Here is a 124,368-nt window from a genome sequence, read left to right as displayed (position 1 = left end):
CCGGCCCGAATTCCAGGCACGCTTCGTCAACCGAAAATGCCTGCAGGTCCCCTACCCTCTTGATGGAGGCCAATGCAACCAGGAGCGCTGTCTTCATTGACAGGAACTTAAGCTCCACTGATTGCAAAGGCTCAAATGGAGCGCTCTGCAGGGCAGTTAGAACCACTGAGAGGTCCCAAGAGGGAACGAGGGGCGGACGAGGAGGATTTAGTCTCCTGGCTCCCCTCAGGAACCTGACGATCAGGTCGTGCTTTCCCAGAGACTTACCATCGACTGCTTCGTGATGGGCGGCAATGGCGGCCACATACACTTTCAGGGTGGAGGGAGACAGCCTTCGCTCCAACCCTTCTTGCAGGAAGGAAAGCACGACACTGATGGGGCATCTCGTGGGTTCTTGATGTTTAGAAGAACACCAGTTGACGAAGAGGTTCCACTTCAACGCATAGGCATGTCTCGTGGACGATGCTCTAGCGGAAGTGATGGTAGCCACCACCACAGGTGGTAGGGTACTCAAACCTGCCTCGTCCCGTCCAGGAGCCACACGTGGAGGTTCCAAAGATCGGGACGAGGGTGCCATAAGGTGCCCCGTCCCTGAGAAAGGAGGTCCTTCCTCAGAGGAATTGGCCAGGGATGTGCTGTCGCGAGGAGTACTAGTTCGGAGAACCAGGTCCGGTTGGGCCAATACGGGGCAACCAAAGTGACCTGCTCCTCGTCCTCCCTGATCTTGCGCAAGGTCTGCGCAAGGAGGCTCACTGGGGGAAACGCATATTTGCGTAGGCCCCGCGGCCAGCTGTGCGCCAGTGCATCCGTGCCGAGCGTGCCCTCGGTCAGGGAATAAAACAGGTCGCAGTGGGACGAGTCGTGGGAGGCAAACAGGTCTACCTGTGCGTCGCCGAACTGATCCCAAATCAGCTGAACCGTCCGGGGATGGAGTTGCCATTCTCCAGCGAGAGGCCGAACTCGAGACAGCTCGTCGGCCGCCTGGTTCAGGTGTCCCGGGATATAAATGGCTCGAAGCGACCTCAGATGCTTCTGACTCCATATGAGGAGGTGGCGAGCGAGTTGCGACATACGGCGGGAGCGTAGACCACCTTGATGGTTGATGTACGCTACTGTTGCGGTATTGTCTGATCGGACTAGTACGTGCTGACCCCTGAGCAACGCCCGGAAGCGGTGCAGGGCGAGACGTACAGCCAGCAACTCGAGGCAATAGACATGCCAAAGGCGCTGGGGTCCTGTCCAGGAGCCCGCGGCAGCATGACCATTGCACATGGCGCCCCAGCCCGTGTTGGAGGCATCTGTTGATACAACAACATGCCGGGAAACTCGTTCTAAGGGCACTCCGGCCCGTAGAAAATTGAGGTTCGCCCACGGGGTGAAGGTCTGACGGCAGGCTGGAGTCACTGGGACTTGGAGCGTGCCGTGTTGCCATGCCCACCTCGGGACTCGATCGCGAAGCCAAAGCTGAAGCGGTCTCATATGAAGCAATCCCAGCGTCGTTACTGCGGCTGCGGATGCCATATGCCCCAGGAGCCTCTGAAAAAGTTTCAGTGGAACCGCACTCTTGCCCTCAAACTGACGAAGACAAGTCAGCAGTGACTGCGCGCGCTCGCTCGTAAGCTGCGCGCACATGGCGACCGAGTCGATCTCCATACCGAGAAAAGAGATCCTCTGCACGGGGCAGAGTTTGCTCTTCTCCCAGTTGACCCGAAGGCCCAGACGAGCTAGGTGCCGGAGCACTAAGTCCCTGTGTTCGCAAACCTGGTCTCGAGAGTGAGCTAGGATTAGCCAGTCGTCGAGATAGTTCAGGATGCGAACCCCGTGTTCCCGGAGGGGAACAAGGGCTGCCTCGACGACCTTCGTAAAGACGCGAGGAGACAGGGCTAGCCCGAAAGGGAGAACCGCGTACTGGTATGCCTGCCCCTCGAAAGCAAACCGTAGAAACGGTCTGTGTCGCGGTAAAATGGAGACATGGAAGTAGGCGTCCTTCAGGTCGATCGCTGCAAACCAATCCTGCGGCCGTACACACTGGAGGATGTGTTTGGCCGTTAACATCTTGAACGGCAGCCTGTGAAGGGAGCGGTTCAAGACGCGCAGGTCGAGGATTGGCCGTAACCCACCGGACTTCTTGGGTACAATGAAGTAGGGGCTGTAGAAGCCGGACTTCATCTCGGCTGGAGGGACAATCTCGATCGCACCCTTCGCCAGTAGGGTGGCGACCTCCGCTCTCATGACAGGGGCATCGCCCCCGACCATAGTGAAGCGGACTCCCCTGAAGCGGGGAGGAGATATCGCGAACTGAATCGCGTAGCCGAATCTAATGGTTCTCGCGACCCAGCGGGACAGTCTGGGAAGCTCTAGCCAGGCCTCCAGAAAGTGCACCAGCGGGGTCATACGAACCACAGACGTACCGTCGGTGGGGCAGCGAGGCGGAATGACCGGCACCGGCGAGGGTGGCATAGCGGCCCTGTGCGGGGGCACGGTCATAAACCGCATCCTGCCAGAGGAGGCCAGGGGAGGGCGCGCGTCCCACGGGGGCGTGCTCTGGCAGGGGTCTGGCGACAGAGGGGGGATGAGAGGAGCGTGGCCCGTGGGCGGCGCATGCTGTCATCCACTGCCTCTTAAAGCTCAGAGAAAGAGCATCAGTTCTTTAGAACAAGATTCTCCCCCAGCCCTCCACTGGGGGAAGGAGTGGTCCTGCTCCCAACTCCCCGAAGAACTGAGCCCTAACTCCAAGCTGCCCATCTCAGGAGTGCTGCTTAGCCAGGTGTTAGCCGGCTAAGGGGCAGAGACAGGCGGTGCCAGCCTCCAGCGACCTCCTCGTGCTCGGACCGGTGAAGGCTCGAGGGAAGGAGCCGCATGGAGGTGGCGTCGGCGGGAAGCGGACTAAGCAGACCACACCAACGGATGACCGTCAGTGCATAGCCTCAGTCCGCTTCTGGAGCGATCGAAGACTGTTGGGCGCAGTCCTCAACCCCACCGCCGACCAGGCTGCCCGCTTCAAGGGTGCTGCTTAGACTGACGTGGCAGTCTAAGGGGCGGAGACGGGCAGCGCCACCCTCCTGCGACTTCCTCCTACTCAGAGCTGGTGAAGGCCCGAGGGGAGCAGCCGCATGGAGGGGGCCTTGGCGGGAAGAAGACTAAGGAGACCGCACGGATGGATGACCATCGGTACAGAACCTGAGTCTGCTTCAGGTGGCCGAAGACACACCGCCAAAGAGCTCAGCCTGGGACATGGGGGAGCTGAGAAAATTAATTCTCAGACCCTACCACATCAACCTGGCTAAGCCCATGTCTGGACCACATATTGGACATCACCTGACCCAGGAACACGCAGGTACCGATGTCGCCCGAGAGCGGGGTCAGTAGTGTGCGCGGCGGAACAACCAGGCCGGGCATGGGAGGCATAGCGTCCCAGCATAGGGGCGTGGTTAAAATTTTCCGCGTTCTGCCAGGGTTGGCCAGGGAAGGACTAGCGTTCCACTGCGGCCGGTTCGACAGAACTCCCGGGACAGCACTGCATCGAAGGCGCAGGCGACACACAGTACTGCATGACCGTGCCACGATAGTGACGAGGAACATACAGACCATGATCACCGTGCGATCGAAAGCAGCGAAGGCGGAGGACACCCGCGAGCCGCGAAAGTCACGTGGAGTCTCGCGCAGCGCAGGCGTCCCGATGCACGTCCGGGAGAAGCTTACAGCGCTCGGGGGGAGGGCGGGGCCACTCCAGCCGATGCTTTCAGCTGCCCGGGAAAGCATGGCTGACAGCTCTGGATCGGTCCCGGCAACGATGGCACTCCCGTGGGAGGCAACGCAGTCGAAACTTCATTTCCAGAGGAATCAAGCCCACCTTGTGATGCTGTGAGAGCATGGTCTGCGATGTGGAGGGGGGTGTGGCCCGAGGAATTGACTCGTCGGTTGTTGTGCCACACCAAACCCTCAGATCACCCTGGCCACCAGCCAAAGTATCCCTTCTCGAGGAAGAGATAAATTGGGGTGTGGCAGAGGGGACTCTACTCACATGGAGATCATTGAGTCTTGATCTATAAACATCGCGATGGTCATGTTCCCTTCTTTTTCTTTTTTTTTTTTTTTAGTTTCTTTTTTTTGCAATGAAAACATGACTCATCAACGAGCGCTGCCAAGCGTGATTAAGCCCAACACGCAAAACAGCGCTCGCGACCGTTAGGCAGATGACCGCACAGTGCGCACACACATCCAGAAAATACACGGGCGAACCGTCTTGAAAAAGACGTGCCGCGTGCAGCTCTTTTAGAGAGTGGAAAAGCTCAGCAGAGTGCTGAAGCGCCCAGGGAGAAACACACTCACTGTCGGCAGATTACTGCACAAATCAGCAGCAGGAAATGCGATCTCGCTGGAAAGCTCCGTCACACAAACACACTGAAGAGCCGCTCGTCTCGAAGAGATTTGAGATGACACTCAAAAGGCTTGTGGAGTGAAGTACTGAACTTGGCTCCAAAGCGAAAACATATCTGCATATTGCAGCGTACTTCCTTATATACCCCCTGCGGTGGGCGGAGATACGCTATGCAAATTCCGCAGACCCATGGCATTTCATTGCCATTGGCTCGTTTTATATACTCGAAGGTGATAGGCTTCTAAGCGAAACCCCAATCGTCGTCATCCGACGTAACTCGGGGTGACCACGAAAGGGAACTATACATATCTAGTTTCAACATTATTTGTTCTTCAGAAAATGTGTGGCCATTGAAAATGTGTAGGCTAATTTACTCATGGAGCCACATTAACATCCCTATGTATTGGGACTATATTTAACCATATTCTGCCTTCAAAATTAAGAAACCAAAAGAGAAGTTTGTTAAGAATTAGAATCTAAAAGGATATTAAGATATTTTTAATATGAGTTGCAGGCATGCAAAAAAAAAAAAAAAAAAGTAGTGCTTTTTCCCCATTTTTAAAATGTCACCGTTAGCATAGCTATAATGAAACAAAGATGGCTCAAGTCAACCGATTTAGCTAATAGACCTAACAATCTCTGTGTAAAAGTAAAGTATGATGCAGTTCTGAAGCCATTTTAACCGCCCTGTAATCTGACTCCAAATATCGGGTGAAAATTGTCATTTTACTGAATTATCTTGTAGTTTTTCAATTCATGGTTGAGCATTATTATTATTTATTAGACTTTAAAAACAAAAAAGTCTGGTCTTCTTTCTTACCTTGACTTGAGCTGGTCTTGTCTTTCTCTTTTTTGTGTAAATTCTCCACACTGTCACATACATCTACACATTTAACACAAGAAAATATTGAACCCATTCAAAATGCTAAATAACGACGCTGCGAGAAATGCCAGTAGAAAACTTTCAGCAAAGTAATGAAGAAAATGGGCGAATTAAGTGTGCTTTAATTGACCTGCGCGCGATTGTAACGTCACGTTCTATGGCGTCACAATGACATTCTATATAGATCAGTGGTGTGAGTATATTTATATTATCTCTAATGAGGGCGAATGTTGTTACTACATCTAATATTACACGCTTGCACATTAATAGTCGGGGGATTGTTTTTACCGTTTAACGTTAATTCTAAACAATCCATTTCCGGTAAACAAAATGATTGCAGAATTTTCAATAATTCAATGTGAATAATTTATGCTAGTTATAGTAGTTATATATCTGTCTGCTTTATTTATTCTGCTCTCTGCTTTTGTCTTTTTGGCTCATGCATTTTTGTGTCTTTGTTTGAATGGTAAACGTATCTATCCCAGACAGCAAACAGTCATTGAAACTATGTTAAATCAACATTCCTTTTTCAACAATAAGTCATTGAATCAACATCGAACTCTGATGTTGATTCTACATCATTTTGCACCCTGTTTTAATATTGAAACAACGTTGAAATCCTGTCCATAGATCAACGGAATTTCAATGGTATTTCAATTATCAGGAATATTGAAACAATGTTGAAATTTCAACTAAACTAAGGATCAACGTGATTTCAATGGAATTTCAATCGTTTTTAAATGTTAATTTTAAATGTAATGCCATAATTTAAATAGCCTGCTTTATCTACAGCCAGTAGTAATAGAACATTTGAAATCTCGTATAAAACACTGAACACACCACAGCCTTTTTATTTAATTATTTGTACTCTTTATTTACACTTCAATGTCCACTGATGCCAAATATTTTGTCGTACAGTCCCTCCTGCCCGGTCTGGCGCCTAGCGCAGCCACTTTTGCACAGCCTGTGGGTGACGGCAGCTGTCCCCATCTGCTGAGTAGAGCATCTAAAACAGAAAATAAAATCACAATGCAAAAAATTAGCATTCAAGTTAAACAGAACACATATTTTAAACACTTGGAACAAATTCAAATTCAATATACCGGTAGGGCAGGCTAAATAACTGGATACTTATAACTAAGTAAATAGTAAATGTATTGATTAGAGTTACCAGACAAAAGATTTTTCCGGTCGACTAATTGCACATTTATATTAATTTCTGCTTAAATAGCCCACTGGGTGCATGCAGGAATATATAGCATACGCCCGAGCACATGTGTAAATCTCACCGCAAATCTCAGGCAAGAACAGGCTAATAATAATAAATAGGCTATGTCTATAAAATTAACGAGGCATTTTAATTGTTTCTATAGCCCCCCCCCCCTGATTTTTAAGCAACCAGCGCAGTTGGCAAAGTTTCGTGCCAAAGCCCAGCAGTGCTAAAACAACAGTTGCGTCCCGGAATCAATCCAAAGTCCTTGACAATTTAGCCTTGATGGTAAGCAAAGTTCAACATTATAATTTCATTACCTCACACTTTGTTCTAAACTAAAACATTTATATAGGAGGCTATACAATATAAAGATGTTTAACATACAAGTACATAAACATAATACATTACATGATCATGAATAAATTGTAATTCCTGTAAACTGACAGTTAAAAAAAAAGTAATTCATATTATTTCCATTGATGTGTCACTAATGGGCAGAACTCATGTAAATTAAAGAGCTAATAGGCAGTTGGTAAAGTCACACATCACTGCAGCTGCCATTAGAAGCTCTGGTTCCCAGAAAAAGGAGAACTACTGCACATGCACAATGACTAAATCTAAACAAAATTTACAGTTTTAACACTATTTGATCTTATGACACAGTTCGTGTCAGATTTTATTGCTAATTTTACAATATGTTTTAAGATTTCAGGAGTTCCCCATTCAAGTAAATAGCAGTTAGCCTTGCATAACCTAAAGAAAATTGTCTGGAGGCTTTGCAAATATGGCTACCAAGTGAACTGATGTTCACTGAAAGCAGAAAGCTTGTCATACTCAACTTTAGCAGAAGCCTTGATTTGTTTTTTCTGAAATTAAACTGAACTGAACTGAATAGCCTTTTTGTATGGTATATTATAAATAAGCCTGGATGTTGGCTTGGAGACACATGATGCTAAGCATATTTAAGGGTAAATTGTATTTGCAAGCACTGATACCTAAATACTGTAGCTATACAAGTTTCTATTTTTATTTAAAAAACAATTATATATGACTTTAATGGTACTTTTTTTAAAAGGTTTGAGTCCAAAAGAAGAACAAGAGGTCACAGAAGGTAATGAAGCAGAAAGGCAGGACTTGAAAGAAACTGTAGAAGATGAAGAGGACATTATACTGGAAAACAATGTAGAAATGGAAAGACTGGAGGATGAAGAGCAGATCGAAGAACAACGGACAGAAAGTGGAGGGGGAGAACTAGAGAGACCTGTTGAGGAAGGAGACATGAAAGTGAAAGAAAAGACTAAACAGGCAGAGGAGATGAAGAAACAGGTAAAGAAAAGAATGATCAGTGCACTTAAGATGAATGAAATGGAAGAGAGAAGAGAGATAGAGGGAGTCGTATTAAAACCAGAATGGTGAGTAGAAGAAGATGGGCTGAAGCAAAGACTCTAGATATATGAAAACGTTACACTCCTGTTACTCATTAATAATGGCCAACATGGCAAATTAATCCAACCTTCTAAATAAAAGAGCAAAGTGTTGATTAGAAAAGTTGGAAGAAAAAAAAAACACGTCATCCCAACTGCCGTTAGAAGCTCCGGCTGCTCTAGAAATAGACAGTATTCTGAGATTCGTGTATATCAGCTCATGACTATTGGCTGCTCCAGCCTGAAAAGTTTTTGGTTTTTCTTCATACTTTAGGGGAAAAAAATTATGAGACTGTTGTTGTTAGATTTAATTGGTGATTTCAAATCTGAAATTTAATCTTAAATGTAATAATATAACAGGCAGCGCCACCCTCCTGCGACTTCCTCCTACTCAGAGCTGGTGAAGGCCCGAGGGGAGCAGCCGCATGGAGGGGGCCTTGGCGGGAAGAAGACTAAGGAGACCGCACGGATGGATGACCATCGGTACAGAACCTGAGTCTGCTTCAGGTGGCCGAAGACACACCGCCAAAGAGCTCAGCCTGGGACATGGGGGAGCTGAGAAAATTAATTCTCAGACCCTACCACATCAACCTGGCTAAGCCCATGTCTGGACCACATATTGGACATCACCTGACCCAGGAACACGCAGGTACCGATGTCGCCCGAGAGCGGGGTCAGTAGTGTGCGCGGCGGAACAACCAGGCCGGGCATGGGAGGCATAGCGTCCCAGCATAGGGGCGTGGTTAAAATTTTCCGCGTTCTGCCAGGGTTGGCCAGGGAAGGACTAGCGTTCCACTGCGGCCGGTTCGACAGAACTCCCGGGACAGCACTGCATCGAAGGCGCAGGCGACACACAGTACTGCATGACCGTGCCACGATAGTGACGAGGAACATACAGACCATGATCACCGTGCGATCGAAAGCAGCGAAGGCGGAGGACACCCGCGAGCCGCGAAAGTCACGTGGAGTCTCGCGCAGCGCAGGCGTCCCGATGCACGTCCGGGAGAAGCTTACAGCGCTCGGGGGGAGGGCGGGGCCACTCCAGCCGATGCTTTCAGCTGCCCGGGAAAGCATGGCTGACAGCTCTGGATCGGTCCCGGCAACGATGGCACTCCCGTGGGAGGCAACGCAGTCGAAACTTCATTTCCAGAGGAATCAAGCCCACCTTGTGATGCTGTGAGAGCATGGTCTGCGATGTGGAGGGGGGTGTGGCCCGAGGAATTGACTCGTCGGTTGTTGTGCCACACCAAACCCTCAGATCACCCTGGCCACCAGCCAAAGTATCCCTTCTCGAGGAAGAGATAAATTGGGGTGTGGCAGAGGGGACTCTACTCACATGGAGATCATTGAGTCTTGATCTATAAACATCGCGATGGTCATGTTCCCTTCTTTTTCTTTTTTTTTTTTTTTAGTTTCTTTTTTTTGCAATGAAAACATGACTCATCAACGAGCGCTGCCAAGCGTGATTAAGCCCAACACGCAAAACAGCGCTCGCGACCGTTAGGCAGATGACCGCACAGTGCGCACACACATCCAGAAAATACACGGGCGAACCGTCTTGAAAAAGACGTGCCGCGTGCAGCTCTTTTAGAGAGTGGAAAAGCTCAGCAGAGTGCTGAAGCGCCCAGGGAGAAACACACTCACTGTCGGCAGATTACTGCACAAATCAGCAGCAGGAAATGCGATCTCGCTGGAAAGCTCCGTCACACAAACACACTGAAGAGCCGCTCGTCTCGAAGAGATTTGAGATGACACTCAAAAGGCTTGTGGAGTGAAGTACTGAACTTGGCTCCAAAGCGAAAACATATCTGCATATTGCAGCGTACTTCCTTATATACCCCCTGCGGTGGGCGGAGATACGCTATGCAAATTCCGCAGACCCATGGCATTTCATTGCCATTGGCTCGTTTTATATACTCGAAGGTGATAGGCTTCTAAGCGAAACCCCAATCGTCGTCATCCGACGTAACTCGGGGTGACCACGAAAGGGAACTATACATATCTAGTTTCAACATTATTTGTTCTTCAGAAAATGTGTGGCCATTGAAAATGTGTAGGCTAATTTACTCATGGAGCCACATTAACATCCCTATGTATTGGGACTATATTTAACCATATTCTGCCTTCAAAATTAAGAAACCAAAAGAGAAGTTTGTTAAGAATTAGAATCTAAAAGGATATTAAGATATTTTTAATATGAGTTGCAGGCATGCAAAAAAAAAAAAAAAAAAGTAGTGCTTTTTCCCCATTTTTAAAATGTCACCGTTAGCATAGCTATAATGAAACAAAGATGGCTCAAGTCAACCGATTTAGCTAATAGACCTAACAATCTCTGTGTAAAAGTAAAGTATGATGCAGTTCTGAAGCCATTTTAACCGCCCTGTAATCTGACTCCAAATATCGGGTGAAAATTGTCATTTTACTGAATTATCTTGTAGTTTTTCAATTCATGGTTGAGCATTATTATTATTTATTAGACTTTAAAAACAAAAAAGTCTGGTCTTCTTTCTTACCTTGACTTGAGCTGGTCTTGTCTTTCTCTTTTTTGTGTAAATTCTCCACACTGTCACATACATCTACACATTTAACACAAGAAAATATTGAACCCATTCAAAATGCTAAATAACGACGCTGCGAGAAATGCCAGTAGAAAACTTTCAGCAAAGTAATGAAGAAAATGGGCGAATTAAGTGTGCTTTAATTGACCTGCGCGCGATTGTAACGTCACGTTCTATGGCGTCACAATGACATTCTATATAGATCAGTGGTGTGAGTATATTTATATTATCTCTAATGAGGGCGAATGTTGTTACTACATCTAATATTACACGCTTGCACATTAATAGTCGGGGGATTGTTTTTACCGTTTAACGTTAATTCTAAACAATCCATTTCCGGTAAACAAAATGATTGCAGAATTTTCAATAATTCAATGTGAATAATTTATGCTAGTTATAGTAGTTATATATCTGTCTGCTTTATTTATTCTGCTCTCTGCTTTTGTCTTTTTGGCTCATGCATTTTTGTGTCTTTGTTTGAATGGTAAACGTATCTATCCCAGACAGCAAACAGTCATTGAAACTATGTTAAATCAACATTCCTTTTTCAACAATAAGTCATTGAATCAACATCGAACTCTGATGTTGATTCTACATCATTTTGCACCCTGTTTTAATATTGAAACAACGTTGAAATCCTGTCCATAGATCAACGGAATTTCAATGGTATTTCAATTATCAGGAATATTGAAACAATGTTGAAATTTCAACTAAACTAAGGATCAACGTGATTTCAATGGAATTTCAATCGTTTTTAAATGTTAATTTTAAATGTAATGCCATAATTTAAATAGCCTGCTTTATCTACAGCCAGTAGTAATAGAACATTTGAAATCTCGTATAAAACACTGAACACACCACAGCCTTTTTATTTAATTATTTGTACTCTTTATTTACACTTCAATGTCCACTGATGCCAAATATTTTGTCGTACAGTCCCTCCTGCCCGGTCTGGCGCCTAGCGCAGCCACTTTTGCACAGCCTGTGGGTGACGGCAGCTGTCCCCATCTGCTGAGTAGAGCATCTAAAACAGAAAATAAAATCACAATGCAAAAAATTAGCATTCAAGTTAAACAGAACACATATTTTAAACACTTGGAACAAATTCAAATTCAATATACCGGTAGGGCAGGCTAAATAACTGGATACTTATAACTAAGTAAATAGTAAATGTATTGATTAGAGTTACCAGACAAAAGATTTTTCCGGTCGACTAATTGCACATTTATATTAATTTCTGCTTAAATAGCCCACTGGGTGCATGCAGGAATATATAGCATACGCCCGAGCACATGTGTAAATCTCACCGCAAATCTCAGGCAAGAACAGGCTAATAATAATAAATAGGCTATGTCTATAAAATTAACGAGGCATTTTAATTGTTTCTATAGCCCCCCCCCCCTGATTTTTAAGCAACCAGCGCAGTTGGCAAAGTTTCGTGCCAAAGCCCAGCAGTGCTAAAACAACAGTTGCGTCCCGGAATCAATCCAAAGTCCTTGACAATTTAGCCTTGATGGTAAGCAAAGTTCAACATTATAATTTCATTACCTCACACTTTGTTCTAAACTAAAACATTTATATAGGAGGCTATACAATATAAAGATGTTTAACATACAAGTACATAAACATAATACATTACATGATCATGAATAAATTGTAATTCCTGTAAACTGACAGTTAAAAAAAAAGTAATTCATATTATTTCCATTGATGTGTCACTAATGGGCAGAACTCATGTAAATTAAAGAGCTAATAGGCAGTTGGTAAAGTCACACATCACTGCAGCTGCCATTAGAAGCTCTGGTTCCCAGAAAAAGGAGAACTACTGCACATGCACAATGACTAAATCTAAACAAAATTTACAGTTTTAACACTATTTGATCTTATGACACAGTTCGTGTCAGATTTTATTGCTAATTTTACAATATGTTTTAAGATTTCAGGAGTTCCCCATTCAAGTAAATAGCAGTTAGCCTTGCATAACCTAAAGAAAATTGTCTGGAGGCTTTGCAAATATGGCTACCAAGTGAACTGATGTTCACTGAAAGCAGAAAGCTTGTCATACTCAACTTTAGCAGAAGCCTTGATTTGTTTTTTCTGAAATTAAACTGAACTGAACTGAATAGCCTTTTTGTATGGTATATTATAAATAAGCCTGGATGTTGGCTTGGAGACACATGATGCTAAGCATATTTAAGGGTAAATTGTATTTGCAAGCACTGATACCTAAATACTGTAGCTATACAAGTTTCTATTTTTATTTAAAAAACAATTATATATGACTTTAATGGTACTTTTTTTAAAAGGTTTGAGTCCAAAAGAAGAACAAGAGGTCACAGAAGGTAATGAAGCAGAAAGGCAGGACTTGAAAGAAACTGTAGAAGATGAAGAGGACATTATACTGGAAAACAATGTAGAAATGGAAAGACTGGAGGATGAAGAGCAGATCGAAGAACAACGGACAGAAAGTGGAGGGGGAGAACTAGAGAGACCTGTTGAGGAAGGAGACATGAAAGTGAAAGAAAAGACTAAACAGGCAGAGGAGATGAAGAAACAGGTAAAGAAAAGAATGATCAGTGCACTTAAGATGAATGAAATGGAAGAGAGAAGAGAGATAGAGGGAGTCGTATTAAAACCAGAATGGTGAGTAGAAGAAGATGGGCTGAAGCAAAGACTCTAGATATATGAAAACGTTACACTCCTGTTACTCATTAATAATGGCCAACATGGCAAATTAATCCAACCTTCTAAATAAAAGAGCAAAGTGTTGATTAGAAAAGTTGGAAGAAAAAAAAAACACGTCATCCCAACTGCCGTTAGAAGCTCCGGCTGCTCTAGAAATAGACAGTATTCTGAGATTCGTGTATATCAGCTCATGACTATTGGCTGCTCCAGCCTGAAAAGTTTTTGGTTTTTCTTCATACTTTAGGGGAAAAAAATTATGAGACTGTTGTTGTTAGATTTAATTGGTGATTTCAAATCTGAAATTTAATCTTAAATGTAATAATATAACAGTTTTGGAGAATTTGATGTTTCCCCATTCAGAGAGATAGGAGCTGCACTTGGATGCCCAAGAGGCATTTCAAAGATGGCCGCTGAGTGAAATGACTTTGGCTAAAGCCAGTACAATGAGCAAGGAACAATGCGAACTTGAACTAAGGCTAAAAAAATGTTTTGTTTTACTTCACAGCAAGTCAGCTGTCAACATGGCAGCAAAGAGAAAGACACAGGTATAAAATGTTATGCAATACAGCTAGTCTATTACACATTGTCATCCATTTGGAAAGTTCTCTGTCAGGATCTGGGTTGCTTCTCTGTTCTCTCTCACTCTCACTCTACCACACACACTCATTGACACACTCGTCTCACTCACACATCAGCGCACACACACACTTTCATGTTTGCACTCTGTCATCACCTGTTGATCATCACAATCAGCGCTTGCGCTGCTTTGTGCTGACACCTGTTTCTTGTCTTGTCTGATTACTTGGTCTACTTCTGGTGTTTGTTCTCTCTGTTCTGTGTCGGATTATTGTGTGAGTTTACGCTCTCTCATCTTGTCAGCAAACTCTTACCTTGTCTTGTCTTGTGTAGAAGCATTCGCCTTAGTGTGCCCTGTTTCCAGTCACCTGCTGTGGTGAGCCTCAACTAAGTTTACTCTGCTCGAGCTGCTTTCTACAAGGACAAGTTCCTACTGAGAGAGAGAATTTTTCTGTTCAACGTTATCTCTCCTGACAAAGTATCCACTGTGTAGCTGTCTTCCTGGGGCCTGTAGCCTACCATAGTAGCTGAACAAACTCGGGGTTACAGGATTGGTTTTGAGTCGACAAAACCAAACCGATGCAATCAGGCTTTATTGGTACCATGACGCAGCTCATCAACTTTCTCTGTCAACTCAGGCTTTGATCCTTAAGATATGATTACTCCACGCGCGCTTGCACATAAAAGAGTGACGTCGACACTGAACAACCAATCGCGATCGATATGGATAGAGCGAGAGCTATATATTTTTCCGCACAGGAGCAAGAGATTATTCTTCAGAAATATGAAGAATATAGAAGTGTTTTTCAAGCACGCAGTAACACTGTATCTGCTGCCAAAGCAAGAGAACAATCTTGGAGGAAAATTGCTGATTGCGTTAATGCGTAGGCTAAGTTAAACTATTAATGTAAATTTATGTAGGCTAATCATATTAAAAATGTATTAAATGCAAAAATGAAAATGTGTGTATTCGTGTTGATGTATACATACGTGTGTGTGTGTGTGTGTGTGTGTAGATGTATGTAAAATGTGAATGTATAGGCTATTACATCCTAAGAAAGATTGATATTAATTGATTTTTAGATGCAACCCCAACTCCAAATGGTCTTGGCAGCAGATCAAGACAAAATATAAAAATATAATTCAAAGTGGTGAGTATTTACCACAACCTTTTATTATTTTTGTGAACATTTAATCACAAACACTTGTTTGCAGCAAACAGAAAAAAGTGTGAAATGAGGAAAACTGGGGGAGGGCCACCTCCTCAAGATAACACTGTGGCGGAGGAGTTGGCGCTGAGTAACAATAAGGGGCGGCCGATTATGGATGGGATTGCAAGTGCTGTACAATCTGACCCTGGTGCTGGCTCCTCTAAGCAAGTGACACTGGGTATGTGTGTGCAATGCATTACTAATGTTTTTAAAAAAGTTAAATATGGCTGACTGTATGTTCTGCAGTAGAGGGAAATACAGAGTCCCTGTTGAAGCCAGCACACATACACGCAGTCTCCCACACAGAGGTCAGTATGCAGCAGACAGAACACCAAACATAACCTGCTTGATAACAGTTATGCTTTACATTGGCCTTTTATTTATTAGGGTGAACCAAATGATGAAGACACTCTGTCTGTGTGTTCTGAGACAGTTGCTGAGGTGAATGCACTGGGCTTTTTATTATGGCACACATTTGAATGTCATAATTAAGTGACTGGCCCTTACTCATCTCTTTTATTGTAGGATTTTTCACAACCTGCCCCAGAAACTGAGGCCTCTACCTCAATGGGCTTCAGAAGAAATGTGAACAAGGTAATGCTTTAAACCCTTGACATAAATTACAGTCAGTCCTGTGTTTGTAGAAAGTCATGCCACTTTTGTGATTTGATCAACCTCCAGAAAAGGTGTAATGATTGTTTGTGGTGGAATTGTTTCAGGTGGAAAAAGACTCAGTCAGGGCCCTTTACAAAAGGAGTCTAGAACTAGACTGCACACTGAAGGAGCTGGACTGTGAGCTGAGGAGGCTCCAAATTAAAAAAAATTAAATTGGAGATCAAACAGCTGGAAAAAACTGATCTCAGTATGTGAACTTTTTTTTTTTTTTTTTTTTTTTTTTTTTTTTTTTTTTAAACCAAGTAACCCTTTACTATGAACACTGAATTTTTATTAATGTAATTTTTCTTTCTCCCTTTCTTCTTCCCTAGCCACATGACCAATAAAACAGTTTGAGACCTATCTGCAGTGTCAGTGTGCTTTTATTAAGTAAAATATTGTGTTGTGATTGCATCTCTGACAGCTGCGCCAGCTGGGTGGTCAAGTGTGATGGGGTCAATTTCATCAGGGAGAAGCTGGTTTTGTGGTGGTACTCGCTCCTTTCTGATAGTGGCTATATTATGCAGAATGGCACATGCAGCCACTATCTGTGATGCCCGCTCTGGTGACACTCTTAAACGCCTAAGGCAGTTGAAACGTGCCTTTAGGATGCCAAAGGTCATCTCGATCTTGACCCTAGTTTTACTGAGGGCCACATCGAAGTGGTTTTGTGGCCCTGTCTGAGGGTCAGGATAGGGGTCAGCAAAAACCTCTGGCATGCATAACCTCTATCTCCTACCAACAGGCCATCAAAAAGCCCTGTCATAGAACAGAAAAGGGGAAAATTGTGTAAGTTTTGCTATTAAAATTAAAACTTTAAAGCAGGGCTCAGTAGTTTCGGGATTTCTTCGCTGTATTCTCGCTTTTTGCTCGCAGGTTTCTCTCTAGAGCTCCCCCCACAGCTTCGGAATAGATATTTGACAACACTGTTGTCAAAACTCGTTGGCGATTCTCAGACACCATGGCTAGTAGATCAACGACATTAAAGCAGATGGGACATCTTCTTCATTCGGTTTCGAACAGCGTGAGGGAGCGCAATAATGACAGCATTTTAGCAGATTTCTTTTGGCCGTAAAGCAATTGTTTACATCGCGAGACATGATATCATGCGATACTTCCTGACGTGGCGGCCGGCGGCCCGCCGGCTCAAAGTTGCAAGTGCGGATTTTCCGCTCACGGGCACCAGGGGGGTGCGAAACGACCACCATTCAACCCAAAATAAGTAATATAACAATTCCAATGACTCTGAAGCTGTTCAGTTAAAGGCAGGGTAGGTAGGATTTTTCTTAAAAAAAAAACATTCCAAATTTGTTTAAACTGTCTTTATATACCAATACATAATTAAAATGTAAGTACACTGAAAAAGAAAGTATAAAAATCGAGTGTCTGTAGACCTCTCACGACTGTAGTAAACACAGCTAATTATTTCCATTCACTCCACCCCCTCCCTTCTGGGCTCCTTCCAAAGCCACGCCCCCAAAACACATGAACGCGCATGAAGACGCATTTATTATTTACCTGAGACGAGTGGAGAGGAAGGAGCGCAGTGCATGCAATGACATGATGTCAGAATCACATGTAATAAAATACCTAACTTTATCACTATGAATATAAACAAATATGATGGCTTTTAGTACTCACTATCAAGCTAGCATATCGATACTGGTAAAGTTTAAAATATATTTTGTTTGATTCGGTATCGAGCTATATTTAGGCTATAGGTAACGAGCTATATTTATAAGGCAAAGCTAGGTTGCATTGATACACGTTTTTCCATTACCATCAGTTAAACTGTGATGAAGGTGAATTTCGTGTAAGAGTCATAACATATACGGTGTTTTGCATGTAAGAGTTTCCATGATGAAAACATTGTTGACTCTGATGAGGACTAACGTTACACTCCGGTGACAAGTACCACATCGTCGGTTCGAGGACAGGTCCACTCCGGGGTCAAGGGCGAAGCAGAGGAGGTCGTTCAAGAGTGCGGGCAGGGTCCGAGGAAGTAGTTTAGCAAAGCTGGCATTGGTACTTTTTGCTGCATTTTCTCAGCCATTGTGCCGCAAACTCCTGCTTACTCGGTGTAGTGAGCTGAATATTTCCGGGAACGGTGACGTGATGAGTGCATGCAGGGCAGCACACGCAGTGGGGCGCGGGCACGAGACATGAAGGCATCTGATTGGTTCTTTACACTCGGACCGAGTGGCAGTGATTGGTCAGAGTTTTTACTGTCCTGCAGCTGCTACAGAGGTCTGATTGTTTTCATTCCTTTTTCTGAACACATAATGTATTGACTACTCTCAGGATGGAAGGACCATTTCACCCAGTATAAAAAAAAGTGTTTCTGAACAGGATTACCTACCCTAGCTTTAAGGTAAAAAAAGTTACTTAGATCACCTTTAAAGTGTACTGTACCAAATTTAACTTCCTTCCTTCCTCAAAGCGCTGACACAAAATAGACTCACGGAAAATTCGTGAGCCAGGCCATTTGGCATCCAAACTTGTGATCATGAATGCATGGCTCATTTTTAATTCCAAGAACCTTAAGCCCGATGCTCTCTCGCGGCAGTTCGGTTCCACAGAGGAGGCTTCGACCAAGGAGGTTATTGTACCCCAGCACTGCGTGGTCGGAGCTGCCGTCTGGGGAGTTGAACAGACCGTCAGACCTCCTCGTGCCCCGAAAGGAACGTTGATTTGTTCCCGAGACCGCTCGCTCATCCGTTCTCCAGTGGGGTCACGCCTCTAAGTTAGTCGCTCATCCTGGTAGGGGTTAGGGGTATCTTGGCCGCTATTCGCCAGAGATTTTGGTGGCCCACTAGAGAACGTGACATACATCGGTTCGTAGCATCTTGTCCTGTCTGCGCCCAAACTAAGTCAAGCAATACCCCGCCTGTGGGTCTTCTCAGACCACTTCCTATTCCGTCACGCCCGTGGTCGCACATTGCTTTAGATTTCGTTACCGGTCTTCTCTCATCCGCCGGGAACACGGTTATTCTTACTGTGGTCAACCGTTTTTCTAAAGCAGCTCATTTTATTCCGCTTCCTAAACTACCGTCCGCCTGAGAGACCGCCCAGATAATGGTAGATCACATATTTAAAATTCATGGTCTTCCTTCGGACATTGTGTCAGACAGAGGGCCCCAAATCGCTTCTCAGTTCTGGAGGGAATTCTGCCGACTGATTGGGGCATCCCCCAGTCTGTTGTCAGGATTCCATCCTCAGACCAATAGGCAAGCCGAACGGACCAATCAGATTCTCGGATGCATGTTGCGCAGCTTGACTTCACAGAGCCCAGCATCTTGGGGCGACCAGTTATCCTGGGCCGAATACGCCCATAATTCACTACCCTCGTCCGCCACTGGGTCATCCCCATTTGAAAGCTGCCTCGGTTGCCAACCTCCACTTTTTACATCCCAGGAGTCTGAGACTTCCGTGCCATCCGTACAGGCTTTTATTCAAAGATGTAAGCATACTTGGAGGAGAGTGAGATCTCTTACTCTCAGTCTCACGGGCTAATCTGAAATGCAGAAAGGCCACGATCTTCTCGTTGCATTTCCTTATATAGACAGAAAGTTCTTTCACAAGGAAACATCTGCTAACAATGGGAATTTACATTCAGAGTTGACACCTTTTGGGGGTATGAGACTTTTGTCTAGAGACCATCTTCCTTTGTGTGCAAGCTATCCCTAAACTCTTAAAAACCTTATTACCTTTTGTTTTACCTATTTGGAAATGAGACCTTTGTACCAGTCGCACAGAGACATTTCAAATGATACCAAACGTTTATAAAACTGGATGATAATTGTTAACATTTAAACCATATAGTTTGTGTGTAAATCTCAGGTGATTTTAGCATAAGAGAGAGAGGGTGGGGGGAAGAGGGAAAGAGATGTATTCTGAAGTGAGTTCAAATGGTAATTTCCAGCAAGGTCCTGTCTTCAACCAGACTATCCGGCATTTTCTAATTTCTCAATTCTTACAGTATCCCAAAATATTTAGCTCTGTTGTAATGTTAAGAACTCCACATTCAGTGTATGCTAATGTGTGGTACTTTATTGCAAAAAATAAACATCTGGAATGGAATTCATATTTGCTTACTGATTACAGTAGGAGTACAGGCAGTGCAAAAGAGCATACGCTTAGAGGATCACACACCAATACACAAACAATGATTAATAAGGTGAAGAATTGTAAATTCATATTTTATTATCAAGTATTCTGTACAGTACTACAGTGTTGGCTTCTACAGTGTAGTATGAATATAACATATAATCTAACTATATAACATGTAGAGTTCAGGTGTGTGTTTCCATTGCTTCTGAATATGTTAACAGCAGTTGTTGAAGTTGCTCTTCAGTCTGAATGGCATTTATGGGTCAGTTTTGGTTAAGATGATAAGAATTCTAAATGATTAATTGGAATTCATATTTCAGATTTCATGCTTTGATGACAAAACCTGCTATAGTGTGGGTATGTATGTTGGAGCTTTGCTTGTTACGTACATCCCTCGACCTGCAGCTTCCCCTGTCTCTGTCTCTGTGCTGGTGGTGTTGCCGTACCACAGTAATGACACATGAGGATTGTGGCTTTCCGTGGTGCTTTGTTCCAAAGATCCAAAAAAGTTTTTAATGAGTTGCATTAAATGCTTTAAAAATGTAGTAAGTGATGTAATGATATGTAAAGATTGAAATGTAATGATTTGTTTTGTAATTGGCTCTTTATTTTTACCTAATTCACAGGGACGTAAAGAGGTGTTGGTGCATTGGGTGCCTTGTCCATCCTGGTAAGAATAAGTAAACCTACATGGCAACTTAATTCACCTCTGTACATTTCCCATTTATTGATTGTTGTTTTTACTTTTTCCCAGTAAGAAGACATGGCCACACACCTGGCAGCCTGAAGATCATGTTCAAATTACTCTCACTCAATGTTGACATGAAGACAGTTTTTTGTTTGTTTGTTTTTGAACCACAGTTTCTGTTATAGTGGACAAATAAAGGTTTGTGTTTTCACTATGTCCATTTACATCTTTTGACCTTTAAAAAAACACCACATTTTTATGGCTGAAATATCCAGGAGCTGGAGCTAATCTCAGCTACCACAGGCCAAAGGAAGAAAATCACCCTGAACAGGTGACCAGTCTGTCACAGAGATGACACACACAATATAGCCTCTAGTTCCTGATTAACTATACCTGCATGTGCGGAGGACACTGGTGACACACACAGCAACACTGGGGAAACTATCAATCAGGAAATATGAAGTCATTTGTAGTCTTACATAGTCATTTTTGAATGTAAGCCCATTGTGTGTGTACAGTATAATATATACTTGTCTATTTAGTAAATATATGGATATGAACAACCATATTCTCTCTAGACTAGAGGCTAGATGTACACGGTATATTATATTAGCACATAGACACAGATTGCTCCAAATGGGCCCAGTGAGTTGAGTCTAGAGAAAGTGAAGTACCACTACTGCATTAAATATTTACCCTTGATATATTGTCAAACAATGCTTTTAATAATACAAAACAGAAGTGTTTCAAATAATAGTGCTTACACATCCCTTCTGATCAAATTCAGTTGGGTGACAAAAAGTTATAATGTATAGTTAAGCTGAGAGAAATTTGTGGGAGGAAATAACAGTTTTGTAAAAATATTATTTGCAGTCTTATAACACTGTATGTTATTATAGTTTTTATATATGTTCATTATATATACAGCATATATATTTATATATATATATATGCTCATAGTTCAACTGGTGAGATAATAGTGGAAAGGTTGAAGGGTCCATTTCCAGGAATACACTATAGATACACTAAATATTACAGAAGCACTTTGGTCAAGAAATACTGCAATGCTTTAATAATTATTACTATTTAATAAAAATAACTATTTTTTTGTAAGCAAAGAAAAAGTTTCACTGTAATCAACAAATCTTTTGCTGCATCAGGTTAAACCCACAATGCAATCTGTCGTTTTAGTTTGATATTTAATGGGGGCAAATTTAGGAAGTTTATAGTTAACTGGGTAGCAATTGTGAACAATTTTAATAGAGAATTCAACAATAATTTGGATTTCTTCACCACTACTACTAACCGGTTGGATGACGCAGTGATACTGAAAGCTGATTGGCCTTGATGGTTATGTTATGCGGAAAAGGGCCAATGTAATTCATTTATATGATGTCCGATTTATTCTCCCTTGTGCCTTTTTGCGCGCATTTTCCACGGGTTTTAATAATAAAACTGGTCTGAAACAATGAATATCATATTAAAGAAAACGTCAACATTAAATTTGTACCAATTTAATAAATTAGAGTCGATGTGCGCGTGCATGCATGATTCGAATTTTTGCTATGAAGGTTATGAATTCTGACTGCATTAGTGCTGGGCGGTTTGACCAAAAATCAACATCACGGTTTTTTTCTAAATTATACCGGTTTCACGGTTTTTACCGGGTTTTTTTTGTGTGGTTTTTTTTTCTCAAGCATGATGGGTGTTTACCACATTTTCTACTGAGTGAGAGAGGAAATAGTGCAGTAGATTTACTTATAATGCCCTATTTTATTGTCATGAGTGAATATTATAGAAAAAATCCACACTAATATTAATAATACAGGTTTGCAAGGCTGTTTACAAAGAGGTGCCAGCAGGACGCGCTTTAGGAGCGGCAGAAACAGTGGTTTCCCCGGTAACGGCTGTACACAAAGCAGCAACGCTCATAAACACTGCTTTATCAGGAAAGATAAAGAAAGATTCAATCGTAATAACAAAGAAACTTTTCTTAAGACCGTCAGTTCACTTCAGATACGTTAATACAGTATAAAAACACGCGCGCCGCAAGAAAAAAAGACTCTCACCCCCACACGTCTCGTGCCCATTCTAGTCAATGCTTGTGTTTCAGATCGAAGCTTCCCAGAAGCGGCTCTCCGCGCCGCTTCGCTAAATATAGGCGCCTGGTCTATTTTGACGCACCACGTGGAGGACGGAATAAAACCTTGTCGCAGCTGTAATGCGCCGCAGACGTGTGTTGTAAATGAGGGGTGAGACTGTGTCCTTTAACTTTTTTTTTTTTTACCATAATATGCAAAATAATAAAAATATCTTGAGATCTGGTTTTGGTTCAGACAGTTTTAAACAATTCCTGAAAAATTATGAAAATATATATTGATTTTGTTTTCTCTATAAACCTATACGTGTTATCAAAAACAAATATTTAGTATTAATATAAATGCAAAATAAATAAACTGCCATAACTTCTAAACAAAAACATTACTGCATTACATTTAATAATAACATTATGTTTAATAACAACTTAATAACTTTAATAACATGACTATATATAAAAGCATTTTTTAATATGAATATATACCGGCACATTTCTGCCAAAAAAAGTTTGTTTTACTACAGTAAAGTTGTGGAGTGAAATGTTTTCTAACTGGTTTGTTCTTGGAACAATGTTTCGCCTGTTTTTTGCGCTGTTTCATCTGTCTTTTAACTAACTTAAATCACATAGTCATCTGTGGGTTTATAATAGAGATAGAGAATTCTGCGCTGAATTGAAATGCTTCTCAGTGGATCGCGCAGCTCTGTGTAATAATGTTCGCGTTATCGAGATCAGCCCTGCTTGCTTTGGCCGCGCACAGATCAAACAAGTTTCGTTCCGCTTTTTGAGTGTTTCCCATTTGATGTTTAGCAGATGCAAATGACAGCGTATAATCAAAGAGAGTTGGGTAATTCAGTGGCAACAGTGCAAATGTTTAGTTGCACCGTCCGGCACAGTGGATGGCTATTGGCAAGTTGGGGCTATTACTTATAGAATGTGTTTCAACTCACAGGCACCACGCGGGATACCAGGTGCCACGTTGAAGACCACTGCTATATAGCCTACTATAACTTATAACTATTCAAATATAATGTAAGCAAATTTAAAAGTGCAATAGCTAGGTAAGCCTTATAAAACTATTAAGTCAGTGGCTAGTAGGCCGACTCTTTTTTTTTTTTTTTTTTTTTTTTACACGTAGCATATAAGTGATCGTATTAGTGCCCCTGCTGTTCATATTGCTTTATTAGACTTTTTTTTTTGTTGGACGGCCGTTCTGGACTTTTCCAGAACGCACAGATTGTCAGTCCGTCCCTGCTCAAATAAATGTACTTTGTTACTGTCCACCTCTGCCGCTGCCAGACCCGACCCCGACGCAGAGCCAGGATCTTCCTGGATATTTAACTTCTCTGTCTTCTGAGTTTTCTGTTTCTGTGTCCACAGGTCAGGCTCACGGGACGAGGGCGAAGCAGAACCCAGATGATGGACGTCCGTCCACTTCATCTAAACACTCTCGCAGAGGTCAGAATAGGCTTTTAATAAAGAAGTAATGGCTTAGTTTCTATTTCTATTTCTATGGCTGATTTGTCAACTAAAGTAACGGTAACACTTTATTTTGATGGTCCCTTTTGAACATTCTGTCGACTATAAGTAACTTTGCAACTACAGATGGGTCTAATAGTTGTTTTCATTTGTTTTTTCTTCATTTCATAAATAGCTCCAGAACGCAGGAAGAGACCTGGTTGTCTCCTCAGGATCTGGAAGGCTTTGAAGGCTGTTTTCAGCTGCTGTTCCAGTAGTGCTGTGAATGTTGTGGAGCCTTTTATTCCTCCAGCAGATCCTGTTCCTGAACCATCATCATCACCCGCTCCAGATCACTCCGGCGTCAAGCCAAGTAATGGTAAATCATTATTTCTCCAACATTATTTTAAACAGTATTATCTTGTTTTCCACTCAAAATAAGGCTTGTTTTTACAGAATATTACAATGATTTCCCCCATTGTAATATTATTTTCTCGACCAGCGCTGACATTTTTTAAATAAAACAATGGATCTAGCAACAGACACTCTACTGACTATAAGTAACTTTTCAACTACATGTCAACTTATTCTAACCCTAACAGTCTACTGTTATACTCTGCTAATGAGAGTTAGTAGACATGTAGGTGCAATGCTACTTATAGACTTATAGAATGTCTTAAAGGGACCAAAATAAAGTGAAACCAAAGTAACAGTTTGATGTGACCACTGACATTGATAATTAATATTATAAAAAAATAAATAAAACAAAAACAGTTTTTGATGTCTGAAATGTTCCATCCTCAGGCCGCTCCGGATCCTGGAGAACTGCTTCCACAGATTCTTCTCCGGGCATCACGTCATCCTCAGCTTGGTCCCTCCCTGAGGCCCATGTCGAGAGCAGATGTAGAGAGTCGTTGAGTCTGAGCAGCCGAGGCTCGTACAGCGTCGAGTGGAGGTGGAGTGGCGATGGATCGGAGAGCCCATACCAACAGGGTTTGTCCAGGTCCGACAGCCTCGAAGGGTTTCTGTGTCCTCCGCTGCCGGGGCAAATTCCTATCGAGCCAACAGAGACATCAACTGGCCGAACTGCTCAGGGTGCCGTGGAGGCTTCTTCAGTGAACAAGAGCTCAACAGGTGAGACTGAAATAAGGCTGGGCAGTGTAAAGTCTACAGAGAGAGATGTTGCTATTTCATGCATAACTAAGTCAAGTTTTTAACATGTCCGATTCAATGTTACTCGACAAGCACTGATATTTTTTAAATAAAACAATGGATCTAGCAAGCTAATAATTGTCTCATATTTTTCTGTTTGTTTTTCAGAGTCCTTTGAGTCTCTCTATAACGTGGAAAAGATGATTGGATCCGGAGGATTTGGCAGGGTGTTCCGGGGAACACGCAAATTTGATGGCAAAAAGGTAAATCTTACTGAATTGTACAAACATTTTGCTCTTGCATGCATCAAAACACATTTAAAACAATTTACAGATGGTTTAATACTTAGTACAAGGTCAGGAGCTTGAATACTGTTACTGTCATTGAAACTGGGTTTTTTTGTGTGCAGGTTGCCATCAAGCGGATGCGCAAGAATGACAACGATCGCTATCTTAATATTGTAAGTTGGCCAAAACCTGAATGTGTATGGAGTTGTTTAAGTGCAGATTACTGTAGTTAATAAACCCGTAGGAAGCGTTAGGTGTAAATTTGAGCAACAAATAAGCCTAAAGGCTCTTTTGAACGCATCTAAAAAGATCCAAGAATAGTACATTTCAAAATGATGTTTTCTTCAGATTTTTACCCAGCAAACCTTCTGTCTGCTTCTTCTCTCTAGCCTGGGAATCCCGAACCTCTCGTTACAGAAGTTGCGCTGCTGCTGCTGATGAGGCGAGAATCCATAAGCCCCCTCGTCATACAACTGTACGAGTGGTTTGAAGATCCTAGAGGATTCACTCTGGTTATGGAGTATCCCGAACCCTGCGAGAGCTTGCTGGACTCAATCACTCGTCAACCTTGGAGTGACTGGTTCTCACGGGTCGTCATGATACAGGCTGTGCGGGCAGTGCAACACTGCATCCATCGTGGTGTTTTCCATAATGACATTCATGCGCAGAATTTCCTGTTGAAGAAAGACACGCTAGACCTCAAGCTGATAGACTTTGGCTGCGGTCAGCTGTTTAGTAGTGATGGCTACGAGAGCAACTTATACAGGGGTGAGGAAACCTGAAGGTAGTGACTTACTAATTATTTGACGATGCTTTAAAAAAAAAAGCTCAACGATGTGCAAACGTCTTTCTTACAGGAGTTCTGCATTACTGCCCACCTGAAGTCTTTACAGAACCTCGATTCCACGCCGTCCCAGCAAATGTCTGGGCTCTAGGAGTGTTGCTGTACGAGTTGTCGAACGCATGTCTTCCTTTTCTTAATAGAACGGAAATCACACAAGCCAAAGTTACATTTCAGAACCGCAACTTATCCAGATGTGAGTGAATAATGATGATAACATTGATAAACACACACATAAAGCAAACCATTTGTACAGAAAGTTAAAGGTTGAAGTGTGTCAGAATTTTTATATATAGCTCAACGTATAGCGAAAATGCCAGGTCACATGGTCATGACTAACCAGCTCTTTCCTTATTAAAATGTGTTCAGACTGCAGGGATCTGATTAGCCAGTGTCTAGCCCGGGATCCAACTAAACGCCCCAGCTTAGAGCAGATGTTACAACATCAATGGTTTGATCGTGATCTACACTAGATTGGAGAAGTTGAGGAGATTCACTCGATCAGTTTCAGGTGTGAGGAAGTTTAACAGGCAGAGTAGGATTATAATCTTTTGTCTTCAATTCTGGATTATTTGTAGTGAGATTTTCAAATTTGTGTTCATTAGTATTCATCGTTATCTTACTGTGATTAATTTCAGTGTGCATGTTCTTGTCAAGAGGATACAGTTCCTTCGCCAAAGATTAAGCTCTCACATAGGGGTGAGTAAAATGGCTGGGCTGGTCCAGTGGTATAATTCAGTCATCAAACTTCAGGGAATGGTTGGCAATATGAGTTTTTCTGTCATTTAAGTTGCTGATGCCTCTGGTTTTGGTATTTCTTCTAACAACCACAGGACAAAATGCAGTGCTGCTCCAGTTACCTGCACCCCCAGAACTGGCTAACACCGCCATTAGACAACCAGAGAGTCCTGCAACTTCAAACAGTAATTTCATGTTTTTATTTATTCTACTTTACTTGCTCACAATGCAAATGGAATATAAAGTATTTTTAAGTCTGAGCTCAAAACAAAGTCTTTCAACCTTCCTGTTCCTTTTTCAGTTTCTGGATGTTCTCGTCCAACGCTTCACCGTTCACCCACAAGGTCTGAATCATCAGAAGCATTTAGTCCAGAGTCAGCCAGTAAGTCAGTAAACATTTTTTTACAACCCTCTACTTACACCTTGGCAATAGAATCGCCATTGGCTAGTAAATGTTTTCATGTCCACGATCAGTTGCATTCTTCATCATTCACTCAATTATTGACATTATTGCAGGAGCAGCGGTCTTTAAAAACGATTTCAATGAGCTTCAACGCTTTTTTTGTGTGTTATTTTTCTTCAGGATCTAGGTGTTCTCTCACACCTCAGCGTGGAGTTCGAAGGCCATCACAGTCCGAGAGAGGCTTATTCCCCATGTCTCAAGCCAGTACGTCCATGGTCAATATTTATTATTGTATCATTCTTTAATAATCATAAAGTAAGATTTATAAAATACTTGACAAAAATAAATGAATGTATTTTCTTCCACAGAATACCAGAAGTCAGTGCTTGGAAAGCTAGTTGAAATTCTAGATGAGATAAAGAGTCGGGAGGCACTATGAGCCCCTGAATTCTGCTGTCCATGTTGCTAGGCTAAAAACCTTAGAAGAGTTTGCTCAAGAAGAGGCACATCTCAAGGACCGCAACCTCTGGGAACAAAGGGTAAGATTTATACAGAAATTGGACTAAACTATGTCAATTAGACTAGACCCCCCAACTCTCCAAAAAGTCTAAATGATCTATATTGGACAAAAATATTCTTTTCTAGTGCATCTGTTAACATGCACAGCTTTATAGAATGTGTAATTGAGGGACACACAGGGGCTGTTTACACCTGGCCACTTCATGCGTTTTCTCAGATCGGATAGCTATCCGATCGTGAAAAGACCAGGTGTAAATGCCCTCAGAAACGCATTCGAGACGGATTTGAATCCGATCGCTCAAACCACTTCAGGAGGTGGTCTGGGCCACATTCCAGACGAAACTAGACAAGTGTAAATGCATCTGGTTTTTGAAACCACATATGTATATTGTACTCCTCCCCAAAATGCTAAAAAAATAAACGTGTGAGAGCGTGTTATAGGCTTTATGTCATGTTATAGCCAGGTATGACGACGCTACTGGAACTCGCATCACCGCAGATGAGCAGCTGAGCATCTATTCATTAAGCCAACGTGCAAACTATCGCAAATCAAAGTGAAAGTAAGTCGCAGACGCTTAACACACAATCATCATCATTAAAAGTAAAGAAACAAAATGATCTTACCAGGGCTGTTGCCGCTCTCTCTTATTGCGGTCTTTGATTTTCAAATTTTAGCTGATGATCAATAAAATGCAGCTCATATCTGTTGCTTTTGGTGACGTGCAGTCCGTTAAATCTGCATATAGCGCGGGAATTGAAGATCGGATTTAAATCCGTTTCGCAAAAACACATTTATATGACCAGGTGTAAATGGAATCGTTTTGATAAATCAGATAGCTATCCGATCTGAGAAAACGCATGAAGTGGCCAGGTGTAAACAGCCCCACAGTGCTCGAATTTTTTGAAGGCGTATTTTCATGCCTTAGTATTAGAGGTGTACTACTGTCCCATAATATTTTGCATGGACTCAACATGTATGGATGAGTCAACATGACCAGTTCCCATTTAAGCTCGATCTGGCAACAATCAGTATATTACCAACACCATGGGTTTATTCATAATGTATTGAGTGTCTTTTCATGTGTCATGTACAGGTGTCCCAGCTCTCAATGGTGGGCGGGAGGAACGATAAAAACTGCGTCCGTAAAGTGATGGACAGGTATTAAACAGCTGTCACATGCTCAGAATACAGAATGTAATTATGCAGTTACATTTTTACTCATTGCCTGCTCTGTTTGCCCTCCTCTTAGCACATAGAAAATCAAAAATGCGGAAAGAGATGATTCATTAGGAATAATGCAAGCATAAAGGAGGAATATTTGTAGAATGTAGGCGTGGACCTCACCCTGTGATTTTGTGCTTGTATTCTCAGGCTTTTCACCAACAGCCTAATGGCTTCTTTCAACATGAAGGGGCGACAAAAGCCTTCCAGGATACCATTTTTTACCCTGTGGTAAAAGGTAACTGCTTTTTTCATGTTTATATATATATATATATATATATATAATTTAGCTTACCAATTGTATTTCTTTTGGGAAGGTATGCAAATCCATGCAACTGTTAATTGATTTAATGTAAATACAATGTGTAGTGGGAGCGTTAATGATATAAGACGTTGTTTATTCATGCACCATCTGATATATTTTCTTTTGCAGCTGCAGTAATGAAGTGGAGTAAAACTGCCACAGAAGTTGAAATCAGGGCTGCTATGGCTGAGACACTTAAACATGCTCCCGGGAGAGCTGCAAAGTGTGAACATTTGTAGTGTACATTTTCTGAGTTGTGTTTTGTGTTGACTCTTGGAATGTGAAATCTGTGTTTTATTGCTCTATATTTTATTTAAAATGTGCTGTTTTAAGTATAATAAAGCTGTTCTCTCTTTAAAGCTTTGTTTCATTCATATGTTAATCTAAAATGTTATTTGGCATGTTAATGTGTTGGGACTTGAGAATTGACAATTGTCAATAGGCATCAAGTAAACGTTGAAGATTGACCTGTTTTCAGTGTTGAAAAGTCGGACAAATTTGATGTCCTTTCAATTTTCATTTTCAACCTTCAGTGGACCGTAATTAGACGTTGAAGATTTACGTCTATTCAACGTCTAAAAGACGACTTTTTGCTAGGTGGGAATGTTCTTGTTATAGTCAAATCACCTTAATTTATATAGCGCTTGATACTATACAGATTGTTTTAAAGCAGCATCCCTGTAGTAAACAGGAAAATAACAGTTGTATCTCTTGAATTGAAATGTTGCATGTATATTTGTAATAAACGTTAAAGAAAATCATAAATGGGCTTTTTCGTTTGGACTTTTTTTGGGATCCTTTATTAATTTGGATGTATTTTTTTATTATTAATATGGATTTATTATTATGCAACAATAACAAATACAAAACAGTGACAAACAATAATAGAAAAAATAGATACAAATTAAATGAAAACAATATCACAGGCAGAAAAATGGCACATCTTTCACACTGTTGACATTTTGTTTACATTTGTTAAACGCTATTTATGCATGTATTTATGATGGTTTATTTGTCCATCCTCGGTTGTCAGTGATATATTGACTCACTCACTCACTCATCGCCATCTACTGGTGTAATGATGGAACAGAGTGGAGAAGAAATCAGGAAAGGACTCTGAAATATGAGTGTTTTTGGTGCTAAACAGACACTAAAGAGGACATAACTGGACAACACTATTATATCACATTAACTATTATCTTTCTAGTCATTAGTGCAGTTATTCAAGACATGGTACCGCAAGAATAAGAATAATTTTAATAAAAATAAGAGTTACACAACTGGCTACTCGTGCCCACACACAGATTTGCATTCGGAGGAGTTTCACTTTTATATTTTATACACCTTTTTATATTTAGTTTCAACAAAATGTCCCTACAAAGATGACAGTATCGGAAATCCTTTTCCCTCTAGAACCATTTTTTGGTCCCCATGAGGAAAACAGCTTAAAGGTGTGGTATAATGGCTTTTTCACAAGATGTAAAATAAATCTCTGATGTCCCCAGAGTGTGTAAGTGACGTTTTAGCTCAAAATTCCTCACAGATATTTTTATATAGCATGTTAAAATTGTCACTTTTGAGGGTGGGCAAAAACCATAGACTGTAAAAAAATATGGACGTAGTGTCCGTGACGTCACCCGTAGGTTTCTGAAGAGCATTTTTGAAGCCTAAAGTGGGCGGAGCCGGCCGTCGCCATCTTGGCCTTGCGTCACTCCCGGATAACAGAAAATAGGCAAACAGGCGGGGCGTGAGTGGAGCTGAGGAGCCTGGCTATCTGAAATCACCTAGCTCGACGTGATCGAGTTAGCTGATGATGTAAAACCAATTAAACATTCCTATTTTTGCCCTTCGAAATATTATAATAGTTAAAAGACGTGGCTACAAGTTAGACTGTGTATTACTTCGAGAGTGTTTGTGTGTGACAGTGATTTATGTGCATACATGTCCGTCACTCTTTCATGGTCCGTCAGCGCGGCATCGCTCAAGTTCGTAGAGAGCTTATTCAGTCCATTTTAAATTCTGATTTTGGCCGTCTCTCAAATGGGTTAAACCATAGATATATTACCTTTGAAGTGCAAGTAAATGCGCTAGAAAATCCGCGCTCATTCATGTGCATTTATTGCACGGACGGAGAAAGCGCCGACGCCTGCATGATTTCATCTGACGGTAATTTACATAAGCATATTATAATCCATCTGTTCCGTGAGAGCAGAACGAACGAGCATTTATTGACGTTTTAAATTTGAAAACCCCAAAAAGCAACGAAATTGTCAAGACATCCATTAGTGCATGTTCACAGAGGAAAACAACTGAAATACAGCGCTGGTTGTTCTCTCGAACGATAACGACGGAATCCAAAGACGTGGGCTTTGTACCCAAGTATTAAATTGTATGAAATAATCCCGAAAAAAAGCACAAACACTGCAGAGATGGCAAGTTCAGCAGCTAACATTGCTGAGGTGAAGTGACGGCTAGTAACAGCAGACAAACGGCTAGCACTGACAGCGGCAATCCATCTGTCACTCAAGTGGCCACTGGCCACACCCTTAAATTTAAATATTAATCAACTAAACGGACGAGTTATAAAATAATTCACCCCCCTCACAGTTGTTATGAAGGGCAAAATTAGCTGTATAGACCAAAGCCACATAGAGATCCAGGCTGTAAACATGTTTTTTTCTGCTGTAAAGTTGGTAATTTTAACATGAGGGAGATACAGATTTGACTCACTCCTGCAGCCAGGCCAAGCGGCCAGTCAATGAATTGCAGTTTAACTCACTTCCGTGTTGGTTTCAAGAGAGAGACGGTGTGGTATAGTATTCGGTAACCCTATAGTATTCGGTAACCCTGAGGACCCAATTAGTATGCCAGTAGTATGTTAAATGCTTAGTTAGGGTTGGGATCTCTGCAAAGGAATACCTTCTAGCAACACTTTATAATTAACTTAATGAATTACTAGCGTAATGATAGCAGCTGACATAGTTGCACATCATCCTCTTCAGTGGACCCATCCTGGTACATCATCCTATATATTTCAACCAAGTGGCAAGCCGTTGTGTTTTGATTTTTTTCCCTCTCCAAACCAAGATGGCAAATGGTCAGTCAGAAATTGCAAGTTGCTCCGGAATATCCACCCATTCCTTCTATCCTAGGAGACTCTTGTAGGTAAAAAAAATATTGCAGCATCAAGCAATATCTAATGAGTCCTATCACAGTTGGGTCATTATACGTAAACGTGCCATTTTGTGTCCCTTAGTGAAAAAAAGCTCTGTAAATCTTAATAAACCATAAAACAAATAAAATATTTTATAATTTAGTTTCCGTAATATGTCTAATAATATAAGAATAAATTATTTTCTGTTTCTTTTGTTTTTATAGGATTTTAATCACATTTTTTGTGCAAAGCATCTTGCAAAAATGTTGCAAATGGCATGTCCCTCGGTATGATTTTTCTACTTATGCTTGCATCATCTGCCTTTCATGATGTTGATGGTAGAAGACAAGTTTTCTCTTCTTTTCTTTGAGTTTATGTAATATCTGAAAGACAAAGACACGCTCATTGTGTCAGCCCTGTTACCAGAAAAGCATATGTTAAAAAGTTATTTGTACATATTGGGGATGCGAAAGTGGACTGACTTTTGGTGGCAGCGATATCTCTGGAACATTTCTCATTTGCAAATGCCTTTGCATTTATTTAAAATGGAAAAATGTATTTATTTATTTAAAACCTTTTCAAAAAGTAATTAATATGTCAGTAACAGGGTTGACCAAACACAAACATTTACATTGGTTATATGAAATTATTTGCATATCAAAGCAAAAACAGTGAGTGGTGTTCCACAGCACTAAAGACTGCAAGTGTTCAGTTGCACGTGACGTGTTGTTTGTGTGTTTTTGCAGAGTTCCTTCAAACTACAGCTGGTCCAAAACGCAGCAGCTCGAGTTCTTACCAGAACCAGGAAGTATGACCATATTAGCCCGGTTCTGTCAACACTGCACTGCACAAATTTTAAAATATTGCTGATTACTTACAAAGCACTGAATGGTTTAGCTCCGCAGTACTTCAGCGAGCTCTTAACGCATTATAGTCCTTCACGTCTATTGCGATCTCAAAATTTCCGGCCAGTTGATAATAACTAGAATATCTAAATTGACTGCTGGCGGTAGATCCTTCTCATATTTAGCACCAAAAACTCTGGAACAGTCTTCCTACCATTGTCCGGGAAGCAGACACACTCTGTCAGTTCAAAGCTAGACTAAAAACACATCTCTTTGACCTAGCATTCACATAACACATTATAGACTTATATAATTCCATATTAGGCTGCATAGATTAGGTCAGCCGGAACCGGGAACACTTCCCATGAATCCTGATGTTCTCGTTCCATCATAAGAAGAATGGCGTCTACGTTAATATTAGTCTCTCTGCTTATACCGAGGTTTACCGCAGTCCGTCGGATCCAGGCGTATCCAGATCAGATGAAGGACCTGCGCCTGGACGCGACGACAACGCAGTCCTGAATTGTCAACCAGTCTCTCCGTTTCTGAAGTGAGGTGGACTCCGGCCGTATCCAGACTAGATGGTGGACCTGCACGTGGACCCAACCATGACGCATCCCTGAAGTGCCGGCCTCGTCGACACGACCAATCTGACTTCTGATCTGTAATGCTGCCTGGATCATCATCATACACTGTTCGCTCCTTGGCCTAAGGAGAACTGGCCCCCGACTGAGTCTGGGTTCTCCCAAGGTGTTTTTCTCCATTCTGTCACTGATGGAGTTTTGGTTCCTTGCCACTGTTGCCTTGGCTTTGGCTTGCTTAGTTGGGGACATTTAATATTCAACAATATTATTGATCTGCTTAATTAGGGTGGACAATGATGCAATTTTCTTCTAGAAACAAACTTTGTTGTATTATTTTCAATATAACAATGTGAAGCTGCTTTGATACAATCTGTATTGTAAAAAGCGCTATATAAATAAAGGTGACTTGCCTTGACAACATGAATTTACTTCAAACTAAAGATTTGACTTTTCATACAGCAAAATACACTGCATCTATTTGTCTCATTAGCTCTCAAAAAACTTTAACCTTACAGTTCATTAAATATTTTAACACAGCTAACTCAACATTAATTGTTTTTAAATCTTCACAATGTATAGCCAGAGGACTATCACAAAAGTGTTTAGGAAAGTAAAGACATACTAGAGTATGTTTGTTTAAAGCTGCTTTGTATTGTTGTGTATTTTAAAAAGCTCTATAAATGTCCAAAAACGATGTGCATTTTGCTTGTAGTTTTGTGTTAATAAAAATGTAATATATTACATCTCATAATTCAGTTTCAGAATTCATTATGTATTGTATTGTGTAATTTAATACAATTTTTATATAAGTTTTGATTCTCTAATTTTATTACATTAAATGTTATTGTGTTGTATGATGTTCTGTATTAAGAATTATTATGACATAAATCATATGCATTAGTACACAAATGACATGCTTGTAATAAAAAAAGCATATTATGCCCTATTTCTTTAAAACAAATAACTTCGTCACAAAACATACTTTAACATGTTATTTCTTTAAAATAATGATTATTATATGAATTAAGGGGTTTGATTAATTACATTAAGATTGTGATTCCATAATTATATTATAGTGTTCTTTACTCAAGGCTAGACAACCAATTAATATTTATGCCCACAAAACATAGCTAGCATTCTGTAATTTATTTAAATGTAATAGTAAAAATAGTAATATACACAAATAAATATTATTTTATGTCTCTTTTAATAAACAAAAGTGTACTTGTAACATATTGCGCTGATTATTGAGGATAAAAAATAATCACATAATTATAATTGCATTACGAATGGCTGTGAATACGGTAAGGCAGTATCAGTGCAGTTTAAGCTCATAGCACGATCATCGGATAACGTTAGCTGTATGCTATGCTATTATCTCTAAGCTAACTAAAAAACACACGAACAACGAGAAATGTTTAATTTCACAATCTATAGCTTCGGTTAAATACTAGTATATGAAACGTATCATTTAAAATACATTAAATACATTAATGACTCGTTAAAACGTAGTACAAACGTCTTCTATAATAAAATTATTTTGTATGATTTATAACCAGGCACTAAAGCGATTACCCATAAAACGTGCTTTGAACCAATCGGATTGCTTGGGTCCTCAGGGTTACCGAATACTATAGGGTTACCGAATACTATACCACAACGGCAGAGAATGGCTGCGTCCGAAATCGCATACTTTGTGAGTAGGTACTACATTTAAATTAGAACGTACTTCGCGACCGTTAAAAAAGTACGTTCTATATAGTATGAATACGGGTAGTATGAATGGAGTCCGGACGTACTACATGCGCCATGTTGGTATTGTCACGTAACATGCGCGGTCACATCAGCGCGAAAATTTAAAGAGCCCGTTCCACTGACTGCACCAACATAACATTTTTAGTTCTTCTTTCCGCTTTCGTCTGCGTTTTTACGTCGTTCGTGCTCACAATTCAGAGTCGTCGCGGTCAGTTGCTCGCACACACACAAACCTGTGAACAATGGCAGAGGTTGATTTTTGGTAAGGAAAAAGTAATTTATTTGCTTGTGATAGTGCCATCAATGAATAAACATGAATGAATCAATAATATGCGTGTGTTTATCTCTGTCGATTCATTCATGGATGGCAATATCACAGTGTGTGTGTGTGTGTGTATATATATATATATACACACACACACACACACACACACACACACACACACACACACACACACACACACACACACAGAGTGAACAATAGGGTAACACACTGAGGTCAGATACAATACACACACACATTCATTCATGTATGAAGACTTAAGACGTAAAAGAAAAGGATTCTTCTAAAATGAGCATTTTTATCAAACTTGTATTATAGGTTCAGTAATTTCACTTTAATGACAATTAATAGGTCCTTTTCATTGCCATTAAAGTGAAATAACTGAACATAAACATACAAGCTTGATAAAAATAATCAAACTAAAAGAAAATTCCAGATGGCACTTAGAGGCTTTTACATCTTAAGTATTCATATATATATATATGTGTGTGTGTGTATATATATATATATATATATAATATATATATATATATATATATATATATATATATATATATATATATATATATATATATATATACACACACATATAAGAAATGGATCATATACATATAATACATATACATATAAATAATCCAACACAGAAAACAAGTGTCTTGTCGATTCAAATCGTATTTTAAAATAAACTATGAACACGTTACAGATTGTGAGCCCTACAACGCCAATTCTTCATCTATATTTTAAAGATGGAGCTGACCTCCACCCCTCACGGTAGTCCATCCAGTCACTGATTGCGACCATGGGTGGAAAAAAAGGACATCAAGGTGCTGGTGTTCTAGCTACATATCACATATTTGAGCTTAATTTTTTACAAATTATTTACTTTAAATTTAGGTAGGAAAAATTCAAGTGGAAATCCAAAAATTACCCAAGGTGTAAAGTTCTCATCTTGTACACATGCTTTTAAAGAAACAGATTTTTAATTATTTTAAAGTGATGCCCAACAAATGAGACTGTTAGTAAGAAAGTCCCTTTAAATCTTTAGAAACCTGTGAAGGTTACCTTACTGAAGCTGCTGACGTTCATTTTCTTCCCTCAAGATGACACTTTAATAAAAAAAAGTTTTGCCAAAGTTTTGTGATTTTGTTTTAAACTTTTGTATTCTGTATCCATTTAAAAGTTAAATAATATACAAAAATAAAGCAAATACATTTTAAAGGTGTCTGGGGTATGTGGATATTTCTCTTCAGTGTGGCACTCATATTTTTCAGATATACCTGCAATTTGCTTGTTTCAAAAAACATCTGGAATCTGTCACAAAATAAGTGCACACACAACACCCTTTAAAAATATTAATTACTCCAGGGACGTGCACAGGAATTTTGAGGGGCAGTTGCTCTGACCTGAAAAAAGGGCACCCCTGAAAAAACTCACGGGCTATGAAGGACTGAGAATAACAGGGTCTTTATTAAAATATATATATATACAAAGAAGTAAAACACTGAAATACAGCACTCAATCACCTTAACTACTACTAATAATAACACAGATTTTATCAATAAAAATGCCACTGACGATTCTGATTATCGATCCGATTCTTTAACGATTCTTCTTGATAGCACTGTGTGGAAAAATGTAGACAGTCATATGCTTTTCAAAAAAAAAAAAGTGGTTTTATTTATTTTAAAGCTTAAGCTTGAGTAAGCAAACTGTACTTTTTATGTAATTTATGTAATAAATAGAACCTTATTGTAAAGTGTTACTGATTAGTTATACACCGATTCATACATCTACTGAGTTCACTGTTGGAAAGATCAGTTATTTTAACCATTCATTAAAATGAATCGGTTCAAAGGAGTCATTAGTTCGCGAATTGGACGTGTCATGCGCGTTGTGATTATCCCAGCAGTTAGGACATGGACACGTCCAAGATTTGTGTCAACACAGAAAACATTTCATCACTGCTGGATAGTTTTTTTTTTCCCGTTTAATTAAAGTTTTGTTTTATGTCATGTTTTATGTTTGTTTTATTTCAGAGAAGATAAGGCAACTTATTTAGCACAATTCACACCCAGCGGTAATTCAGGAAAAAAAAAAAAATCTCAGAATGCTTCACATGAAACTTACGACCGTGTCGATTTATTTTGATTAATATGTGCGAGGGAGAGAGAGCAAGACAGCGCTGAGTTTGGAGACGGTGAAGTCTTGTTTACACTTTCGCCTGGCTCCGAAGAGAGAGAGTGCGCGCGCGCGACCGAGTCTCTCTCTCTCTCTCTCTCTGCTCGTTCTTTCAGTTAAACATGCGCCCAAGCTGTCACAAGCGCAGCAGTTCTACATAACGTTACTCACCGATCAAATAAGACTTTGGCGGGACAAAAAATCACTTTGGCGGGTGCTAAATCAAGTTCAATGCAGGAAAATTGCGCGAATTTAACTGAATAGTACAGGACCATGCACTCGCACAAATGCGACCACATAAATTTTTAACTCGCACATTCTCAAAATGGTCGCAGTCTGGAACCCTGATGATGATCGTTCGTTTGTTATACATCACAAACTCACCTTTCCCGACAACGTTGAGTCGTCTCACCCGACAACCGCGACAATCTCCTTCTAGGGCCGCTGATGCAGGCTCAGCTCAGGTGCCGGTCGCGTGCAGCGCTGCAGCCACGTAAACAGAGTTTGCCCTTCCCCTACTGACTTTCACTTTTGGTGCCCGAATGGAAGTGAATTTTTTTTTATCTAGGCCTACGTGAAACTCTGCATTTTTTTTTCCTGCAACACTTTTTATTTATTTATTTTTTCCCCCTCGGAAGGGCAAAGTGAGTCGAGAAGGGCATATGGGCAGTTGCCCGGGCAACCTGAGCAACCCCCCTGTGCACGTCCCTGAATTACTCAATGCCACATATTAAACACTTTACAATTGACAATCTAACTACTGTAAATCCCTGGGAATTAAGTGTTTTGTAATAAAACTTGCTAAAACAGCATTACAAAATGAACTTATAACAAATAAATGGAAAGAGAGTGTGTAACATTTGTTTTCTTTATTATAATTTTTTTTTAGCAATTTCTAAAAGCAGAAGGAATTTTTCCTCTCTCTCTCGTCGCTCTTCTTTTCTTTCCTCTCTTCCATTAGCCATAAGAACACAGGTGTGGTCATCAGCCCCTGCAAAATCAATACAGAATTTAACATTAGTGATGAACCATGGTCAATCTATATTATTAAATTAATATTAATGTTGGACAAGTTGAGGTACACTTGATTACAGTAGCTTGCTTTGTAGCCAACACATATTACATATCAACACTGGTAAAGAAGAAATAAAATCGTTGTAAAATTAAAAAAGAAAAGTTTTGTAACCCTCTCATTTAACTGAGAAACAACGTCGTTGTTTAAATAAAACAGTGTTAACTGACAGACATTAGCTCGTTCTGTTCGGCAATAATAATAATGATAAAATTGTCATTTTGCAGCCAATGCACAAACTTGTACCCTCGATTTACATTATTTAAACTTTTAACAAGTCAATCGTTTACTTATATGATGTTAAACGAATACAATTTAACCACAAATAAACAAAAAGTGTGTTGTAAAGTACTTACACTTGAAAACAGCCGCGTCTCCGTTTTCCGCAAGCGGCAACCTCCCCGTCTCTCCCTTGAAACCAACACGGAAGTGAGTTAAACTGTAATTCGTTGACTGGCCGCTTGAGGCTGTTGTCAGAAGTGAGTCAAATCTGTATCTCCCCCATTAAAATGACCAACTTTACAGCAGAAAAAAACGTGTTTAAAGCCTGGTGTCTGTATGTGGATTTGGTCTATACAGCTAATTTTGCCCTTCATAACAACTGTGAGGGGGGTGAATTATTTTATAACTCGTCCGTTTAGTTGATTAATATTTAAATTTAAGGGTGTGGCCAAGCCACTTGAGTGACAGATGGATTGCCGCTGTCAGTGCTAGCCGTTTGTCTGCTGTTACTAGCCGTCACTTCACCTCAGCAATGTTAGCTGCTGAACTTGCCATCTCTGCAGTGTTTGTGCTTTTTTTCGGGATTATTTCATACAATTTAATACTTGGGTACAAAGCTCACGTCTTAGGATTCCGTCGTTATCGTTCGAGAGAAAAACCAGCGCTGTATTTCAGTTGTTTTCCTCTGTGAACATGCACTAATGGATGTCTGACAATTTCGTTGCTTTTTGGGGTTTTCAAATTTAAAACGTCAATAAATGCTCGTTCGTTCTGCTCCCATGGAACAGATGGATTATAATATGCTTATGTAGGTTACCGTCAGTCGTCAGATGAAATCATGCAGGCGTCGGCGCTTTCTCCGTCCGTGAATGAGCGTGGATTTTCTAGCGCATTTACTTGCACTTCAAAGGCAATATATCTATGGTTTAACCCATTTGAGAGACGGCCAACATCAGAATTTAAAATGGACTGAATAAGCTCTCTACGAACTTGAGCGATGCCGCGCTGACGGACCATGAAAGAGTGACGGACATGTATGCACATAAATCACTGTCGTACACAAACACTCTCGAAGTAATACACAGTCTCACTTGTAGCCATGTCTTTTAACTATTATAATATTTCGAAGGGCAAAAATAGGAACGTTTAATTGGCTTTACATCATCAGCTAACTCGATCACGTCGAGCTAGGTGATTTCAGATAGCCAGGCCAGGCTCCGCTCCTCAGCTCCACTCACGCCCCGCCTGTTTGTCCATTTTCTGTTATCCGGGAGTGACGCAAGGCCAAGATGGCGACGGCCGGCTCCGCCCACTTTAGGCTTCAAAAATGCTCTTCAGAAACCTACGGGTGACGTCACGGACACTACGTCCATATTTTTTTACAGTCTATGGTTTTCCGCCATTTTCAAATATAACGACGACAACTCCTCTCCCGTGGCATCATGGGATAGTAAAGTGTCCATCGTATGCGCACTTCAGAATCTCGCCGGATGTAGTAGGTCATCCGGGTACTTCTCGCCTACTGTTTTTCGAATTCTATGATTTCGGACATACTACTCTGCTCGCGTACTGTTTTTCGCATACTATATAGTAGGGAAGTATTCGATTTCGGACGCAGCCTCGGGCTGCGTTCGAAACCGCATACTTCCCTACTATTTAGTATGGGAAAAAGAGTAGGCGAGCGAAAAAGTATGTACGAATCCAAAAGAGTAGGCGAGAATTACCTGGGTGACGTACTAATTATCGCGAGATTCGGACTTAAGTGCGTTCGAATATGCCTACTTTCCTACTATATAGTAGGCGAAAACAGTACGTGAAGGAAGCAGTACGTTCGAAACATCAGTATTCATAAAAGAGTAGGCGAGAAGTTCCCGGATGGCTTACTGCTTCCAGCCAGATTTTTGAGTGCTCGACCGATGGATACTCTTCTATCCCAGGAGGCCACGCGAGAGGATACGTCACAAAAAAAAAGAAGAAGGATAGGTCATACTCGAACGTGACGGAAAGGATGACGGACGAGACTCAAATGTGAGTATTACAAATCAAATGATCGCATGTGTTGAACTACTGTACAGTAAACTGTTGAATTGTTTAAGGTGTAAAGACGCTGTATAGGCTATTTGTGATTTTGCTGTAAATCACATTTTATTATGTATAGCTAACAGAGAAGCTCCAGTAAGGACACATACGTCTCCAAAGTGGATTTGCATACATTTTAAACCGTATACATCTTAAATACAATTACTAAATGTCTATTTAATATCTGGCAAGAAACTCTTCTATAAGAATTGCAGATTACTATATGAAATAGGCATCTGAGTGATGTATGTGTGCTATTATGTAGAACAAATCTATAAAGTAACTAAACATAAGTTATCTATTTTATTTGTCCATTAGTTGATAAATTGAGGAACATTTATATTGGATAAAAACTAAAAGTTAAAACAACCTCAACATGTAAATGTAGTGTTGAGCTCATAAATCACAGAGGTAACGTGAGTCTGGTCTGGATGTTAGAGTGGCTCATGAAGCTGAATGCTGCCATCAAAGACTTTGTGACATTACAGAAATGGATAACAACAACTATTTAAATATTAAGTTGTAGTTTATTTTAATTATTGTAATTTCAAACAGAGCTATTACAGCACTTTTCTGATTCTTGAGTTCTGTGCATTTGCTGCACAGCTTTTGTGGTGGAGCAGGACCTGCAAAGAAAGATGATGGCGGCATTTGTGGAAAAAAGCATTTTTGTCTTCTAAATAATACTGAAATCAAATGACATTGTGCTGTTAAAATTACTGCTTTTGTGTTATGTTTGTGCATTTTGTAGGATCTGAAATGTCAGCAGACTGGTGTGAGCACTGAGGACGAAGAGCACAGAGCTGAATCCTGGAGATGGTGCCATGGATGAGACCCTCCATCACTCCACCTGCCCTTATGAGAACCTCCACCTGCCCTCATGAGACCCACCATCACTCCACCTGCCTTTATTGCCTCAGATTGTGAAGCACAACACATCACGCAACAACCTCAGGCACAAGGGAACGGCTCACCTCTGGCGGTCAGCTGATTCATCAGAATAAATCTGCAGAATGGGCACCGCTGTGTTGAGATGGCAGAAGGATGTGGGGTTCAGTGCCTGTAGCCTACATACATGATTGTAATAAAGCTTTGTTTCATGTGTTGACTTGTATATGCATTTGTTTATTGTGTGATGGTGACTTTGATTCATTCTTTTACTAATTTATTAATATTTCTCATTGTTGTCAGTAAATAAAATACAATTAATTAATGCTTTATTTATTGTTTGAAGGAAAATGTAGATGTTCACTATATACACATCTAGAGTGTATTCATGCATAGCTATGTCATATGATATACATTACATTTTGTTTGTTTTATTGAATTATATAATTTACAGTAAAAAGTAATATAATTAATTGATCAGCATTTATCGTTGTTATTATTGTATGTTTTGGGCTGGGAGCAATGCAATTCATTCTGGGGTAATATTAATTTTTAATAATGATACTTATATTTTTCGAGTATAAAATCAACAGTTTTCTCCAAAGGTGAATCTCCCTTTGTGCAGACATTACAAACGCTGAGGAAAACCGTTCTAGGTAGGGCTGTCGAGTAAATGTGAGGTAAATGTATGTATGTATATGTATGTATGTATTTATACATATATATATATATATATATATATATATATATATATATATATATATATATATATATATATATATATATATATCATGGGTTTGCAAACATATTATGAGATTTTATACACAGGAAAAAACCTATAAGGTTGAATATCAATATATATTTTCTTAAATAATTATATAATACATTAAAAAAAAATGCATTTTCTGTTATTTATAGGCCTGAGGGATGAAACGATAGTTAAATTTAACAAGAAAAAGAGGAAAACAAAGCAGTAAGCCACTTTTGCTTATGGATGAAAATGTTTGGATATAAAATAAAGAAATTAACAACATATTCAAGAGATGACAATTTTGGGATTTCGTAATAAAAATAAATATCGTTAAGGATAAAACGGTGGGTCACATTAGTAGGGTTAAATATAAGAACTTAAATCAACCCTAAATGTACTCACAAAATAAATGGGCAGCAGTTTCTTCAAAAAGACCACAAAATGAGAAAGTTTAATCAATATCATGATATTTACAGATAGATGAATTAAACGTGTCGTTCAAATCTTTTAAGTTGTTGCGCGTGTGATAACGCGTCGTAGGTCACATGATATCGTCAACATGGCAGATGTCCGGTTCTCATTCATACTCAACGAGATCTGGCTATAAAGTACCTACTCTTTTAGCGCTCGTTAAGTAAGTACTCATTGAAATTAAGTACCTACTCATTGAGTATGCGGTTTCGAACGCAGCCAATGTTTAATAGGAAGAGAATTGGCACTCTCTGCTTACTTCCGGGTTCTGGATTGGTTGCAGTAACACGTCTCTGTCCATGCGGGGGCGCTCGCGAGCGAGTGCAGAATGAATGGAGGTCTATGGCGAAAAACCCTCAAAACCCACTTTTCTCAGGATATAATTTTTTGTCTAGTAATTTGAATGTTGTATTCGAAAGGAGATGCAAAGACATTACACATTGCTGGGTGTTAGATTTTTTTAGAGTCACTTATTTGGTTTAAAAAGTCTTTTAAAATGTCAATGACGTCAGAATGCTGACGTCATTAGCAGAATGCTAGCGTGTTCTGGGCAACAACAACTCAACCTGTAAGAAATAGAAAAGAAATAAGTACTCGTTCATTAAACTTTCGACCTATAACCAAGGCCGTAACCAGGGTTTGAAAATTAGTGAGGTCCGAGGTGAGGTGCAGAGCCGGATTAAGAATTCAGAGGCCCCTGGGCACAATCAATGTCTTGTAGGCCCCCCCTTAGGCAGGCCTAATGTATAGTTTGTCCAAGGACATTTTAATTTTGCATTAAGAGTTTTAGTTTACTGACTTAAAAGGAACTTTGTTGTACTATGCTGGAGTAAAGTTCATAAATGATAGATCTTTCCCATATAGGATTTTGTAAAACTATGTTGGGTAAACCTCTGTCCCTCTAGGGGGGTTCGGGGGCATGCTCCCCCGCAAGAAAATTTTGTACATTTTAAGGTTAAATGCATCAATCTGGTGCTCTTTGAGAGCTCAAAATTAAGAGCTTCAACGGGCTTCAACCCATGAACTGTGCACAAATAAAAAACATTGACTTGTACCTGGACATTAAAGGGGGCTCAAACATATTTTTTAGTTATGATATGGAGTTTCAGTCTACATTACATTATAACTGGTGTTTTAGTATGCCAAACAATTAGTATAATAATATAATAATGATTTCTATAATTATTCCTATGACATAAAATCCATATAGCCTAATAAATGAAAATGAATATTTCAAAAGTATATTTTACATTACACTATAGGAAAATTACAATACTTTTGTCCTAATGTCTTCACTTGCAAGAAATAAACCCTTTGATCGCGTGAGCAAAGTGCGCACTTTTCTTTAAATCACGCAGCACAAACATAATGCCTATATAGGATACTTAAAGTCTTGTGCTGTTTTATAAAGCACAAAACCATATCACGGTTTCGATATTAGTTCGTTGGCAAAATATAACGCTAGAGACCTTTATGTTAGGCTATACATTTTACATCTCATGTGTATTGGGAAAAGGGAGAAGAGGGAGAAGAGCGAGTTCGGCAAAAGGCGGATTCGAACTCGAGTCGAACGCGTCAAAAGCTACTTAGTTTCAAGCACCTCACGCACGCCCAACGACCCGTGCAACTGTAGCTATTTAGTTGTGGGTGCCTTTTTTGCTAAAAAGACAGGCACTTAGTGCAAATTATACGCGCCATTATCGGAAATGTAAAAGAAAAAAAAGTTTATTGGCACTTTTTGGTCATTTCATGACTTTCAAATTGACATCAACTACGATGCTGTTGCATCATGCTTGTAGTTTCTTTTGCGCTTTATTTATAAATTATAATAAAGTGACATAAAGCGCTCTGCCGCATTTTTTACAGTCTATGCTCACAACACGCTCTCAAGCCCCGTTCACTGATCTACCTTCTCGCAGCGACATAAATTGCAAACACACATATGACGCGGTTTAAACGGCTAATTAATCATTCAGAGAGCTTGAAATTTTATTTTTGAATATAAAAAAATGACCGAGGTCCGGACCTCGGTGACCTCATAGCTGGCTACGGCCATGCCTATAACCCATGTTGAACTTGCAAAACCTACAATAAAATCTGAAATTTCTCAACGGCATTTGGGTGAAAGAGACACATTTAGCCGTTTAGCCCCATTGACTCCCATTCAGTCTGCACTCGCTCGCGATCACCCCCAGTGGAATTCTAATGGAACTGCAACCAAAATCAATACAATGGGGCTGAATCATAGACTGTAAAAAAATATGGACGACGCCCCTTCGCTCTCTTCCATTGGTGAGAACTGAAGCCGCCAGAGTCCCGATATGGCGCTGACATATTGGAACTTGAGTCTGCGCAGTAGCGATTTCGGGACCAGACCTGCGCAGTAGTGAGCAGGAAGTAAAGCCGCGAGATCAACGCTCCGCCCTCACTCTCGCAGAATGCACTCAGGGAGAGTGGATTCTGCACACTTTTTTAAAAATTGATTGCAGTACGACAAGAGGCTTGTTAAAATAAAGCAAATACAATCTCCTCAGTCCTCCGAAGATCCCGAAAAAAATGTCCGTTGGTGCTTCAGTGACTACTTCGCTCGGAGAACCTGTCAATCACAGCTGTCAATCATGACGTTACACCACCGCATCACGTAACTAACTAAAAACCAACTTATTTTGGAAACAGATACTAGAACTTACATCAGCGTGATAAAAACGACAGCAAATGAAAGAAACCACCTTTGGAAAAAAGATATTTGAAGTGTAATTTAATTGTTTAGTTGGTCTCGCGTCCCGTTGAATAACATGGGGAGGCGGGGCTTATGACCTATACTAGGACCAGTCACCGGGGGGCGATCGAGACGTTTTGGCTTCACTTTTCAGGGCTTGTGCGGCACGCTTGGGCTGAATAGGGAGTGCCAAGGCTCTCCGTAGACGGGCTCTGGAGACGGGGAGGTTGCCGCTTGGCAAAAACGCGCCGTTTTTATTTGTCCCTTTAAATGCAAATGAGCTGCTGTGTGTGTGTGTGTGTGTGTGTGTGTGTGTGTGTGTGTGTGTGTGTGTGTGTGTGGTTTACGAGGACTTTTGACCTGAATACGCACCGCATTATGGGGACATTTGGGTTTATGAGGACAGAGGCCATGTCCTCATAAATCCGACAGTGTACATGATCTTCTTGAGGGTCACGTGTGACAATTTTTTCACCTCCTATGCTCTTGGCACAGAGCTCTTCGAAGAAAAATAAGGATGCTGGCTACTGTGCGAAAAAACAAGGCAGAGCTCCCAAGTGCATTGGTGACAAGTGGAAACAGGGCTCCTTTTTCATCTCTGTTCGCGTTCACTGAGACACACACCATCGTGTCCTACTGCCCAAAAAAGAAGAAGAACGTGATTCTTATGAGCACCACACTCAAGGATGCAGCAGTCAGTGAACGTGAGGACAGAAATCCGGAGATGATTTTGGACTAGGCCTACAACGCCACCAAAAGTGGAGTGGACAATCTAGACAAGGTATGTGGTACTTTGTATTTGTTCACTGCTAAAAATAATTGTACAATAATAACTTATATTCTAAGCTAAATGGTAAATTGAACTTGAAATGTATTGGGGAAAAAAGTAAATTGCATTATCAAATAGATGAACAAACATTTACTAAAATGTTGTGCCTGTTCGTGTAATATTACAGATTATTGCAACATAGACTGGCCCACCCATGGCTATCTTCTTCAACATTATTGATGTCTCGGGCGGCCTTGGTCGGTGCGTCCACAGCTGGTCCCTCATCGGCCCGTGCGTCCACAGCTGGTCCCTCAACAACACATCCCTCTGCCAATCGCACAAAAATAAAAGGTGCCTCATCGACGATAGACCAGCAAGGCCGCATGTGCTGGCCAGAGGATGTGAAAACCGTCAGTTTCTGCAAAAATTGCAAACGTCCAGTGTGCAAGAGACACTCTGTCACTATCTGTTGCATCTGCAGCAATGTGTAAAATAATTAGGCTAGAGTTTGAATGTTAATAGTTAAAATTATATTTATTTATGGGTATTTCGTATCTCAATTTATTGATGAATTTACTGTTTGATAATTATTGTTTGCTCTTATTTTAGTATATTATGAGTTCCTGATATCTGAACGCAGCACATGCGTTCTGGCGCAATATGGCTGCCGTCGCATCATCCAAGTGGATGCTGCACATTGGTGGTGGTTGAGGAGATTCCCCCATCTATGTAAAGCGCTTTGAGGTCTCAGAAAAAGCGCTATATAAATGTAACGAATTAATTAATTAATCTGTTGCATATGCAACAATAAATAAAATAATTACAGTTTGATAATGATTGTTTGCTGTTATGTTATTTTATTATGTTTTTGCTGTTAGATCATAATTGCTGTTCCCTTCTGAAGTTTTTTATTACCATTTATAGAATTAGAATGAATAAAATACCAATTAATTGCAAAATGTCTGTATAAAGTGTTTTGAATTATCACTATCCATCCCTTATTTTGTTAGATTTTTTTAATTATCAAATACTGAGTAGCAAAAATGTTTGCAATGTGTTCCTTTTCTAACCAAATGTTATTGTTTGATTGTAATCATAATGCAAAACTTGATACTTATCTTAAAAAGTACTTCAGTACTTATCTTAAAAAGATACTTATCAAAAATCAAAAAGTAGTCTTTTAGAATATCGTCTCGGTTACCAATGTAACCCTCATTCCCTGAAGGAGGGAACGGAGACTTAGTCGATCGTACCGACTGATGGGATCACGCCAGGCAGCCATCAGTCGGTACGATCGACTAAGTCGAACGTTACCCGACTGAAAGGGAACTAAATATATATCTAAATAAAAAAACTAATGAGATAGAGAAATCATGTCTAAAAAAACAATGGGAATCAAAAAGCCTCTCTATGTATTGATATAGGGAGCTGTAGTATAGCCTACAGGCAGTTACAGGACATTCCACACATTCATATTTTTTAAAGCCACTGGATGGCGCTTTTCTCACTTGAAAATTATTTTTTTAAAGGCCTGCCAGCCTAAGGCACACCTGTGCAATAACATACTGTCTAATCAGCATCTTGATATGCCACACCTGTGAGGTGGATGGATTATCTCGGCAGAGGATATGTTTTTCAGATTTGTTCAGTGTATGACCTGAAAAAAATTGAAAAGAATTGTGAAAATACACAATTCTGAATGAAAAAAGACTGACATGTCAGTAAATATGCATCTTATGGCAGTTTTATTTACACAATACACACAAAGGTACAAGATTTGCTGACAACCCACCAATAGGCTTTCGAAATGTGCTCACATGTGTTCTCAATTCACCATTTAGTTTTTTTTTACTTCATGCTTAAGTTCATATAAATATCTTTTATCTTTACATCCAGCCCCAAACTTCCATAAATCAACATTAAAAAATAAAAATCCCATTTAGAAATGAAATTCAAAATGCTTTGTGATGATTGATGTACACTACCGTTCAAAGGGTTGGGGTTAATGTGTCTGAAAGAAGTCTCTTCTGCTCACCAATACTGCATTTATTGGACTAAAAATACAGTAAAAACAGTAATATACTTTTGCATTTAAGAGAACGGTTTTCGATTTGAATATGTTTTAAAATGTACTTTATTCCTGTGATCAAAGCTGAATTTTCAGCATCATTGGTCCAGTCTTCAGTGTCACATGATCCTTCAGAAATCATTCTGATATGCTGATTTGATGCTCAAGAAACATTTCTGATTATTATTGTTCAGCTTCACATTTCTGAGAAAACCATGATGGATTTTCTTCAGGATTCTTTGATGAATGGAAAGTTCAAAACAGATTTTTCTTTACTGTATTTACTGTCACTTTGATCAATTTAATGCATCCTTCCTGAATAAACACATTCATTTCTTTAAAAAAAAAGATTCTTAACTCAATTTTTTTTAATCAACATGCCCAGAATCTCATTCAAAGCATAAAAAAAGTCTCAAAAAAGTTGCCACAGAACATACGCTTTGGAAGAAACTTCATTTTCAATCGATTCCAAACTGTAAAACGCCATGTGTCAAACACAATCTGAAAATAAGAGGCGACATCTGATCTGTGGCAGAATATAACAAAGGTCATAAACCGAGGTCCAAACGTCCTGCAGCCGAACACCGAAACGAAGCCACGCTTTCACACAACCAGCCAGAGAATGGAAAGCCCTTGAGCCGAGACATGTTTGACTGGATATACGCTGATATACGCTCATATACAGCTATAGCTTATTTACTGGCAGAGGTAAAGCAGCACTGAAGCATCAGGACCGGCGCGGCTCGATCCGGTGGGACAGCTGGGATAGCGTGCGCTGGTTGTCAATCACACCAATGTGTCGCACATAGCCACGCACATCCTGATGGCTTTTACCTGTCACCTGTGGCGCTTCTTGATCTATAGATACCAAAGAGAGAGAGAGAGAGAGAGAGAGAGAGAGAGAGAGAGAGAGAGAGAGAGAGAGAGAGAGAGAGAGAGAAATGCATCAGAATCAGCTGAACTGAAACATGATTCTGATATGAAGTTCACACTGTTGTCTTACTGAATGGCTGACTTCGGCAGTATCTCATGATTCGGACTGTGTTAGCAATCATTCTCTGGAAAACACACACAGAAACATTCAGGACGTCTCATTTAAAACTGTCTCTGAGATGGAGAGATAGATTCCTTTGCGAGACTCACCATTTTCTCAAAGTTGACCAATCTGTCGGTAAATGTCTTGTTGCCCTCGTGTGTGAAAGTCATATCTGAAAGAGAAATAACGCAGATGTTCGACATTTTAAGCACTGATAAAATTTGCATCTTTTCTGGGTCATAATGAAACTATACAGTGCTTGGAAACATTCTGTTGTTTGCTTTGTGGATTTCGTTGAAATATTGCAGTTACTGTAGGCTCTCATTGCTTTGTACTGCATGAATAATGAATGAATATATATATCCCAATGTACAGCATGGAAGAAGTGCAGGAGTGCGAAGTTAATGTCTGAACACATTTATAGCCTTTTCATTGATTAAGAATGATTTTTAATAATAACAAATAACACATTTTTTAAATCAAAATAATAATTATTGTTATAATAATTATTATAGTCATAATAGTTATATAAATTAAATGATATATGTGAGATAAATGTAAGATTTATTATATATAATGTTTAATTATATATCTGAATAATAATTCAAATAAACATAACAAATAGATGAGTGAAATTTTTTCATTAAATGATCTAAAAATATTTAACCATAAATATTAACACCAGTTTTAGATCAATTATAAAAGGGTATATATATATATATATATATATATATATATATATATATATATATATATATATCTACAGGTGTGTGCTGTATTCATTTATTAATGGATTAATTAGAAATGTGGAAAATGCCACTAAATCATGTAAATCATAAGAAAATGTGTTACATGCTTTAATAATTAATTTTAAAAGAAATGTAAACACATATATTATGCCTCTGGATGAATTTCTTCATGAAACATTTAAAATATAGAGTTTCATAGTCTATTTAATTTTTCATAGCTGTGCTGACTTTACTATTATTCAAACGTGTTGAAAATGCCACTAATAAAGAACATGTACATTTTGTTGGTGTTTGTGATTCCAGTGTAAAGTTCACCTTTGATTAATAAAGGCATGAAAGGGATGATCGGCGGCTCTAACTTGGCCATTGTAAGTCGATACGCTCTGTGATTTCTGGAGGGATCCTGCAATGAGAAAAACAACGTTCTCTTTAAGTATCTTTAACATTGGGTTAAATGCTTAGCTTACCAGAGGCTGCCATGTTGAACTCACCATCAGGTTTTCAAACTCTCCATAAAACTTCTTGAACTTGCTGGGCAGTTTCTGTGAGAGAGCAGACTCTTATTCTGTGAGAGCTGAATCAGTGTTAAACATGCCGTGTCTGTTATGTGTGTGTATGCTGAAGTTGTGTGCATGTGTGTAGTGAATGCTCACCTCCCATGTCTGACTGAGTCGACAGACTGCAGGGTTTCCCAGTCCCATGATAATGGCAAAGAAGGAGTTCAGATTCTTAAACTCTTTACAGCTTAAAAAGAGCAAACACACAGAATTTAGAAAAGTGCAGTCTGAACACCATAATATCTGTGCTGATTAATCCTTACACACACGAATGCTTCGCCAATCATTACATATTCAGGTCTTTAGCGACACGGATCTATATTAACATGGACGGATCTCTAACTGTCACAATAGTATTACAACTTTCCTGATATTTTAATAACAATTACAATAGAATTAAAAAAAAAGAATTATATAGATATGTTACATTTTTGGAACTTGGAATGGTTCACTTTGAGCGGATGCTTTTTACAATCATCACTGTCCTCGTCAGAGCTCATTTCCCAGTAGGCTACATTCAGCATCTGGTTCATATTCGCCATCTCAACAATAATAATGTGTCCAGTATCTGTAAAACTGCATTTTTCCATCTTAAAAATCTAAATTACGCCATATGCTCTCATTGACAAATGCGGAACAGTTAGTTCATGCGTTCATGACCTCAAGGCTAGATTATTGTAATGCTCTACTGGGTGGTTGCCCTGCACGCTTAATAAACAAACTACAGCTGGTTCAAAACGCAGCAGCTCGAGTTCTTACCAGAACCAGGAAGTATGACCATATTAGCCCGGTTCTGTCAAAACTGCACTGGCTCCCTATTAAACATCGTATAAATTTTAAAATATTGCTGATCACTTACAAAGCACTGAATGGTTTAGCTCCGCAGTACTTGAGCGAGCTCTTAAAGCATTTTAGTCCTTCACGTCTATTGCAATCTCAAAATTCTGACCAGTTGATAATACCTAGAATATCAAAATTGACTGCTGGCAGTAGATCCTTCTCCTATTTAGCACCAAAACTCTGGAACAGACTTCCTACCATTGTCCGGGAAGCAGACACACTCTGTCAGTTCAAAGCTAGACTAAAAACACATCTCTTTGACCTAGCTTTCACATAATACATTATAGACTTCTATAATTCAATGTTAGGCTGCATAGATTAGGCCAGCTGGAACCGGGAACACTTCCCATAAATCCTGATGTACTCGTTACATCATGAGAAGAATGGCATCTACGCTAATTTTAGTGTCTTTGTTTATCCCGAGGTTTTCCCGCAGCCTGCCGGATCCAGGCCGTATCCAGATCTGACGAAGGACCTTCGCCTGGACCGATGACAACACAGTGCTGAAGTGCCAACTAGTCTCTCCCTATGGAGGATACCTTTACCACTCTACAGATAAAGCGTTGTCGGGAAACTCAATTCGCGTATCTACCCCGAATTGATAAAATAAAATAAAATTCTGTATAAAAAATTATAAGGAAACGCCAGTACTTTGTTTAGGCTTGGTTTGTAGGGAATTCCAAACCTGCGTACATATATTCAAACGCACATAACTATAGAACCAATTCTTAATGCGCATGTGACCGCCATCAGCATTTCTCACAGGTTCGCGTTTAAAGTCTGTGTAGAGAGAATGGTGTCGTCTTAGCGGCCCCTAATTTAATAACAAATGATCGTTGCAACGGAAGCGAATCAATCATAACTAACCTTAGCTGGAAAATAACTTTATTAAAGAACCGCTATAAAGCCAAAACAATCTCTGTTACCATAAATTATACGCTTATCTCTGTAAAGCTGCTTTGAAACAATCTACATTGTTAAAAGCGCTATATAAATGAAGATGACTTGACTTGACTTGACTTGACTTGACTATTCTCAAAACATCGTTTTCAACATTAGATGAACGATCGTTTTTACTGAGTCATCAGAGATTGGATTTTTGTAGCGCAGAAAAAAATAATACTTACACTTCTACATTCAGCGGGTTGTGGAAGCTTGTTTCCACCACAGAATAAAAAATAAAAAGGTAATTGCGACTTTTTATCTCAGAATTACGTTATATAAAGTCGCTATTGTGTGTTATAGAAGTGAACTCGCAATCCTGAATTTATAACACACAATTGCAACTATTCTGAGAAAAGATGTCAGAATTGCGAAATATAAACTTGGAATTGCGAGAAAAAAGTCAGAATTGTGAGTTTATATCTCACAATTCTGACTTTATAACACACAATTGCGACTTTATAGCTCACAATTCTGAGATCAGCATGAGATCTGAAGTCAGCATTGCGAGATGTAAACTGTAAAAAGTCGCAATTATCATTTACATTTTTTTATTCTGTGGAGGAAACAAGCTTCCACAGCGGGTCGCTAGCAACCCTACAAACTGTCATTCTTTTGTAATTTATTTTTTTCTTGTTATATTGTTTATAATGAATAGTTCCAGAAATACTAAGAAGGTTGATGTTTAACTTTAAAAAATGAGGGGGAGAGTAGTGAATGACCGGGGCAAAAATGACCCGAGGTCTGCGTTTTCAGGGTTAATACACATCACACACTCTCTACTGTGACACACAACTTAAAACTATATTTAAAAAAAAAAGATAATATAATATTATTGAAGTAAAAGTCCACTTAAGTGTACTTGAAGTACACTTTCATGACTGTTTCTTAACACACTTAAAACTTTTACTTTTAAAAGGTGCCGTTTGTAATAATGTCAAATTACAAATTTTACTTTAAAGTAAATTTTTAATGATTATGTTTTAATAAAATTTAAGTACACTTATTTTCAGTTGTGAGTTCATCACTACAAATGCCTGATTACAAATATATTTAAATATATGACAAGTTTTACTAGAAATTTAGTTAGTTTATTCTAGTTAACCATAAACACTTATCAGTTTTTTTTTTGCAATACACTTTAACCATAATTTAAGTAATTATGAAATTACAAGATGCACATCCTATACTTAAGTCAAGTGGGTCAAAAAAGTTCAACTAACGTCATTATATGTCAATTTTAACTTTTAACATTGCAATTCATTGTCCAAAATTATTACATTAACTCTGCAGAATAAAATGATTCATCACACACATTAACGTCACATGTTAGTAAAAACCTCAGAGACTCACTGTGCTGCGATCTTGATGAACTTCTTGAGCAGTTGTACACGTTTGCTGAGCGTGGGACACAAGCAAACCTCTGTGACCACCCAGAGCTGCACCTCATTGAACCTCCGCAGGAACAGATCCAGGTTAGCCGTCGTCTTCTTGAAATGCGGACGGCCAAACGTGTGGTAGATCAGCTCATGCTAAAACACACATGCATACACATTTACTAAAACTGACAAGCAGTTTAGACCTGGTGGTTAATAAATGTAGGTAACACTTTATTTACAGTGTGTTTGTTACACGTTGCATGTAGTTACTATAGTAATAACTATAAATTATGCATAATTTGTCACATGCCTGTCCTGTCTTGTTATGCACATGGGTGTTTTGTTATGTTGGGCCATGTGCTCGTGTCTATTGTCTAGCCCCTCCCATCTTGTTATCTGATTATTGGTTTATTTATCCCACCTGTTTGTCTCGTTACCCTCCTTTGTTTGTTCCCCTATTTAGCCTCCTTGTGTTTGTAGTCTTGTGCTGGTTCGTTGTCTGAAGTTACCTGTTCCTGATGTTACCTTCCCGCTGGTTATCTGTATCTGGAGTTTTGTTCTTTGTTTGTCAGTTGTCATTAAATCACCCCTGCATTTGAATCCTCGTCTCACGTACTGTTTCATGACAGAACGAACCAGCCAAAGTATGTGGATTCAGCGGGGTGAGTTTTTTCCTGATGAGGATAAGGGATCTTCAATTTCCTTGTTGGAGTATTTCGCAAGATGTGCTCAAAGGACTATGGAGGAGGAGAGGATCCTGGCAGAGGACGGTCCGCAGAGGGGCAAGCTTTCACCGCTGGTCCCGAAACGGAGGAAAGGAGGGAAGAACCCCTCCGTCCCAGTTCCGGTGGTCCCAGTTCCGGTGGTCCCAGTTCCGGTGGTCCCAGTTCCGGTTGTCCCGAAACGGAGGAGGAGGGGAAGGAAGACTTCCTCCATGCCAGTTCCGGTGGTCCCAGTTCCGGTGGTCCCAGTTCCGGTGATCCCGAGTCCGGTGGTCCCGAGTCCGGTGGTCCCGAGTCCGGTGGTCCCAGTTCCGGTGGTCCCAGTTCCGGTGGTCCCGAGTCCGGTGGTCCCAGTTCCGGTGGTCCCGAGTCCGGTGGTCCCAGTTTCGGTGGTCCCAGTCTCGGAGGTCCCTGTGCAGTCTGAGATAGACAGAGCAGCTGAGACTCTGTTGGATTACTTCGAGAGACTTTACAAGATCCTAGAGTGTCCCAGAACTGTTCACGTCACATCTGTCGATCCAGAGACTGTCCACGTCACGTCTGCCCAGTCAGAGATTATTCACGTCACGCCTGCCCAGCCAGAGACTGTTCACGTCGCGTCTGCCCAGACAGAGACTGTTCACGTCACGCCTGCCGAGTCTGGGTCTTCGGACAAGATGGCTGCCGCCGAGAGCGTTCACGTTATGTTCGCCGAGCCTGTGTCCCCTGACGAGAGGGCCGCAGTCGAGCCGGTGGTGTCTGTTCCTGAGCCTGAGCCGGTGGTGTCTGTTCCTGAGCCTGAGCCGGTGGTGTCTGTTCCTGAGCCGGAGCCGGTGGTGTCTGTTCCTGAGCCGGAGCCGGTGGTGTCTGTTCCTGAGCCGGAGCCGGTGGTGTCTGTTCCTGAGCCGGTGGTGTCTGTTCCTGAGCCGGAGCCGGTGGTGTCTGTTCCTGAGCCGGAGCCGGTGGTGTCTGTTCCTGAGCCGGAGCCGGTGGTGTCTGTTCCTGAGCCGGAGCCGGTGGTGTCTGTTCCTGAGCCGGAGCCGGTGGTGTCTGTTCCTGAGCCGGAGCCGGTGGTGTCTGTTCCTGAGCCGGAGCCGGTGGTGTCTGTTCCTGAGCCGGAGCCGGTGGTGTCTGTTCCTGAGCCGGAGCCGGTGGTGTCTGTTCCTGAGCCGGAGCCGGTGGTGTCTGTTCCTGAGCCGGAGCCGGTGTCTGTTCCTGAGCCGGAGCCGGTGTCTGTTCCTGAGCCGGAGCCAGTGTCTGTGTCTGTTCCAGTTCCAGTTCCTGAGCCTGTGGTGTCTGTTCCTGAGCCCTCAGTGACCGCGACACTGGCCATTATGGCCACAGCCATGTGGTGTGTGTGGGCTACGCACACACTTGGGCCGGTGGTGTCTGTTCCTGGGCCGGTGGTGTCTGTTCCTGGGCCGGTGGTGTCTGTTCCTGGGCCGGTGGTGTCTGTTCCTGGGCCGGTGGTGTCTGTTCCTGGGCCGGTGGTGTCTGTTCCTGGGCCGGTGGTGCCAGTTCCAGTGCCTGAGTCGGTGGTTCCAGTGCCTGAGTCGGTGGTGCCAGTTCCAGTGCCTGAGTCGGTGGTGCCAGTTCCAGTGCCTGAGCCGTTGGTGTCTGTTCCAGTTCCTGCGCCGTGGCCACCCGAGGGGTCTTGGCCGCCCGATGGACTGTTGTCGCCGCCCTGGCCGCCCGAGGGAAAGTCTCTGCCCTGGCCACCCGATGGACTGTTGTCTCTGCCCTGGCCGCCCGAGGGAAAGTCTCCGCCCTGGCCGCCCGATGGACTGTTGTCTCCGCCCTGGCCGCCCGAGGGAAAGTCTCCGCCCTGGCCGCCCGAGGGGTCGTCTCCGCCCTGGCCGCCCGAGGGAAAGTCTCCGCCCTGGCCGCCCGAGGGAAAGTCTCCGCCCTGGCCGCCCGATGGACTGTTGTCTCCGCCCTGGCCGCCCGAGGGAAAGTCTCCGCCCTGGCCGCCCGAGGGGTCGTCTCCGCCCTGGCCGCCAGATGGACTGTCGTCTCCGCCCTGGCCGCCAGACGGACTGTCGTCTCCGCCCTGGACTCCCGAACATTGTGTGCTTCCCTGGCTTTCTGAACTGTCCATTCCCCTCGTCCCGCCCTGGTCTGTCCCTCCCGTCCCGCCCTGGTCTGTCCCTCCCGTCCCGCCCTGGTCTGTCCCTCCCGTCCCGCCCTGGTCTAATGGAGCGTCTGGTAGCCGCTCCGTAGGGAGGGGGTAATGTCACATGCCTGTCCTGTCTTGTTATGCACATGGGTGTTTTGTTATGTTGGGCCATGTGCTCGTGTCTATTGTCTAGCCCCTCCCATCTTGTTATCTGATTATTGGTTTATTTATCCCACCTGTTTGTCTCGTTACCCTCCTTTGTTTGTTCCCCTATTTAGCCTCCTTGTGTTTGTAGTCTTGTGCTGGTTCGTTGTCTGAAGTTACCTGTTCCTGATGTTACCTTCCCGCTGGTTATCTGTATCTGGAGTTTTGTTCTTTGTTTGTCAGTTGTCATTAAATCACCCCTGCATTTGAATCCTCGTCTCACGTACTGTTTCATGACATAATTACATGCAACTGAGCCTGAACCAAACCCTAATCCTATAGTATAAGTAGTAACTAATATTACTCAGTACTTACAGTAAATGTATAATTACACTGTAACAATGACACCTTAAAATAAAGTGTAACCTTCTTTTGAGAAGAGTACTTAAAGTGTGCTGAAAATCAAGTTTTTAATGTTGAATATATCTAAGTGGTGTTTTTAATATGCTTTAAGATAAGCCATGTGTAAATTCATAAGTCGACACTGCTGAGTATTTTCTCCTTAAAACTGCAGTGAACCAAAAACACGGTTTGAAATCGCTGGTGTTTCCGACGTCACAAACTACCTTGTAACCAATCAGATCAACGTGTGGATCTCTGAGCTGCTGTGAGTGAGTGGAGGCGGGGCTCATTTGCATATTCATAGAACCGCGTATACTAAATGAGGCAAGGGTGTCGAATTACATTCAAGCTATTTTAAGGCAAGAAGATTTTTTTTCAAGGAAAAAACGTTAAAATATGTAATTTTGGTGATCAAATATGAGTTTTAAGAGATAAAATTATTGACTACAGGGGGACTTTAAGGAAATTATATACTTTTCCTTATTTTTTTAAAGAATATATGCAATTAGCTGAACTTTAGAGAAGGACGTAAGTGGACATTTATATGTAATATGATAATTACCGTACTTCTATTGTCTTTGAAATATGGTTAAAGTTTACTGCTAAATGTACTGACAAGCATTTATGATAAACTAAAATATACTTTAATGTAATTTCTATTGAAAAGTGTAAGTTATGTATTTAAATATGTTTGCAATTACACAGTGAAGCTGCAATTAATTATCATGATTCAAAAATACAGTAACACTTAAGGTATTATTGTTACGGTGTATTTATATATTTGAATACTGAGTTATAATAATTAACTACATGTTCTTACAATAGGGTTAGGGTAGGATTGGGGTTTGTTTGAGGGTTAGTTACATGTAATTATGCACGATTTACTGTTATTACTGTGGTAAGTACATGTAACATGAAACAAAGACACTTAATTAAAGTGTTACCAAGAAAAACTTAACATTACACATTATTAATCTGACATTATTACAATTGGTAATTTGACATGGTTGCAAAGTGCACTTTTTAAAAGTGTGTCAAGAAACAGTCATTAAAGTGTCCACTCTTTAAGTACATTTAAAAGTTTTATTTTATTAATATAATACTATCATCTTTTTCACAAGTGTATGTATGTGCATTGATTAATGTTTAACTGTGAATGAAAGCCTAAATTAAATCTGTTTATCATATAAAGCGATCATGTCTGTTCAGCAGATTCATACAGATTACTTCTACAATCTCTTTATGAACTTTTTAAAGCATCAGACTTTTGGTGGAAAGAACAGAAATCTCTCAGGTTTCATTAAAAATATCTTAATTTGTGTTTCAGAGATAAATGCAAGTCTCATGGGGTTGGAAAGACATGAGGGTGAGAAAATGATGACAGAATTCTCATTTTTGGGTGAACTAACCCTTTAAGTGAGAGGAATGTTAAAACAGCAGCAGAACTGTGTGTATGTACCTCATGTACGCAGTCGAAGAGCTCCCAGTCATAGAGAGTCATGTGATGAGCCAGATCTTTAGAGCTCATGAGCTCAAACGTGGACATGGACCCCGCAGACGGGCCCTCCTGCTCCGGGAGTGGAGTCTGCACAAACAGTCAATCCATTGATCAGTTCATCAGCCAATGCATGTGTGTTTACAGCAGATGTGTGTTTTAAATGCAGTCTCCAGGGGCTCTCACACACCAAAGTGTCGATCTGGTCCCTCGAGCAGACAAACAAACGGCCATTAATACTCAGAGATGAGAAGATGGACACATCAGATGGCTTTAAAAGCTCTTTATCTGAAAAACACAAATATACAGTCATCAGTCAGTGTCACAGAGTAATCTACAGTTAAAGTTGGTGCTTTTCAAGAATGTGGGAGCACAGATGTCAGTTATCAACTGCTTCTCAAATGACTAAACAGTGAAGTTATACTTAATTAAAAAAAAAACATAAGTGAAGCTTTTTTGCAATATTTATATTCCAAAAGTTTAGGAAACTTAAAGGAACACGCCGACTTTTTGGGACTTTAGCTTATTCACCGTATCCCCCAGAGTCAGATAAGTCCATACATACCCTTCTCATCTCCGTGCGTGCTGTAACTCTGTCTGACGCACCCACCGCTAGCCTAGCTTAGCACAAAGACTGGAGGTAAATGGCTCCAGCTAGCATACTGCTCCCAATAAGTGACAAAATAACGTGACAAAATTTACATGTTGTGATTTGTATAGCGTGTACAAATAACAAAGTCACATGAGACACAGCCGTCTTCTAACCGTATACATACTGGGAACTATATTCTCAGAAGGCGAAGCACTGCTACTTCAGTGGAGTGATTTGCAACTCTGAGCGAACTCTGCTCCTCACCACGGGGCTTTTCAGGTGAGATGTCGAGATGTCGTTCTCTCCCACATGAAAGAGTTGGGGTTATGGGTAAACGCCAAAAAGAGTGTGCTTTCTCTGCTACAGAGGACCACTTTTCTAGTCGTGGTGTCTATCCTTTTTTAGCTGTGAAAAGAATAAAGCTAGGCCAGTCACTCACTGTCAAACAGTTTCAGAGGCTGTTGGGTCTGATGGCAGCAGCGTCCAACGGGATACCTTTTGGACTGTTGTACATGAGACCCCTGCAGTGGTGGCTCAGGACCAAAGGGTTTTCCCCGAGGGGCAACCCCTTTCGCATGATCAGGGTTATGCAGCGATGCTTACGTGCCCTGGTTATGTGGAAGAAACCTTGGTTCCTGAACCAGGGTCCCGTGATGTTAACGAAGATGCCTCTCTTACGGGCTGGGGAGCGATTGTAGAAGGACACTCGACTCGGGGTCTGTGGAGGGACCACCATCTCTCATGGCACATCAACCGTCTGGAGATGTTGGCTGTTTTTCTTGCTCTAAAGAATTTTCTCTCAGATCTCAGGGGCCATCATGTACATTGTCATTGATCATGTGTGTTCAACTCTTAAATACGATCTTACCGACATGACTTGGATGCACCATACTTCACAAAGACAAAGGCTGCATCAGAAAGCTTAAAAACGCTGTCTCCAAAGCCAGCTATGTCCAAGCTACACCCGAAATTCAATGGTCGTGTCATATCCGGTCTCCTGAGATACCTTTATCTGATCGATTTTTTAAACAATATAGATGTTTCCTTCATCCCCAGGTCCATCTTGGCATGAGATTCCCTGTCCCTGTCACCGAGTCCACCTCAGCCCTCTGACTCTTCAGTTCTGCCTTGGTCCATCATCCCACCAGCTCCACCGACTCCCTCGTTCCACCAGCTCCACCGACTCCCTCGTTCCTCCGTCTTCGCCTTGGTCAGGAATCACCTTGGTTCAGCTAAAGGATTCCTGGCTGCGCCTCTGCCTTCCATCCTTTCGGCTCCACCAGGCGTCGTCGTCGTCCCTCCGGCTCCGCCTTTGGCTTCGGTCGCTCCGGCTTCACTGCGGCCCCACCCCCCCCTCGCTCCCATGAGCCCTCAGCTCCACCTTGGCCCTCCGGACCTGCGGTGTCACCCTGGATCTGTGTCTCCTCGGCTCAGTCTGGGTCTCCACCGCGGCTCCTCCCTCCTGCGGCTACGCCATGGAACATCATGCTGGCTGTGGCCTGGATTCCTGTGTGTGTGTGTGTGTGTGTGTGTGTGTGTGTGTGTGTGTGTGTGTTTACCTACTCAACTATATTTTGGGGACAAATTTGTACCCAGAGGTGACCAAAACATGACAAAATCTCCAAAAACCTCCCATTAGGGATGTCCTCATTTGTAATTCTGGTATAAAAAACATTGTAATTTAAGGTTTTTAAAAATGTAATGTAATGGCTTTTTTTTTTTTATAAAATGCGTGATGGGTAGGTTTAGGGGTAGGGTAGGTGAAAATATACAGTTTGTACAGTATAAAAACCATTATGTCTATGAAATGTCTCCATTTAGATAGCTAGGTAAACGTGTGTGTGTGTGTGTGTGTGTGTGTGTGTGTGTGTGTGGTGTGTGTGGTGTGTGTGTGTGTGTGTGTTTCAGGTATGACTTACGTCATGAAGACAAAATGTCCAAATGAACATGGACATATTCGAAATCCTTGTGGGGACACTTTTTGGTCACCGTGAGGAAAACAGATTATAAATCATATCAAGTGATGTTTTTTGGAAATGTAAAAATGCAGAAAGTTCTATTCATTTTTTACATTATAAAAAGCATTATGTCTATGGAATGTCCCCATAAACATGAAAACCCAAAATCTATGTGTGTGTTTGTGTGTGTGTGTGGGGGGGGGGGGTATGTACAATTTTTTTTTACAAACTTTCGTTTGTAAAACCATCCATGTTTCAGTATTGTAATAACTCTGAAACCTTTTCACATCTGTCTGCTAATACACCAGATGTTGTGATTAACGAGGAGATCAGTGAGGTGTTCGTTTTGGAGGTTGCATGTACCTTTGACTCTAGTATGGAGGAAGCTTTTATGACTAAGGTCATTAAATACCAACCACTCCAAAATACCATCTCAGAGTTAGGTTATCGGAGCCATTACTTGTGTTCATATTTGGCAGCTTAGGACACACACACAGACTGGTTGTAAGAGGGCTTCATCAACTTGGGATGCCCAAAAAGAACTGTGCTCTGTCTGCTATTATAGGCAGCCGCCATATATGGTGGAGACGGTGTTACTTGTACCCATAACAACTGAGTGACATGCTTAATATTGTAAAGATATATGCCATTGTATGCCACTGGGCCATGATTTTGTACATGTATTTGACTGCATCTATAGCATTTATGTCCCTGTAAATCATTTATTTTAAGTGGACTTAAATAAATTGTTAAAATGTGTCCTATTTGTTTTTAAAACAGAATGCCCCTTCCTTGCTATATTTTATCCAACACAGTGACACTATCAGTATGGCTTGAGTGTCCAAATACTTGCTACTGTGTGTGGCCGCAGAAGGTCAGCACTAGGTCATGGTGTATCAGACAGAACTGGCAGTGAGAAAGGAACATCTGTCTCACAAACACACACACGCACACGCACACACGCACACGCACACGCACACACACACACACACACACACACACACACACACACACACACACACACACACACACACACACACACACACACACACACACACACCAATAGACAGTAGCAGCACTGGGATGCAGAATTTGAAATGCTACAGCAAGATAGCAAAGAGCTCATATTGTCAGCCAGAGGTCAAAGAGATAAGAGTCAGTACAACAGCACACTCTGCAAACATGGCATTAATAAACCTGCAATTAATCAAACACAAATGAAAATAGAGGAAATGGCTGTCAATACAGCGATAAGCATGGAAAAAATGGTTAGTCAGTGAGTGTGTGTGTGTGTGTGTGTGTGTGTGTGTGTGTTCACCTCCAGCAGAGTTGAGGTGGATGAGAAGAAGATCATCTCCTGACCCCAGCTTATCGGTAACCGCGGAGATGACCTCTCTGACAGACGCAGCGACAGGCACTCTGATAGTGGAGTAGGTGTGATCACTGCAGTAAACCTTAAAGAGGACTACACCAACAACACACAGCTTTTAAAACACTGGTGAATCACATTTTTAAATAATAAAATAGCTTTAATTAAAGATGCATGGTTTTGACTTCACATTTGTTCAATACTGTGGACTTTTGCTTAATTTTTGCAGAAGTGAAACAACATCAACTGATAATTTTCCTTTTTGAAACTTTGTGTGACCCCTCCGGTCTATTTTTAGTTATTTAACTTTTGACTCTTCTGTTCTAAGACTGATCTCTCTCTATCTTTTCTGATCTCCCTCTAAATGAATGAATGATTGAATAAATGAATGAATAAATAAATACCTTTTACGTAAGCTAAACCCCTATGATCTCTTTATACTTATCATATGTGTCATAATCTTAAGACCCGTTCACACCAAGGACGATAACTAAAATTCTAACGATATAGTTATAAAAATCATTCTAAATATGAAAGAACAGCAGAGCTCACACCACAACTATAACGATAACGGCAGAGAGGAACAATCTAGTTTGAATCACTTTCAGAACAATTTTTTCCCAGCTGATAAATGAAAAACATTGGCATCCAATCAGAATCCATCCTGCTTTATAGAGCTCGAGCATTTAAAGCGACAGATGATAAAACTGCAGCACTCATTTTAAATAAACCGAACGATATTGTGCATTGGTGTGAACACTAATACATCGTTATAGGTATCGTTCTTGGTGTGAACAGGTCTTCAGTCATACTCATGTTCTGATGCAACATCTGAACTGAAGAGCAGATCTGGACTCACTCTCGTCTGTGCTTTTGATTGGCTGTCTCTTCTGCAGTCTGTCGTTCCCGGTGCTGAACTGACGCAGAAGGACTTTGTGCTGCAATGAGAGCGCACTGTCACATGACACTTCTTCAGCATTGAAGGAAATACTGCAGAAACTGTGTTTGTTTTTATTTTCCCCTCACCTTTTTCTGGGAGGGCCGGCCATCTTCGGAGCTGCGAAAAAATGTTCTGAGAGTTATGAATATGAAGGTTTCTGCGAACTAAATCTGTTAACCTTATGAAGCACACTGTACTTTGTATACTGTACTTCATACTTTTATTTCAGGAAGTTACATGCATTTAGTATAATTTTCAACAGGTCCACCTTCAGGTTGTGGTTCACGTGTCTTTTTGATGTGACATTTTTAACATAAGAATAACTTTTATATTGTTAGTAATACATCAAGATGAACACTTACTTACAGCAAATATGATCCATCAGGCTTTTGAGGAAGGTTTATTTGTTAATCTCTCACTCATCATTGTTTTGCACGGCATTATATGTTTTAAAACTTCAGAGCTTTAATCCTAAAGTTAAGCATTTTAATATAGTCTTACTAAGACATTATTGGCAGATTGAGTGATGACTGATATTTATATGCATTTTATATAAGTAGTCTGTTATACTGCTATAAAGATCTCAATGATTTACATTACAAGCATCAATATTTCATCTTACCTTTTGGTCAAATAAATATCAGCAACTGCACCAAATTTGATATTTTTGCTCAGTTTGTTCCTCGAGAATGAGCTCCATATTCTCAATACATCAAACTATATGAGCCATAAAAGCCTGATGTCTCAAATATGATACTCAACAAAAAACGCGTATGCATGTATACTTTTTTATTGTATTTTTTTCAACAACAAAAAAAATCCCTAAAGGTTCAATAATCTGTTCCATTTAAAATAAATAAATAATTATGATTATTATTTTATATGTCAGGTTTTACAGAGTTAAAAACCTATGTAAGACTCTGCTCTTACTTTTGCTTTATGATCTTCTCTAGTTCAGGCAGTTGATCTTTCAGAGCTGGAATGAGTCTTGAATCTTCACACACGGTCTCATAGAACTCCTGCAACAGACAATGACAATCAAACACACACTTCCTTACAGCGGGACCAGAAAGCCTCCGGTGTCTAAACCAGAGAGGAGTGAAGCTGCTGACCTGGAGGAAGTTGTAGGAGCTGTCCTCCTCCTGGAGATGGTCTGTGTTGATGGCGGCCCACTGTAACACCAGACGAATCACCCTGCGCTTGTTATTGAGAGTGTAATCCATGCGTTCCTGTTCACTGCCCTGGGACGCCTCAGCATGATAGGTGCGCGAGCGCTAAGGACTTCACAGCCAAAAACCAGAGACACTCGCACACAAGCGCAATCAAAATAAAACAATATTCATAAAGTACACAGTTTAACCGAGCTGATGCAGAGCTTTTGTCACACATAGATCTACAGCTACTTGTTCCAGCCAGTACAGCTGTGAAGGATATTGGGCCACGAGCAGCGGACACAGCTGACTGTTCGGGACAAAAACACAGTGCATAAGCAAGAAGTCATCCAGAGCAGGGTCTACAGGGATGGAGAAAGAAAGAAGTCAGTTAGGAGCGCTCAAGGGAATTTGTGAAGCATGAAGCTTGGCTAATAGCTACTTCTGGTTAATGATTGGTTTCTTCACAGTGCATGTACAGTAAATGTATGTTTACAGGCTTCCCAAGAGTGGGAATTCCAGGCATTTTCCCAGGTATTTCCAGTCATTTGTGATTTTTAATAATAATTTTTATCAATGATTCAGTAAAGAATCATTCAGAACATTTTTTCAACCAGTCTGAATGATCCATTGAAAGTAAACGATTCAAAAGAAAACGAACATCACGATGGTTCGCAAGTGAGTTTAATGAAAGCTGCACACAAGGGCAATATTTACACCTTTCTACTGTTCAAAAGTTTGGGGTCGGTAAGATTTGTTCAAAAATACAGTAAAACAGTAATGATTTAGCCTGGGTGCCAGCCCGAACCCCGCCCACAACATTTTTTGGTCGGGAAGTTCGGTCTGGAATCCATTGAGGAGTAATTATGCTTGGCTCCCAGAAGGCCGAGCCAATCAAATTGCCAGGGCGGGCTTTAATCGATGATGGACAGATCATCTGCAGTTACGTAATCACCCACGTCACCAAAGAGCGCTTGGGTTGAATTAGATTACAACAAAGACGACTGCAGCTGGAGAAATGAGATTTCACGAGTTCACACTTACAAATAAGTCAGATGGAATAAATGCGTATATGAGATTTAACGAGTTCACACAAATAAGTCAGAAAAATGCGTATATGACGTGCTGTCCGAGGAGAGGGCTGTGGGCTCGGTAGCCATACTCCCCCCGTGTTCCTGGTTGTGAGAGAACAAGCCAAGACAAGAGTGAGGATTCGGGGGGGGTGGAGGGATGCTGAAAAACTGTCAAGGAGTGTTAGGTAAGTTGACAGAGTGAATATGCTTCCTCATGCTGATAGATAGGGTAACGTTAGACATGGTATTGTTTGATGACAAGTTGATATTGGATTGATTATTTGTACGTGCTCCTCCCGAACTTTGTTTATGAAACATTATGTGTAGATTCCGCCATCGCGTCTGTTATAGAAGATATCCACAGCGCATTCATTATAAAAGAGGAACAGAGAGCCGTGACATTTTGTTGGTTGAAAATATGAATGAAGAACATGCGTCATTTACTCCGTTGCTCTGATTGGTTGTAGGTCTATCCAATTGAGTGCAGAGTTTTTTTTTTTTTTCCTGGTTCGGTTGAGACACGCCCCATAATCAAATCTCTATGGAGCAGTATCAGACTCACATTCTGACTAGAATATGAGTATGACGAAGTCAGGCTAGTAATGATTTGAAATAGTATTACAATTTAAAATAACTGTTTTCTATGTGAATATACCCTGCCGTTCAGTAGTTTTGGATCGGTATGATTTTGAATGTCTTTTAAAGAAGTCTCTTCTCCTCACCAAGGCTGCATTTATTAGATTAAAAATACAACAACAAAAAAACAGTAATATTGTGAAATATTATGAAATTTTAAAAAACTGTTTTCTATGTGAATATATTGTTAAAATGTCATTTATTCCTGTGATCAAAGCTGAATTTTCAGCATCATTACTCCAGTCTTCAGTGTCACATGATCCTTCAGAAATCACTCTAATATGATGATAAAGAAACATTTCTTGAAAACAGTTGTGCTGCAAGTGAAGTCATTGTTTATGTTGTCTTTGGTTTAAGTTTGATTAAATAAAACTGCACATGGGTTTGTCAAATGTGTCTACAGTGAATTATTAGTTACAGTTTCCCTGTTTATCTACATATATGTCTCTGAATACACTGTAAAGTACCTGGCTCTGTGAATTGGGAATCAAGTTTCACTGTCTCCAGAAGATGTTCCAGAATCTTCTCTGGAGTTCCTGACATCACAGTGTACCTGAGGAACAGGTCAAAGGTCACGGTTTGACATGTAGTTTGAGGTTGTTGATATATAACAGATCATAGTTATTCCATTAATTCCTAATGTTAACATTGACAGAAGAATATAAATGTACTTGAGAGGAGAAGAACTGGAGCTCCTGTTGTTACTCCTCTCCAAAACTAACACATCCTCCTCATGTTCCTTCAGACGGACAGTGTTTGCCTCCACATCCTGAATACACACAGATGAAATACAGTGTGTGGATGAGATTAATCATAATCAAACTATATTTTTTTTCTGATGTCCTAACAAAAATGACTGGTTAGGTACACACAGAAAACAGATCACAACACATGGTAATGGTGAATTAGTGCTGTTGTGAATGTGTAAAACTAAACTACACTAAACTCACGGTTACACAGCACTGAACTGAGAGCCCAGATCACACAGCTGAATTAAGAATGGAGTCAAGAGCAAGTGTTTGTCGCAACAACTGTGTTGTTGTAATGCAGCATCATTACCAGTAGAGGGAGACTCACACTCAGTTTATAGCAGGGGTTTCAAACGGTTTTTATCAGATGAGCTAATGTGATTTAAATGACCAGTATTTACTTTTAGATAGTAGATATTTTAAGTAATGTTGTAGAATGAATTTAATGACACTTTTTTGCAACATGTGCTGCTATATTTTATCAACAGCATATTTTTCCTATGTGACAACGGTTGAAATATTCAGCAAATTGTATTCAGAACTTTAAAGTCCATAGAGAAATTGATTAGAGCAAAATGCTTGGTAACACTTTATTTTACAGTGTCCCTGTTACATATGATACATGTACTTACCATAGTTATAGCTATAAATTATGCATAATTACACACAACTAACCCTCAACTAAACCCTAACCCTATAGTAAGTCATGTAGTTAATTAATATTACTCAGTACTTAAATATATAATTATACTGTAGCAATGACACCTTAAAATAAAGAGTAACTAAATGCTTTATTTGGATTTATTAACATTTTACAAAAAAAATAAAAAATTAAAGTACAGTGTATTTAAATGGCATTGTCCTTAACTATTTCTATCTGTTGCAGCCATCATATAGACTAACTGATAAAATGAATACAGAGTTTTTTCCAGTAGCATCATGTTGTGCGTAACTATGCAACAAACGACCATAGAATGTGAAATCTCACTAAATCTCACTATATTTGTTTAGATAGACGGCATCCTGTTAGACACTAACACCCACACCCTGACTATCAGACTGAGCTTCCGCTCCCATTCTGTTGTGGCTTTCCTGGGCTGAGCTTCCCATTGTCACAGCACTGGGAGAGAGATTCCCCTGCACTGGTGGTGATGGGACGATTATACCACACACAGACACACACACACACACACACACACACACAAACACACACACACACACACACACACATACACACACACACACACACACACACACACACACACACACACACACACACACACACACACACACACATACACACACTCAAATGCAGAGACAGCATGAGAAAACAATTAGACGATAATTACATAGTCATTAGGCTGAAAGTACACTAGCAAAAATGGAATAAGGGGAATTATGTAGTAACTTTTAAAATTGAGCTTCTTCTTTGTTTATTCACTTTGGATATTAATTTTTGCATCCTGGGATGCTTTTAATCAATATTGAAGGAGTTCACATGTTGCCTGATTTTTATTCACTATCTGTTACAACTCATAAAAATAAAATAAACAAAAAATAAATTTTAAATTATTTATTTTTTAAATAAAATATTTATGTTTGTAAAGAAATGTATACGTAGGTACCAGGGTTATTATCGTTAACTTTAACTAAAATAAAATTAAAAATAAATCGTTATTTGAAATGAAATACCGGTAAACGCAAAACTTATTTTATTTCAGCCTGCTGCCAAGGCAACATTTCTCATTTGATTTGAAATTAAATGAAACAAAATTAAATTCAACTAAATTTAAATTAAACTAAATAAATTAAAACTGATAAATATAAACTATATATAACTACATATTACAGGAAAAACTAAAACTAATCAAATAAATAAATAAATAAAAAACACAACAAAATGACTTTAAAAAAAGAAAAATGAAGACAAATTTAAAATATTAACAAAAAATATAGTAAATAAGAAATAAATTATAACTATAACACTTTTTCAATAATACAAAAAAATAGCACTATTAAGCTGTTATTGTTAACTAAAACTTAGGTTATATTATAAATATTTTTAGTAAATAAATAAATAAATAAATAAATAAAATATTAGATGAAAACTTTAAAAAACGAACTGAAATAAAGTTGAAGTTGCAGCACTAGGCCATGAGTTTAGCTATGAAGCACACACTGACCCTGTGGATTCTGTTGAAGTCTTCTTTGTCCACTCTCAGGAAGTGGCAGTTGTCCTCTCTCAGAACGATAGACGCTGCCCGAGGTGCGTCATTCACCAGAGCCAGCTTCCCGAAGTCATCTCCCTCATGCAGCGTGCAAACTACACCCTGCACAGACACATTTCATCTAAACCAGCAAACAGCACAGACACTTACGAAAACACATTGAATTAGCACACACACTTTCCTGGCACGTGTACTATAATTGGCTTAAGAGTCATTACTGGCCAGCATTACCACACATTAAACGCTTAATTAGTCTGTTGAATGTAAAGCATTAGTAGGGAATTACTAGTCTGACCTTTCCATAGATCACCACGTTGACAGAGCCCTTCAGGATGATGTACCATGACGTCCCCTCTTCCCCTTGATTAAACACTAGGAACAAAAGAGATCAATAATCAGCATGAAACCTGTCTGATTATAATAGCACAGAAACATTTATCAGATTATGCATAACTCAGATTACCAGCAGACATTGAAATCTGTTTGTTTCTGTATGGTTTGACGTGATTTGGAGAAGTTAGCATGTACGTGGTATAATCATTTCGACACTTACACACTGTGCCTGCTTTTGCGTGCGACTCAAATATTAGAACACCAGCGAGTTCCCGCTTCACCTGAGGAGGAGAGAGAACACAATAGACTCTATATTACAGATGAAACACATGCCACCCGGTGATTATGAAGAAAACGCTTTATTTCAAAGCAAATGACATTTTTAATAATTAACACACATTAATGCTCAGCGTGCTATTCATGCATTAAAGGAATAGTTAAAGGAACACAAAAGGAGAATGTAAGAAACAGACATAAATTCATTATTTGCTGAAAATCATACCTTTTATATCTCATTCATGTACGTTCACATGTGGCGTGTCAAGAAACGCCACACCAGGTTTGATGTTACTGACATTGTTTGTTCTTGCATATCTCATTACTGAAGTCAAACTCAAAGGTCTTTTTCAGTGAATAATGACTTCACACAAGCTGATTTAATCTCACTATACTTGTGAGAAATACACTAATGTAAAGAGTACTTATGGATATAATATAATTAAGTGTGAACCAAATATAATGTTTTCAGACACTTAACTGCATGTTAACTACAATTAAATAAAAATATATTATAGTAAAAATGTATATTAAATTCAATTAGATTAGAGTGCTTTTGTTGCTCAAGTTTTGACCCACTTAAGTAGAACTTAAGTACATATTAGGGCTGACTTCTAATAGTCGAGGATTCGACGATTCGATTCGGAGAGGTCTGATTCGACTATGAACCTCATAGTCGAATACATGGGCGTCAGTTTGGTTTGAAATGTGCTGGGGACAGAGACGCATTCGCATTTTCAGAAGGGCTGGGTACCATTTTTATTTCATTTTTTCAGGTCATGTTTTGAAAGACAATGTCCTGTAGCTTACTAATGTAAATAAATAAAAATGTATTCAAAAATCTGCTTCACATTTTCAGCAGGGCTGCGGAGTGGCTGTGAGTTGACTCCACACGGTTCTCATGTGCGTTAAAAAGCTTTACATGGTTTAATGTACCTAAACAATGATTAGCCTACCAAATTCCCCTCTCATGTTGCTCCACATAACCACTTAAAATGATAAAAAAAAATCGAACCCAGAGTCCAATTATTATGGACGTTATCTGATATTAAGCGTTTCTGCTTCACATTTTCAGCAGGGCTGCGGAGCGGCTGTGAGTTGACTCCACACGGTTCTCATGTGCGTTAAAAAGCTGACTCCACACGGTTCTCATGTGCGTTAAAAAGCTGACTCCACACGGTTCTCATGTGCGTTAAAAAGCTTTACATTGTTTAATGTACCTAAACAACGATTACCAAATTTCCCTCTCATATTGCTCCTCATAACCACTGAAAATGGTCAAAAAATCAAACCCAGAGTCCAATTATTATGGACGTTTTCTGATATTAAGCGTTTCTGCTTCACATTTTCAGCAGGGCAGCGGAGCGGCTGTGAGTTGACTCCACGCGGTTCTCATGGGCGTGAAAAAGCTTTACCTGGTTTAATGTACCTAAACAACCATCAACAAATTTCTCTCTCATATTGCTCCTCATGTTTATGAAATGTTATGATATATGTGTGATATATGTGTTTTTTAGCTCTTTTGTTTGAAATGGAAAAAAATCTAGCTGCTATCTAAAAAAAGAAAAGAAAAAAAAAAAAGGTTCGACTATCAGTCGACTACGGCAAAATCTAACGAATCAGATTCGACTATGAAAATCCTTAGTCGAAAACAGCCCTAGTACATATTTATATGTAATTTGTAAAATGACTTCTATTTACTTTGGAATAGGGTTAAATTGTAATGTTGCATGTACTGACAAGCACTTATGGTGAACTAAAATATATTGTAGTGCAATTTATATTGATGCTTGTTTCATGTATTTCATGTATTAGAAATTTCACATTTGTAACGATGTTGTTGCAATAAAATACATTTAAAATATATTAAATGTAAAATTATTATCAAGTAATGCACTATAGTTCAAATTACAATAAAGATGTACTTTAATGTAAAAGTTTAATTTGACTACTACAAAGTGCACTTTGTAAAAGTGTGCTTAAGTGTATTAAGTCACTTAAGTGGCCTTTTATTTCATTAAAAAATATATTATCCCAAAGTACAGTTTTTTATACTTTCATACATATTTTATATGTTCTTAAAAAAAAAGATTTGAAGCACACTTTAGCACACTCATTTAATATAATAAAGGGCACTTCTTTTTCACAAGAGCATGGGTGGGCTTCTTTCTTGTCCTTTATGGAGATGAACAGAATCAGTTTGCAGAAAAGAAAAAAGTGTTATAGGTGATGATAGAATTTAAATTTTTGTCTAAATTGTTCTTTTACTTAAAATGTGTGTATACAAAACTAATTTCCTCTTACTAACCTCATATAGGTCACACTGCAGTTAAATTCAGTTGTTAGTTCACCTTTTAGCGATTAAAGCAGTCGTGGCCTAATGGTTAAGAGAGTCAGACTGGTAATTCGAAGGTTGCGGGTTCGATTCTCAAGGCACCCCCAATCGCTCCCTGGGCGCCGCAGCAAAATGGCTCCCCACTGCTCCGGGTGTGTGTGTCCATGGTTTGCAGTGTGTGTTCACTACTCACTGCTCCTAATGTGTGTGCACTAACTTGGATGGGTTAAATGCAGTGGACAAATTCCAATGACAAATTCACATGGCACTTTCAATCTGTATTCTGTTAGAATAAACTCCAAAAAATGCATGTAGTGATCAAATTTTCAAAAGTTCTACATTGTGTATGAAACCAAACTGAACAGCTTTTTCAAGGTTTATGAAGTATCAGAGATGTGTCTCTCGTCTGTATGTGCAATGCAATAAATCACTTTCACAGTGAAACGAGCCTTGACTCATTCGTGTTGCCAGGTCTCGCAGTTTCGGGAGTGAGTCGTGATCCGTTCACACAGGGGACTCACTCCCGTATTTAAATGCGGTTGTCAGTCCAGACACATACAGAGTGTATGAGGCCATTATGCGGACTTACAGTGGTGGAGAGATGTGATAAGGCTTTAATATGCAGCAGCTCCTCGTAAATGATCTCCAAGTCATCTACTGTCCTCTGGCCAGGCCTGCAGAGAAGAGCAGAGAGGATAATGATGTTGGGCAGTAATGACTTTGGAACTTATTCTGACATTTGAAAAAGTTTTTGTGGATCAAATTTGTGCACCAAAAAAAGTCCTAGTGCAGATCTTCCAGGACCTTTAAAAGGTCTCTGCTTCAGTTACAGCATGCATATAAAAGTCTAATCTCTCTTTGGAGAATTGTGGGAAAGTTCGTAGGAAAGCAGCCAAACAGTAGCAGATACAGATCAGATCACGTTGAGGCACTTCTCTTTATAGCCCAGAGTCCTCGGGGGGACGTAATGACTCATATTAGCAGGCGCTGATGTTTCTGAGGAAGAACGTACAGTTTCCGCAGGATCATTCGAAGATGGGCGTCGGGTCCGATCTGAGAGAGGAGCAGGAGGGTGTCCTGCAGTTCTTCATCACTCTCTTTCTGCTCTTCCTCACTGGGGAGGGGTGTCTCCTCGGTCTCATCGTCCAGGAACCGATAAAACAGATACTTATCTTGGAAACTCAGCTCCTGGTCCACTGCAGCAAAACACCGAACAGGAACCACAAAGAACAAATCAACCATTAAACAAAGAAAAACATTCGACCACATCGCATTTATAGTGGCAATCCAAAGCGAAATTATCATCTGGATAATAGATCTTAATTAAGAGCTCTCTCAAACTGGTTTGTGATCATATATATATATATATATATATATATATATATATATATATATATATATATATATATATATATATATATATATATATATATATATTATATTGGTCATATTGTGCAGTGATTTACTGCCTTAAGCAGTCACTGACCTTTGAAAGTGAACGAATATGACACACTCACCGTGGTTTAAGACTCCCTCCTCCAGCAACACCTGCCACATCCCCACAGCCTGAACACGAGAGTGCACACAGGAAGTGTGCTGTAACAGCCAATCAACAAGCTCTGTGCCCATACAGCACCGCCTACAACAAACACAGGTATGCAGGACACTTAAAGGGTAACTCTCGCCAAAATGCAACCTAGGGTCTTTTTGTTAATCTACCCGAGGCAAACTTTCGTTTAAAAGCATAATTAGAATGGAAATGCCACTTTCAAGTTTGACCGTATTTTCGTTTTTGGTCAAATTGCCTTTTGAATGGGAGTGCATGGGGCACGACTTAGATAGCATCAAAAATGTCTATTTTTAAAACACTAAGAAGGCTCGACACAACATGAAACTTTGCTGGAACTATCACCAGGGGCTCTACACATGAACTTGAGCATTGAGAACATTGTTTGAGTACACAGAGTTAAATAAAAAGAAAGATTTGAACAACTCACTGTAGCTGTTGTTGTTGTTTCCGTCCGCCCGCATTTTGACAGTCAAAAATAGCCGATCTCCGAATGCAACGTAACAGGGAGCAGAGTAAAGATGGAAAGCTCCTAAAGCTTAGTTCCATATAAATTCATGGATAATATGTTGTTTTGTCGCTAGTGAAAATCATTATTGACCTTGTATTTGAAAAAGGATCCTCATATAAGAAACAATACTAAAATTCAGAGTCAGTTCATTCACATTCAGAGATCGACTATTTTTGGCTGTCAAAATGCCGGCGAACACAGCTACAGTGAGTTGTTCAAATCTTTCTTTTTAGTAAACTTTGTGTACTCAAACAATGTTCTCAATGCTGGAGTTCATGTGAAGAGCCCCTGGTGATACTTCCAGCAAAGTTTCATGTTGTGTCGAGCCTTCTTAGTGTTTTAAAAATAGCCATTTTTGATGCGATCATAGAAGTGCCCCAAGCACTCCCATTCAAAAGGCAATTTGACCAAAAACGAAAATACGGTCAAACTTAAAAGTGGAGTTTCCATTCTAATTATGCTTTTACATGAAAGTTTGCCTCGGGTAGATTAACAAAAAGACCCTAGGTTGCATTTTGGCGAGAGTTACCCTTTACAATAAATAATACATTAAGCCAGTCAACACCAGTGGTGGACAGTAGCAAAGTATTTTTTACTATGTTACTGTCCTTAAAGGTGCATTATGTAATATTTAGGAGGATCTGTTGACAGAAATGCAATATAATATACATAACTATGATTTCAGTGGTGTATAAAGGCCTTACATTATTACCTTAGAATAAGCCATTTCTATCTACACACACCGCGGGTCCCCTTACACTGAAATGGCCATTTTGTGCCAACATGTTTCTACAGTGGCCCTAAACGGACAAACTGCTCTACAGAGCGCATTTCGTCACTCTGTTGTTCTTCGTGCAAGGAAGCAAGCTAAAATCAGCGAATAAAACACTGACACAATGATGAACTAATAACAATAATATTCGCAATAAAATTGTTTTACTGAATAATTGAGTAAATATAATTTCTTAATGTATCTTTGTAAAGAAACCTCATTGCTGAACTGTTCATCGTATTGAACGATTCATTCGTGAAGTGGAGTGATCCGACTGCATTTATTCTCGAGTCACAACACACTGATTCAAACGATCCAGTCAGAGCAAGGTTCCAGTTAACAAGAAATCTAAAATCACCAGATTTGCAATGTATCAGTTGTACATGAATAGTTTTTAATATATTTGCATGTACATTATTTGATACTTTGAACGTTATCAGTAATGTTTATGGTCTTTTCAGGCAGGATAAGCAATTTATATATAGATCGTTAAGATGGGCATGTCTTTTTGTTGACATTTCCTGTTGACCAACATCCACTTCTGACTCTTGGAGAATGTGATATTAAGTATAAAATGTATTTTTTACATATATATAAAATACTGTACCTGTATTTACCTGTATGTTTTTAGGTGGTACTTCCTGTCTCTGATCATCTGAGGTGCTCGGAACAAAATGGTGTTTCGTAACACTTCACCTGCCCGTAAGATCTTTTCTGACGGCACCTGAGAGACAAACATTAATGCACAGAAACAAAGAGAGAGACATAAACCACTCTATACATAACATAATGTTACACAATTCAGCACTGTGATTGACAGGAGTTGGACCAACAAACAGGATGGTTGAATACCTGAGTAATGGATTTGGGGTGATGTTTGATGGGACTTTGAATTAATAATTTCTGGAAAACAAAAGGATGAGAATGTGGGGCTATTAGGTTTATTCTTCAGTGTTTTTTTAAGCTTTAAAGAGCAAAAATACACAGTGAAATAGTAACAGAGTAAATCTTCTGAATAATAAAGGACGGCTTTCTGTGAAATATTCAGAATATATTCAGACTAACTATCTATATATGGGAAAATGCAATATAACATCTCATTTGCTGAGGCATGACATCTCCAAAAATAATTTACAACATCATGACTTACATGAAACTAGTGTCACTGGACTTACATAATAATACCAAAAAAGAGAAAAAGAAGAGGAGGAGGAAGAGGAAGATATAAAAATAATAATAATAATGAGAAGAAATTTTGTGTCATTTTCACACAAATAATCCAAATTTGTAAAAATTTCTATATTTTCACACAACCATGTAGTGCATCACTCACTCACTCACTCATCTATTTATTTGAACCTATGTTTAATTATTGAGTTTCTTTCATTCATTTCTGTTCACTATAGAATAATGAAATCCCATGAATCGACTTTTTAAACTATATTTACACGTCACTGATGTGAAGATAATGGTTGCAAACATACATTGATTACTCTGTACCCTACCCTAAATCCATTAGCCTGTGCTTTAATATCAGAACAAATGTCATCACAAGCAGCTTGTGTAGAATTCTGCTGATGTCTTCTCATATTACATAAAAATGTACATGTCATTATGTTAAGCAAGATTCGTGTCATACTGCAGTCTTTATCAGGGTTTTGAACAGAAGGTGCGTCTGTGGCTCTGCTTTCCCTCCTGTCACACTGGAGGAACAACTCTTGGCCAAGGCCAGTGTGCTGTATCTTTAACCAAACTGTATTTTTAACCAAATTTTTCCAATCCTCACCCAGGCTGTACTTCTACAACAACACATTGTCTTGGGTGCTGTTTTGCCAGTAGAATCAACACATTACATTTGAGGCAAGACATTACAGGCATATACATTGTTTTTTCAAGTACTTTTCAATTTTGACATACACTATATGGACAAAAGTATTGAGACACACCTCTAAATTCTTGAATTCAGGGCTGTGTCCAAAATCGCCCCAATACCCTCATTCCCTATTCCCTACATTAGTTCAAAATGGATGGATGGATGATTCAGCTCACATTGCTTTATGGGTATTCTCTAGCAGTTGAGCATTCATTGGTTGTACACTCATTATTGCAGTGCATTGTGGGATTGAATGAGTGCACTTGATAATGTCCACTATGGTTTCAGACACCACTACAATGGCTGTCCCCTCAAATAGTGCCATATTTAAGAGTATAGGGGGCAATTTCGGACACAGCACAGGTGTTTCAATCAGACCAATCAGGTGTTTTAACTAACATTTGTGGGAGAAAGGGGTCGTTCTGTCGTTCTTAGTGAATTCAAGCGTCGTACTGTGATAGGATACCACTTTTGCAATAAGTGATATTTATATCTCATCCCTCCTAATACTAATACTATTTTCAGTGCATATCTTATTTTGTTTCCTTTTTAATATACATTAAAATGTATATTGTAAATGTTTTATATATATATATATATATATACACACATACACACATACATACATACATACATACAAGTAAAATATTAAATATATGAAAAAATATTTAATGTACTATAAAAATAATCTCAAAACTTTAACTGAAACTAAGAGCTAGGAAGCAAAAATATCTCAAATTTGTTTTTGTTCCACAGAAACACATTCTGTCTGCAATCCATCCAAGCTATGCAAAGCTTAACTAGTGCAGAACAGAGTCTGAGCAGTATTAACAGTTCAAATCAATTTAAGTGTGTCAGTCTGCTGAGATCTTCAGCATCTTACAGCATGATTTGTACACTTGGAAGAAGGGTGTTCCAACATAACATAATGATTATGTGCATCACGAAAGACAGATTCTGCCTTCTGTTACCCAAACCCACAAACAGACTTAAGTGAATAAAACAACACCATTATGCAAATCACAGACACTCTGTTGTGGCCAATATTGATCACCTGCTATTTGGATGCATCATTATAGAAACAAAAAAAAAAGAAAAAGGAAAAACAAAGCACTTGTGACCGTAAAAACGAGTAGAGGACGGGAAATGACCTGAGAGGTCAGAGGAACAGGAACTCCAAATGGGCACATGCTCAGAAATGGGAGAGAGGATGCCAGAGCTGCCTAGTTCATTTTTAAATTTCAAACAAATGTTGTATTCTATGGAGGAGATGGTGGGAAGGAAGGATGTTGTTTTATCGGAACTGACGCAAACAAGGAGAAATAACAATAATCAAACTCTCTCTGTTCATCAGGTGAGTCCAACACTGTCTTAAATCCCATTAGCAGACTAGGAGAAATTCATTTTCTGTGCAAGTTTTTAGAAATTGCTTATTTATAAGTTGTTTCATTTTAAGTTTGCTTCCTGATGTCAGGCATGAAGCCGCAGAGCGTTTGCATCAGATTTCACATTAGCACTAGATTTGTCACAAACCACCTCAAAATGAAGGCCAAAATGATGTCTTGAAAAAAAGTTATTATGCAGACAGACGTGAACATGCAGAGTCCTACACAGCAATAGTATAATATTGTTGAATGAGGAACATTTCAAACAAAAACTCAATCAGCATTTATGTATTTCACTTATGTGCATCTTTACATGCCATACTTGAATGCAAGTTAACAGAGGAGATTTGACAGCTGTGGCAGAGGGGAAGATTATCAGTGAATTGCTTAAGTTTCAGTCGGTTCTTCACATATTATAATATATGATTACAAACAACTCTGAGAATAGGGTGAAAGAGTCATACGGACTACTGTTTTGATATTTTTATGGTATTTTATTTTCTATTCTGGAAATCGACAGCACCAGTCCCCCATTAACTTTCATTGCATGGAAAGAGCACTCAAGGCATTTTGCCTAACTTCTGTGTTCAACTGAAGAATTATTTGGAGTGACATTAGGATGATTAAATGATGACAGACCTTTCATTTTTGGGGTCCACAAGATGACAATCACAGAGACTGTCATCAGATGGTCATGACTTCAGACAGGATAGTGAAACGTGTCCTGATGAACAGTGGAAGATTTCAAAGATAGATGCTTGTATTTTGGGGTTAAACAAACCTTATTTAAGTGTTTGGATGATGATCCGGTTGAACTGTTGCTCAGATTCTCTTTGTCAGGCATTCCTATAAAAAATAAATAAATAAATGTGACAAATACAATTAATTAAATAAAGATCAAGTCTTTAAAATCTAATATGAACATCAATCATTTAGTCAAGGCAAGATTAAAATGCAGCAGATTCAGCAGAAGCGAAGGTTAAGCAAGAAGATTAAATATAGTATGTAAAGTCATCATGGGGATGCAGGATGTGTGTAATCTTCAGTAATGGGCCCTGAGGGGCCGCGGGGAGCAGGGGTGGGTCATTACCCACACCACAAAAGCTCTCTCCTGCAGAAACAATAACTCTCTTGATTTATCCAGTCCTGGAAGACTCTTATCTATGATAAAACAGCACACCCCTCTTCATATAAATAGAGAGCAATGATTCTTACTGAATTCTGCACAGCAACATAGAAATATCTGTGACAATTTACAATAAGGTCCTATTAGCGTTAAAACATACAGCTGTTCATTGTTAGTTAATGTTAGCTCAGGTCATTAAATACTATTAACAGATACAACTTTTCATTAGAATAAAATATTAAATAAATGTTGAATTTAATATGAACTGAGATTCCCACACAGAAACAGATTATCTCATGTGTTTAACATCAAGATTGGTTCGCGGTGATAGACCTGTAGGATGCATACGTTTATATTTGTATCCTTCCTCAGCACAGGCCTTTTCTACGGTTTGCTTTTGGGGGACAAGCATACAAATACAAGGTCCTCCCTTTCGGGTTGTCCCTGTCTCCTTGTGTCTTTACAAAGGTCACAGAGGCTGCCCTTGCCCTGTTAAGAAAGGTGGGCATTCACATACTCAACTACCTCGACGACTGGCTAATCCTAGCCCACTTGCGAGAGTTGTTGTGTGCGCACAGGGACTTGGTCCTCGAGCACCCATTGGGACATCAGGCCAACTGTTAAAAGAGCAAGCTCTCCCCAGTGTAGACCATCTCTTTTCTTGGTGTGGAGTTGGACTCGATCAAAATGACAGCATGTCTTTCACAAGACCGTGCGCAGTCAATAATGAACTGCTTGAAATTGTTCAAGCACAAAACAGCAGTAGCACTGAAATATTTTCAGAGGCTCCTGGGGCATATGGCATCCTCGGCCGCAGTCACGCTGCTGGGGTAGATGCATATGAGACCACTTCAGCATTGGCTTCAGGCTCGAGTCCAGAGATAGCTATTGCGCCATGGCATACATCGTGTGGCCATCATGCTAATTTGCCATCGCTTATTCAGCCCCTGATTAGACCTTGCATTTCTACAGGCAGGAGTTCCCCTAGAACAAGTGTCCAGGCATGTTGTTGTTACAACAGATGCTTGCAACAGGCTGGGGCGCTGTATGCAACAGGCACACAGCCTCGGGACCATGGACTCTTCCCCGACTGCACTGGCACATCAAATACTTTGAGTTGTTGGCAGCGTTGCTAGCCCTGTGGAGGTTTCATCCGTTGATTTAGGGCAAGCAAGTGTTGGTCCGGACGGAAAACAAAGTGACAATGGCGTATATAAATCACCAAGGCGGTATCCGTTCTTGTCGCATGCCACAACTCGTCCCGCCATCTCCTCCTTTGGAGTCAGCATCACTGCAAGTCACTCACATCCTGGGTGATCTCAATCTCGCAGCCGATTTGCTCTTGCATCAGGCTACGCTTCGGGGAGTGGAGACTCCATTCCCAAGTGGTCCAGCTGATCTGGAGTCGATTCGGGGAAGCACAGGCAGACCTGTTTGCCTCCCAAGGATCCTCCCACTGTCCACTGTGGTATTCCCTGACTGAGGTCCCCTTGGCACGGATGCACTGGCTCACAGCTGGCCCCCGGGGCCTGCGTAAGTATGCATTTACCCTAGTGAGCCTCATTGCACAGACACTGTGCAAAGTCAGGGAAGAAGAACAATTCCTAATAGATTTGCCGTACTGGCCCAACCATACTTGGTACTCTGAGCTCACACTGATGGTGTCGGCCTCTTCCTGGCAAAAGGGACCTTCTTTCTCAGGGGCAGGGCAAAATCTGGCACAGGCGCCCAGACCTCTGGAACCTCCATGTCTGGTCCCTGGATGGGACGAGAAGGAATTCAGAGGTCTATCACCAGCGATGATAGATACTATCACATTCAGGCAAGAGCCCCCTCTTCCAGGCAGCTGTATGCCTTGAAGTGGCACCTCTTCACTACATGGTTCTTCCTGATGTGAAGACCCATGAAAATGTGGTGTCTGGTCTATGCTTTCCTTCCTCCAACAGGGCCTGGAGAGGTGCCTGTCTGCCTCCACCCTAAAAGTGTGCGTTTCTCCGATAGCAGCAAACCACGACACTGTGAGAGGCAGGTCTTTGTGGAAGCATGACCTGGTAAATATATTCCTGAGAAATGCATGCAGGTTGAATCGCCTCGTCCCATCATAGGATCTTTCTTTGGAAATACAGGCCTTACAGAAAGATCCATGTTGATTGAGCTCACCTCTGTCAAGAGGGTGAGGGACCTACAAGCCTTCTCTGTAAGTGAATCGTGCCTAGAATTCTGGCTGGCACACTCTTACATGGTCCTGAGACCCCGGCCCGAATGTGTGTCCAAACTTCCCACTACTCCCTTAAGGGACCAAGTGGAGAACTTGCAAGCAATACCTCCTGATGAGGGAGACCCAGACTCTGTTGTGTCCAGTGCACACTTTGCACATATACCTGGACCGCACACAGAGCTTCAGAAGATCTAAGCAGCGCTTTGTCTGCTTCGGAGGTCAGAATGGAAAGGCTGTCTCCAAACAGAGATTGGCCAACTGGATTGTGGACGTCATTCTCTGGGCTTATCAGATCCAAGGTGTACCGTGCACATTGGGAGTGAGAGCTCACTCCACAAGGGGTATCACAGCCAGGTCGGCTTTGGTAAACGGTGCTTCACTAGCAGACATACTGTATGAAGAGCTGCAGGCTGGGCTACACTCAACACCTTAGAGAGATTCTATAATCTCAGTATGGAACCAGTTTCATCTTGAGTCTTGGGTAACAACATGCAAAACTTGGACAAGTGGTTGGGTGTAGAGCTTGCATAGGCGCCCTCCCCTCTCTGAGGTGGTAACGTGTACCTTGTCGTCCAAAAGAGTTCCCCAGGTTGGTGAAACCAGGACATCTTTTCTACATCCTAGCACTCATCAGTAGTAAGTTCGGTACTCACTACCAGGCCCATTACTCATGGTATGCCCCTTTCAGGTGATCCCTTGTAATCTGGCTTGTACTTTGTATGTAGTGTCGCTGTGCCCAGTAGTCTCCCCCTTATCAGGTGGAGTCCTCCACAGGGACTCTTCCCTATGGAGTACTCTCCATCTGGTGAGGATGTATTTTCCACATACTAACCTCCTCCTTTGGGTAGGATGTGGTCTCCGTAGTGTTCCTTCCTCAACGAGAAGGAAAACGCTTCCCAACGTTAACAGCCAGGTTTACTCAGCCGTAAAAAAAAAAAAACCTTTCTTTTGAAAAATCAGAAGAGGCCCTATGACTGGAGTGGAAGAGGTGAGGGGGTCCCTCTGATATGGGGAGACCGGGAGTCAGACACAAATAGTCGTTTTACAATTTTAAAACACGCTAATTTATTTTAAAAAGTATAAATTATAGATATAAAGAACCTTATAAAGTATAAACCTCTCGAAAGTATAAAGAACATTAGCTTCAGCAAAACCCCTCAAGAACTGATCGCAACGTGCCAAGTTTGATTATCCTGAAGCACAACTGAGCAAAGTAAAGACTTTTACACTGTTACAAAAGATTTCTGTTTCAAATGAATGCTTAACTTTCTATTCAGCAAAAAAGGGCTTCAGAGGACATGTAACAAGCACACAAGTTGCACTACTTAAATTATACTTTCAAGGAATTTTTTGCTTGACAGACCCTGTTTACAATATGCTTTAGTTTTATGAGAAAATAGCAGTTTAGAGATTCTGAAAAACTGTGTTCCACAGAAGAATGACAGTCATGCATGTGTGGAACAACATCAGTGAGTAAATTTTGACAGAATTATCATGGTTAACAGGCCCTTTAAGAACGAAGACAAGTGTTTGTACTTACTGTCAGCATTTGGGACACTATCCATCACACCATAGGGAGGGACCAGTAGACCAGCCATACAATGACGATAATTCTGAAAGATACAAACAGTGCAGTCACAAGACAGTAAATACAAAGAAATTGAGTAAAATAGTAATAAGTTACTAAAATAATGTCTTAGTACATGTTCCCAGTCTTTTTGTGTAAGCTTCATCAGCTATTCCAAAGAAAAACATGTTTGTTTTTTCAATATTTCATAACTTTCCTTTTTGTTGAGCATCACCAATGCCTTTTATTTTCAATCCTTCCCTACAAATCACCTGCTATATAGATCCTGTTTTTCATGACATGATCCAGTCAACTCCTGGATCAAATCAAATCCTTTTCAAAATAAAAAGAGGGGGGGGTGGTAAATATCCTATTTCACTTGGAAATACATCAGATAGCAGAGGCAAATGAATTGTAAACACCATTTCTTGTTACCTTAAAGCATATTGGGTAAAATAGTTTGGCGTTCTGTATATGAATAATATATGCACATACACACATACTCAGTGCTATGCAAATCAGAGATAGCATATAATACACACATGAAAAAAAACATAAACCTCATCCCCCAGCTGAGTCTGTTTTTTCTTTTTAGTACCCAAACATCCAATGAAGTTTCTTGCCATAGTCGCCTAAAATCTAGTTTTTCTTTAGAGTTGCAGCCCAGAACGATGGACTCATCTAAGAACACATAAGGAAAGCAGTTTCAGAAGAGTTAGGAGGCAGTACCGTCAGTAATCTCTTAAATCAGCTCTGACTGCAGATCAGAAGGGATTATGCTGGATTAAATCAATATTTTTGAATCAAAGACCACACAGCACACACAGATCACACACATATGCACATTTCTGACACAGAGCTCATGACATACACACACTTGCAGCATTTCAAATCCTATTGCAGGTGCCACCTCTTATACCTGTAGTCTAATTTTTTATACCTCTATCAAATATGTCTTCATATAATAGACCAAATCTTAACTTCACAGTGTTAAAGATAGCCCTTGTGAGAAAGAAGTAGTTATGGATATAATATACATTAAAAGAATATACTTAAGTGTGAACTGAATAATATAATATTACAGGTAAATAATCATAGGGTTGAAAGAATTTTGATTAAGTTAATTTCATTAGTTTGAGAGAATCTCAATTTTGTCATTTGTCTGGTGTTCTGCACTAACAACAATTAACAAATTATTAAGAAATATTGCAGTGTTCATTATTATTATTTTCCTTTTCTTGAAGCAAAATATTACCAACAAAATATGTTGCAGAAAAAAGGATGATGATCAGAGAGACAAAACAGTCAAAGTTATTAGACAGTTCAGTTAGTATCTACAGCTGACAGCAAATTCAAGATAGACAGACAGATAGTGCCATTGGGAAAGGCACTTAACCTTGGATTTCTCTGGAGGAGAGCATTAGTTTACTTTATGTTGCTTTGGACAAAAACATCTGCTAATTATAGACACATGAGAGAGATTAGTGCCCATTTAATGTTTGGCGAGACGTCCAGCGAGGTCAGGTAATGCGTTTAAGACCCCACCACATGCAGAGGTTTCATACATCCCCAAAGACCATATTCAATATGTCGATTAATTCAATTAACACTGTATCTGTTTTGATCCATCAAACCCAATACAGAACGGAGGACCTTAACTTTATACATCACTGTCTCTATAGGATTTAGAATTGAGAAAATGCAATTCAATACATTTCATAAATATCATCATATAGAAGGAATGTGACAGAATAAGTAGATTTTATCACTCTCAAAGTGATGAAAGAAAGAATGTTTTAGTAACAAGAGGTGCCAATAAATGAATCTCAGTGACTAATGACACAGAGGCGGCCTGAGCCATTAACCAGGACACCTGGGACAGTTAATGCGGCCTTTCTGGGGCACAGATGTGAGTGTCCCGCTCTCTGGGGAGTGGAAGTCTCTCTAAAAGAGGACAAGTCATTATCTCTGACTGATACATCTCATAAATCACACAAACCTAACCTAATATGTCATTATGTCTATCGATAAATCCCACAACAATGACCACAACAGTCAGAGAGTGAGTCTGCATGTGGTGGGCTTCATTTGTTATCTAATGCAACAACATCAAAAGTGTCAAAGTGTGTCTTCAGAGTCTAAGGGCGTTCTTTAAATGCTGCATTAAATGCTTGATTAAAATGCTGCAATTTCTTCTCGGTTCAGTTCGCTTTCACAAGGCAACATTTCTTAATAGACCAAAATCTGTTAATACAAGTCACATGTGAGTAAACTGTCCTCTCATTGGTTAGAGTGCACCTGTTTATCTTCTGGGATTCTGCTCATTGCAGTCATCATCAGGAATGGATAACAACAACAGCTCCCCTGGCTTTATTATGGCTTTCTTTTTTTTTTATTTGCACTTTATTTAACCAGATACAACTTTGAGATAAAAAAAAAAAAAAAAAAATCTCTTTTACAGAAGTGACCTGGCCAAGATGAGCAGCACAACATTATCAACAAAGTAAAATAATAAATAAAAGAAAGAAAATCACCATGACATTAAAACATATCAAAACAATTAAAAACATTTACAAATTGTTTTTTCCTTTAACAGCTCACTAAGCAAAGACTTAAAAATATTCATTGACACCAAGGTCTCCAATTTCAGGTCATTTTGTAAAAAGTTCCAATCACTGGGTGCGGCATTCCGAAAAAAGCTTGTTTTCCAAATTCAGTTCGGGCGAGTGGAACTGAGAGGGTATACAAATCCTGTGAGCACAAAGAATAAACTCAAACAGGTTTGTCTTGGGTAAAAGAGCAAAGAAATGGAGGCAATAGACCCAAAATTGATTTATAAATAAACAGGTACCAATGTTTACATCTGCGTATTGAAAATGACGACCAAGCAACTCTACCTAAGTGCACAATGATACAACGTATCCAAAGAGCTTAAGAGTTTAGTATTGCCGATTTATACAAAATATCCCCATAATCAATGACAGGCATTGTCACGGTTGGGATGATTGCAAAAAGGTACGAGGACTCAAGTGCAGAGATATGATGGTTTATTTACAGACGGGAAAACAAATACAAAACAAAACCCACGAGGGGGAAAAACATAACTGGAAAATACAAAAATCAAAAACAGAAGCAGAACTTACTAGGGATTTACAGGGAACAGGAAACATCAGACAACGAACCAACACAGACTGCAAACAAGAGGGACTAATAAAGGGAAACTAATCAAGGGGGAACAGGTGGGAGAACTCAAACAATAATCAGATAACAAGGGGGAGGGACCAGACAATGACATGAGCACATGGCCCAAAATAACAAAACACCCATGTGCAGCACAAGACAGGACAGGCATGTGACAGGCATAAAAGTGGCCAAAACTAGTCTTTTTTGCCTCAAATGAAAAACATGATTTACTTCTATAATAAAATCCCAGCTTTATATTTAATTTGGTCCTTAATTGATTAACATGGAATTTTAAAAGATAAGGAATCATCAAATATATAACCAAGCTATTTATATTCTGTCACAACCTCTATTATAGTACCCTGTAAGTATTTAAGTGATAGTTGATTTGACACTTGTTTCTTTGATCGTGAAAATAACATTACTTTAGATTTGGTCTCGTGCAAAGTCAGGTTTAGGTCACAAAGCCTTTGTTGCACAACATCAAAAGCACACTGTAGAAAAGACACAGCTTGGTGTAATTTGGGTGCACTACAATAAATCACGGTGTCATCAGCATAAAAATAAAAATTGACATTACTAATATTGAGATCAAGATTATTAATATAAATGATAAAAAGTAACGGCCCTAGAACGGACCCCTGAGGAACACCCCTCATAATCTTTAAAGGTGCGGATGAATGACCTTCCATCTGCACACACTGTGTCGTGTTCAATAAATAGCATGATTGATAAAGACCTAGGGTTAGGCCCAGAGCCGGATTAACGCAAAGGCAAACTAGGCACGTGCCTAGGGCCCGATTGGCGGGATGGGGCCCAGACAGAGGGACAAAAAAAAAAAAAAAAAGTACAAATGTCCTATCTACAATTTATTTCAATATTTATTAATTCACTATAAATAGTGACGATGTTTATCTTAACCATAGACTGTTACATTACTGCAGTTAAACCAATTAATGTGTGCCGGCATCTGAAAGTATGTGTAACGAACGCATCCATCAGATGCTGCGAGGCTAAAGCCTAATAAGCACACAAAGAAGCACAGCTCATAATGCAGGTGTGAGAGTTGTCGTCATCTATTTTGGAGTGATTGCAATGTATTCTAAATATAAACTTGTACTGTAGATCAGCGTCATTTCTGGAAAAATCATTCACCGCTTTATTACGAGTTTAAAAGAGCGCGAGCGTCATTAACGTGCCCAGACGCGACGCTTTGAATTTGCGCGTACAATGAATAACATCGCGTCGGGAGCTGACTAGTAAAAAAGCTACAAAATTAAAAGACAAGACGTCTGTATTCTAAGTTAAAAAGCCAACACACTACAACATTTTTAAATGTTTCAAATAGTCTAAAGGATCTCATATATATGGGTCTATCTTCTAAATTCTGCTGATGATTAGATTCCTGACATTACGCCAATAATTTCACTTTATATATTTTTTTCTGCTCAGTAGCGATCGTGTCTTTCTCTTCCACTTGATTTGTGTATAGCATATTTAAGGTAGCAATGCAATATAAAAGCACTTATGCTCATCTACTGAAGTGGGATTCTGGAACTGTGAATAAATTGAATAAAACAGCAAAATAACAACAACAACAATAACATCTTCATTAAACAAAAAAGAGATTACCGTAGATAAAGTTTGATTAATATGTACAGTACCGGTAAAAGTCTGGACCCATTACTATTTTTAATGTTTTTGAAAGAAGTTTATTATTATGCTCTACAAGCCTGCATTTATTTGATCAAAAATACAGAAAAAAAAATATATGTGTTAAATATATAAAAAGTGATAGTGAAGACTTTTTTAAAACAACTCTTTAATAATCAAAAATCCTGAAAAAAAGTATCACAGGTTATAAAATAAATATTAAGCACCATTTCTAACATTTGATAATAAATCAGAATGATCACGTGGCACTAAATTCAGCTTTGCATCACAGAAATATAAAGTATAGTAAAATAGAAAACCATTATTTTAAATTTTAATAATATTTCACTTTATTATTTTTCTGTTTTTTTGATCAAATAAATCCAGGCTTGATGAGCATAAGAGACTTCTTTCAAAAACATTAAAAATAGTAATGTGTCCAAACTTATGTACTGTGTAAGTAAAAATATACTGCTTTTAAAATTAAATGTTGTATAAATAAAAAGGTTAGGAATCATATTTGTTTCAAGTGTTTTTTTATTGGGGGTGGGGGGCCTCCAACATGAATTTTGCCTAGGGCCTCCTAATGTCTAGAACCGGCTCTGGTTAGGCCTTCAATAAGGCCTCCCCAGTACAATGGGTCTTTTTGGGCAGGGTAAGGGCCATCTTTCGCTCTGCGAAGAGACCGTTTTTTGTTTGCCAGACCCCGCCGTGCAGAGCTAGCATATGGACTTGGGCCTCCAGAGTAGGCTCCACTCAGCTCGCTGAGCTACTGCTCAAGCGATAGGTTGAAGGTGGTTGGCTTGCAAGAAAGCCCCACTCCCCTAGGCTGGGTGCAGGAAAATGTCTGTCACCTCTAGAGCCACTGGCAGGCCCACAACCCTGTTAAATTCTCAGGGGCAGGTGTTGGGTACTCCCCTGTCCATACAAGGTAGTTCTGAGAACTCCAATTTCAGCTCTGTATCATTCTACCTCACACCACTATGGCTCGGGTTGAGCAGAAAGATCTAACCTTCACTTCATTTTGGTTTTCGAAGTACGCTCCCTTGAAGCCAGAGCATTGCCATGAGCTGACGCCCATGCGTACAGATGGTAGGCCCCAATCCTCAAATGAGTTTTCGAGTGACGGGGTACACAGCCAGCAGTATTGATGGTCAGGCACTGGCCTTAGCAGGCCTCCCTGACCCTGAGCCCCAACATGGGGTGCTTGGTTGTTAAATTCACTGGCCAATCAGACATTTGGCTTCAGTGGGCCTCTCTGGAGGTGAGCCCTGATTATGATCAGCCAAATAAGATTAGCCACTGTATAGTTGGCCGTTTAGGCCTCACAGACGGCAAACCCCCAACAGCGTGGGTAATTTTTGCCAGCTAGCAAGACTACTGTCAGGCAGTTGGCCTTAAAATCAGGCCACTATGAAGCTCAGTCCCCAACCTCACTGGTCGGGGTTCATAGTAACCAGTTTTCTAGCTTGCTATCAGGTAGTAGACCTCACCAGGCCTCCCTGAAGGCGAATTCCCAAGTATGGGCACTAGGTAACCAGCCTACTGGTTATCAGGTAGTAGGCCTCACCAGGCCTCCCTGTAAGTGGTACTGCGATACTGGATTCTGGCAGCTAGTGGCCGCTAGTTGCTATCAGTTCAGCTGGCCTTAGCAGGCAGCTTCTGAAGGCGAGATTGTGCCCCAGCACGACTAAAGTGTTCACTTTCTGCTACTGGTTCCCTCCCAGAACCTCTCTTCTTTATCTAGCCTACAGCCTGGTTTGCCTACCAGGCAGGCCATGTGGTCCCCTCACTGAGGGTCACTTTGAGTATTCTAACTCCTGAGTCTGGTCAGACGGTCATAGGCCTCTCGTGAGGCCTCCCAGTTAGATCAGCCCTTAGGCCTTCTCAGGCCTCCTCAGTGCTTTGAAACACAAGCGCTGGGTAAGTCCGTGGATCGAGCATAGAAACTCTCCTCACTAGCAAGGGTTGTAAACGCTCTTAGATCTGGGCCGAGTAGATCACTGTCAGCTTCGCAGTCCCTCGGGTTGGATGCCTTACCTAAAGGCAAGTGTCCAGAGGCTCTGTCTTTGGACAGACAGGAAGTTGGCAAGGCTGAAGTGTCCCATGTAAGTGACGCCTGGACAGGCCTTCCTGGTGGCATTTCGGGTAAGTATGTTCCCCTGAATTGTGATTGGCTGGGGCTCCTTCGGGGTCCCTAGCCACATTCCCTAGAAAGGACCCCTTCTAATTTGAAGCTGTGGTCCTAGGCCCTTGAGAAGGCCCAGGTAGGCCTTTCATTAAACTAAGTTTATGGAGGTTTTCCTTTGAAGCGTATAGCTTGGGCTATGACTAAGGGTGTCACGATTTTGATTTTAAATCGAAATCGATCGAAATTAATGCTCAATCTCGATTATCGAATCAAAAAATGGAATCGTCGATGCTGCCACGTCCCCATGTCACGTCAGCTCAGCTTGCCAAGCGAAAAAAAAAAAAAAAACACAGTTTGCAAGCTCTGCTATTTACGTATACCACATTATTCCACCGGCAGCACGACTAACATGGCAGGGCATCTCCGCAGGCACCACAAAAACATAGATTTATATGTTAAACCAACAACTGTAACACAAACTAAAACTTTTTTTTAAATCGAGAATCGAATCGAACCGTGACTTTAGAATCGAAAATGTAATCGAATCGAGGATTTGGAGAATCGTGACACCCTTAGCTATGACCATAGGGAATGCTGTCACTGACAGCTCAGTTTTACCCGAGGGTGAGTGGTTCTGGTATTTCATTTGAATTTGCTGATTCTGACAGTTGTCACTGCCAACGGGCATGCACTCCCCTTAGCATGGTGGCATTGGTATATCGTTCCCCAAAGCATCACTCTACGCAGTGTGAGTTCCCTTTCGAAAGGGAACGTCTAGGTTACGACTGTAACCTCTGTTTCCTGAGAACAGGGAACGAGACACTGCGTCTTTCACCATACCTCGTGCCTGCCTACCTAACAGTCCCTTCAGATGATAAGGTGATTGTCATGTTTGCAACGCGCCCTTATATATTTACGGGTCGCACGTTAATGAAGTCATAGGCTGTCACCGGACAATAGGATTGCCGTGATTTGATAGTGATTTCAGACACCTGTCATGCCTGAGGAGTTCCCAAAAGCGTCAATCTACGCAGTGTCTCGTTCCCTGTTCTCAGGGAACAGAGGTTACAGTCGTAACCTAGACGTTAGTCTCAGTCTAGTTTTCAGTATACTGAAATTAACGGTGTCGAAAGCCTTTGACAAATCAATAAAAAGTGAAAAACAATAATGGCCTCTATCAAGCGCGTCAATGATATAATTTAGAACCCTGGTAGCAGCTGTAGTTTTGCTGTGCTTTTTCCTAAAGCCTGACTGATTATGTGATAAGATGCCATGTTCATTCAAATATGAAATCAACTGCTCACTAATAAGAGATTCAAAAACCTTAGACAGAATGCAAAGTTTAGAAATTGGATATCAGAAGGATCTCCTCCTTTAAACAATGGAAAAACAAATGCAGACTTCCATATCTTCATTCAAACTCAGTGAAAGATGTCAAAGGGGCAGCTATGTGATCTGCAGCTAATTTTAAGAAAAATTGTTCTAATTGTTCAGGACCAGCTGACTTATTTACATCCAGTAATTTAAGTTTTTTTTTTTTATCTGGCAAATTAAGAGGGGTTTAAAACTAAAATTAAGATCTAGCAAATGTCGCTATTATCCATATCAATATTCGTATCTATAATTTTAGGTGCCTTGAGTGTCGACCCTTTCTTTGTAGCTGTCGTTACATTACTTTATCATTTAATCAAGGCTTCGTCAAGACAACATTCTTACCACATACATATTTTGAATAAGAGCAATTAGTTGGAATTTTATAATGAAAAGGTGCGCTTTAGTTTTGAATGGTGATAACGTGCTCATCCACAGAATCCATTTTGAGAACCATTAGCAAAACAAATATGGGTGCTTTTCAAGCAGCGTATGTAATTACCCATCAAACAGCCACAACATTGTGATACAGCCCTAAAATTGTTCCTAGTTCATGTGGTGCGAAAATGACAAAAAGCGAGTGCTTCTGCCATTAGTTCTAGGAACTATGAAAAGGTTCCTCCAGTGCGAAAGCCCTTAGTTACAGGCCTATATAACGGACTTCTGTCCATTAATTCATAGACAAACCTTTCTATGGATGAACATGCATATCCTCAAGACATTGTGGGTGTTATTACTGTTTTGTATACTGACTTTTGTATTGTGTACTGTTTTATGCAAGCTCCATGATTGAACACCTAGTTAACGTAACCTCTACTATATCATGCTTCATATAAAAAAATCCTCATTTAGTACCTTACACATTGGCACAGACACGCATTGCAAGTATATCATACATTTAACTAATTAAACAGAGGTTTAGCATAAGCTCGTATAACCCCTTGTTACTAAGGTACTGATGTTCTGTTGTGGTGGTTAACTGACTCGTTACCATAGCTTCATTCCCTGTTTTGGTTTCATTCATTCACTTTCACTCTCCATTTACCCATGTATGTGTGTTTGTGTGTATGTGTATGTGTATGTTTAGACTAGTTATGTATTCATAATTTAGTAAAATAAAGGTTTTGTGTGCACATTCATGCGAGTATTGAATTGTGGTCACTGCTTGCAAAACAAATCTTTAACGATGTGATCGATGATTTTTTTCCCAAGGACCTGTGTTGGGAGCTCCTTGTTATCCTGTCATGCTAACGACGGATGCATCCCTCATGGATTGGGGGGGGGGGGGTGATCATGCGTGGTTGCTCGGCTCGAGGTCTGTGGCGAGACCATCATCTCTCATAGCACATAAACTGCCTGGAGACACATTGGTGGTCTCTTAAATAAACCATTAGGGGGATCTGCAGTCGTGCCCCTTATTCAAGCTGGCTCACCAGATCCTCCTGTGGGCCCAAGGGAAATTGCTCTCTGTGAGGGCAGTAAATATCCCGGGGTATTTAAACTTTGGTCAAGCAGAAGTAGATCTGTTTGCACCTCTAGAGACGACACACTGTCCACTTTGGTTCTTCCTCACTCATCCAGCTCCTCTTGGGCTGGACACTATGGTACAGGCGTGGCCGAGGCGTCCCTAATCGCTCTGCTCCTGGGAGTTCTGGAGAGAGTTTGCCGGGACGAGGTCCATCTCCTATTAGTAGCCCCATTCTGGCCGGCCCGAGTATGGTTTTCGAACCTAGTATCTCTCCCGACGGCTCTCCGCTAAAGATTCTGCCCAGGAGGGGCCTTCTCTCTCAGGTGAGTGGGTCGATCCTTCACCCCTGCCCAGAGTTGTGGAAACTGTGGGCTTGGCCTCTGAAGTTCAAGTCTCTTAACTTAGTTTGTTGAGACCATCCTCTACTCCAGAGCTCCGTCCACACGGAAACTCTATGCCTTGCGGTGGAGATCATTCACTTCTTGGTGTGGGAATCACCAGTTGGACCCAGTTAACTTCCCAGTGGGTACAGTGCTGGAATTCCTCCAGGAAAGATTTTTGCAGGGTAATCCCCCACCACACTGAAGGTGTAGGTGGCGGCCCTGGCAGTTAACCAAGTCCCTTTACGTGGTGTGTCTTTGGGGAGACACCCCTTAGTAACCCATTTCCTATGTGGCACTTTGAGGCTTAGACCTGCAGTCCGCACAAGGGTGCCGGCCTGGAATTTGGCCATTGTTTTGGAGGGGCCTTCCCTTGGCTCCCTTTGAGCATATTGAGGAGGTTCCTGAGAAGTTTCTCACTCTGAAGACTGTCTTTCTCCTCACTACCTCTGCTCTCAAAAGAATTGGAGATATTCAAGCACTCTCGGTATATCCCTCGTGCCTGGAATTTGCGTCCGGTATGGTAAAGGCTTTTCTTCACCCTAGATCAGGTTATGTTCCTAAGGTTCCAACTAATACTGTAAGACCTATAGTACTGCTGTCCTCCTCCCTTCCAGAAGTCAGACCAAAAGAAACTACAGGCTCACTTGACTAGGAGTATGGCTGCATCCAAAGCATTACAGTCAGGAGCTTCCCTCCAAGATGTTTGTGATGCGGCAGTCTGGTCCTCACCGTAAACATTCGTGAGGTTCTATGACCTCGACCACTCCACTCCAACGGCGCAGGTGCTTTCTTCTGAATGTGCGCATTGATTTCACAGACGGACACTTGCTCTTATGGCAGCGTGGGTATAGTGTTCCCACAGCGTTGTTTCAACGCAGCTTGAGTCTTGGTTACATATGTAACCTTAGTTCCCTGAAGAGGGAACGAGACGGTGCATCTCCTTCCATACTCCCGGCATGCCCGTGATCGACTTGCTTCAGGTCTATCAGAAGCTGACATTGTTTGGTTCAGGTGTGCTTTATAGTTTCCTGGTCGATGACGTCACCAGCCTATGACATTCCGTCACGCCATTGGACTGATTCTATACGTGCTTCACGATGCAATCACGCAGAGGCATTTCCACAGTGTTTTGACGCAGCGTCTCGTTCCATCTTCGTAAATGTATGCAAATTTCCTGTGAAAACCATCCTGCCCGGTCTAAAATATAAACCCTTATAATATTATCATAGTTAATCAGGGTAAGACAAAAGCAAGTTTTGGTAGAAGGATTGATGATGTATTAACTCATTTAAACTTCATTAATTTTTAATTAAAAAAAAGTTACATAGTCGTAGTGTACCTTTAATTGCAAATAATGTGCCGTTTTGTGTCCAAAACGATTACATTCAGTGTAATTTTAATCGTTTAAAGTATACTATCTCTGCAATTAGTACTTTTTTTATGAAATTACTCTAGTCATCCATGTTCCAATCATTTCTGCATCTCTGGAGAGGAACGGCTCACATTATACAGCTAATGCGTCTGACAGTCCAGTGCAGAGCGCTAATTGAAAATGACTCTGCTCTGCCTCTCAGTCATGTTTCTATTGTATTTGTAATGATTTATCTTTGTATGGTAATAAGTCTAACTGCACGAAGCACTTCTTCATATGAGGAGCTTCTGCAACAGTTATATTTAATGATGATAAAGACAGCTTGTGGGTAAAAGCTCATTATTCCACAGATCATAAAAAAGGTCTCTTGTATGATTGTGTGAACTCAGTAGTGTTAACAGAGTCTCTGTCAACGGTGGGCAGACCTACAAAAAAATTCACATTTCTGTACTGATTTTTAAAGAATACATACAAAGTTTTCCATACTGTACTTTAAACCATGTATAACAGACCTGAGAGTACTATACACTTACACTTACAGCTGAAACCACACTCAAATTAGACTAAATACATTATAAGCCCAAAAGGAGGGAGAGATATGGAGAATTGTGACTGACTATATAACTTTGCTTTGCTTCCTGCAGATACAGATTGCGTGTGGGTTTGGAGAAGTATACAAGCACCAGGAACAGTGTCAAAGGTTTCAATTCCAGCAAGAACAGACTCTTCATAAAAATAAACAACCGACTGTCTTTTTGGTCACGCTCAAACATAAGGTGCAACTGTGATTGGAGTTCGAGTCCAGACTCTGATCCTTTTCCACTGTGTCCTGTCAATCCTACTGTCCTGTACAGTAAAGGAGACAAATCCCCAAAAATGTACTTTATAAAGACTTTGTCTTTTAGCACTGATGAGCTGAGCATGGGTTGCTTTATCACTTTAGTCATTTCCATGGTGATTGCACAGAATTTGGGGAGAATCAGCTTGAAGTAGTGTGGATTTCTTTCTTTTACCGTATTAATTCCAGCAGAATTCAAATCAATCATTGAATCATTCGAATCAAACTCTTCCAGCCTCAGCTACAACTACAGTGTTTGAGGGTGGGACAAAGTAGACATTGCCAATCAAGACCATAGGCTGGCATTATGCAAATTTGTTACATTATTATGTAGGTATGTAACAGGAAGTGATTGCTTATGACTCGTTTCAGCAGTTCAGAATCTATTATTTCTTTTACTTTTACAATTACTTTAACTGTTGAGCACTTTGATATTTAAACTTGCAGACTTTTACATTCACACACAGCTGTATTACACAATGCACGAAACTAAGCTATATCGAAAAAGCATAATAGGAGCACTTTAATTTTAATAACCAGGTAAAAATTTACCATATATAGCATATATGTTATACAATAAACACTAATGACCTTAATTATGTACAAACAGCAACAGAACATGACAGATTACCCAGCATACCCTGGGGCTTGAATGGGGTGCTGTGATTGGAGGAGACTTGACAGCCCAGAGGTGCTTAGTGGAGGCTGATATATAATTACACAGTCAGATGCACACACAAAACCACTGATTTATACAGTGTTTCTGCAGCATTAAATACAAAAAAAAAAAAAAAAAATTCATTTGAATTAGATCACTGGCTGTGCAGTGCTGTCAATTTAAACTAGCAGCCTGACAGTAATGAGTTCAATTTAAATTGAGTTTTCAATAGCAGGAAGAGCCAGACCCTCAAAAAACACACACACACACACACACACACACACACACACACACACACACACACACACACACACACACACACACACACACACACACACACACACACACACACACACACACACACACACACACACGTCTGTTTACTTAGCTATCTAAATGGGGACATTCCATAGACGTAATGGTTTTTATACTGTACAAACGTATATACTGTCCACTTACACTCACCCTACCCCTAAACCTAACCATCACACAAGACTTTCTGCATATTTACATTTTTAAAAAAAAACTTTAATAACTTTATTTCTATACCAGATTTACAAATGAGGACATCCCTAAAGGCAGGTTTTGGTCACTTCAGGGTACAAATTTGTCCCCAAAATATAGTTCAGTAGGTACACACGCGCACACACACACACGCACACACACACACACACACACACACACACACACACACACACACACACACACACACACACACACACACACACACACACACACACACACACACACACACACACACACACACACACACACACAAAGCTGGAAGGAGACATTGAAATACTATGTGTGAAATACAGCATATCACTTACTCAAAACATATAACTATGAGACACAATAAATACAATCACGCTAGACAAGCATACAGTAGGTACCCACACACACACACACACACACACACACACACACACACACACACACACACACACACACACACACACACACACACACACACACACACACACACACACACACACACACACACACACACACACACAAAGCTGGAAGGAGACATTGAAATACTATGTGTGAAATACAGCATATCACTTACTCAAAACATATAACTATGAGACACAATAAATACAATCACGCTAGACAAGCATACAGTAGGTACCCACACACACACACACACACACACACACACACACACACACACACACACACACACACACACACACACACACAAAGCTGGAAGGAGACATTGAAATACTATGTGTGAAATACAGCATATCACTTACTCAAAACATATAACTATGAGACACAATAAATACAATCACGCTAGACAAGCATACAGTAGGTACCCACACACACACACACACACACACACACACACACACACACACACACACACACACACACACACACACACACAAAGCTGGAAGGAGACATTGAAATACTATGTGTGAAATACAGCATATCACTTACTCAAAACATATAACTATGAGACACAATAAATACAATCACGCTAGACAAGCATACAGTAGGTACCCACACACACACACACACACACACACACACACACACACACACACACACACACACACACACACACACACACACACACACACACACACACACACACACACACACACACACGTGTGCAGTGTAGAGTGATACTGAATGTGGCAGGCTTTGTTTCTTTAAGTTGCAGGCATTCAACCTGAGCACTGTAATGAGTAATGAAGCGTTCGTGCTCAGGGTGTGTGAATATCTCAAGCAAACTCTTACATAACCCACAACTACACTCACACTGAGTATCCAATCTCTGAACAGACAGAAACAACACAGATATTAAACTCGCCAGATTAGTGAAAACAGATCAAGAGTAGACCAGAGTGATCTAGCTTAAAAACACTCTATATTTTCCATGATATTCAATATATGACGAAGAAGTATATTTTGAAAGTTATATAAATGTATTTGTTTGTTTTTATGATTGGTTTTTAATGGAAATGCCATTGATACAAATTTTAAACATGTTTAACTGCTAAAAGTGTATATGAACATACACAGGTTTGGGGTCAGTAAAATATTTTTTTAAAGAAATGTACTTTTATTCACCAAGGATGCAAAACTCTAAAAAAAATGTATTATAAATGTTAAAAAAGATTTCTATTTCACATAAATGCTGTTCTTTTGAACTTTCTATCCATCAAAGAATCTTGAAAAATGAATCACATTTTCTACAAAAATATGAAGCAGCACAACTATTTTCAAAATTGATAATAATCAGAAATGTTTTTCACCATATTAGAATGGTTTCTGGAGGGTCATGTGACACAAGGCTGGAGTAATGATTTTAAATTGTAATAATATTGCACAATATTTCTGTTTTTACTGATCAAATAAATGCAGTCTGAATAAACGCAGGTGAACATAAGATAGGCTACTTTTCAAAAACATTACAAAATCTTACATTACCTCAAAGCTAACAGAAATGAATGCCTAAAAGCTACAAAATTCACATTTTGATTCAATGGGATCTTTAAACAAGTCTTTATTTGCTCAATTTTATCTCATGAAGTTTAAGAGAAACCCTTGAGATAAATAAAGAGATGATATGTATGGTTTGTCTTTCTTTTGGAAAGGGGTATTTTGTGCTATAGGCCTTCTACACTGATTCAGTTTTTTAAGGGTTTTGCTTGTCTCATAGATCTGAGATTTCTCCGCTCACATATAAATCATCAGGCGAGTTTTGTGAGTGTGATGAAAGCTCATATTCAATAATCTCCTCATTAGTGCTGCCGCATGTGTTCACTGTAAACTCGAGTCGATTGCATCTGTATTAATGCAGAAACCCAATATATCAACAGGAAATTAAAGAGCTCTTCACTGAAACGAGCCATTGTGTCTGCAACACATGCTATACAAAAAAAGTATATGAAAAACCAAAGACCATCTGTTAGATATATGCCACCCTGACAATAATATTCAGAAGTAATAAGAGTGTATCATCGCCATGACAACAGCAGCCGGCTTCATGCACTGGGATAATTAGAGTTTGACTTTGGAGTTTTTTTGACTAAGGATGAAGCACTGTTTCCAGCATCAGCGGGGCACCAGTCTGACCATTAGAAGACATTCTGCTTACTGGAAAACAACAATATAGAGTATTCAGTAGCCCACCTCTCTTTGATATGTTTCTCTAAACAACAAAACCTAAAATGAATCATTTCAACCAATAAATAATGAAAATATCTATCGTATTTTCTGAATGAACCCAGTTACTGATCATTAGGGTCATTATTCAGGTTATAAATCTGCAGGGCAGAACATAAAAGTAAAGTCTTAATTAGGAAGAAGGTACAAAAGCCAAATCATCCAGAACAAGCAAAGTTCAGAAGCTGAGAACGTATGAAAAATGCTGCGATCAACCACAGGAAAGATGCCATTACTCAAAAAGATCCCTGTCTGGGGCTAAAAAGCACAATAATGACGCAACTGAGATGAGAGCAAGATTGAGCAAACTTCACACCCACACAGTGTGTGTGTGGACCAAATCTAACACGGCCAGAGTCAAATATGGAGGAGATGTGGCTGATGCTGGATATATGGAAACATTTATTAACACAGAACTGGCTCAGAAACCAAAAGGTAAATGTCAGTTCAAACAGCAATATCCAGCATTATTACAAAACTTGAATTATTAGCCAAACCTGAATGAAAATAGGCTAAAACTCACAGTGTACCAAACTTATTTACAACAAAAGTCAGAAAGCTGTCAAAAAAAAATGTGACTTAACAAAATATATAAATAAAAGAAAATAAAAAAAAGATTTGGAGTTTTGCTCCAATAGATTTATTTGATTTCCCAGTGATTTGTTTGAATATTACTGTGAATGAGACAGTGTCTCGTATATTATACACCAGCACAGACAGTCGAGTACTCTCACTTTGTATTATTTAACGTGGAAAAAAGTGGACATTGAATGCTTTTCACACATAATACATTTTTGGTAACACTTTAGTCTAATTTAGGGTCTAATTCTCACTATTAACTAGTTGCTTATTAACATGCATATTACTGATATTGGCTGTTTATTAGTACTTATAAAGCACATATTAATGCCTTATTCTGCATGATCATATTCTATATCCCTTAATCTCAATACCTAAACTTAACTACTACCTAACTATTAATAAGCAGCAATTGGGTTTTTTAATATCGTAGACACTAAAGTGTGACCTAATTTTTTACAAATATTTACAAATATATTAGAATATAATTATTAAAAATTATTTTGTGTTCAGGCTGCTGTTTTGCTAATCAGACTCTCTGTACAAGTCAAAACTTCTTTAAATTAATTAAAATAGATTTTTTTATATGCAAAATAAACATTTTATTACTGCGTTTTATAATACCGCACTGTATTGCGGTGTATGCCGTCATATCTGAACATGAATATGTTTTGTAATTGGTAGGATTTCTTCAGTACTGGAGTTGAACTGACAGTAAACCTTTAACAATAACGAACTGTCTATACCACTATCAGCACACAGCTCTTTACCAAACATTTAGATGATTTAAACCTAAAAGCACTTGAATCCACGGCATAAAGAGGAGTAGATCTTCCAGTCTGCCATATTACTTGATTTATTTCTAATATATATATATATATATATATATATATATATATATATATATTTTTTTAGCAATTAACTAGAAACATTACATTATACACTAAGAAAGTGCAGTGAAAACAGAGCCCAATGTACTGTTAATATAAAGGAATTTTGTGTGTGTGAAAAGTGTTTTACACGTATTTTGAACTGCATTCTGTGGTGTTTTAGGGTTAAAGTAAATGTCCATCAACTTAATATCAGCAGTGCCTAGTGTGATTTTATTCCTACAGTGTTTACAGCAATATGAGAGAACGGTGTTAAATAGGCTCTCTTTCATGCTTGACATACAAATGCATCTCATAACTGCGCTTCACTGCACCTTTTCCTCCGCTTAAAACACATTCATTACATAATTCACATCCAGACACTCTCAGCATAACCTATTCTCCTCAACTCATCGAAAGCAAACACAGGACCTCCTCAAATCAAACCTCAATATCACACGCATGCATGCGGTCCTAAACCTGTGAGTGCAGAAAGTTACATCCTAAGATCAAAAAGCACACAAAAGCACAGAAAAGCAGACACTGACACTTACCTAAAGCAGTGACCGACCCATGAGTGAGACTGAAGCAGTCGGTGCTACTCTCTCTCTCTCTCTCTGGTCACTTCAGCTATTAGTGTGTAATACAGAGAGCTCTATGACAGCTCAAGCATGCTTTAGTGTGTGTGTGTGTGTGTGTGTGTGTGTGTGGCGAGCGGCAGCCAGGAAGAGTGCTGATGTAGTGAGCGTGCGTGTGTGTAGGGCTGAACGGGCAGCTGACCCCCCCTCTCTTTGAGAGCGGAGTGGTTGCTAGGCGATTAGAGTACTCCTCCAATCATCATGGTCTGATGACTACCGACTGCACATGCACACACACACACACACACATACATGCATATAAAAACAAGCACACTCACAACCTGACATCATAGTTTTGTCCAAAAAGGTCTTTAGTAATAATTCAAAGTAATAATTTCATGTTTAAGATGAACCTCTGCACACAAAGAAAGTTAAACACTCAAAAACAAGCATTTTCACAGCCGAACACGCTTAAAATTGTGTTTGCTTCTTCAAGCATGTTAAAGGTAACAGGGCTTCGCTCAATAATTCAGTATTTTCATACACAGATGAACACAGGCATGAAGTGCGAGTCCTCCATCTGTACTGATGTCTTATATGATGAGACTCATTCAGAATTTTTTTTTTTTTAAATCAAATCTCTTTAAAATGAACTGAACATCATCTAAATCTGGTGTATCAAACCCTATTCAAACAAGCATTTATAGAGGGGAGACTGGGGCAAGTTGGCACACTTAACTCCAGTGAATATTTCCCAGAATAAGTCTTTTTCTAAAAAAAATTTTTTTTAAGTCACCATGAAATTGACTATAGAATATAGACTTATAGAATATTTCAATATTTATTATCCATGCACATCATTATTGTTCTTTTTAAATGTTCTCCCTCATTCTTCATTTCCAATAGCTCAGCTCTGATTAGTTGATATTTCTGAGAATAATTTATCGTATTTATATTCATATGCATTTATATTTAGTAGTCTCTAATGATAAGATTTGTGCGAGTCTGTTCTCATATAGGGTTGTATTTCTCAAATACATCGAGGTGCCTCCAATTTTTTTCTCTGCTCACATTTAAATACTCGTTTGTGTGTATAATGAGTGTGTTGCAGGTCTGTGTTTTATTGCTTGTTTTCTCACCTCTTCCCGCCCTCTACACTCCCACTTTTTCACAGATTTACAAGTGCCCATTTTTCGAGTCTTCTTCAAATTTGAGGTGTGAGCGACTGAGCCAAAACCAGTTTTCATGACACTTTAAATTAAGAAACGGATAGTTTTGTTCAGGTGGTTCACTGACTCTTACGCTTCCATAGCTTCAGTCTGTTTCTGTTTCATTCATTCCCTTCCATTTTACCCATGTATGCGTGATCTGTGTGCATGTGTATGTACAAACTATGTATTTATTATAGTAATTGCAATAACTGGGTAATACTAACCCTGAACCTACACCTAAACCCAACCTTAACCCATGTAGATACCTTATATTATCAGTACTTTCTTAGAAGTACACTGTACACGTACTGTAAAATAAAGTGCAACCGTGTTTAGACTAGTTATGCGTTCATGATTTAGTCAAATAAAACTTTGGTGCACATTCATAACGATGCGATCACAGGTACTCACTCCACTGTACCCAGTGAGAAAGTTATTTTTCTGTGGCCACGAAAATAACCTTTCGGAGAGTTGATAGACAATTAATACGTTCGCTGGAGGAGCAGATTAATTTTTTGTAATATCAGTTCTGCTACATCGAGTTAATTCTATTAACTGGTCCAAATATTTTTTTTCATATTTCCCTTTTGAGCTAATTTATGGAAGCTTGTTTCCGCCACTGAATAAAACATTTTAAAAGATAATTGCGACTTTTATCTCACAATTGCGAGATATAAAGTCAGAATAGCGTGAAATAAAGTCAGAATTGCGAGATATAAAGTCGCAATTGCGTCTTATAAAGTCAGAATTCTGACTTTTTTTCTCGCAATTGCGACTTTATATCACGCAATTCTGACTTTATATCTCAGATTTCTTACTTTATATCACGCAATTGTGACTTTATAACACATAATTGCGAGTTTATATCTCGCAATTCTGACATCTTTTCTCAGAATTGTGAGATATAAAGTTTTATCTTTATATTTTATCTTTATACAACTTTTTTTTTTTACCTTAGAATAGTTTATATCTCACAATTCTGACTTTATAACACGCAATTGCGACTTTATATCATGCAATTCTGACTTAATATCTCCCAATTGCGTGATATAAAGTCAGAATTCTGAGATATAAAGTCAGAATTGCGTGATATAAAAAGTCGCAATTATCTTTTTTTTTTATTATTTTGTGGCGGAAACAAGCTTCCATACTAATTGGCTAGTACATCTTAAACATATTAACTTTAAATGTAATATCTAATAACACACTACAGATTATTAATTATAATCAAGTACTTTACATATGCTTTAGTATGTTAGTCAACACATCAAAATTAGCGTACTTCTATAAAGCATGGCAAGATTATTAAAACAATGATTTAAAATGTACTTTAAAGTAAAACTTTTAATTTGGCATTACAAAGTGCATATTTAAGTGTGTTAAGAAACAGTAATGAAAGCATACTTTCTTTAAGTTACTTCATTAATACTATCCGCAAGTAATTAAAAAAAAGAAGTGCACTTCAAGTGCATATTCAGTGCAATTAAACACACTTTCTGTCTTAAGCAGAACTTTTATGATCAGACTGAATGAGAGACACAGAGATGCTCTTTCACACTGAGGCTGAACTTCAGGTTCTGCAGTAAAAGGAAATGTCTGCTATTATGGCAGTCATCTGAGCAGCTGTTAGCGTTGCTCTGGGCGACGGCCGTGAGCGCTGATGAGACGCTGGCATCAGACACACCTGCTCTCAATCACAGATCATCAAAGCACTGGACAAAAGTAGCATCAGTGACCCAGAGAGGTCATTCATCATGGACATTCATTACCGTGCACTAGCGTTCAAAAGTTTGGGCTTCATGGGATCTTTTAATGGTTTTGAGTCTTTTATGTTCACCAAGGCTGCATTTTTTTTTTTATAAAAAAATATAATATTATTGAGAAGTATATTATTACAATTTAAAATAGCAACAAATGTATTGTAAACTGTATGTGTATTCCTGTGATCAAATCTGAATATTCACACAATGTGCCCTATTCAGCCCGACGCAGTTTTATTTTTCACGTCCTACGCCATGATGTTTAAATAGCAAATGCATTTGCACTCATTTGTGCGCCCATGGGCTGCTGGTCTGAAAACGAGGTGTGTTCAGGCGCGTTGTTGGTGTGTTGCTATTTTGAGGAACTGAAATAGACTGAGCCATTGACTGACTGAAACCTGGTCTAAAGTCAATGGCGCAATATTTATTTTGTTATTTAAAGAGCGCGTTAGTAATGTGCGACTATAGGCGGGTCCACAACACGCGTACACTCTGCTTATTACACACAGGGACACGCAGCAGCACACAAACATGCCAAATATTAAAAATAAAAGGATTACCATGTAAAATATTATTATTGTGATATGGTGGAATCCGGCTTGTCCTGTAGATGTTCTGCTTGCGCTTTAACCTCGCTAGAGAACCGTTCAGTTTTTCCGCTTGCAAATTCCTCCATGTAAATAGTGAATCTGCCATGACGTGAGCGCAACTGGCTTTTAAAGGGAATGGGAGATGAGACTCTGATTCTGACTCTGGTTTATTGTACGTTTACGCCCAAAACACACCCATTACTCATGAAGAGAATAGAGACAACCCTTTTAGACCATGCACCGGGAGCGCCGACCATTTTCCCCGTCGTTAAACTAGCAAAAGTGGATTCAGACATGCCCTAAGTGCACTTGCAGTGTGCGCTTTAGACCATGTGCTTAGATTGTTAAAATAGGGCCCAAGAACTCAAAAACACTATAGGAACAGAATCATAAGCTAAATGTGATGACAACGGACAAAGAGCTGAAATGAATACAGAGCTAAATACACCCACTCTAAAATTTGCTGGATTATTTTTTCTCCAGACTGCTGGGTTCTGCATGTTGGGTCATTTCATTGAGTTATTTTCAAACTGTTGTGTAGTTGTGTGTGTAACCCACTGCTGGGTTAAATTTCACTGACAGTAAAAATTATGCACCCCCTTATAAACTACCCAGCCTGCTGGGTTATAGTAAGAAACCCACTGCTGGTTGACAAACTTGATTAAACTGGATTTGTAACGGCCATTTTGTCTTCTCTCCTGAGAGAAAACTTACTGAAATATATAAATAGCATTTGCTGCAAGGAAATGAAAATAACCATTAATTAGGTAAAATTAGCCCAGCATTTAGTCAAAAAAGCAGAATTTGGGTTAAATGGTCAACCCAACCTGCTGGGTAAAAATGTGTAACCCAATGTGTTGGGTTACTTTAACCCAGCATGTGTTCTGTCCAATATTTACCCATCGCTGGGTTGCCAAATTGGTTGATTTTAACCCAGCCATTTTTAGCGTGCTGAAACAAACTAATGAACTAAATGAAAATCAGGTGCAAACACTAATTAACCTATGAGTAACCATAGTAACTAACGAACACAGATCTAGAAACAGTGAAAACTAAAAAAGTCAAAGTCAAACTCAAGCAAACACAGACAACCCTGACACCATTGACTTCCATAGTGTTTTTTTCATACTATGGAAGTTAATGGGGTCTATCAACTGTTTGGTTTACCAACATTCTTCAAAATATCTTCTTTTGTGTTCAGCAGAAGAAAAAAATTAATACAGGTTTGGAACAACATGTGGACGAGTATGACAGAATTTCAACTATCCCTTTAACATAGATAAACATTTTAGAAAATAGCAATGGAAAAAAAAATTCTACGCATTTACAGGTCACCTGGTGTACGTAACAGTTGATCATTCTTTACAAAAGGCGCGATATGATTGGACAATAAGTTCTTCTTTAAACTCATAAAAGACAAATATATTACAGTAATACTGGATTGTAAACAACAAAGAAATGCCATAATTTATCAAGACCTTGAAGCAGAAAAATGATTTGTTTTAGTCGCATAACATCAGTTAATGGAAACGCCGTCATTTTGCAATAGTTTTTTTTTATCAACATTTCGAAAATATCGCAAATCTGTATTGGAAACCAGGCTACCGATGGTGCTGTGTTGGGTCACCACAGGAGAACCACTGACAGAGAGCATTGTTCTGGCCCATTAGTCACAAGATAGACACACACAACGGGTAACACTTTATATACTAACTAAGGTACAAAGTACCTTTGCTACTACATGTCAACTTAACCTAACAGTCTACTAATACTCTAATGAGAGTTAGTTGACATGTACACTACCGTTCAAAAGTTTGGGGGTCAGTAAGATTTTTAATGTTTTTAAAAGAAGTCTCTTCTGCTCACCAAGGCTGCATTTATTTGATTAAAAATATAATACAAACAAAAACAGTAATATTGTGAAATATTATTCCAATTTAAATCAGCTGTTTTCTATGTGAATATACAGTAAAGTGTAATTGATCAAAGCTGAATGTTCAGCATCATTACTCCAGTCTTCAGTGTCACATGATCCTTCAGAAATCATTCTAATATGATGATTTGATGCTCAAGAAACATTTATGATTATTATCAGTGTTAAAAACAGTTTTTTACATTTTTATTTTATGATGCTTTGATGAATAGAAAGTTCAAAAGAACAGCATTTAGTAAAGCTTTTGTAACATTAAACACTACCCTTCAAAAGTTTGGGGTCAGTAAGAATTTTAATTTTATTTTTGAGGGAAATAAATAAAATAAATCAATACTTTTATCCATCAAGGATGAGTTAAACTGATCAAAAGTTACAGTAAAGACATTTATAATGTTCGAAAATATTCTATTTTAAATAAATGCTGTTCTTTTGAACTTTCTATTCATCAAAGAATTTTGAGAAAAAATTGTACACAACTGTTTTCAACATTTAAAATAATAATTAATGTTTCTTGAGCATCAAATCATCATATTAGAGTGATTTCTGTAGGATCATGTGACACTGAAGACTGGAGTAATGATGCTGAAAACTCAACTTTGATCACAGGAATAAATTACAGTTTAAAATATATTAAAATAGAAAACTTTCATTTTAAATCATTTTAAATTGTCATAATATTTCACAATGATTACTGTATTTTTTATTGTTTTTTTATCAAATAAATGCAGCCTTGGTGAGCAGAAGAGACTTCTTTTAAAAACATAAAAAAATCTTACTGACCCCAAACTTTTGAACGGTAGTGTAGTTGTAAAGTTGCTTATAGTTAGTAGAATGTCTAAAGTGGACCATCGAAATAAAGTGTATGCTGGTCTTCATGAGTCCCGGCTCACACAACAGTCCTTCCATAAACTTTCAACAACGTCAACTGACAACAAAATGCTGACACACAAACATCTTGATCTTGATCTTGAGCTTTGGGGAAATATTCTGGGGTGAATTAACCCTCCTCGAACCTTGGATAGAAATATCGGAGCAGCAAAGCCACATTCAATTTGTGCGGTTCCTACGGACACGCTGTGTCTGGATTCGGGTTTAATTCAGAGACAGGCGGAGTCTGCGCTGTGATAGGATCTGTGTTTGCCTCAGATTAAAGGCCAGCTGTCCCTCTATAAAGGCACAGAGACATGCTGCTTCAAAAGAGACAACTGTCATTCAAGCAGACATCACAATTACCCAGCGCAGAGCTTCAGGCTTTGAAATAGAAATGAGTTACTTACAGGTGCTGCTGGTTTCTGCCAAAGCGTTCTTTTATCTATGAATATAGTTTCCTCTAAATGCCAATGAGCAGCCAAAACAGGAACACCACAGGTACTATTTATAACGCCGTTATACATGTATAATTATATAGAGAAATATATACAAGAAATATACTAGAAATATATACAAATTAGGGATGCATTTGGTATTGACCAAAACTGTTATATCAGCCAACATATTGATTATCAAAATGAATTATTTGACATATAATTTATATATATATAATTTTTTCCCACCGTAAAATATGCCTGTAGTATTGTTTTCTGAATCTCTGAATATGATGGTAATTGTATGCTTTAAAACAGTAAATATATTGCAATGTCACGGTTGGTTTTGGGTTTTGTTTGTGTTAATGTCTTTTATTTTGTAATTCATGCTCTTCGTTATGCTTCCTGTTTGTCATGCTTCTCATGTGTCTTGCAATCATGTAAAAAATAATGCTTGCTTTATTATAAATTTAATTCATTTTCTTTTACATTTTTTATCCATAAATGTAAGTTTAACAACAACAAACCATTTTTTGAAAAAGTTAAAATGCATCTAAATACAATTACATCTTCACTAAATAAAAAAGCAAGTAGAACGTCTTCAATTTGTAAGGACTTTAATTTTGTACGATGTAACTGATGTATAGATTAATATCTTACCCTCATGTTCTTTTTCTCTATTTTTTTTTTTGGTTTTTGTTTTTTTCAGCTCTTTGTTTACTCTTTTTCTCTGATGCAAAATATTTCATAAAAATGATATGATTTGAGTGTTTTTGGAACCAAATCTGTGTTGTCATATCAGTTTATTATCTATTTCAGATTCAGATAAAGTTTAATGATGATATAATGAATGATAATATAACGTGTTGATGGTATTGTACAGCTCAAGATTTAAAACATTTCAAAAGCTTGAAGAAACATTCTGTGTTTATACGTGTTTTGTGTGTAACCTGGTGTGGGTGGGATGGGAACATGGCCATCCTGCCCATCCCAAAACACACACACACACACACACACACACACACACACACACACACACACACACACACACACACACACACACACACACACACACACACACACACACACACACACACAGTGTCTCTCTGATTTCCCGTTAGTCAGCTTTCTCTACATCCCACCCAGTGACCCAGCATTACACTACACACCACACACACCACAACACACACACACACACACACACACAACACACACACACACACACACACACACACACACACAAACCCATACAAAAAAAAAACACACCTCTCTTTCCCAGCAGACATGTGATTAAAATCTATAATTGTACAAAGGAAAGGAGTCATACATCATTTGAGCAGTCATTCGCTATTTTGTTTTGACTCAACTTTAAAATCATGAACAAAAGCATTTTTCTTGCTGTTTTGTAATAAAATAGCTTTTTATGATCTATTCTATCATTCAGAATAAAAAACACCCTCCCACTCAGAAGATTTAATGAAACCAAACTGCAAAAACAACACACACTACTATCACAGCCATGAGCTCATTAACATATGACCACCCACATTTGCATATCAACACCTATTCAGTATTCAGCATTACCCTTGTGAAAAAGAAGTACACTTAAACAGAAATTAAATGAAAATGATGCATTTATGGCAAAGTAAAATATATTTTAATGTGATTTCTATCATGTTTTAAATATAACTGTAATTACACATTTGTAATGATGTTGCTGCAAATTAGTACATTTAAAATATATAAACTTTAAATGTAAAACTGGATAACTCACTACAGTTAAAATTACTCAATAGTACTTTAATGCGATTTAGTATGTTAGACATCAAACCCCTCAAAATAAGTACACTTCTTCAAAGCATGACAAAATATTATTAAGGATCTAAATGATATTATTGAGGATCAGCTCCTTTTTGAAGTGATGTATAGGTTGGTGTAGACCTGAATCTTTCAATCTTTACCACAATCTAAGTCATTTTAAACCACGGTAAGGAACACCAGTGCGTTACAGTAATTCTGCTTGAAATCAGAGATGCTAGCCATATTTCTTAACATTAAATGACTTTTAACTAAATTTGTAAAATGTTAAACACCTCAGACTCTTTAATAACCGGCTAGTTTTCACTTACAATCGTATCTTCCGTATGCTTTATGCAAAATTGACTTTTGCTTACAACAAAACTTAAATCGAAAATCGAAATCTCTTATTTAGTTCTAGTATCACTTTTCAGATTTTTTCATCAGACCTTATTTTCATTAATACTTCTTTGAGAAACATTTACTCTTGCTTAAACTGACACTTAAATCGCTTAATTAAACCCTCAGATGTATGTCACTGATACATGTGCTATAAATACAGTAAATCTAGACCTGAACCCGGAGAATCGCTCGTATCATCGTTTTATATCATCATATCACCCAGCCCTAAACCTTGCTCTAGGCAGGGTAAAGCACTGAGAAATCATAGACACAACACTACGACTTTCTGTGAAGCTGCTTTGAAATTATGCATATCGTGAAAAGTGCTACAAATAAATCTGACCATAAATACAGTCAGCCAGACACAAAAATGATGAGATAAGAAATCACCTTGGAGTTATCAGATAGAGCAGATCTCCTGCTGGTCCTCTCAGTTCCCAAGTGTGCTTCTCACACACACACACACACACACACACTTACACTCTGCATGGGACAGTCCCTCTCAAGGGAAACTCTGTGTCTCCATCTCTCTTCCTTCACTCTATTTGTGTTTGTTTCTCCTGTTTCCCCGTGTCTTCCTCTCATTCTGCTAAAGCTCGAGGCTGCTCTGTCCTTCTCCGACCTGCTCCAGTAAAAGCTTCCCATCAGGCACACCATTTCTGATTGCCCACGGGCCAGAAAGAACAAAACGAGAGAATGAAAGACTACGGCAGAAATAAACTCACGGCCCTAAAGAGCAGAAGCACTGCCGTCTTTTCTGCCGAAGATAGAAAAGCTCTCTATTCTTCTTCTGTTGCGCTTATGGGGAAGTGAGTGATAGAAAATTCCTTCAGTATGAGTTCTGGGAATTAAGTAAATGATGTGTTTCTAGTGTCACATAGAGGCAATGTTCTCAACCTTTTTGACTCCAAGGCTCCCCATCATCCATGACACGACTCAAAGCCATGTAAGATATTTCTGGTACGTCTGCTGTAACAACAAAGCTCCTTTTCTCAAACAACTAGGAGTGGCAATATATTACAATTCAAATATTTATGTTCCAGAAGTTTCAAGAGCAAAATGTTTCTCAGAGTTCTTTATAAGCAATGAATTTACACTTTTCTAGTGGTCTGTGATTGATTACAAATTAAGACTGATTTTTTTTGTGTTAAAATCTTGATTTTTCGCTGTTTTAGCTTATTTTAAAGCTTGTTTTAAACCCTCTTGTGGCCCTTAAACTGTGCTCTGCCCCCTGGGAGAACCTCTGCACTTAGAGGATGACTTCAAAATATCAAGATCAGAGAAAAAACTACATTTCTTATACTTCCACCGCCCCCTGCTGGCTAAAGGTGATAAAGCAGCTAAAATTTCTTTTTTTTTTTTCTTTTTTTCAGAAGTTGTCCCAGTCTGGAAATTGACCTTAGGACAGATGAATGAGTGACAGCCCAAATAGCCAATCAAATCACTGCACTGAGAAGCATAATTCTGTGATGTTTTATCTATAAATAAAAACAGTGTATGTATAAAAGCTTGTCTGTTTGGACAGTCAGACCACTAGATGAATTTTAGCAAGGAGTTTTCTCAAAGTCAGAAAACATTTAGCGGGATTTCCTCCGTAAATTTCTATTAATTGTTAGAGTAAACAGCTGGATATTAACATTAAATGCACATGGTCTTCATCCAAGATACTTGTTCATCTGTTGATTTCATATTATTTGTGGATTATTTGAAAAACAGAAGCATGCTGAATGGACTCAAGTGTGAATCCAGTTTCAACAGCTCTGATAAGTAATAAATAATGTGACATGCTGCCAAATTTAACTTTTTTTTTTTTTTTTGGCGCACATAGATAGAAGAGCTGCCTTGAAAAGCATGCTTAAGTAACCGCTGTTGTGAGGTCAAACACGGGTGAGCCAGTGTGGATTCAGGACACACATGCACAATTTAGTTTGAAGTGAAACATCTGACATCACAATTACATCCAACAGAATCTAATTAATTCTAGATGAATATAATCAAGGCTCATTCTAAATATTCCCGTTCAATATCCTCCAATATCCTGAAAAATTGCATTACAAAAGTAAAATGTGTTGGGAACATCGTTTCATATTGACTTCACATTGTTCTTGTGGCTTGTTCTTTTTATGTGGCTGCCTTTGTGAAAAATAAGTGTGCTTAATTGTAGTGAAAGTGCACTTGTAGTGTACTACAAATATTAAAAGTACATTTTTAAAACTCTATACTTGCAGATAATATGATATTAATGAAATAAAAGGCCACACACAGTAAGCGTATTTAAAGAGAGTACACTTTCAACACTGTTTCTTTACAATCTTAAGCACATTTTAAAAAAAAAAGTGCACTAATGTTAAATTAATAGTGTTACTTTAAGGTAAATTTTAAATCAGAATGCGTCATGATTTATAGAAGTGCACTTATTTTGATGTGTTGACTAACATACTAAAGCGCATGTGAAGTACTTGATTATAATTTTAACTGTGGTGTGTTATTCAATATTACATTTAAAGTTAATATATTTTAAATGCACTATTGTATTGCAACTTGTGTAATTACAAATAGACAAAAGAATTATGAAATGATATATAAAGATGTACTTATGTCCTAATTAAATGGGTCAAAAACACTCTTTAATTGGTAAACTAATTGCATTTAAAGGGCACCTATTATGCAAAATTCACTTTTACATGGTGTTTGAACATAAATGTGTGTTGGCAGTGTGTGAGCAAAACCACCCTAGAATGATAAAAATCCACCCAGTAGTTTTTTTACTATCTCAATAATTAATAAGCACTGTCTCAGAACGCCCTGTTCTAGATTTCCCTCACTGTGACGTAGAAATGAGCTAAGCCCCACCGACGTGATTTGATTGACATCTGGTTTTGGCATAGACCCCGCCCTCGGTGATCTGCATCCTCCATTGTTTCAATGACAGCCGGTAATGTCTCCTAAGAAGTGTAGGTGTTCTGTTGTGGGATGTAAGAATGGACATACTAGTCTTCACTGACATTAGAGCCACTGAAAACGCAGCGGATGGATTTTATTTATGAAGAAAAGGCACCACTTAAACTTCCTAAATACGAGATTAATTTTCTGACTGACTGTTTAGTGAACGAGGGTCAAAGTGTGGATCGTTGCCTACAGTTCGCGATCCAACGTCACCTACAGAAAAAGTAAGTGTATTTGATGATTTATGAGCAAATAGTCATTTCAATCGATGTCAGCCAGTTCAACAACAAATGCGTCTAAAGCTATTTATTGTCGTCGTCATAGGATGTCTCAACAAACAACGTCAGACAGTTTTATGTCACGTAGGCATTTTTTTTGCAGCATTTACAAATGTAAATAAATTAAGGTCTGCTCTATCTCCATAGACAGTAGGCTATATAAACGTCTATCTCCCTCCCCTTAAGAAAAAAATAAATAAATCGTTTGTACTTAGCAAACGTTATCACAGTAGTGTGTGTGTGTGTGTGTGTGTAGTTTCAAAAAATTGTGCGAACGTTATCACAGTTCGTGTGTATGGAAGCTTGTTTCCGCCACAAAATAAAAAAAATAAAAGATAATTGCGACTTTTTATCTCACAATTGCGAGTTTACATCTCGCAATTCTGACTTTATTTCTCAGAATTGCGAGATATAAAGTCAGAATTGCGTGTTTTAAAGTCGCAATTGCGTGTTATAAAGTCAGAATTCTGACTTTTTTTCTCGCAATTGCGACTTTATATCACGCAATTCTGACTTTATATCTCAGAATTCTGACTTTATATCTCAGAATTCTGACTTTATATCACGCAATTGGGAGATATAAAGTCAGAATTGCATGATATAAAGTCGCAATTGCGTGTTATAAAGTCAGGATTGTGAGATATAAACTATTCTGAGGTAAAAAAAAAAAAAAAGTCCGTCTTTTTTTCCCCCTTAGAATTGGACTTTGTATCTCACAATTCTGAGAAAAGATGTCAGAATTGCGAGATATAAACTCGCAATTATGTGTTATAAAGTCAGAATTGCGTGATATAAAGTCAGAATTCTGAGATATAAAGTCAGAATTGCGTGATATAAAGTCGCAATTGCGAGAAAAAAAGTCAGAATTCTGACTTTATAAGACGCAATTGCGACTTTATATCTCGCAATTCTGACTTTATATCTCAGAATTCTGACTTTATATCACGCAATTCTGACTTTATATCACGCAATTCTGACTTTATATCTCAGAATTCTGACTTTATATCACGCAATTCTGACTTTATATCTCGCAATTCTGAGAAATAAAGTCAGAATTGCGAGATGTAAACTCGCAATTGTGAGATAAAAAGTCGCAATTATCTTTTATTTTTTTTATTTTGTGGCGGAAACAACTTCCATACGTGTGTGTGTGTGTGTGTGTGTGTTGCACATCCATAATGGCAAAGGGGACGCGATTAAAACTTTGTAAGTACATAAATGTATCAAATAACCATTCCGAGACGTTTAGTCCATTCTCATTCGTGTTTATTCTGTGCCGGAGTCTCTTCATCATCTAGGTCCAGCAGCAGGGCGGGGATATGCAGCTCATTTACATTTAAAGTGGTAGACGCCAAAACAGCTCTTTTTAAAACAGGCCCCAAAAATGACATTTTCAAATGGTTATAATAAATTAACTGTGGGGTATTTTGTGCTGAAACTTCACAAATGCATTCTGGGGACACCCAAGACCAATATTACATCTTCTAAAAAGGGGCATAATAGGTGCCCTTTAATATAAATATAAAACATTCTCACTTAATTGCAATCAACATGCATTGAGTTTGCACTTAAGAATATTAAGTATATCATTTTTAAAACTATGCTAAAGTGTAGTTATTTTTCAAACAGGTGGTAATCTGACGGTGTAAATCAACCTTTAATTGTTATAGAGACAAACACAAAACAACTCTCCTAAAGGTATTCCTTCTCAACAAAACCGTGGAATATGTGAATGTAAATACAACGCAGATACATCAAACTCTCTAATATGATTGTGTCACTGGTATATATTGTCGGTAGACTGGCATACCTCCCACAGGGTCCTAAACTCCCTCTGCTCAATCCGCAGTAGTTCACTGAACTCCCGGGTGACGATGGTGGCGTGCCGTGGCGTGTTGTCCAGGATGGACTCCCCGAAAGCTGTGCCGATGCCCAATGTACAGATGGTGACAGCATCCTTAACATGAGGGAGAACACGGGTCAGAGCAAAACTCTTTCAGAGAGGAAGAGATATGACCATCTGAGATGTTCCTGATTGAGAGCGTGTTGTACCTCCACTTAGATTCAGGCCTATCTCAAGGACTCAACACACACAGAGAAAGAGAGAGGTCAGCTCATTTGTCCCTCAGGTTTGTAAGACGCAGGTCTGTTAGGAGTTGCTCTAGTTATCTCCTGCAGTCTATAATAAGCAGCTGCACTCAATAGAGCACTTCCACTGTGAGCAGCTGAATAATGTACGTTCATAATACTGTTCACTGTGGGAGAGATTAACGATTCTGGATCCGATTCAGATTCTACCTAACAACTGGAACACCTTTGTGAATCCATTACATTTATGTATTTATTTTTTGCTTTTGAACAAATAAAATGTATTGTCCACACATATTGCAGCAAATATATATTTTACAGATGTGAGATCTAAGTCTAAGGAGGCCTGTTAATGTGATATATTACAGTTGTGTGAATTACAAAAGTTTCTATCCATGATGATTAAACTAGTGGACACATGAGCAAGCATATGTCCTATTATCAAGTCAAATTTATTTGTATAGCACTTTCACAATACAAACTGTTTCAAAGCAGCTTTCCATGACGTTAATGTTTACATTTTTAAATATTTATGCCTTATCGTTGCATTTAGCAGATTAGAGCTCGGAGATAATATACTTTACTTTTTTGCGACGATATACACAATCAAGCAGTTGGGATTGGCTGTATAGTACATTTTGCTTTATGTGAGTTCACAGATAAAGTTGGATATACTTTTGTATCTAAATTTATATGAGGACCAGGGCAATAATAAAGGTAAACACTTTGCAATGATACAAGCAATCAAGCAGTTGAGATTTAATATATAGGTATATACCGTATATATTATGTATATAAATATATATATATATATATATATTTTACGTGAGTGTTTTGTATGTATGTGTCAGGGTTATGTTTAGTTCTGTTAGTTCATTTGTGTTTTAGGGGCCATTTTCACAAAATCATTTTCAACTAAAAACGGAAAACTTTTTATGCGTTCTGGCCGTTAATTTCACGATAATGCCGTTTATAGGGCCTGAAAACGCAAACTTTTGATAACTGTTTTCAAACTGCATGTTTTTAAAAACTATATTGTTATTGTCTCTGTGTAAACAACGAAAACACAAATTTGTGAAAACGGTGACAGTCTAGGCGAGTAGTGTTTCTTTACAGAGTGATATGGCCATCTACTGGCCTGGCAGCAGAATATAGTGTTTTTAGTTGTTTTCGCGGATCCATGTGAACTGGGCTAGTTTTGACAGCTTTGTCGTCTGTACGCGGAAAACGAAAAGGAAAAACTCTTTCATTTTTAGTACATCTTTGTTGTGTAAATGTGCCCTCTGTTTGTTTTTGTTCTGTTCCTGTTTGCCTGTGATCCCTGCCATTGTTACTTTCTGATTTGAGTTTCACAGCTGTTCTCTTCTCCGGTGATATATAACTTCAATAGCATTTGAAGAGAATGACTTACAGTCATAAAACCAATTAAAGAGTTCATGTAGGTGCCAGGCATGATGCACACCTTTTAGATTTTTTGATATTTAATAAAATAAACTGTCAAATCATGTGTAAATATTGCTATTGTTCACTAGGCCTACCGAATGCTCTCATATTTATTTTAATATCAACTATCTAAAAAGTGTGCATCATGCCTGACACCTATATGAACAATTTACAGTTGGTTTTATGACTGCAAGTCATTCTCTTCAAATGCTATTGAAGTTAGAAACATGTGTACCGATGTCATATGTACCTTTAGAGACGGTCCCTAAATGTGCGAATATCGATTATGCAGTGTCAAGCTAACTTTATGCCAGTATTTCACTGGGAATCGCTCAACGTGCGCGTTACGTTCATATTCTGAGTCCACTTGCCTGTTCCTACATCTGGTATAGCCTACATCCCCAATAAGGTGCGAGTTTGGTCTTTTATATCACTGTATTAGTCCAGTAAGCGTTAAGTGTCCTGACCGCAATATAAAGTTAAGAAAACTGAACAACCGAGAGAAATATATGTCTACCTCAGATTTAACGTTTGATCTGTACATCAGCATCGGGGAATAACATTATAATCTCGTTCACGGTAGAGAAAGCTGCTTACATGTGCAAAACTAACTGTGAAGACTTAAATGTAGACACAGCTTTTGTGTCTTTATCAGCTTTTCCATATATATATATATATATATATATATATATATTTATCCATTTCTGTAAATTCGTTTTTATGAATGAAGGAATGAATGAATGACTCTATAGTTTTCTTCGTCAACAGCCGCTTGCACCTCTTGCTGGTGAGGTCGACTAACAGCTATGGAGATTATTAATCGGCAATCTACTGCTATTCCTGCCGTTCCCAGGTGTCAAATGTTGAATTTTCTGTCGAATTTGAACCACTGAATTTGTGGAAGCGAAATAAAATGGACCGAAAATTATTATTTTTGGACAGAGTGAATATTTTGGAAGAGAAACCGAAAGGTGAATATGGATTATTGAATTTTGAATAATGAAAACGTGTGTGAAATGTTTTGAATTGAAATATTCACAGTTTAAATATACAACCATGTTGAATTTCAGCCCATAAAAATGCAAGTCCTAAAAATACAATGCATTAAATTGCAAGCAGGGTTAATGCAATGCCCAATTTTTTCAAGTAGTGCAATTCAACAAGCTTTTTTGTTTCAAAAACATTTGTCATTATTTTACTTTATTAAATTATTGTCATTATGTTCTCCTTCGTGTTTCCAAGTTTAGACTTGTGATTAAAGACTTAAAGAATTCTCTATCGTCGTGCAATTATTGCAAACCGTTTGTGTTTACTGTATATCCAACATTATATATAGAGCTGTGCGATAATATAGTAATATTTGCAACGATATAAACAATTATGAAGCCGAGATTTGCTGTTTAGTACATATTGCTTTATGTGTGTACTGTATGTATCTGGGTGAAGCTGAATATACTTAAGTTATAGTAGTTGTATAATTCATTAATAATTATCATTTGTTATGTGGTTATTTGGAAACCTGTGAGGTTTTTGTTCAATTTATAGCAATTTGATGTAGTGACAAGCTTAATTACTATTTGGTGATGTGTCTCACTGCCACGGGTAAATGATGCATGTAAATGACAGGGTTACATTTCTTTGATAGTTCAGAGAAAGGATGAGCTCTGTTCTCTAGTATTTAAAAACAGAACTGAAGTGATATTGTACCTGATGGTTTGCTGTTTCTGAGACTTTGACATCTAGAGAACCAGACAGGACAGTGTACCAGTTAGTGCCGATGTCACCCTGCCTGTATACTAACACACATACACACAAACAAACAGAGGAGTTAGTGCTCGATTTGAGAAATCATCTTGTAACACCAATCTCAGTCAGAATGCAACCTTACAGTATATGACTTGTAAGTAATTCTGTCAACAAAAAATATTTTATACCATGTATGCATGTGTGTTTGTGTGTGTGTGTGTGTGTGTGTGTGTGTGTGTGTGTGTGTGTGTGTGTGTGTGTGTGTGTGTGTGTGTGTGTGTGTGTGTGTTTGACTCACATGTTATGCCTTTCTCCAGACATTCATAGAAGCCACACAGACAGATCTGCTGAAGGAGAGCAGGGTGGAACTTCTCAAAGGCCTTCACACTTTTCAGACGCGCCAAGATAATGTCCACATCCTCCCCCGAACGCTCCTCTCGACTGACAACACACACAAATCAAATTACAGGAATCCTCTACCCAAAATTAAAAGGTCCCATGCACCAGGAGAAGAAAAATGTCCCCAGAGTGTGTATGTGAAGTTTTAGCTCAAAATACCTCACAGATATTTTTATATAGCATGTTAAAATTGTCACTTTTTGAGGGTGAGCAAAAACGCATTGTTTTTGTGTCTGTCCCTTTAAATGCAAATGAGCTGCTGCTCACGGCACAGAGGGCGGAGCTTCAAGAGCTCATGTCCTTAGCAGCTTCAATTACCTCACACAGACATACACTGAATTTCAAAAACTTTTAGCCTTTTATGTTCAGACCAGAGTCAGAAAGATGGAGAGACTCAAGAAGAAGTGCCAATATGTAGACAACATTTCTGAATGGTTAGTTGATGAATTTATAGCTCATGTGTAGTTATCTTCTATTCATTGGTTAGCATATTCTGTCTTGATAATCTATAAATCCCATTCCCAGGGGCGTGTTTATGTAAATTTTAAGGTTGGTGATGTCACTAACCTGGGAGGAATGTTGTGTAGTCCCAACCAGCCATTTGTTGTAGTCCTTAAAGGAACACTCCACCGTTTTTTTCATATTAAACTATGTTATTCCCTTAACTAAGACGAGTTGATACATACCTCTCTCGTCTCAGTGCGTGCACTCAGTCGCTCTGGCGCGCGGCGACACTTTGATAGCATTTAGCTTAGCCCAGTTCATTCATTAGGGACCAAACTGAGATGAAGTTAGAAGCGACCAAACACCTCCACGTTTTCCCTATTTAAATACAGTTACACGAGGGTGGCACGTGACTATGACTGGCTGAGGACGTGTTCTCTCTGAGCTCCCGCTCCCACACAACATTAACTAGATTTCCTGCAATTTACTACACCCCTCTTAGCCTAAAATAGCAACTACATAAGTGGCAACAAACGAGTGAACTTTGCTGGTGATTAACCATGTCGAAACAGACGAAAATTCAGTCATGGAAGTTGACAAATGCTTCAGCTGCTAACGCTAGCTTAGCTAGCGACTCTCCATTACAAGACGATGGGCCTCCGCCTATTGTGGACACCACGACTCTGATCCGCGAGGTAACCCAAAGTTTTACTAACGCCATGGACAAAAAGCTCTCTAAATTCTCAGAGACTCTAGAAAAAAATCTCCTCAACTTTAGAGAGCCAGTCCAAACGCATCACCGCGGCGGAGCAGCGAGTTTCGGATGTGGAAGACACAGTGACAGGGCTGGAGCTAAGAGTCGCCGAAGCAGAGAAGAAAATTAAGATAATGGCAGATAGCATGGATGATATGGAGAACCGGAGCAGGCGGGACAATATCCGTATCCTCAATCTGGAAGAGGGCACGGAGGGGAAACATCCTGTACAGTTCTTTGAATCTTGGCTCCCGACCGTACTCGGCTTAGAGGGTAGCCCCGGTACTAAAAGCCGTATCAAGATCGACTGGGCACACCGCAGCTTGGGACCACGGGGAGCGCGTCCTCGTCCGGTGATTATTAAGCTTCACAACTCCAGAGACAAGCCCAGGATAATGGCAGCGATGAGGGCGAAGCCGAACCTGGAGTACGAAGGCAAGAAGATCTTTATTCACCAGGACTTGTCTACTGCGGTTCGAGAGAGACGTCGCGCCTTCAACGGCGTATGTCAAGCCCTCATTGACAAAGGTATCCGTTTCAGCATGCGATTCCCGGCTACACTCACCATGAACCACAATGGCACGGAGCACAAATTTGAAACACGGAGAGGTGCAGAAAACTTTCTCAATACGCTAGAATAGAGTCAGAAGATGACTCCGGTCTGTGATTCTCATCTGCCGGTTCACTAAGGACTGAGTAAGTTTTATTATATATATACAGAAGACTATATATTCTAAAACTATTATTACAGCAAACTAAAACAGTTTGCATGAGAATTTAAATGGGTTCAGAGTCGAGTTGGCTCAACTGTGTTTCTTCCTCTATTAAGATATGAGGGATTTGCTGTTACTGATAATATTGTAGCTACAGGAGCTTTTTGCTGATCTGGCTGATCAGAATAATAATGTGCTTGTTAACTTTATGTTGTGGGGGTGGGAGTGAGATATGGAAACTGTCAGAGTTCTGATGTTCTCCCATCTGTTGGAGATGTCTTTTTTTTATTTTTATTTTTTTTTATATTATGTTTTATCTACCCTAAATGGATCACTTTCACTTGCTACCCGATAAGTAGTTCACATCATGAGTAACACAAAAGTTATTACACTGAATGTCAAGGGTATCAGTCATGTGGTGAAGCGGCGGAAAATTCTCTCCATGCTCAAAAAAGATAAGGTACAACTGGCACTATTACAAGAGACCCACCTCACTGATCTAGAACACTTGAAATTAAAGCGGGACTGGGTCGGCCAAATTTATTATTCTTCATTTAACTCAAAGAGTAGGGGAGTGGCAATACTTATCCATAAAAATCTTACATTTACACTTGATAAAGTCATACAAGATACTGAAGGAAGGTATGTTGCTGTTGCTGGGTGTCTGTATGGAGAACGTGTTCTCATAGGAAGCGTCTATGCCCCCAATACATTTGACAGCTCGTTTTATTCTAAATTATTGGCTGACATCTCCTCAATTAGCCCTCCATATGTCATACTTGGAGGGGATTTTAACTGCGTTTTGGCCCCAGAAATGGACCACAGCCCACCTAAAACTCTACCCCCCCACCAAAATGGCCCAAGCTACAAAGGGGCTCTGTTCAGATCTGGTTTTATTTGATGCATGGAGGGTAATTAACCCACAAGATAAAGACTTCACATTTTTCTCTCGCCCTCATCATTCTTTTTCGAGAATTGATTATCTTTTTGTCTTGAGGTTAACCCTAGACAAGACTACAGCTTGCTCTATTAATCCATGTGCCCTCTCAGACCATTCATCGGTCTCTATAGAACTCATGCCACCTTACTATAACCCCCTATCTAGACACTGGCGTCTAAACCCTTCTCTTCTAAGTGACCCCGCATTTTTAACATATTTGGAATCACAATGGGACCTTTTCATTTCAACAAATGATTCACCTGAGATCTCTGCGTCTACTCTGTGGGAAACAGGCAAGGCCTTCCTGAGGGGAGCCATAATTTCCTATACGGCTGCAAAGAGAAAAAGTGCACTGGCAAAACAAATAGAACTTGAGCAACAAATTATAGCTCTGGACAGGGACCTCAAGACCACTGCCTCATTATCTATACTTAAAAAATTAGAAGCAGCCCGCTCTGCCCTAGACCAACTTTTATCTCAAAAAGCAGAATCGGCCATCTTTTTTGCTAAGCATAGATTATTTGAATCTGGCAATAAACCTGGGAGGCTCCTGGCTCGACTAGCCAGGGGCCAGAGAGGGCCTCATGTAATACCATCGCTTAGGTATAGTAAAGGCACAAAGCATTTCGAAACCAAAACCATGTGCAAAATTTTGAAGGATTTTTATCAAGAACTATATTCCTCTGAATGCCAAAACACCTCAGAGCAGAGAAAAAGATTTTTTGATGGAATACATCTTCCCACCTTAACTGAAGATTGTAGAAATGATTTATGTAGACCAATTACAGCACAAGAAGTTACAGAGATCATTAAATCACTACAGAGTGCGAAAGCCCCGGGCCCGGATGGATTTGGGCCTGAATTTTATAAAAAGATGATCAAGCTGTTGGTTGGACCCCTAACTAACATGTTTACTGAATCGTTTGAAAGAGGCACGCTTCCACCAACTTTAAATCTGGCCCACATCTCTCTGATTTTAAAAAAAGATAAGCCTTCTGATTGTTGCAGGTCTTATAGACCAATAAGTTTGCTTGGTGTTGACTGCAAAATATTATCAAAACTCCTGGTAGAGGAGATGCTACCTCTCCTAGTTAGACCAG

At 39.5% G+C, this 124,368-nt stretch overlaps 1 protein-coding gene and 1 long non-coding RNA gene across 3 annotated transcripts; one reads left to right on the top strand and one right to left on the bottom strand.

Moving 5' to 3' along the window:
• Positions 1-41,214: 41,214 nt before the first annotated feature.
• On the top strand, positions 41,215-42,679 carry LOC308691937. Its single transcript, XR_014030284.1, has 2 exons — positions 41,215-41,523; positions 42,326-42,679. It is a non-coding gene; the product is annotated as an uncharacterized lncRNA (long non-coding RNA).
• A 6,214-nt stretch (positions 42,680-48,893) lies between these two features.
• On the bottom strand, positions 48,894-112,182 carry rapgef4a (Rap guanine nucleotide exchange factor 4a). 2 transcript variants are annotated; one of them, XM_081367860.1, is made up of 28 exons: positions 111,908-112,182; positions 84,234-84,306; positions 80,131-80,195; positions 76,944-76,994; positions 76,709-76,815; positions 74,759-74,880; positions 74,254-74,437; positions 73,831-73,915; positions 70,851-70,911; positions 70,593-70,669; positions 70,253-70,399; positions 67,992-68,089; positions 67,788-67,873; positions 65,895-65,973; positions 65,573-65,723; positions 65,391-65,479; positions 64,547-64,577; positions 64,380-64,458; positions 63,470-63,616; positions 59,792-59,889; positions 59,566-59,691; positions 54,718-54,896; positions 51,679-51,769; positions 51,517-51,567; positions 51,341-51,428; positions 50,384-50,448; positions 50,244-50,298; positions 48,894-50,098 (listed from the first exon to the last, which is right to left on the bottom strand). In XM_081367860.1, the coding sequence occupies exons 2-28, from the start codon at positions 84,289-84,291 to the stop codon at positions 49,968-49,970; spliced, it is 2,601 nt and encodes an 866-aa protein (XP_081223986.1). In that variant the 5' UTR covers positions 84,292-84,306; positions 111,908-112,182; the 3' UTR covers positions 48,894-49,967. The 2 variants fall into 2 exon arrangements, with proteins under 2 accessions (XP_081223986.1, XP_081223987.1); XM_081367861.1 differs by lacking the exon at positions 111,908-112,182 and adding an exon at positions 102,497-102,651.
• Positions 112,183-124,368: the final 12,186 nt, after the last annotated feature.

This window comes from Scardinius erythrophthalmus (assembly GCF_964197995.2).
Source record: "Scardinius erythrophthalmus genome assembly, chromosome: 6".
NCBI classification, from domain to species: domain Eukaryota; kingdom Metazoa; phylum Chordata; class Actinopteri; order Cypriniformes; family Leuciscidae; genus Scardinius; species Scardinius erythrophthalmus.
This window is presented reverse-complemented; position numbering and strand designations above follow the sequence as displayed.

Coding starts and splice junctions, on each gene's coding strand:
- rapgef4a (XM_081367860.1), bottom strand. CDS start 84,291: ATGGCTGGTCTACTGGTCCCTCCCTATGGTGTGATGGATAGTGTCCCA. Junction 74,881..76,708: donor TACCACCTAAAAACATACAG/GTAAATACAGGT, acceptor TGTTTGTTGTAG/GCGGTGCTGTATGGGCACAG. Junction 51,429..51,516: donor GAGAGTTTGAAAACCTGATG/GTGAGTTCAACA, acceptor TTCTCATTGCAG/GATCCCTCCAGAAATCACAG.